Source organism: Nicotiana tabacum, chromosome 17, assembly GCF_000715075.1.
Source record: "Nicotiana tabacum cultivar K326 chromosome 17, ASM71507v2, whole genome shotgun sequence".
NCBI classification, from domain to species: Eukaryota; Viridiplantae; Streptophyta; class Magnoliopsida; order Solanales; family Solanaceae; genus Nicotiana; species Nicotiana tabacum.
In genome coordinates this window covers 3,914,722-4,019,136 of record NC_134096.1, presented here as the reverse complement: position 1 = coordinate 4,019,136, position 104,415 = coordinate 3,914,722, and the positions used below count along the sequence as shown (strand labels likewise).

The window sequence follows — 104,415 nt, the reverse complement described above, 5'->3', positions numbered from 1 at the left end:
AACATCGTGAGTGAATAGTACTTCTACCCAGAACTATGAGCTGGATCCCCCTAGGCGAAAATGTTCTACCTGGGTTAAGCTACATAAATAATCTTGAGCGAAGAGTACTTCTACCTGGAACTATGAGTTGGATCCCCATAGGCGAAAAGGTTCTACCTAGGTTAAGCTACGTAAAATATCCTGAGCGAAGAGTACTTATACTTAGAACTATGAGCTAGATCCCCATATGCGAAAAGGTTCTACCTGGGTTAAGCTACGTAAAACATCATGAGCGAAGAGCACTTCTACCCGGAACTATGAGCTGGACCCCCCCAGGCGAAAAGGTTCTACCTGGGTTAAGCTATGTAAAACAACCTGAGCGAAGAGTACTTCTACCCGAAACTATGAGCTAGATCCCCCTAGGCAAAAAGGTTCTACCTGGGTTAAGCTACGTAAAACAACCTAAGTGAAGAGTACTTCTACCCAGAAATATGAGTTGGATCCCCCTAGGTGAAAAGGTTCTACCTGGGTTAAGCTAGGTAAAACATCCTGAGCGAAGAGTACTTCTACACGGAATATGAGCTGGATCTCCCTAGGCAAAAAGGTTCTACCTGGGTTAAGCTACGAAAATAATCTGTAATAGTGATGTATGCTGAAAATAAAAGAAAATAGAGATTTTGCGAAACTTATCTTTGGTGACATTCGACCTTTAAGAATTGCCATTCTGCACTACTTTGTTCCTGCTTCAAAACAAAGAAAGTTATGAGTTTTAAAAGTGGTGGTCGTTTTGTGGCCTTGATGTCTTTGGCAGCTTGGCTTTGTGCCCATCTTCTTTTGATGATGATTTCAACCTGCCACTAGATGATTCCTGAATACCACTTGCATTTCTAATTCCTGAGAGCCTTTGACTTTTCAAACTTTTACATGACGGTTGTTCGCGTGGGACTTAACCTTTTAAATTTTATTTTGCCTTTGTGGCATTTCACTTTCGACTTCTTTCCTCCAAAACTTTCAATTTCAGCATTGGGGAACCTTTGGCTTTTCAAACTTTGCCAAAACGGTTAGCCACTTGGGACTTAACCTTTTCAACTTTATTTTGCCATTGTAGGCACTTTCAATTTGATTTCCTCCCTTTGAGAATTTTTTATTTCAAAGCATCAGCCACCATGGCTAGTTAGGGTTGACTTGATGCTCCTGCTGAGGCTGGGTGCCTCTTGAATATTAGCTTGTATCAAACAAAAGCCTTGTAAATCAGTCTTGCCATCCCTTCTTTGCCTTTATTTTGACACGAATTTATACCGAAAAGGATTCAAAGAAAAATAACAATGGAATGGAGAATGAGTTTAAACAAGAGGTGTCCCTTTAGGGGAACAGAAATTAAAGAAGGACTTATCTGGGAGTACATGCAGACTTCAATGAACATGACATGCCTTTGGGACTGGATGCCTGATCTATGTAAACTTTTCGACTCTCAGAAATTCATCACAACTTTTTCTTAAAAATCGAGAAACCTTGCCCAGGATTGTGTCAATGCCAATGGCTGCGAGGATCCTCTTTTTGGATCAGTGGCGCCCTTTGTGCGTTTTCACCAGTTGACATCTCTCTTCTCACCATCGCCTTATAGTGCTCCTTGCGAGTTTTTACTAAAAAGACTCTCATTTTAGTTTCTTTACTCACCATTGCCTTACGGTGCCCGTTAGGATTTTCACTGATAAGGCTCTCTTATTGTATTTCCCTCATTTTGGTTGCACCAGATCCAAGTAATTGTATCCTCCAATTTTGAACATTCTCGTTGATTGATCGGAATGACTTGAAAAGGATTTGGATCGAATTACAACTTTAGAACCTCTCAGGCGAGACCATCGCCGAACCATTGTAACATCTGCCACAACTTCAACTTTTGGGGGAATGTGGATTTTTTGTTTTGGTATAACTGAACCCCAAAGAGAGACTGCCTACGTATCCTTTCGGAATCAAGTCAAATGTAGTTCAATAAACATGAATTTGTTTGGATTTTTGTTTTGTTTTCTTTTTCTTCTTCTTTTTTTTTCTTTTTTTCTTCTTCTCCTTTTTTTAGCATCTTCAAGTTCCAAAGAGGGTAATCAAATAAAGGTAACCGGCTCAAAAAGTTTGGCAAAGGGTTGATGGGGTTTGGATAGCTAGAATGAAAGTCTCAATCACCCCAATCAAAGAACATTAATGTTTCATAGAGGGTCAAACATAGTACATTTTGACTGCATCCGCATTGACGGGTGTGTTAGGGACATTTCCTTCGATGCTTCCCAGGTACAACGCTCTCTTTTGCAGTACTCTCATTGCAATGTATGGAATTTTCCAATTTGGAGCCAATTTTCCTTTAGCTTCTTCATGAGATGGGAGGATACGTCTCAAAATGAGTTGTCATATTTCAAATTTCCCGGGTCGCACTTTCTTGTTGTAGACACGGGCCATTCTTTGTTGGTACAACTGCCAGTGGCAAACTACGACCAATCATTTTTCATCAATCAGTGTCAATTATTTCAAATTGGTTCTTGACCCAATCTTTATCTTGAATCTCGGCTTCAGCAATGATCCGAAGAGAGAGAATTTCAACTTCTTCCGATTTAATTGGACTTGACTTAGGCCTACTATTCTAATTCTTTGTTTATTTCCTCACAAGCCATATCTTCAACACATTTTGCTTCTTGATTCATTATTTTGAGATCTGACAGCATTTTAGGATCTGGGCATGAAGCCCGCAAGCATGCCATGTTATTAAAATCTGCATTAACAGAACTTTAAAAAAGAATAAGAATGGTGACAAGATTAAGAAAAGAGGCATTCGTAGACAATGGAATATTAATTTCATTTGATTTTTTTTTATAAAGATAGACGGGTTTACATCAGAAAGTAAGACAATAAAGTAAAACATCCGGATTACACCCTGAAATAATTCGAACGTAGAGAGGATAGCAAGACCGGCTATCCCGTCTGACAGGGAACTTTCAAGTTTGGCAACCGTTTTTTGGCTTTTCTTCTGTCTCAACAATGGCTGCAATGGCCTTTAGTGCCGGATCAAATTCCTCATTATCACATATTATTCCAATGACTGGCCCAGTGTTGTGAGCAGGCAACGAATTGTTCATCATATTAGGGGCCTCTTCTTCCCTGAGAACTATTGACTTGGCCTCAATAAGGTCCTCCACTGCTCTTTTGAGAGTCCAACAATCTTCAGTATCATGTCCTACTGCTCCAGAGTAGTATTTACATCTAGCATCAGCTCGGTGCGAGGGGGACTCAGGTTTTGGCCATTTTGGGGCCACTGCTGTAACAGACCTAGCCTGACTAGCTTTTGGAACAAGCTCGAGTATGATTCACCAATATGGGTAAACTGATTCTTTTTGGGAGGCTCTTTTGGGAGGGGAGTGTATTGGGGAACATTTGGTTAGGGATTATATGGATCTTGGTAAGAACATGTATTTTGGGGAGGTGGAGCTCGATTTTGTGTATAATGTTATGGCCGCGTGTGGGGTTGCGCGTTGATCACCGCATAGGGAGGAGGTGCCACGGTATAAGGAGCATCTTGATAGGGATAATAGTGTTGTGGGACCTTAGGAAGAATATATGATTGGTTGAATGACCTGCGGACCCCCCTCAAGCTCGAAGCCGTTATGGCTCCCTCTTCTCTCTCGTTTCTGTTCATCAAAACCCCTGAACCATTCATAACAGCATGTGATGTGACCTTATGTAATGATCCGACCAGTCATTTTTAGAGTAATAGCCCCGATCCCCTGTTTATTATTTCCCCTTGTACATTTTTATGCTTATGTGACTTGTCGGGAGGTCTTATTTTTGGTTTCGGAGTGTCTTGGGACACTTAGTCCCTAAAAACGGAAGCTTAAGTCTTAAGATTTTGATCGTAGTCGGAACTATGTGAAGACGACTCCGGAATAGAGTTTTGTCAGTTCCGTTAGCTCCGTTGGGTGATTTTGGACTTAGGGGCGTGTCCGAATTGTTTTTTGGAGGTCTATAGATGATTTAGGCTTGAAATGGCGAAAGTCAAATTTTTAAAGATTTTGACTGGTATTGGACTTTTTAATATCGGGGTCAGATTCCGATTCCGATTCCGGAAGTTGTAATAGGTCCGTAATGTCAATTATAACTTGTGTTCAAAATTGGAGGTCAACCGGAGGTGGTTTGGTAGGTTTCTGCATCGGTTGTAGAAGTTTAAAGTTTCAAGTTCATCAAGTTTGAATTGGAGGGCGATTCATGTTTTTAGCCCTGTTTGCTGTGTTTTGAGAGCTCGACTAAGTCCGTATGGTGACTTAAGACTAGTGTGTATGTTTAGTTGAGGTCCTAGGGGCCTCGGGTTGATTTGGGATGGTTAACAGATATAATTTGGTTTTGGAAGAATAGTTGAAGCTGTTGCACCTGGTGTAATCGCACATGCGCAACATAGACCGCAGGTGCGAGCCCGCAGAAGCGAGCCAATGGACGTAGGTGCAGTTTAGGAGGAAGAGGCGTGAGGTCGCAGGTGCGGAGGTATAACCGCATCTGCGCAACCGCAGATGCGGAAGATGGAGCGTAGAAGCGGAAGGGGCCAGGGCATGATGGATCGCAGAAGCGGCCCATTGCTCGCAGATGCGGACCCAGTCCCTTTAAGTCATTTCCTCACCTGCGATGGAAATTTCACAGGTGCGGTGTCGCAGGTGCGACTAGAGGTCCGCAGATAAGGAAATGCTGGACAAAACACTTAAATACAAGGGTTCGCGATTTTTGCTCATTTTTCATCATTTTGAGCTCGGATTTGGCAATTTCTTATAGAATTTTCGAGGGATTTCGTGAGGTAAGTCCCTCTTGATTATCTTTGATCAATAATCTTGCTTCCCATTTATATTTTCACCTAGTTAGTGTGTATTTAAGGTGGAAATTGGGAGTTTGAGGCTAGGGATTAGAAGAGTTTGATTTTGGGTTTTGAGTGGTCATTTGAGGTCGAATTTTGATAAATTTGGTATGGTTGAACTCGTGAGTGAATGGGCTTTTGGATTTTTTGATTTTTGCCCGATTTTGGGACGTGGGCCCGAGTCGACTTTTTAGGACGGATTTCGGATTTTTTTGTTAAAATCTTGATTTCATTAATTAGATTAATTTCTTATAGTTGTATTTATGGTATGTAATTGATTTTGGTTAGATTTGGTCCATTCGGAGTCGGATATTCATAGAAAAGGCATTGTCATCGATTGATTGAGCTTGGTTCGAGATAAGTGGTTTGCCTAACCTTGTGTGGGGGAAATTTCCTTAGGATTTGGTACTGTTGTGATATGTGAGCACCGTCTACGTGAGGTGACGAGTACGTACACGGGCTATTTGTTGTAAAACCCAATTTATTTTATTGAGTAACAGCTTGTTTTTCTTAAATTGGAAGTTATATCGTTTAAATGGGTATTAGTCTATTTTTTAGTATTAATTGAGCTATTTCAATATGTGTAGTTATCTTGTTCAGTCTAATATCCCATGTCTACGTGTTTTAACTGCTTATTTAAACTCTATGCAGCATGCCTAATTGATTTCCTGTTCTTCCCTTTATATTTATCAGTCTTAATTGTAAAATTCTTGTTGTTAATTATTGTATCTATTGAATTGAGCGGTGTGTTTACTTTTGAGACTACGAGGTGGTTCCTCGGGAGTTCTCCCTGCATATTTATTTTTGAGACTACGAGGCATTTCCTCAAGAGTTTTCCCTGTATATTTACTTTTGAGACTACGGGGCAGTTTCTCGGAAGTTCTCCCTGCACATTTACTTTTGAGACTACGAGACGGTTCCTCGGGAGTTCTCCCTGCATATTTATTTTTGAGACTACGAGGCGTTTCCTCAAGAGTTTTCCCTGTATATTTACTTTTGAGACTATGAGGTGGTTTCTCGGAAGTTCTCCCTGCACATTTACTTTTGAGACTACGAGACGGTTCCTCGGGAGTTCTCCCTGTATATTTACTTTTGGGACTACGAGACGGTATCTCGGGAGCAACCCTATTGCTATATCATTGTGCGGTATTGATATTGCTATGTGAATACTTGTTGTTGTCTTCTCTGTTTTACTTTATTTTTATTATAACAACTGTTTTATTATCATATCCCAGTAGGGCCCGGACCTGACCTTGTCATTACTCTACCGAGTATACGCTTGGCACTTACTGGGTACCATTGTGGTGTACTCATGCTACTCTTCTGAACATGTTTTGTGTGCATTTCCATGTACTTTTTATCAGCCCCGCTACTAGCTGAGAGTGCTTGCTGTTGTACGGATACTTCAAGGTATATCTATCGCGTCCGCAGACCTCGGAGCTCCCCCTCCATTTCCCTCCTATGTCATTTACCTTCCTTACTACTTTTATTAGACTCTAGCGTATAGAGATACTAGTTTTCCTCCTGTAGCTTGTGACTTATGATGTTCCAGGTTTTGGGAATACTGTGTATTATTAGAGTGTTGGTTGTTGTAAATGCCAAACGACATTGTTATCAGTTATTTAGTTTTCTGTTACAGTTAGTTGTTAAGTTTTGTTTCCATTTTTGTTATTTTCGCATCTTTGTTAGTCTTACCTAGTCATAGAGACTAGGTGTCGTCACGACATCTTTTGGAGGGAGAATTGGGTCGTGACAAGTTGGTATCAGAGCACTAGGTTCATAGGTGTCGTGAGTCACAAGCAAGTTAAGTAGAGTCTCACGGATCAGTACAAAGACGTCTGTATTTATCTTCGGGAGGCTATGGAACTGTTAGGAAAGATTACAGTTCTTTGATTTCTTGTCGTGCGAAATTATTGACTTCAAAATTCTAAACTTCTATATTCTATTATCTCACAGATGGTGAGGACACGTACATGCGGATCTGATGACCAGGCAATCGCGCCCCTACTAGAGCCGCCGGAGGTCGGGGCAGGGGTAGAGGCCGAGGACGTCCACACGGTGCAGCCAGAGCTCCAGCTGGAGGGCAGACACCTGAGGCACATGTTGCTGCACCAGATCTCCAGGAGACCCTAGTGCAGTTTCTGAGCATGTTCAGCACCTTAGCTCAGGCTGGATTGATTCCACTTGCTCCTACCATATCTCAGGCCGGGGGAGGAGCACAGACTCCCATCGTCGATACTCCAGAGCAGCGGGTTCAGGCCGACTAGGTTCCAGAGATTATACCGATGTATCCGGTAGCTCCGGTTCAGCACTAGACTAGGACAACCGCTTCTGGCGGAGCAGCTCAGACTTAAGAGGTACAAGAAGTACCTCCCACCTACCTTCAGTGGATTAACTACAGATGATGCTCAGGGTTATCTGGAATAGTGTCATCGTATTCTCCGTACTATGGGTGTAGCGGAGACGAGTGGGGTTTCTTTTACCACCTTCCAGCTTAGAGGAGCATCCTATCAGTGGTGGAATGCTTATGAGTTTAGTAGTCCGGATGAGGCAGCTTCACTTACATGGACTTAGTTCTCAGACATATTTTTGAGAGAGTGTGTCCCTCAGAGCCTCAGGGATGCATGGCGCACGAAGTTTGAGCAGTTACGTCAGGGTGCTATGATTGTATCAGAGTATGCAATTCGCTTCATTGATTTGGCCCGACATGCACCAGCCTTGGTTGCCAGAGTTCGAGAGAGGGTTCGTCGGTTTATTGAGGGACTCCACCCCAGTATCAGGATTAGTATGGTCAGGGAGATGGAGATAGATATTTCTTACCAACAGGTTATGAGTGCAGGTTGTGAGTATTGCTAGGAGGTTGGAGGGCATGCTCGCCCGGTATAGAGAGGAGATGGAGGCCAAGAGGTCTCGAGATACTAGTTCTTATTTTGGTGCTCGTGCCCCAACAGCTCGCCATGGTAGGGGTTATGGGAGTTGCCCCGTCCATTCAGCACTTCCAGCTGCCAGTGGTGTTCCAACCCTTTCTAGGACCCAGGAGCCTGATTATGCACTGCTAATGTCTAGTGTGCCTTCTTCTCGGGGTGCTTTTAGTGGCCAGTCCAGCAGACCTGGCCCGAGCCAGTCACAACAGTCACGCCTTCTGAGAGCCTGTTTTGAGTGTGGATACACTCGCCATATGGCGAGGGATTGCCCAAAACTTAGGAGGGGTGTACCTCCACTGACTTCTCAGGCACAACGTGCTCCACCGGGTCCTCATGCTATGATTCCAGCACCAGCTACCGCCCCGCCTGCTCAGCCAGCTCGAGGTGAAGGTTGGGGAGGTCGAGGTCGCCCTGGAGGGGGGAGGCCAAGCCAGATATTATGCTCTTCCGGCTCGTATAGAAGTCGTTGCTTCCGACTCTGTCATTATAGGTATTGTTCCTGTCTGTCATAGAGACGTGTCAGTCCTATTTGATCCAGGCTCTACATATTCCTATGTGTCCTCTTATGTTGCTCTGTATTTGGGCGTATCTCGGGATTCTTTGAGTTCTCCTATTATGTGTCTATTACCGTGGGAGATTCTCTTGTTGTGGGCTGCATGTCGTGTTTAATTGCTCTTAGTTGTTTTGAGACCAGAGCCGATTTGTTATTGCTCAGTATGGTAGACTTTGATGTTATTTTGGGCATGGACTAGTTGTTGCCCCATTATGCTATTCTTGATTGTCACGCTAAGATTGTGACGCTAGCTATGCCAGGATTACCGCGATTTGAGTGGAGAGGTACCTTAGAGTATACTCCCAGCAGAGCTATTTCCTTTCTTAAAGCTCAATTAATAGTTGAGAAGGGGTGTGACGCGTATCTAGCTTATGTGAGAGATGTCAGTATTGATACCCTTCAGTTGAGTCAGTTCCAGTAGTGAGGGACTTTCCAGATGTGTTTCCAGCTGATCTTCTGAGCATATCGTCTAACAGAGATATTGATTTTGGCATTGATTTGTTGCCGAGCACTCAGCCCATCTCTATTCCTTCGTATCGTATGGCTCATCCTGAGTTGAGGGAACAGTTACAAGAATTGCTTGATAAGGGATTCATTCGGCTAGTGTGTCACCTTGGGGTGCTCCTGTCTTATTTCTGAAGAAGAAAGATGGCTCTATGCGGATGTGTATTGATTTCCACCAGTTGAACAAGGTCACAGTGAAGAACATGTATCCTTTGCCTTGTATTGATGACCTATTTGATCACTTACAGGGTGCCAGAGTATTTTCCAAGACTGACTTACGTTCAGGCTATCATCAGTTGAAGCTTCGGGAACCAGATATCCTGAAGACTGCTTTCAGAACTCGGTATGGTCACTACGAGTTCCTTGTGATGTCTTTTGGGCTGACCAATGCCCAAGCAACTTTTATGCACTTGATGCTTAGTGTGTTCTGGTCCTATCTTGACTCATTCGTCATTGTGTTTATTGATGAAATTTTGGTGTACTCCCGGACTCGGGAGGATCATGAGCAGCACCTGATGACTGTGCTTCAGACCCTAATAGAAAAGAGGTTATATGCAAAATTCTCAAAGTGTGAGTTTTTGCTAGACTCAGTAGCATTCTTGGGTCATATAGTATCGAGTGATGGGATCCAGGTGGATCCGAAGAAGGTGGAAGTAGAGGGATTCTCATCTACTTGGCGGGGTATTACCATCGTTTTGTAGAGGGATTCTCATCTATTGCAGCACTTATGACCATGCTGACCTAGAAGGGTGTTCCATTCAGGTAGATAGAGGAATGTGAGGAGAGCTTTCAGAAGCTCAAGAGAGTTTTGACTACAACCCCAGTATTGATATTGCCAATAGACTCGGGGTCTTATACTGTATATTGTGATGCATCGCGGATTGGACTCGGTGAGGTGTTGATGCAGGATAGTAGGGTGATTGCCTACGCATCCAGATAGCTAAAGATGCATGAAAACAACTATCTTGTCCAGGACCTTGAGTTAGCAGCTATTGTTCATTCCTTGAAGATATGGTGGCACTATTCGTACGGTGTTCCTTGTGAGATCTACACCGATCACCAGAGTTTGCAGCATCTGTTCAAGCAGAAGAATCTTAAATTGCGTCAGAGATGGTAGTTAGAGTTGCTTAAGGATTATGATATCACCATTTTGTACCACCCTGGGAAGGCCAATGTGGTGGCCGATGCTTTGAGTCGCCGGGCAGAGAGTTTGGGGAGCTTAACATATCTACCAGCACCAGAGAAGCCATTGGTGTTGGATGTTCAGGCCTTATCCAGCCAGTTTATTAGATTGGATATTTTTGAGCCGAGTCGAGTATTGGCTTGTGTGGTCTCTCGGTCTTCTCTTTATGATCGAATCAGGGAGCGTCAGTATGATGACCCCCATTTGCTTGTCCTTAAGGACACGGTCCAGCACGATGATGCTAAGGAGGTCACTATTGGGGATGATGGTGCACTGATGATTCGGGGCAGGTTATGTGTGCCCAATGTAGATGGTTTACGAGAGTTGATTCTTCAGGAGGCTCATAGTTCGCGGTACTTCATTCATCCGAATGCCGCGAAGATGTATCAGGACTTGAGGCAGCATTATTGGTGGAGGAGGATGAAGAAAGACATAGTGGAGTATGTGGCTCGTTGTCTAAATTGCCAGCAGGTGAAGTATAAGCATTAGTGGCCAGGTGGGTTGCTTCAGAAGTTAGAGATTCCGGAGTGGAAATGGGAACTGATCACTATGGATTTCGTTGTTAGACTCCCACAGACTTAGCGGAAGTTTGATGCAGTTTGGGTGATTATGGACAGGCTGACCAAGTCAGCTCATTTCATTCCTATGATGACTACTTATTCTTCCGAGCAGTTGGCTCGAATTTATATCCACGATATTGCCATGCTTTATGGCGTACCAGTATCTATCATCTGTGACCGGGGTACGCAATTTACATCACGATTCTGGAGGGTTGTATAGCAGGAGTTGGGTATTCGGGTTGAGTTGAGCACAACATTTCACCCTCAGACGGACGGACAGTCCGAGCGCACTATTCAGATACTGGAGGATATGCTTCGCGCTTGTGTGATAGATTTTGGGGGTGCTTGGGACCAGTTCTTGCCACTTGCAGAGTTTGCCTACAATAACAGTTATCAGTCCAATATTCAGATGGCATCGTATGAGGTTTTGTATGGTAGGCAATGTCGGTCTCCAATAGGTTGGTTTGAGTCCGGTGAGGCTAGATTATTGGGTACATACTTGGTTCAGGATGCCCTAGATAAGGTGAAGGTAATTCAGGATCGACTTCTCACAACCCAGTCCAGACAGAAGAGTTATGCGGACCGGAAGGTTCGCGATGTTGCGTTCATGATTGGAGAGTGGGTATTGCTCTAGGTTTCGCCTATGAAGGGCGTTATGAGGTTTGGGAAGAAGGGCAAGATGAGCCTAAGGTCATTGGTCCCTTTGAGGTGTTGTGGCGTGTTGGGGAGGTTGCTTATGAGCTTGCCTTACCTCCCAATCTAGCAGGAGTTCATCTGGTATTCCATGTTTCTATGCTTCGGAAGTATCACGGCGATCCGTCTCATGTGTTAGATTTCAGCTCAGTCCAATTGGACAAAGTTCTATCTTATATTGAGGAGTCAGTGGCTATTTTGGACAGATAGGTTTGAAAGTTGAGGTCAAAGAACATTGTATCAGTGAAGGTTCAGTGGATGGGTCAGCCGATCGAGGAGGCGACTTGGGAGACCGAGCGGGATATACACATCTGTTATCCTCATATTTTCACCACTTCAGGTATGTCTTTATGCTCGTTTGAGGATGAACGATTGTTTCAAGAGGGGAAGGATGTAACGACATGGCCGGTCATTTTGAGAGTAATATCCCCGATCCTCTGTTTATTGTTTTCCTTGTACCTTTTTCTGCTTATGTGACTTGCCGGGAGGTCTTATTTTTGGTTTCAGAGTGTCTTGGGACACTTAGTCCCTAAAAATGGAAGCTTAAGTCTTAGGCTTGGTAGGGACAGGTATTTCTGGGAGGTGGAGCTCGATTTTGTGTATAATGTTGTGGCCGCATGTGGGGTTGCGTGTTCATCACCGCATATGGAGGAGGTGCCACGGCATAAGGAGCATCTTGATAGGGATAATAGTGTTGTGAGACCTTAGGAAGCATATATGATTGGTTGAATGACATGCGCCCCCCTCGAGCTCGAAGCCATTATAGCTCCCTCTTCTATGTCATTTCTGTTCATCAAAACTCCCGAACCATTCATAACGGCATGTGATGTGGCCTTATGCAATGACCCGGCCAATCATTTTTAGAGTAATAGCCCCGATCCTCTATTTATTAATTTCCCCATACCTTTTTCTGCTTATGTGACTTGTCGGGGTCTGGTTTTTGGTTTTGGAGTGTCTTGGGACACGTAGTCCCTAAAAACGGAAGCTTAAGTCTTAGGATTTTAATCGTAGTCGGAACTATGTGAAGAGGACTCCGAAATGGAGTTTCGTCGGTTCCGTTAGCTCCGTTGGGTGATTTTGGACTTAGGAGCGTGTACGAATTGTGTTTTGGAGGTCTGTAGATGATTTAGGCTTGAAATAACGAAAGTTAATTTTTTGGAGATTTTAACCGGTAGTGGACTTTTTGATATCTGGGCCGGATTTCGATTCCGAAAATTAGAATAGGTCTGTAATGTCAATTATGACTTGTGTTCAAAATTGGAGGTCAACCGGACATGGTTTGGTAGGTTTCGGCATCGGTTGCAGAAATTTAAAGTTTCAAGTTCATTAAGTTTGAATTGGACGGTGATTAGTGCTTTTAGCATTGTTTGATGTGATTTGAGGGCTCGACTAAGTCCGTATGGTGACTTAGGACTAGTGGGTATGTTTTGTTGAGGTCCCGGGGGCCTCGGGTTGATTTTGTATGGTTAACAGATCAAATTTGGTTTTGGAAGAATAGTTGAAGTTGCTGCAACTGGTGTAATCGCACATGTGCAACATTGACCGCAAGTGCGAGCCCGCAAAAGCGAGCCAATGGAAGTAGGTGCGGTTTAGGAGGAAGAGGCCTTAGGTCGGAGGTACGGAGGTATAACCGCATCTGCGCAGCCGCAAATGTGGAAGATGGAGCGCAGAAGCAGAAGGGGCTAGGGCGTTAGGGATCGCAGAAGCGGAGGAATTCCGCAAGAGCAGGCGTGGAGGTGTGGCCCATTACTCGCAGCTACGGACCCAGTCCTTTTAATTCAGTTCCGCACCTGCGATGAAAATTTCGTAAGTGCGACTAGAGGTCCGCAAATACGGAAATGCTAGACATAACACTTAAATGCAAGGGTTCGCGATGTTTGCTCATTTTTCATCATTTTGACCCCGGTTACGCAATTTGTTGAGAGAATTTTCGAGGGATTTCGCGAGGTATGTCTATTTTGCTTATCTTTGATCAATAATATTGCTTCCCATTTATTTTTCCACCTAGTTAGTGTGTATTTAAGGTGGAATTTGGGAGTTTGAGGCTAGGGATTTGAAGAGTTTGATTCTGGGTTTTGAGTGGTCATTTGAGATCGAATTTTAATAAATTTGGTATGGTTGGACTCGTGAGTGAATGGGTTTTCGGATTTTGTGATTTTTTTTCCGATTCCGAGATGTGGGCCTGGGTCGACTTTTTAGGACGAATTTTGAATTTTTTGTTAAAGTCTTGATTTCATTAATTAGATTAATTTCTTATAGTTGTATTTATAGTATGTAATTGATTTTGGCTAGATTTGGGCCATTCGGAGTCGGATGTTCGTGGAAAAGGCATTATCACCGATTGATTGAGCTTGGTTCGAAGTAAGTGGCTTGTCCAACCTTGTGTGGGGGAAATCCCCTTAGGATTTGGTACTGTTGTGATATGTGAGCGCCGTGTACGTAAGGTGACAAGTACGTACACGAGCTATTTGTTGTAAAACCCGATTTATTTTACTGAGTAACAACCTGTTATTCCTTAAATTGGAAGTTATACCGTTTAAATGAGTATTAGTCTATTTTTCAGTCTTAATTGAGCTATTCTTTCTATCACGATAAACTAATTAAAAGCGTGCCTAAAGCACTCTAACAATGTTCATTATTCTTTCTAAACTTTGAAATTATTGTAAGGTCGTTAATTATGTGAATACTTGTGGAAGAAGTGTATCATTTTAGATATTTGAATAAATAAACCATCATATACCAATACCCTACAGCCCAACAATTGAAGCCCAAACTTATTAGGGTCCAAATCTTCCCAATTTTAAAGCAAGTTTGAATATCATAATTCCATAAACATGATGAAGCATATAACATTTAAGGATAAATTTACATTATTATTTATAAAATTTAAAGGCAAATAAATAAAATTACATGAAATAAGATAAAAAGAACAGAGGAAAGAATAAACCTTTAATGCAAAACTTTCAATTAAATCAGTTTCCAAGAACATGTACAATAACTCACACGAACGCCGAACAAGCATAAACGAAGAAGAATATCAAAGCTAGTGAACGGAGTTCCCAATGGAATCCTCGACCTCAACTATTGACTCCACTGTTTGGCGTGTAAAAAGGGATGTTTTGAAGTATTTTTGTTGGGTTTTGGGTGATGAATTGTTGGATTATTCGAAAGAAAGACGAAGAAAGAATGACACGAGTAGAAATTCTCTTATCGTAGAAGAAGAAAAAATAATTCTATCAATTCTCTCCTCCCTCTTTTTTTCTCTCTTCCTCCTCACATTTTCTCTTCTATTTATAGAAATATTTTCGGAAATTTTTCAGATTTTTTTTTTAATTATACTATTTCCACTCCCCATTTTTCTTCTTTTTTTAAAAAAAAAATCCCCACTTTCCTTTACTTTTATGTTTTAATTCCCACTTTTTTAAAACTTTTATTATATTAATTTCCCACTTTTTTACTTTTTATTTTTTATTTTTTCACTTATTTTAATTTTCTTTTTTATTTTCTACTTTCTTTTACTTTTTTTAAAAACAAATAATTCACCTACCTTTACTTTTATTTTTTTAATTCCAACTTTCTTTTACTTTTTATTTTTAAAATTTTCACATTCTTTTACTTTTATTTTTTAAATTTTCCACTTTCTCTTACTTTTTTATTAAACAATTTTCACCTACTTTTACTTTTACTTTTTTATTTCATACTTCTACTTTACCTATTTTTTTATTCCCATCCGATTTTTTTTTTAAAAAAAATCAGTTTTTTAATTTATTTTATTTTAAAAATAAAGATAAAATAAAAATAAAAATAATCTAATAGTAATAATTGACCTTTTAAATTATTTTTAATTTTTATCCTATATAAAAAAAATTATAACAAAGCTAAAAATATATATATTAAATTTCTAAAAATATTTACATAGTAGAAGATGATAACAATTCAAATATAGTCAAAGATTATGTGCTCACAAACACAAAGTTAAATGACCACCCATAAAATTTACTCCGAAATCTGCTACCGAACTCATAATTCATCTAATTATTGGGTTCGCAATTAAGTATTTATATATTGAATCAACTTTCTAATATAAATATAGAATTTAAGCAAAAACTATTTCATTAGTTTGAATCAGTGCTATCTCTGTCGTGATTATATGCTCTATGACTAGTGGTTTAAGCTGAGCTTAATGCATTTAATGTTTGACTTATGTCACATCTATGCTAGTAAAGTGGTAGTACATGAGTTCTGATTTGAGGTGGTCGGATTTTTACCGCTTCTAAACTTTTATCCTAAACTAATGTTTATTTTGCATTATTTTTGCAGAGAAGTGGGGAAAACTACACCCTTGAAACAATATGTGTCTAACACAGCCTATGACCTTCTAAAATAGCTTCCCTATTCCAATGCATCAAGATCTTTCTCTTTAAATCATTCCGAATTAGAGGGGGTAAGATCCTAGTCAAATCGAAGTTATTCATTTTATTCGCTACTTTTACCTTAATAATTACTATTCAAGACAAAAAGAAGATTGAATCGAGCCGAACCACAAAAGAAGAAGATAAAATACTATATAAAGTAAAAAAAAAAAAGCTCTTGCATCTTCAATGGCTTTTTAGTATTTCCTGCCTAAGTTGTTAATGATCACCTGACCTCACACATGACGCGCCTAAACATTTCCCCCCAAAAAATTTTATTTTCTTCGTTTTATGTGTATGTTTTTTTCTAGAATACTAATTGCCAATTTTACGTTCCTTGGGGTTTTTAGGCTGAATATACAACCAATATCTTAAACTTTGTTTACCCGAAAAACGGATAGCAATTGAATTTATACGTAGTTCTAAGGATACGTGATATAACTTGGTACAAATTGAAAAAAATAAGTAAACGAATATCAAAATTAGTTGTAAAAGAAAAATAAATGCAAATCGAATGAATTAGTTAGCCTAACCCTTCAAGTTTTATAACATTCAAATTGAATGGAGAATGATTGATAGAGGAACAATATGACTAAATATCAAAGCCTAGAAAATGATAGTATTTGCTTTATGTTCTGTAAATCTCAATAAATTTGACCCCATTTATAAATGATAACAACCCATAATATAGTAGGGAAATCCTATTTTAGATATAATTAAAAATACATAGTGGGGATCCCATGATAGATTAATTAATTAGTCTCTCCTTGATTAGCGTTGTGATTTTCGCCAAGATTTTCCCCCTAATTGCGGCTATAACGACTTTTTTGTTTCTTGGCTCGATCTCGATCTTGGGCGATCTCGATCTTGATTGGTCTCTATTTGTTCGACCTCGATTTAAGTCGATCTTGATCTTGATCGGTCTCGAGCTCGATCTTGGTCGATCTCGATCTTGATAGGTCTCTGGGGCTCGAGCTTGATAACCTAACTTCGTATCATGGATCGTTATTACAATGATGAACCGCATAACATCATGTTCCAATCTCTATTAGTTACACGAAGGGCAAACTTAGTTTTGACCATATACAGATAGTCCCCTCGTTTCTTAGAAAGAAGATGACGAGAAACGATATGAATTTCCGAACTCCAACTTGGTGGATAGTGATGTCAACGATGAGCATGATTATGACGTATATGACAAAACGTCTTGTCGGTCCAGCTATCAAGGTATTAAATGGTTGTCAGTCGTTGGTCGGTCACTACCGGTTTTGAACCGTCATCACCAAGCTATAAATATTCAAACTTTTATCCCCATCCAAACTTTTTGCTCTAAAGCTTCTTCTCTACTCTTGCATCTTTTTCAGAAAATATTTTTGCTTCATACATTTTACATCGCATACAACCCTAATTCTTTTTCCCTTTGTTCATCAATGGCAAAAACCTCCAAAACGGTGCCGCAAAAAGAGGTCGCTTCTTCATCACGACCCGCCGTCGGCGAGGATGTGGCGGAGCCTCGCCCCGAGGAATTTATTCCTATAGGGTGCTCAAATGTCATCGATTTTAAGGTTGAAAAACCTTCTTTGGTACCGGGGCAATGTGAGTTGATCTCGAGGTAGCAGTGTACAATTACCAAGAAAATTCTCGACAAAGTAAAACAGTCCCATCGCTTGAGGAGTCGATTATTACCCATGTGGAACGGTTCTTAAGTGTTTACACTTATCCTTTCACGTTGGGTCCATTAGACCATGTCATCGTCACCTTTTGCAAGAGATACGACGTGACCCTTGGCCAGATCCACCCTTTTTTTTAGAGAATAGTGATTCTCCTCCGATTCTTGTCGAGCAAAATCGAGGGGTGTCTTTTCACCCCCAATCACCTTATGCACCATTGTAGTCCCCGAATCTATCGAGGAGGGTTAATCAAGCTTGCTCGCCGAGCCACCAAAACGTCATTCTCGAGTATAGACGAGACTCGTGATCGAGGTTGGATGGGCCGATTTGTTCAAGTAAAAACCTTGGACCTGATCCCTGGCGATGACATACCGTTTCCTAAGAAATGGAATATGAACCGTGAGTATTATTTCCCTTCGAGCGTTTAATTTGTGATTGTATTTCATTTTCTTGATCCACTTTTTCTTTCTCGTTACAGTTGTGGCTCAGATGTCGGAACCGATTCCGGAACTTAAAGGATAGGTTGAGGATCTGGTGCTGCAGAGACCGTACTCTGAGCGTGCTTGGAAATAACTATCAAAGGGTCGATGGGAGGCCCATAGTCATGGTAAGTCTCTTTCTTAGTTTGTTTATCGTTTTATCTTTTTCACTTACTTACCCCAATTTTTTCCTTTATAGGACTTGGGAAGGACGTTGTCATGAGGCCCCCATCTGGTGATGAAGAGGTCCCTGCCCCGAAGCAGGTTAAAGAGAATAAGAGAAAAGATGCTTCGAGTTCCCCGGTCTAGGAAAAAAAACAAACGGCGAAGAAATCTCGCAAGCCCAAGAGAGGCTCCGATATCATGCCTCCGGACTCGATCCGCCGATTAAGGGATGAGCCCGAAAAAAGGAGAAGAGTAATTAACCTGTGTACGGGTTAATGTTGTGATACAACAATCCTCTGAATCGGCGGAGGTAGATAAGGGAACCATGGCCATAGTTCATGAACAATGAAAGGTCGAGACTATCCCGTCTCGAGCTGAGATGGTTGAAGGAGAGACGTAGGGCAAGACTTTTTGGGCGGCAGAAGATATTTCAAGGGACGATCTTGGGATAATCGATATTACTGGATCCCATCAGTTTTCGGATGCTATGATTTGTGAGGCCAACATGTTGGAAGGTCGATCTTACGAGGGTATTCAGGAGTCGGCTGATATCTATGGCTTTTGGATGGGCTCGAGTCCGCTGCTTCGGAGGATATTACCGCGTTTGGTGGATTACCGGTACAGAAGAAAACATCATGGTCGGGTGATGTCGCATATTCATCGGGCCCAAAATTGGTGGACCGATTCCCGGCCCCGAGTGTTGATCCCGATTACAGGCGGAAAATAGTACTCTCCATCCCGGAGGATGTCCGAATTTTCTCTCCCTCCATGGGGATTGCTAGTTACCTTTGGTCCTTGGTGACCGAAGATGATCAAATCATGATAAATGCTGTAGGACCCACATGCCTTTTCAACGAGGCCCAACATGCTTTGAATCGGGTAACTTCGATGGTATCTCTGTTGTTTCTTTTACATTTAGAGTTGTAGATAATTCTAACATCTTTTTCCATGTTTGTAGGCTTTGTTGTTGTATCACAAGGCTTTCCTCCGAATCCGGGAGGAGCATGAGGTCGAAGTTCGGAACCTCGCTGAGAAGAGAAGCTTCAGGCGGATTTGGCAACGGCTCGATATGAGCACGAGGAGATGGCTGAGCATGTATTCTGAATTCTTCACGATAGTGAAGATGAATTGGAGATAACCACTAACGATCCGATTCTGCAGGTTCGGCAGAGGCTTGAACAGATCGGATGACTCAATTCACAAGTAGATGAGCTACTGGCCGAGGCGGACAAATTCAAAAAGAATATGGACATCCTCGCCTAAAAAAGAGTCCGTTCAAGCGCAATTAGAGTTGGCTGAGGCCCAGCTCCGGGCTGCCAAAGAAAATGCCTCGATGCAGATTCAGAAGATTAAAAAGCTTCAACATCAGTTGGATTTGGAAGATTCTGATAAGGCAAGCTTGGCCGATGAACTCGAAGTAGCCAGATATGCGGTGGTCGTAGCCAGATCTAAAGTGGTTGTAGTCAGATCTGAGGTGGTCGAGGCTAATAAAAGAGCTAACGCTAAAGTGGCCTAGTTCAGGATCGATGTTGAGGTCAACCAGGCCAAGGCCAAGAGCATGGTCGAACATGCTAAACGGAATGCTTGGAGGGAAGCTCTCGAGGGGGTCAGTGCTCAGGGTTTCGATGTTGCGGCCGAAATTGAAAATACCAAGGCGGAGGAAACCAGAGCCCGAAGGCTGGCCTCCCCTGACGAAGACTCCGAGGGCTCGAGCGAATCTGAAGACAGAGAAAATCCCGAGGACGCAACCTCCGATGAAGACCAAGCCACTTAGGATATTAGGTTTCTTGGTTTTCTTTTATATCTTTTCTGGGGCTGATTCGGCCTTTTTGTAAAAACTTTTGAATATATATAAGGCTTTTCTTGTCCTTTTGGTTATTGTGTTTTTTCTTTGCTTTTCTGTATTTTACGAAGGTCGAAAAAGCCTTAGCATAAAATTATGTCTGAGGTTTAGACAATTTGATTGGAATCGAACTAGTATAGCCCTTAGGTTTTTCGATCGAGTAAGTGCTTGCTAGAACTCGAAGTAAGGTACCCCTTAGGTATTTTATTTGAGCGAAGATGGTATCTCAAACTTAAAGCAAAAAATCAGCCCTTAGGTTTTTGTAAAAAGATTGTTTATGGCTTTCTCCCCTTTTCAGCTTGAAAAAGTTTTTTATCATTTGTATTTGCAAAAAAACTTGTAATGCCTTAGCATGAAATAAGGAATCGTTCGAAAGTTCGAATATTTTTGTACTAATTAGAGTTTTTGAGGCTTGATATTATCGAAGCCTTTTATGATTTTGCCGGGGGTAGCCTTTTTAACCGGTTTATGAAAGAATTCGAAGGCTTGTTTTATTACGAAATTCGGACGTCTCCGACCCGTGTTAATTCAGTTATAGCCTCTTTAGTTCGGAATTTGCCCCTTGGGCTTATTTTTTCGTTTTACTTCGAGCTTGCCCGAAGTGTCAGTCCCCGAGTGGGGTAGCCGTGGCCTATAAAAATCGAGGGTTTCCTAAAAGGTCTTATGATCTCGGAATTTTAATAATTCGATCTAATTTATTTTTCGGATGACAGTATCCTAGCATGTGGGTAATCATCCGAACTCTGGTCATGGTCGACCCCTAAGTCTGTTTACATAATAGATCGAGAGTATGCAATTGTAAAGTAGAAAAAGAATTTCTAAGGCACAAGATATCGGTAAAGAAAAAATACTTCTCTTTATAAATAATTATGCGTGCGTACATGTTCTGTGTCAAGGCTTGAGCAAACTATGCGGGCATGGTTCGTTCTACCGTTTGGCTCTTACAAATTTTTCCTATCGAGACCATGCTGCCATGAAGTAACTTCCTCGCATCAAAGTTGATATTTGAGATGCCCCCCAGTATTCGAGGTTGATTGTAAAGAAGCTCCGGATACTGTTGAATTGTTCTAAGTTAGCACGATCAATGGTTGCCTCATTAAAAACATCGTCGGAAAACCCATTTGGGACAAAACAGGTCTAAGGGAAAAAGAGTGCAACACGTGCTTTCATACCTAAAGGCTTCGTGTCGAAAAATCCATCGTTGTTTCTGGTCCAACATGTGCAAGGGTTAGTTTAAAATATAAATGAAAATGGGAGGGTCGTACCTCAGCAATAGTATCATTTTAGGTGCGGTACGTTCAAATTGCTCGATAATTATTCGTCGTTTATCGTGCCGAGCTTGTAGGATCCTTTTCCGATGATTTCGAGAACCTGATACGGTCCTTCCCAGTTCGAACCCAGTTTCCCTTCATTCGGATTTCGGGTGTTGAGGGTGACTTTTCTTAGCACCAAGTCTCCGATGTTAAAATGTCAAAGATTGGCTCTTCGATTGTAGTACCTTTCGATCCGTTGTTTTTGGGCGGCCAATCGGACGAGAGCGGCTACGCGTCTTTTGTCCAACAATTCTAGGCTCGTATTCATGGTCTCGTTATTCGACTCCTCTGTTGTATATCGAAACCTGGCGCTAGGTTATCCGACTTTGACCGGGATCACAGCTTCGGTGCCATAAACTAACGAGAACGGTGTTGCTCCGGTACTGGATTTCGATGTTGTGTGGTATGCCCATAGAACCTCGAGTAGTATTTCTCTCCATTTTTCTTTGGCGTCAGTCAATCTCTTCTTAAGATTTTGGATGATAGTTTTGTTGGTCAATTCAGCTTGTCCATTCCCGCTGGGATGATAAGGTGTTAATAAGATCCTTTTGATCTTGTGATCCTCGAGAAATTTAGTTACTTTACTGCCGATGAATTGTTTTCCATTATCACATAAAATCTCGGAGGGCATCCCAAATCGACAAATGATATGGTCCCAAATGAAGTCTATGACTTCCTTTTCTCTGACTTTCTTGAAAGCCTGTGCTTCAACCCATTTAGAGAAATAATCAGTCGTAAATAAAATAAATTGAACCTTACCCGGGGCCGACGGGAGGGCCAACGATGTCCATTCCCCATTTCATGAAGGGCCATGGGGACAGGACCGAGTGGAGTAGTTCCCCGGGTTGATGAATCATGGGCGCATGCCTTTAGCATATGTTGCATTTTCGAACGAACTCCCTTGCATCCTTGCCCATATCGGTCAAATAGTACCATGCTCTGATTACTTTGTGGACCAACGAATCGGTACCAGAATGATTTCCACAAGTGTCCTCGTGAATTTCCCATAGGATGTAGTCGGTATCTCCCGGTCCAAAACATATTGCCAATGGTCCATCGAATGTCCTTCTAAATAGCGTTTCGTCTCCGGACAAAGTGAACTGTACTGCCTTTGTACGCAGAGCTCTCGACTCTTTTGGGTCTGATGGAAGCTTCCCGTTCTTTAAGTATTCTATGTATTTGTTTCTCTAATCTCAGGTTAAACTTGTGGAGTTTATCTTGGCGTGAACTTCTTCAATTACCGATCTCATGAGTTGTACAACGGTCCCTAAGTTGAGTTCCTCGTCTTCGACTGATGAACCTAAGTTTGCACATGCGTCGGCCTCATTGTTCTGTTCACCAGGTACATATTGTAAGGTCCATTCCTTAAATCGATGTAGAGTCACCTGTAGTTTATCCAAGTACCTCTGCATTCGGTCTTCTCGAACTTCAAAAGTTCTGTTAACTTGGTTTACCACGAGGAGGGAATCACACTTAGCCTCTATGACCTCCGCTCCCAAGCTTCTAGCTAGTTCGAGACCTGCAATCATGACCTCATACTCGGCCTCGTTGTTAGTCAATTTTGTAGTTCTGATAGACTATCTAACTACATTACATGTGGGTGATTTTAGTATGATGTCGATCCCGGACCCTTTTGTGTTTGAAGCATCGTGCGTGAAGAGGGCCCAGATTCCTGAGGATGTACCCGAATTTATCAATAGTTCTCTTTCGACCTCGGGTGCTAGGGCCGGCGTGAAGTCATCTACCAAGTCTGCCGAAATTTAAGACTTAATTACTGTTCGAGGTCGATATTCGATATCATACCCGCTGATTTCTATGGTCCATTTGGCTAACCGTCCCGAAAGTTTGGGTTTATGCAAAATATTTCGAAGTGGGTAAGTTGTTACGACACATATGGGGTGAGATTGAAAGTATGGTTTTAGTTTCCTAGAGGCGCTTATCAAAGCGAGCACCAATTTTTCTAGGTGGGGATATCTAGTTTCGGCCTCGCCTATGGTCCGACTGACATAATAAATGGGAAATTGCTTACCTCGTTCTCGGACTAGGACTCCACTTATCGCTACCTCTGATACTGCCAAATACAAGTAAAGTTATTCGTCCGCCTTTGGTGTGTGAAGCAGCGACGGGCTCGATAAGTACCGTTTAAGCTATTCCAAAGCCTGTTGGCATTCCGAGGTCCATGTGAAATTATTTTTCTTTTTTAGCAACGAGAAAAATTAGCCTTTATCGGAGGACCTTGAGATGAATCACCCGGGGTGGCCATGCGCCCGGTTAACCTCTGTACGGCCTTTACGCTGTCTACCATCGTGATGCCATCGATAGCTTTGATTTTTTCGGGATTGATCTCTATTCCTCGATTTGATACCATGAATCCAAGAAATTTGCCTGACCCGACCCCGAATGCACATTTTCCCGGGTTTAGCTTCATGTTGTACTTCTTCAATATACTGAGAGTTTCCTGCAAGTGCTTTAAATGGTCCTCCGCTCGCAGGGACTTAACTAGCATGTCATTAATGTAAACTTCCATAGATTTTCCTATTTGATCTTCGAACATCCGATTTACTAGGCGTTGATAAGTGGCACCAATATTTTTTTTATCCAAATGGCATTACATTGTAGCAGTAGGTACCATACTTAGTGATGAACGAGGTCTTTTCTTGATCATCCGAGCTCATTTGTATCTGATTGTACCCGGAATAAGCATTGAGAAAACTGAGGATCTCGTGGCCGGCTGTAGCATCGATCATGCGATCGATATTAGGCAAAAAAAAGAATCCTTGGGGCATGCTTTATTTAGATCTTTGTAATCTACACACATTCTAAGCTTGTTTCCTTTTTTAGGGACTACTACTATGTTTGCTAACCACTCGGGGTATTTTACCTCACGGATTTACCCTATTTTAAGAAGCTTGGTTACGTCGTCTTTGACAAAAGCATGTTTTACCTCAGACTGGGTCTTCTTTTTTGCTCTACCGGGTGGAATTTCGGATCCAAGCTTAGTCTATGGGTGATGATTTTCGGGGGGGGATCTCTGTCATGTCAAGATGGGACCAAGCGAAACAATCCATGTTAGCTATAAGAAATTGAATAAGCTTTTTCCTGAGCTCGGGATTTAACCCCGTGCCCAGGTATACCTTTCGCTCTAGCAGATGTTCGATTAGTATGATTTGCTCCAGTTCTTCGACCGTTGATTTAGTAGTATTGGAATCATCGGGGACTATGAAGGATCGAGGGACCCCATAATCATCATCTTCGTCAATCTCTTGCTTCTCTAGTTGGGCCGAGGCCGGAATTTGTGATTGCTATTTGGTCTCTTGTTTTCCCTTCAAATTTGACCCATTTGCCAATGAGAGTGAGGATATCGGAGTCACTTCGTCAACGGCAAACATTTCCTTTGTTGTGGGTTATTCCCCGTAGATTGTTTTGATTCCCTCTAGTGTCGGGAATTTTAGAACCTGGTGTAGGGTCAAGGATACTTCTCTCATGTTATGGATCCATGGTCTCCCGAATAAGGCTTTATACCTCATGTCGCCCTCGATCACGTGGAACTTTGTTTCTTGGATGTTCCTGGCCACGTTTACGGGCAAAGTTATCTTGCCCTTAGTAGTTTCACATGCCATGTTGAATCCGTTTAGTACTAGGGTTTCGGGCACAACCTGGTCCTGTAGACCGAGTTATTCTACGACCCTCGATCGAATGATGTTGGCCGGACTACCTGGATCAATTAACACACGCTTAACTTGAGTCATATTCATGAGTACAGATATTACCAGTGCATTGTTATGGGGCTGAATGATTCCTTATGTGTCTTCGTCATTGAAGGACAAGGTTCCTTTTGGTATGTCATCCTAAGCTCGAGATCGCTTCTCCCTTACAATCTACACCATAGTGCGTTTAAGCACTGTCCCTTGGGGAACATCGATCCCTCCGCTAATCATGTGAATAATGTGTTGCGGTTCTTCTTGCTCGTTCTGTCTATTGAACTCTCTATTTTTGAAGTGATTCTTGGACCGATAACTTAAAATCTCTCAAAGGTGCCCTTCATTGAACAACCTGGCTACTTCTTCTCTCAACTGCATGTAATCTTCCATTCTGTGGCCATGAGTGCCATGATACTTGCATATTTGATTGGTATTTCTCTGGGCTGGATCGGTCTGTAGAGGCCGAGACCATTTAGTATCTTTGATACGTCTGATAGCCGATACGATCACTTGCTCATTAGCCCTCGAGACCCTTGGCCTCGATCACTTCTCCTTTCACCTAGTACATAGTTGTCCCCTGGTCCGCTGCCCCTACAATCTCTATTATACGGCTAGTATCGATCCCTGTTCAACCTCGATTCTCGGTCGATTGGTAACGGATCCAGAAGGGCCCCCCAACTGGTCGTCTTCGACTCTAATCTTCGATTTGATATCGATTATGTACATTGGCCCAGGTAATAGTCGGGTACTCAGTCAAGTTCTGCTTTAACTATTGTGAAGCCACTAAGCTTCATTCGTTTAGTCCTTGGGTGAAAGCTTGAACAACCCAATCATCTGTGACAGGTGGTAGATCCATTCGTTCCATTTGGAAACGAGATACAAACTCTCTTAGCATCTCGTTATCTTTTTGTCTTACCTTGAAAAGGTCCGACTTCCTGGTCTCGACCTTTATGACTCCGGCGTGTGCTTGCACAAAAGAATCTGCAAGCATGTCAAACGAATCGATAGAGTTAAGTGGTAAATTATGATACCATATCATTGTTCCCTTTGACAGAGTTTCCCCAAATTTCTTTAATAATATGGATTCGATCTCATCGTCCTCTAGATTGTTCCCTTTAATAGCACACGTGTAAGAGGTGACATGTTCGTTAGGGTCGGTCGTTCCATTATATTTAGGAATTTTGTGCATGCAAAACTTCTTGGGGATCGGTTTGGGAGCTGCGCTCATGGGAAAAGACTTTTGTATGAACTTTTTGGAATCTAAACCCTTCAATATTGGTGGTGCCCTCGGGATTTGATCAACCCTGGAGTTATAAGTTTCTACTTTCTTGTCGTTTGCTTCAATCCTCTTTTCTCTCGTCTCTATCCATTTTGTCAGTTCCTCGAGCATCTTTATAATTTCAGGGTTAGTCCCCGATTCTTGTTCATTTGACCTTACTACAGTTGTCCTCGTTCTGTGGGTGACTTCTTGGGGTGGACCGGGCTCAGGCCTGCTCGGTGCCTGGGTTTGGCTTTGCAACTGAGCTACCGCTACCTGTTGAGCTTGCAACATTTTGAAAATCATATGCAGGTTAATCCCGTCTTTTCCAATTTTTTGGGTATTTCGAACTGCATATCGAGTTCCACCATGAATGCTATTTTCGGGGCCGGAATGTTGGTTCGCTTCAATGGTCACATACGAATTACCGTTAATTGGATCCACGACACGAGTCCCAACGGAGTCAACGGGTGACCTTTCATCCCCGGGTGTCACGTTGTTATTCTCACCTTGATGGCCAGATTCGTTGTCGATAGATAGGGCCATTAATTGAGAGTTCATCATTTTTAGCCTGAAATCAAAGATACCTCCAAGAGCAAGTGTAAAATAGTATGTTTTATAGAAATTCGTATCAAATAACCACTATTATCCTTATCTCCACAATGGGTGTCAAACTGTTTACCCGAAAAACGGATAGTAATTGAATTTATACGTAGTTCTAAGGATACGTGATATAACTTGGTACAAATTGAGAAAAATAAGTAAATGAATATCGAAATTAGCTGTAAAAGAAAAATAAATGCAAACCGAGAATTAGTTAGCCTAAGCCTTCAAGTTTTATCACATTCAAATTGAATGGAGAATGATTGATAGAGGAACAATATGACTAAATATCAAAGGTCATAAAATGATAGTATTTGCTTTATGTTATGTAAATCTCAATGAATCTAACCCCCTCTACAAATAATAACAACCCTTAATATAGTGGAGAAATTCTATTTTGGATATAATTAAAAATACATAGTGGGGATCCCATTATAGATTACTTAATTAGTCTCTCCTTGATTTGCGCGGTGATTTTCGCCGAGATTCTCCCCTTAATTGCGGCTATAACGACTTTTTTATTTCTTGGCTCGATCTCGATCTTGATTGGTCTCTATTTGTTCGACCTCGATTTAAGCCGATCTCGATCTTGATCGGTCTCTGGGTCTCGAGCTCGATATTGGTCGATCTCGATTGGTCTCTAGGTCTCGAGTTCGACAACCTAACTTCGTATCATGGCTCGATATTACAATGATAAACCCCAAACCATCATGTTCCAATCTCGAATAGTCATACGAAGAGCAAACTCGATTTTGACCGTATACAAACTTGTCAAAAGAAATAAAATATTTAGACAATTTATCTAAGATTTAGACACTTTATCTAAGAGCTTGATCTATTGAACATCTTATCTATACAAACTGCACCTATTAGCCACACATTGTCGCCGTGGCACTGTGCATTTTACCACTAGTTATTGCTTCAAATATTTCCACCTCAAAAAATTAAGATCTTACTCGATATGAATAGTTATCTATTAGTAATTGTAATGTAGGCCACTTCGTAAATAACTCGATACTTACTCCGGTGAGAGATAATAGGTATCCAATAAAATAGTCAAGGTTCATACAATTTGGTCCAAACATCACCATCATAAAAAGTGGAAATGACACTAGATAGCCACTTTTAAGTATATTGTTTAAAATATATCCACACTTTACAATATATTTAAAGATTATCTAATTTCACTCAAAATTCAGTACACGACGTCCTAGAGTTTTAAACCTCAAAATTCAAACTTCAGGATATTGTGTCCTAAAGTTGCGAAAATTGTGTCTAGAAGTTCGAATATTATATCCTGAATTTTAAATTAGTAGTTCAAAAATTCAGGACACTTAGTCCTGAAATTTAAATTAGCAGCTCAAAAACTCAAGACACTAAGTCCTAAATTTCCAAATTCCGGTTATTTAATCCTGAAATTTGAGTGAATTGGCTAATCTTCAAAATATATTATAAATTATGAACATTTTAAATAACATGCTTAAGAGTGGCTATTGCTGCACTTCGCCCTCATAAAAAAGTCGGTACCAGCATTAAGGCCCCAACAAATCTGCATTTCATCCGTGTAAAGCTCATTAAAGAAAAAAAAAACATATGATTTTCTTAGGCGAAGTGCACCAGTAGTCACTTTCTAGCATGTTATTTATAATATATCCACAATTTATAATGTAGTTAAAGATTAGTCAATTCATCCAAATTTCGGGACTAAAGATATCTTGAATTTTTGTATCCTGAATTTGTGAGGTGCTTATTTGAAATTCAGGACTTAGTGTCTTAAATTTTTGAGCTGCTAATTTGAAATTCAAGACTAAATATCCTGAATTTTTAGGCTACTAATTTAAAATTCAAGGAATAAAATTCGAATTTCTGGACATAATTTTCGAACTTTAAGACACGATATTCTAAAGTTTGAATCTTAAGGTTTAAAACTTCAGGACGATGTGTACTGAAGTTGGAGCGAATTGGTTAATCTTTAAATATATTATAAATGGTGAATATATTTTAAATAGCATACTTAAAAATGGTTACCCGCTGTTATTCCCCCCTCCCCCTCCCTCTTTCTAGAGCTTGAAACTAGGGGTGTCAATGGTTTGGTTCCACCAGTTATTTTATAAAATTTGTATCATACCAATTTTTCGGTTATTCTATTATGTATAACCAAAATTAGATTTTTCGAAACCGTACTAATCATGTCGGTTTCACTTTGGTATCAGTATGGTTCGGTTAATTTTCGGTATTTATTTAAATGTCATGTAAATTTCACCAGTAGATAACATACGTTCTTTTATAGGGCTTAGTAAAATTTTCTAGACATTTTACTGTTTAAAGGGTGATGAATTAAAAAAACATGAAAGATGACTAGAGTATAGATCCATCAACTATTCGACAACAACGTAAAAGAAACCAAGTAAAAGTAAAGAAAATATAAATCACACGAATGGAAAGATATTAACCAAGCTGAGACTCAAGAATAAAGTCTATATTAAATATTCAAAAAGATAAATCTAAATTATATGAAATAAAACATATTCAATACATTGTAATTTGCTACTAATAATCGCTAGAATACTTTGTGTTTTGCTAATAAAGATACTTGAAATAACTTAGTTTATGTATAAATAGCATAATAGGTTTGAGGAATTAGTATTTTGAGTTTAATTACTTGTTGGCTTGTAACTGTTTTCATAATTCCAAGGCTCAATGAAAAATTTAATGCTTTATTAGTTTTAAACTTACTATATAAATATTCCACATGTAAAATTTATTCGGTACGATTCAGTATTTTTTCGGTTTATTTTTATGAAGGAAAAAATTTACCCTAATTATTGGTAAAATTATAAATTTATATAAAAACTTACGATTTCTTAAAAAAAAAAATCTAAAAATTAGTTCGATATGATACGATTCGATCAATTTAATCGGTTTAGAAATATCCATTGATATATGTACTTGAAACCACTCTCTCTCGTTAAGCTCAACTTAACCAAAACCGGCTTGCAAGCTGAAGCCCATTAAAGCTAATTCAAACGTCGTCGTTTAACTGCTCCTTCAAGCTAAAACCCTAAACCCTGTAAAACTCCAAACATTTCCACTTTCTCCATTTTCTCAGCTTTAGTTCTTCTTCTCAAATGGCGTCAGTAGCTTTCAGAAGCTCAAATTCAAAGCGTCTGTTTACACTTTCACCTCAAATATACTACTCTTGCTGTAGAGGATCAGCGCCCACTCAGTTTAATGCAAATGAGAGTCCCGCATTTTTGAACCATCACTGGTGGAGATCCATGGCCACTTTTACTCGAACGTAAGATTTAAAACTTTTTATTTATCTAAATTTTTTGTCTATTCGTGTAGTGATACGTGTTTATAAAACTTGCCTTTTTAATGGCAAAATTGTGTAGCGTTATAATGAAATGAAGTTCTAATAGAGCAAGAATATATAAAGAAGATAAATCTACTCTGCCCAATTATTTTGGTGCTGAGGCATAGTTGATTGATTGATTGGTCATTGGAGTATGATCACACATAAAGCAGTTTTGTTGAGGAAAAAAGATAAATTTTATTGTTTAGGAACTTGTGTATTAGCGTATAAGTGTGGGAAGTCCTAATTTAAGGCAAACATTTAGTATTGGAATGAATGTTCGACTTAGTCTGGTTTGGGATTGAGACGTAGTTGATTGACTGATTAGTATGATCACAAATATATCAGTTTTGGTTGTTCTCAGTTTTTACTAATGAAATATTAAATGCAAATGCATCTTCAGCATTATTTTGAACCAATAGTGGACATCAATGACTACCTTCAGTCGTAAGTTTAAAATTTTCTTTTGTTAAGGAAAAGAAAAAGAAGAGGATAATTTTTTTATTCTTTAGGAACTTGTATATTAGCGTAGGGATAAGCCTGAGAACCGCTTAGTTGTCTTGAAAGGCAAATATCTAGTATTTGAATGTATGCTCGACCCCTACTAGTCAAGGATTGAGGTGCAAATTAGTTCAAATAGAGCGAAATGTACATAGAACATATTTATAATTGACCTGCTTAGTTCAGAACTAAGTCGTTGTTAATTGATTGATTGGAGTATCGATCACACATATATCAGTCTTGTTTGTTCTCAGTTTTACTCGATGAAACGTTAAATGCAAATGCAGCTCCTGTATTTATTGAACCCATGGTGGAGATCATGAATACCTTCACTTGGAAGATTAAAATTTTCTTTTGTAGAGAATATTTTTTATTATTTAGAGACTTGTGTATTGGTGTATGGTGAGAATACTAATTTGTCTCAGAAGGAATTATCTAGTATTAGAGAAATGAGTTCCATTAGTATAGGATGTATATGGAGGATTCATATGGCCGACACTGACTAATTTTGGATTAGGCTCAGTTGATTTATTGAATAAAGTAACTGAGCACACGTATTGCAGACTTGCTTGTTTCTTTATATATGTATATGTTGGATTGAGCTCTTCTGTAGTTCCACTTTAGTTGTGCAAATTCACTTCATGCCTGGATCTTTTTCCTGAAACAGTGGCGATTTGAGTTTTTATGGTTGCATGGAGATATGAAGAGCTAGGGAAAAGGCTAAATTAATGAAGGGCTTGTCTGAAGAGCTCCAGGCTATTGTGAGATAGGGGAGGGTGGGTGTATATTATGTACTGACTTTCCCTTCTTTCTTCCTGTACGCGTCTATGGTGGACACAATTCTTCTTTAATTCCATTCAAATGAGGCAAAATTCCTTTAAGCTTGGACAATTTTATGATTTTATATTTTGTTGTGAAGAGCCAACCTCTACTAGAATGTTAGATAAAGTCATTAAATTCCTAGTGGAGTGCCTGAACACCCATTGTGCTTTTTTAGCTTCTCTTTCTGTACGCATATATGTCGGATAGAGTTCTTCCGTAATTCCATTTTTTATGCTGCATACGCATATATGTCGGATAGAGTTCTTCTGTAATTCCATTTTTTATGCTGCAATGTCCCTTTCATGCCTGGACTTATGATAATTTGGTCTTCTAATCTTAAGAGCCACCTTCACTCGAATGTAAAAATAAAATTTTACTAAATGAACAGAATACCATTATAGCTGTCTTTCTTTTTCGTCCAATAACTTTATGAGTTCTTCTTTAATTCTATTTTGACAATAGAGTTTCCTTACTCATATTAAGAGCCACCTTGACTCAAACACAGTGTTGTGAAGAGCGTGAAGCGAGGAAAAGCGACAAGCCCCTTTTCGCTTAAAGCGAGAAGCGAAGCACTCGCTTTTTTGAAGTGAAGCGGAATTTTAAAAAAAAAATTAAAATAAATACTGCATAGACAATTCATGTAACTGTAAGAAAAAATGGGCAGCATTTCAATCTTTTTATCACTGAAACAGTGCAACAAAATGAAGAAGAAGAAGAAGAGGAGAAGAATGAGAAAGAAGAACTGAAGGGAAAAAACAAATTCGCCAGCATTTCGCTGCTATTTGGACGCTGAAACAGTGAAAGAAAAAGAAAAAGAAGAAGAAGGAGGAGGAGGAGGAAGAAATCACATACCTGGGACTAAACTTGATGATCTTGAAGTTGAAAAGTGTAGAAAACTTAAACCCTAGGTCGCCTCTTTCTTTCTCTGTTGCTGCTGCTCGATGGTGTTTTAAAAAAAAGATAGCTTTTTTAATTAAATATGTTGGCAGCCCAGTTATAAAGAGAAGCGCTCGCTTCTTACGCTTCACATCGCTTCATCGCTTCTCGCTTTTTCAGGGGAAGCGAATGCTTTTTGTAAATCTGCTACGCTTCAGCTAACAGAAGCGCCAAATACCTCGCCTCGCTTCGCTTCTCGCTTTAAGCGAGAAAGCGCTCGCTTTTTACAACCCTGCTTAAACATAAGATTAAACTTCCTCTGGATTAACCAAACACCCATTTAGAATTTTTTTTTTAATTGATCAAGAGCAAGTATGCTTCTTTCTTCCTGTATGCGAGTCTTCTTCTGTAATTCCATCTTAAATGATGCAAATTCCTTTTGTGTCTAGACTTGTACTGATTTGATATATATTGTTCCGTTTTAAGCGAGAAAGCGCTCGCTTTTTACAACCCTGCTCAAACATAAGATTAAACTTCCTCTGGATTAACCAAACACCCATTTAGAATTTTTTTTTTAATTGATCAAGAGCAAGTATGCTTCTTTCTTCCTGTATGCGAGTCTTCTTCTGTAATTCCATCTTAAATGATGCAAATTCCTTTTGTGTCTAGACTTGTACTGATTTGATATATATTGTTCCGTACTGATTTGATATATATTGTTCCGGAAATTTGGAGATTTTTGAGCTTTTTTTTCCTGGTTGGATGGAAATATAAATATCAAGGAGAAATGCCAACAACAACAACAACAACCCATTATAATCCCACTAGTGGGGTCTGGGGAGGGTAGTGTGTACGCAGACCTTACCCCTACCCTAGGGTAGAGAGGCTGTTTCCGATAGACCCTCGGCTCCCTTCCTCCAAGAACTCCCCACCTTGCTCTTAGGGTGACTCGAACTCACAACCTCTTGGTTGGAAGTGGAGGGTGCTCACCACTAGCTGCGGTCAGCTATATGAATCCTTGATATCTATTCTGCTTTACTTAGGCCCATATTGCTGTTCTCATACGCTCTCTGTCGACTATGCCAAGCAGAAATTGAAAATTACACCAACCGATTTCTGTTCTCATCTAATAACATCTTCTGGTTTCCTGCAGAAAACCTCATGTTAACGTGGGAACTATCGGCCATGTTGATCATGGAAAGACTACTCTGACTGCCGCAATTACAAAGGTAAGGTTTGTTAGTCTTGGTACTTGTTATTTTTCTTCCCTCCGTCTGCTACATTTATCCTTTTCTCATTCAGTTATCTAATCAAACCGTGACACGAGAAGAACCTGTCCCTTTTCTAGGTCCTAGCAGAAGAAGGAAAGGCTAAGGCTGTTGCTTTTGATGAAATTGATAAAGCCCCTGAAGAGAAAAAGAGAGGAATTACTATCGCTACAGTATGGATGTTGTGCCATTTTTGTTGACACTCTCACTTTTAATTCTTTTTCTTTTGACACTGGAACTGATGTACCGTAGGCCCATGTGGAGTATGAGACGGCTAAAAGACATTATGCTCATGTCGATTGCCCAGGACACGCTGATTATGTTAAAGTGAGATGCACAACTCTCAGTTATCGTACTTTATGATTTTAAGTGCTTATTACGTAGTGCTTTATATTACTTATTAGTTATTAAAAAAGTGCTTATTACATAGGGAATGCTTATTACCAGCAACCCAGCAAATACTTAGTATCAACCTTATCTTTGCTTGAAAGAAAATATTTGTATGCAAAGAATTCTGTATCACGGGTGGTTTTTTTTCACGGATTGTGTTGTCGTATAACAGCAATCATTGAAAGGAAAACTGTAATTGGTTCCCCAAGATTTTAGTTGTAAGGTCTGAGCAGAAAGATAACAGTCATAAGTCCCATCTGCTACCATATTGAAAGTGGCCATTTTCTCTATCTGTTAGTGGAAAACTAGTACAGAAAGTACAATCTTTAGATCTTCATTGTCTTAAGACTATTTTTAGAAGCACTATATGTTGTTGCCATCTCCCCTACAATGTTACATATGTTGACCAATTTTTAAATGACATGCTATGATATTTGATTCTCTTGAAGATAAAATTTATAGGTTTTGAAAGTATATCAAAAGTACTACTAGTTGAAAACTTTTACAGTTCGGAACGTAAAGGGTGCTTACCTAGTCCTTAGTCAAGAGAGGGGTGGTCTAGTAGAAGACATCCTCCACTGTTATCCATAAGATTGCGAGCTCGAGTCGCCAAAAGGAAAAAGGGTAAAATTTTACCCATTGTTGGGTCCAGGGGAGGGGTGTTTTTGGAGGGCGAGATTTACCATATCCCTCGAAAGGTAGTAGTTAGTCATAAATGGAATTAATTTGGCTCTTAAGAAGCTAAAAGTAGCAATTTCTGGGACAGTGTGTGTGATAGCTAAAGCATGTCAGCTAGTAATGCATCTGTTTGAACTCCCTCTTTAGATACTATTTTTTCAGGTATTGTAGGTTATGCTTGTCAAAGTCAAAACTTGATTTCCACTACAAGATAATACTTTTTTCACTAATACAAGCTCCCGTTTTGTCTGTTTTCTGCCTTTCTCATAGTTTCTTTTTGCATAGAATATGATTACTGGAGCTGCCCAAATGGACGGTGGTATTCTAGTCGTATCTGCTCCTGATGGACCCATGCCACAGACAAAGGAGCATATTCTGCTTGCACGCCAGGTGGATATGTGTCATCTCGTGGATAGATTAGTAAATAACTGAAAGCTCCATGTGGTAATTCTAATTTTACTGTGCCTACATTTGACAGGTAGGTGTACCATCACTTGTGTGCTTTCTAAACAAGGTTGATGCTGTTGATGATCCAGAACTGCTGGAACTTGTGGAAATGGAACTCCGAGGTAACCAGGTTTTCCAACACTTGTATGAAATTTATTGCATTTTGAAATCTTGGTAACTGTCATAACATGTTTGCCAGATTTCCTTACAAGAACTTTCCCGTTTCGCAGAGCTGCTTAGTTTCTACAAATTTCCTGGGGATGAAATCCCTATCATTCGTGGTTCAGCTCTGTCTGCATTGCAGAGTACAAATGAAGAAATTGGAAAAAAGGCTATTCTAAAGTTGATGGAGGCTGTAGATGAATATATCCCCGATCCAGTGCGTCAGCTTGATAAACCATTCTTAATGCCAATAGAAGATGTATTTTCAATTCAGGTAACTAAATGTTCTTTAGCTTTGTGTTGTTCAAGAGTTTTTCAGAAACATCTTTTGAAACTCAACTTTGCTTTCAAGTTTCTAATTTTGTATGGATCTTATTTCTATGTTTTTAACATTAAACAAATCCTTTTGCTGCAAAACTAAGAAAAAAAGGGAAAAAGAGTCTCCTGGAAACCAAAAATAAACTAGTGCTTCTTCAGTGCTCGACTCTGTGGTATTGATTATTATTTTATGATTATTTCCTCTTTATGTTTCATAGGGACGTGGAACTGTTGCTACTGGCCGTGTTGAACAAGGAACCATAAAAGTTGGAGAGGATGTGGAGATTTTAGGGCTGATGCAGGTAACATGTTATCCTTTGTTTATTATTCTTTATTTGGGGAGGCAATTATTATTTCATAATTTGTAATTTCCAGGGGCAATTATCTGGATTGGATCTGCTTGTTCTCCCTGTTTGGGTTGAAACTATTGACGACAAAAAACATGACTGTCATCACCTGATTAATAACCACATAACTTCTTTATCTTATTGGCATTATGGGCTACTGGATAGAATTCTACACAACCTTATCTGATAAAAATACAAGCAATGCATTAGATGAGTTGTATTATATAATTATCTGGTTTGAGGATATGCTCTATTCATAAGCTTTGGCTGAGGTTATCTACTGTTCTGATGATTAAGATGCTTGAGCCAATCTTAGTTGGCCTTGAAGTTTTAAGAGCTCTGATTCCTTTGTTAAATACCTGGTACATGATAAAGTATGAAATTGTGCTCTTTGTAACACATGCTCCTATATCATTTTTCTTTTATAGGGAAATTTAAAATCTACAGTTACTGGTGTTGAAATGTTCAAGAAGAGCTTGGATTATGGGCAAGTAAAAATCTAACCTGATCTTTATAACTTTTCTTAGAGTTTCTTACACCATAACTGATCGTTCTTTCCTCTCTTTTTTTAATATTCTTATTAGGCTGGTGATAATGTTGGGCTTCTTCTTCGTGGCTTGAAACGAGACGACATTATGCGAGGAATGGTACGTTTGAAAGTCCATGACTTTCTTTATAGAACTTCTTATCTGTCTTCATCTATATTTTTCTTGGTATGTTCAAGAAGAGCTTTGTTATAGATTCATGTTGAATCCGTATCGTTTGAAATTTTATTAAAAGCATTTTGGAATCAGTTCCTTTTGCAATGTTGCTATTTAAGGTGTACACTCTATCATCAGCCTAAAAAGAGAATTCTTTGTTCAGTTTTCCACCTTAAGGACAGAAAATAGGCTTAGTCAAATTCAATTTAATCTTGTGGTGATTGTTTCAAGCATGATACTGTAATTTATGATGAAGTTGGAATCTGAATTCTTTAGAAAATAATGTGACTTTCTTTTACATACATATTTTGCAAACATTTATAGACCATTTGTTTTATAGGTGATTGCAAAGCCTGGAAGTGTGAAAACATACAAGAAATTTGAGGCAGAGATATATGTACTTACAAAGGATGAAGGTGGTCGACACACTGCTTTCTTCTCAAATTATATGCCTCAGTTTTACATGAGGACTGCTGACATCACCGGCAAAGTGGAATTGCCTGAAAATGTCAAGATGGTTATGCCCGGGGATAATGTTACTGCTACTTTTGAGTTGATGTCTCCAGTTCCCCTTGATGCAGGTGAATAAATTCTTCAGGCTTTTGGTTTTCTAAGCAAATATTCTTCTAGAATTTTCTGATTTCACTTGTTTTTACCCCCTTGAAGATGGACAATGATATATATGATGTCCATTATCATTAGAGAATTACAATTTGTTCTTCTTGCAGAAGATAAACTTTACAAAATCTCCTTTATTTTGTAAAGTTAATTTTAGTAGTCCAGTTGGTTGGCTACTTGAACTTTCACCTTGGTGTGGGTTCGATTCCCCACGTCGTAATCCCCTCCCCTATAAATATTTTAAAAAACATTAAATAAATAAAAACTCTAGAATAATCTCCTTTATTTTACCAAATCACCTCACTTGTAGTGGCTGATGGTGTTGCTTGTACAAGGGATTTGCCTTCGCTGTTATTTTTGTCTCATTATTGATGTGATGATCAATCCTTTTTCTCAAATAATTGGATTCATGGACTTGGTTCTCCCGTGTTGCTGCTCATAATCTTCATGGTACCTCATCATAGATTGAATCCTGTGAAGGATAACGCAATGGGGCTGACGAATTATATTATCTGAAGACTTGGGGATTGGATCAGTCATGATATTTCTTTGCTGAGGCTTGTGACCAGATCAGCCAACAAATATTCTTTTGGATAGTAGAACCAAATATTGTTCCTTTGGTCTTTGCCTTTGAAAAGAATAAAGTGAGGTGTTGAGTGTGTCTGATGTTATGGGGCAAATGTGATACTTTTTGGTAGCTTACCAAATGTTTTGACTTCTTTCTATCTGTTGTATCCTAACATACTCTTGGAAAGTTGTATGAATACTTGTTTCTCAATTTGGCCCATGTGTCCCGGTTCTCCCGGATAAGTGGATTTATAATTTAGAAATGATACTCAGTTTAAGTATTTTATCTAATATTGTAGAACAGGTCTGATTGTTTCAATGCTATCTGTGTACAATTTGCAGGACAAAGATTTGCTTTGAGGGAGGGTGGCAGAACGGTTGGCGCTGGTGTTGTTTCAAAAGTAATAAGCTGAGGATTCATGTTTTAGGGGGATTTTAGGTTCACTCTTGTTTATTCTCTAGACAGGTTGATGAAAGAAAGATTGATTGGTTCATTGTGGAAAATACAAGACTTGACAATTGCTGATGTAGTTTTCATTTGATGCAAGTAATTTTATGTCAGTGTCAAAAGAATCCAAGTCTTGACATTTGAATATACCAGCAAATGAGTCTACCTCGTTATACCTTCTAGGCATCTATTTAAGCTAGAGCCCATAAATCACTTTTTTTTTGTTTTTGTATTAATAATAATTTATGCTCTTTGCATTTGTTTAGAACTCCTTGCTAAGCTTCAAAGGTGTTTATTGCATTTGTTATTTGATTGTGCTGTATATGATCTGATGAGTAAGTTCTAAGCGTGATTTTGATACTTTTTCTTCACATCTGCTCAGGCTAGCACTCTCTTTGCCATTTCCATTTTTTTGTTGTTGATAATTTTGGCGTTGTCCCAGCTTATGCGTGTCTCGGCTAATTCACCTAGCATTTGCTACCTACCTCGACCACAATAGTACTGGCCTACTGGGTAACATTGTTTATTTAGGTTTGAATAGATATGAAGAAATTATCTATGTAGCATTTTTCACATGGTAAGTAACAACAACATACCCAGTATAATCTCACATAGTGGAATTTGGGGAGGATAGTGTGTACGCAGACCTTACGTCTACCTTTGTGGAGGTAGACAGGTTGTTTCCAATAGACCCTTGGCTCAGGCAAGAATAGGTACCACAATAATAACAAGAAACAAGACGGGACAATACCGAAAAATTATGTAAAAGCAGCATACACAACAAGATAGTGTAAAATAAAAAAAATGCAAATAAGCCTACTACCAACCAAATGTGAGAGTACGTACTAACACTATCGGTATGAATAATCTAGACTACTTAACCTACTTTACTAATCTTCGACCTCCACACCTTCTTCTCACGGGTCATGTCCTCGGCCAGTTATAGCTGCGCCATGTTATGCCTAATCACATTATCCCAACTCTTCTTCGGCCTACCTCTACCTCTCCTAAGGCCCTCCAATGTCAATCTCTCACACCTCCTTACCGGAGTGTCTGTGTTTCTCCTTCTCACATGTCCAAACCATCTAAGTCGTGCTTCCCGCATCTTGTCCTCAGTAGGGGCCACACTCACCTTGTCCCGAATAACTTCATTCTGAATCCTATCTAAATCTGGTGTGTCCGCACATCCATCTCAACATCCTCATCTCTGCTACCTTCATCTTCTGGACGTGAGAGCTCTTGACTAGCCAACACTCAGCCCCATACAACATAGCCGGTCTGACCACCGCTCTATAAAACATACCTTTAAATTTTGGTAGTACCTTCTTGTCACACAAAACACCGGACGCAAGTCTCCATTTCATCCATCCTGCCCCAATACGATGTGTAACATCTTCATCAATCTCCCCATCCCCTTCTTAATTTTTTGTGGTTCAAGATCTACCCTTATTTTTGGTAAACATGGTTTAGAATAGATTTAGAGTCCAACTTACCTTTTATCATTATTTTCCTTAATAAGTTTTAAAATCAAAATGTTTGGAATTACTTTAATATGCTTTAAAGTTACCTGATTGTGTAGAAAAGAAAAGGTACACCGTCGATGGATATTAGTTAAACTCATTTTGACCATCCTTTGACCATCGAGTCTTTGCAAGAATACTTGTTCCAAACATTAAACAGACACTATAAATGTAAACCAAGTGCAAATAAATAAACAATAACATTCTCGATCTTAATTGCTCAATTCTAAAAGATCTTAATTATAATTAAAATGAGGAAGATAAATTTTATATTATCTGAGGCGGAGCCATGATTTTAAGTGTATGAGTTCTGAATTTTAAGACACGACAACGATCTCAAGTTAATATACAATAATAACAAAACAAGGAACGGGGGTATATTTAATAATATATATTCAATAAGTAATGAACCATTTAAATACAATATATGAATATAAATATTATCATACAATTGCATTCGACGACTTATCATATTTTATAGAACGATAAATTATAGCAGCATTAGGCACTTTCAAGTTTCAATTCCTTCATTATTTATATAACAAACTAAACAATCATTTAAAATATTATCACCACTGCAAGTCATTTTTAATAAATTTCATCAAAAAAATCTTTTCATCGTTGAAATAGCGAAAGATAATATCAAACTTAAACAAATACCTAAGTCTCCATATCTTGTGCGTATTTGTTTTAATAATTCACTGCATATGATAGCAGATGCATAGAAAGGCTTTTTTGCTTTCCTTTACGTTTTTCTTATTGATATGAATAAGGTTCTTTTTTAGCTAATATATGAAGAAGGTTATAAAAAGATGCAAAGTTCGCATGTTTGATGCACACATCCTTTTCTGGCCCGAACAAATATTGCTATACGAAACGACTTCTTTTATAAGAAAAACTATTTGTAGTCTACTATTACAAATTGAATATCTCACTTTAGTTTGACCTTGCACCATAAAACGAACAAAATAAAAAATGAAGATTTAAATTGCTTAATATTTGTTCATTAAACTTGTGAAGCCATGTATAAAACACTAATATAAAAATCAAAAATAAAAAGAATAAAGAAGAAAAAAGAATATTAGAGATGAACCTTGAACCAAAACGTGACCAGACACTCTCTCATTCACTTTTCTTTTGATTTTGATAGAGAGAGTGGGCCTTCTTGGAGATTGTCTTTTTCTTCCTTGTCTTAATTGATTTGTAGTTATTTTTCTTCAAAAAAAGAGATGGAAAGCTTCGTTAAAAGGAACAAAGTTAAAAATTTAAAAGGAACAAAGTGACAACGGGTTTCGCGAGACTCTATTTCGCGTGGGTAACTTCAGAACCCAGAGCCCTTACCACTGAATCCAAAGCCTCCTTGCTTCTGGGTTCGGCATTAAAGTATTATATAGGTTTAGTGAAATTTTCAATATAATTACAGGGTCGGAGAAAAAATTATTAGGTTCGTCCGAACCCACACTCATTACTGTAGCTCTGCTCCGCTCCTGATTATCAGTATAGTATAACCTATTGTAGTAAGATATTTTGTCTTATTTTTTCATAACTACGATTCATTAGTATCGGTTTTAGGGGACTGCTAAGAGGTATGCCAACTCGTTGGATGAGTAGTTCTTCCCATTCCAATCGAGTATGTCCACCGGTCTTACAATAATCTAATAGTATATAATATTTTATGTTGTCAGTATATACATGTAGAAAGTTAATCTAGAATAGATTATCACGTTGCTTATTGTAAAAGTTGCTACCATTGAAGTAATAATCTACTTAATATATTGATATTATATTTGATTTCTTCTTTTAGGCTTCAAAAATTAATGAGTTTCCATTTTGAGACAATCTCCAAAAGAAACCAAATCTTAACCTACCTTTTTAGGCGTGAGTAATATCTTGAAAATCGCATAACCTCATTATTAAAAAACCTAGCACTCCTCTTCATCATGTATTTGCTCTTTCTTCCTTTCTTCCATTGGCATTTTCATTATATTCATAGGTTAGTTTAATTTATTTTAATAACTCAAATATCCCCATGTTTCTTTAATGGTGAATTAATTGTCGATCTAATAACAAAATCATTGTGCAAAAAGAATTTGTATATGTTAAATATAAGTATATATATGTATATATCTTTGTTCTCACTAATCTCTCTTTTTATATTTACCAGTTGTTTTAGAGACCAGTAAATAATTTCCATGGAGCCCTTCGCAGACGTGGTAAGCGAAGAAATCCCTTAGCTTTCAATTTTCTTGAATATTTGTAGTTATAGAAGATGGGCAGTTTTGGATCTATAATAAAATTGTCTCCGTTTGACCTATAGGTCACGGGTTCGCCGTCCGAGCCGTGAAATTAGCCACTGATATCGGGCAGGTTGCCTACATCACACCCCTTGGGATGCGACCCTTCCCCCGACCTTGCATGAACACGAGATACTTTGTGCAGTGCACCAGACTACCTTTTTTTTTTTCCTTCCAATTTTGTAGTTATAGTAAATTTTCTAAACTCTATTTTAGGAGAAGTATTTACCAAAATAAGCAAATTCGGAAAGTTTGGTTAAACATGCACTAGTATTATATGATGCGATTGTATAACCTCCAAGGTTCTAATGCTCTCATTGATTTTATTATTATTGTTATTATTTTTGCATTTCCGTTCAATTGTTTTTTTTTTATGTGTTATTTTCTAGAGTTGCACTTTGAAAGTGAATGTCAACTGCGATTCCTGTAAGATGAAAATGATGGAAGTGTTGCACTCTGTACGAGGTAATCAGTTACCTTTTTTATCTTGTAAATGACCGGTTTATATAAAAATCTTTTATAATGCCAGTGCATAAAGTCTAAACTTTTTGCAAATAAGTTGGAAAAAATTGAGTTGATTCTTGTCTAAAAGGAGGAGGTTTTGAATTTTCATAAAGAATATTAAGAACATAGGTGAATGCACATGACAAGTGCGGTCACATCCACTGTTTTTTACTTGACTTGAATTATATATATAAAATAGAAACTTAAAAAATTTATATTTATTTATTTATACTCAAACTAATAGCATGTTTGATCAAACTTCTTTTGAGCTAAAAACGTTTATTTTTTTTTTGTCAAAAGTATTTTTTTTCTAAAATTAAGGTGTTTGACCAAGCTTTTGAAAGGAAAAAAATACTTTTGAGGAGAAGCAGAAAAAAATAGTTTCTCCAAAAGCACTTTTGAAAAACACTTTTGAGAAAAATATACTTAGAAGCAGTTTTTTAAAGTTTGGCCAAACACCAATTGCTGCTCAAAAGTATTTTTCAAATTAATTAGTTAAAAACAAACTGCTTCTCACTAAAAATAATTTTAAGAAAATCACTTATCAAAATAAACTGATTTACGTGATATAAGTTTGTTTGATTCTTGATTTTGTATTCGCCTTTGTATAGGAGTATATGCATTGACAATAGATGCAGAACAAGGAATAGCAAATGTTTATGGGGAAGTGGATCCAAACAGATTGTTAATGGCATTGTCAAGGTCAGGACAACATGCAGAATTAATATCAGTGAAATTGAGACATCCAAATCTCACTCAAAGAAGTCACTATGGGCAAAATAATAGCTATGTCCATAACCATAATTATGGCCATGGCTATAATAATAATAACTATAGTGCAATAGATGGACCCTATGGCTACCACAATTCCAATGCATTGGCTGAGCCAAGCTCTTATTATTCTTCAAGAAGAGCCTTGGTCGATCAACCTTATTACGGTTCAAGCTACCGCAACTCTTCTCCTTATAACAGCTATGATTCGTCGTCGTCTCTATACCAACCCGTTATTATTGATCATGTCATCAGAGAAGAACATATGAACTGGTGCAGTATTTTGTGAGACAGATTTGATAGATAAATTAACTTGATGGTTCAATTATTCTTTAAGTGGTTTTTAGCACTGAACTTATCGTAATTTTAAAATTATGAGTTCAGAATTGAGTGTTTGTTGAACATTTGGTAATCATTCACATGTATATATATGTTGTGTTTTCAAATAATTCAACATAAACGCCATCCATTTTGTTGTGATGCCCTCATTTAATGTTTTGCATCATCTCTTTTTCTTTAGCTAGTTAGTTCTTCTTTTTAGTTCTTTTAGCAAGGTTGATATTTTGAGGAACTAATTAATCAGACGAGAAGAATTCCGTTTTACATGTGGCTAATAAAATAATAAATTTGCGGTTTAAGAATTTTTCAACAATTTGCTTGTGTAATTGGATATTGTCTTAATCATCGTGTAAGTAATTAACTAAACAAAGTCAAATTAACTAGCTTTTGTTTATCTAAAACTTAGTTACACTTGCTCTATCCTTTGCAAAGGGTCAACTTCAACGCAAATTTGAATATAGATTTTTGCTATAAATGCAGCTTAGATTGCTTTCAATGACGGTATAAAAAATATTTAAATACTCCCTCCGTCTCATATTATTTGTCATAATTCTCTTGTACACGCCCCTTAAGAAAAATTAATTAAGATGAAATTTTGAATACTTTACCCTTATTCATGTTTTAATATTTAACTTTCTTCATTGGTATTTGAACAAAGTTATCCATAATTGAGGTGTTTGTAGTCTTTAAGGATAATTATTACTAAGAGTTTAAAAGAAAAAAGATTATCAATTTTGTCTTGAACTTCTAAATTGACAAATAATTTGAGACAACTATTGTTAGTAATTACAACTAATAATATGAGACGAAGGGAGTACATTACTTAAAAGACACATCTATTTTAAGCATTGGCTGATAATCAGAAAATATGTTACCCTCTAAATTACATTGAATGGGCAAAAATCTTTTATAATTAATCATAAAACCTAAACCACATATTCTTTTTTCTATTAGTATTTTTTTTGGTTTCTCATGTAGACTTTCGTGCTCGTTTTAGAGTCCGGTCAATTTGGATTCGCAACGCATAAGGTCCATTAAAGGAAAAGTGCTTTCGAGTTCCGACTTCCGACTAGGGATTTTCTCATTTCCGGGATGAAATTAGGAGGTACACTGAAAAAGTAAGGATATATATCATAAGAATCTTTATTTTAATCTTTTAACATTTAATATTATCCGGACTCTCAAAAAGTAGTCAAGGTGTAATTGCATAATCTGATTTCATATGTGCTTAATTCATCAAAGTCAACAGTTATGCGTAGTGCACACGCTTAAATTGGACATATTTTAAATTAACTTTTATAGGATAATTTATGCGATGAGATAATCAAATCTACCACTACTACTTAATTATAAAAAAGATCGAAATTCCACTAAAGCATACATTTGTATCCAACTAATGTACTGGTATTTTTACGGCGAGTTAATCCGAAATAAGTTGAAATTGGCTAATTAATTTTCACTATCCATATTATTATACTAGTGTATCGTAGTTGAGATTCAAATCTATGACTTAAAGCAACTTTTGAGCCCCTTCTAATGCAAAACTAAAAGTGGTTGTTATCGGAATTTTTCGTGTTTTAGCTGGGGTATTTTTGTCCAAATAATTTTTTGTGTAAAAAAGTAGCTAACTGTTAATACCTTTTTAAATACTGGCTAAACTCTAATACCTGGGTTTAAAAGTGACTATTTTTCAATTTCTTCCTCATATATTTGACTTCAAAAAATTTTAGTATTAAATTTATTTTGCTTTTAAAATTATACTCGATGTGAGTGAATATAAATACTTAAAAGCTACATAGGCCACTGGCGTTTAAGAATTGAGAATTTTAATAGGGATATTAAAATAATTTTAATAATACTTTATTCTTCAACAAAAGTAAAAAATTCTAGATAAACAGGAAAAATCAATAAGGATATTAAAAGTGGATTACCATAGTTATTTAAGGATTGAGAATTTTGCCCATAATATGAGATATTAACTAAATAACAAAATCGAATATATTGGAATAATAGCCATTCTCATTGTAAGTTTTAGTCCAACAATTAAATCAAAAGCGACATGATACAATGGTTACTACTATCATTAATTAATATATACATAGATTATTAACCTATTTCTCAAATTATCATATCAAGTTTGCCATGAAGATTTTACGTTGTAACATGTAAGTCAACTTATTTGATAGTATAAATTTTTTTATACATTATCGGTGCACAAAATATAAACTCCTATTATAAATTAAAGTCTGAATTTTATACATTAGTGATGTAAAAATATTCACAAAATAGATCAATTAAGGTAATTATATATAATCTCTATAATAAAATATTACTTAGTAACATAATAAAAACTTTAACTAACTTACTATAATAAGTGATTTATATTGATAGTTAAATCTTTATAGTATTAAGACTTATAATTATCATTGCTATTAATTCTTTCTTTAACAATAGAGGTATTCAGATTAATAGGGGCACATCTCAGTTATTATCCAATTAGTTTGGACACAATTCTACTATTTCACTTTTTGTGATATGACTTTGTAATCACAAAAATTTATGATATGTACTAAATGACAAATTTTAATATGTTTTAAACGATAAATTTGTATTCAAATCGAGAGTCAACTTTTAAATTTTGGCCACCAAAATTTATAATTTTTAAAACAAAATTTATATATTTTAAAAAACATCATAATAATTAATAATTTAAAATATTTAAAATGTATTTGGAAAATTAACTCACTATAACTATAACTATAACTATATATATATATATATATATATATATATATATGAAACTTATGAATACAATGTTGGTTTACGAAAACCTTATAATATTAAGCATAATAACTCATAATAAAAGATATAATCGGAATTCTAGATATTAACCTTATAATCCTATTAGTTTTAGGACATAATACTATACGTTAGAAATCTTAGCAATAACCTATTTTTTGGACTACAATACCTTCTATGTTAATTTTTAATTTTTAATATTTTAAAATTAATAAAATTTTATCTATTAAATTATTATTAAAAATATGTAGGAAGGTTTAATAAAATGAATTCCATAAGAATCCTCTGTATTGATGATACATTACCACTCCATAATATCCAATACTAAGAAAAAATAAAAATTAATATTAGATGGACAACATAAAGTGTTGAGATTGAGAAAAAAATACCCCCACGATAATATATTTTTATATTATATTTGAACTATTTTCCTACTCAAATAGTATTTTTAATCAATTTTTTGTGTAATATTGAAAAATACTCAATTATTAAACAACAGCTAAGACAATATTTAAGAATATAAATGTGTGAGAAAGAAAAAAATGGTTGGTAAGAGCCAATACCACTAATGATTCTACAAATATAAAGATATAAAAGTAAAATGTCATATCAATCTTTTACTCTTTGGAAATAAAATTTATGGTGGATAAAATTATAATTAAGATTAAATATTCAAAACAAGAGATGAACTAATATTGAGATCTGAATCAACATAGAATAAATTATTTTTATGTTAAAACCAAATAATAAAATCTTTTAATTAATTATTTTGCAAAAGAATCCAATTCAATTACTTTTTAAATTCATCATACGAGTAAAATTCTTATTCAAGTTAAAAAAAATCTTAGGGTACATAAATTTATTCCATAAAAAGAGTGTTAAAACACAAAGTAAAAATGTTAGTATATTATTAAAAATCAAAATGCTATATAAGTGTATGAGAAAGCACAATCAAATCTAAATCCTAAACAAGAACAAGCTTTCAAGACTATATTATAAAGAGTCGACTCTGCTATAGCGGAATTATTCTTTGTAGATGCCTCCGGCGGAATCGAAATAATATTTTCATGTCATGCATTACTTGCAAATATCATATCAAGAGTCATAACACTGTTAGCAATAATAGCAAGTGGTGTACCAACAACTATTTTATTGTGAGGCCACTCACTTTAGATTTGAAATACCTCTTCAAACAACTTAAATAACCATCACAAATATATCAAAGTAGAGCAATGGTGTTTAATTTATAAGGAAAGAAAAATTGATAATATGAGATGAAATACTTATGGCTAAGTGTCAAACGATCGAAATAATTGCCCGGAGTTCTAGAGATATATTGGATATTAATGAATTGTTTTGTGGAAAATTAATGGTTTGGAATGTGATTTATGTCAAGTACTACCTGTAGTTCCAAAATCGACAAAAACAGAGACTGTAAAATCTAGCTTGCCAAAGTTATACTTCTGGCCTCAAATGAAAAAAATTCACTGACAAGAAATATAAAGTAAGAACATATCCAGTATTAAGTGTCTTCTTGCTTTGTGTCAGAAATGAAGAAGAGCATCCAATGAAAGATGATTTGATTCTTCCTGAACACTTGGTTATCAATCCCAATGGTAATGGTGGTGCATTTAATAATAGAAATATTTCTATCAATAAATTAAAATGCAATTTGTGCAAATCTCATGATAGAATTAAAATGATATCTTAGTTAGCATAAATGAATATGTTGATCAACTAAATAGAAGGCTGATTGCAAAAATTTATAGTAAACAAAATATTTTTCTATTTTTGACTCAGCAAAAAATGATACCAAGAAGAATACTTAAATACTTTAATACCAAATGGCCTTCTACCATACTTGTTTGTTGTAAAGTTTATTATTTCTTACGTATGTTAGTGTCACCGTTTATATAATAGACTACGTTAAAATTGATATTCCATTGTATATAGGTTGATTTTGAAGAAAAATATGCACGTCATGCTACTGAAAAACTTAGATACGCCGAATAGCTAGCACACATATGGCATATAGAAGTTTTGACAATAACGTCATATATGCAAAAATAACGTCATATATGCTTCTAAGTATATTCTTATCCCTGAATTCAACTTTCGTTTTGCAAAACTAAGGAATATCCTTTTAAATTTGTGTGAAAATAATTTTTACTACTATGTTTATGTTTGCAAATATAATAAATAAAGCACAAGGAAACATCCTAAATATTGAACTATATTACAACAATATATTTTCTTGCACGAACAATTGTATGTTTCACTTTCAAGAGAGATATCAAGATCGACAACAAGAGTTTTGGTTAAGGCAGAGCAACCAAAACATTAGGAGGAAACATACACAAAAAAGTATTGCTCACAAAGAAGTATTCGTTAAGATACCATCATATTAAATATTTTTAAATTATAATACATAATTATCCAACTAACATGACAAAATTGATCATTTGTGTAAATTTTGATGATGTCCTTTTATTTTAAATTCATGTATTATACTCATGTAATACTCCATCCGTTCTAATCTATGTGAATCTATTTGACTGGGCACGGAGTTTAAGAAAAAATGAATACCTTTGAAATTTATGGTCCTAAACAAATCATAAACTGGTCCAGAATATTTGTATGGTTATAAAAGCTTTTCATTAAGGGTATAATTGAAAGTTAAAGCTAAATTATTTCTAAATTTAGAAAGTGGTCATTCTTTTTGGAACTGACAAAAAGTAAATAGGTTTATATAAACCGAAACGGATAAAGTAATATTTTTCGACATTTAGATAATTATTACATTATTATATATATAATTTCTCTTATTAATTAAATTTTATTATTCCTTCGTATAAATAAATACTAGTATATGTACCCGCGCAATGCGCGGATTGTTTCAAAGAAAAAAATGATATAATAGAAACATGTCTTTATTGTAGACTAAATTTAGCGATCACATTCAAAAAATAAATATATGAATTTCATAGGATTGTATCTATGCGAGGGACCACCAATATTTATGCACAGAAACATGATTAGCAGAGAAGGTTGGATAACTGTAATAAGCCAAAAGCTAAAGTAGATTTCCCAAAATTCACTTCAAGTTCATATACACACCGTCCATAGTTGCAGGAAAAGTAAAATAATGATACAAAATCTCAACCAATAATCAAACATATATTTATAGTAGATATAAAATAACCGAGAGTTTTGTTATAGTCAATTTGGAAAGCACCAAATCCAAGAGAACATACGTGCTATAGAAGGCAGCAACATTCAATTTTTACTATTAATTACAACATTTCTAAACTAAATTAGCAATTTCTGTGTAAATTTGAATAGCTTAGCTGTTACAACGCACTGGAGTAATGCTACATAAGTACTTAGCTTTAAAAACGATTAGGCCACCTGAAAAAGCAGAAATTTGTCTCAAGTTATTATCAGAAAAACAAAGAACAGTTATACATATGTGTAATTCACAGTAATTAAGACATCACCTTTTGTTGTGGTATACTTTGGATCAGAAGTATATGAGAACATGATCAAGTCAGTCATGTTGGTTGATGATATAAACGACGACTCACATGGATAACTAAGATCTTGGAAATACCCAATCCTTGTTAGCATAATCTATATAACAGTTTTAAGTCTTAGATGAAATGCATACATTAAAAATATTAATTCTCATCAAGAGTTTATGTCACTTACAAACATAACAGTGATGTTGTTGCAATCGAAAACACATTCATCATAAGCTACATGTTCCTTTATAGCTGAGGCAAAGTTTGCATACTTAAGGTAACTTTTCTTACCTGTAGAAACAAATGTATGTTGCAGACTATTAGATGAAATAATAAGTAGAACATTTGGTACTCTTAGTGAAACAAAAGAATGTGAAATGATAAAAGATTTTACGAACAATATGTTGCCTTTATTGCTCCACGTGAATCCACCCTCAACCACACATACATAGTTGCATAAAAAGATGGCAACACTTATTACAGTCATTCTAACTACTACCGCTGTGAAAGTCCACCAGCACGAACAACTATCTACATCAGAAAAAAATATCTCGACTGAATTTATACAACAAAGATATTTCTTTGAGCTGCAAAAATTTAAAAACAATACATTTATCAGCCTTTCGGCTTTGATCAAGTGAGGAAGATGGGTTTTTGCTTAACTCGCAAAGCCACGCCTTTTCATCTCTGCCCCCACCCATCCAACACACCCAAAAGAAACACAAGAGTGGAAAGGATCTCTAACCTTCTCATGATCCCAGATGTTCAGTATAAAAGGATCTCGCCTAGTTTAGTTCCAACTCATTATGTTATTTCTTCAATTCTTAGGAAAAGGAGTAAGATTAAATCTATCATTTAATTACATTTCTGCAAAATTAGTGTGTTGTGTATGACTCTCAAGTACCACGAAAGTTATCTACAAACACAAAACAATGATGCAATAAAGTGAATAGGCAACTTCATGGAGAAAAAAATAGACTACATAGTTAGCTGGTCAGAAGCAAACCTTAGACATCAGAAGAATGTTCTTTGTATGTTCACCTAGCAGCTTCCGAACTTCCACGAGATCTGAACCCTTACGAACAAAAGATAACGCAATCACGTCAATATGATTCGGAACTCCCCAGTTTAAAATGTCATCCTTGTCTTTATCTGTCAATGTTGGCAGATCCACAATTACTCCCGGGAGATTGGCATTCTTTCTTTCACCAAGAACAACAGTGTTCTCGTAGCGGCATCGTACCAAACCGTTCTCTTTGTCACAAGACAAAACTGTAAAGGTGATTGTGCCATCTGCACAGAGGATCACACTTTGTGGCTTTACATCCTCTGCTAACTTTTTGTAGCTCATGCATATCATACTCTCATCACCTTTAATATTGTAATCAGTTGAGATTGTGATCTCCTGACCCTGTTTAAGTTGAACAGGCTTAGCATCTTTTAAAAACCATGTTTGAATTTCTGGACCCTACAAGATGAAAATGAAGTGTTAGAACTTTCACATAAAAAGGTGAAGGCAAGACAGGGCTAGACAATCATATATCAGTAAATATACTTCTTAATATGCGTAATTCTGGCACGTCGGCGAGTCTTGCTGCTGCACAAATCAAAGCTTTTACAGCTTCTCTACACTCCTCAGGACATGTCCTATAAACAAAAATTACCCAGAATGAACTAACAGGTGGTAAATCATCTTGTATTGAGAAGAATAAAAAAAGGTAATCAAAATGTGTTATGAAAATTCTATGTACAACCGTTGTATAAAGCAACAATCATTGTAACTAACATGAATATATCAAAATAAGCCATCATTAGAATAAAAAAGTTGACCAAACATTTAATTACCAGTATATTTTATGGGAAGCTCTAGAAGCAAGTTGCAATTTTCTACCTGTGTGAATATAAGCACAACTCATGTGCTATGTGCAAAGTTAATGATAAGACATGCAAAATATGATGGTTAATGCAATGTAACATGAAATTTAAATGATGACCTCCACACAAGTTCCTTTAAGTGAAGCATTTGACAAAATGTATCTCAATGTTCATGTACATACGGATGTTATCATCTTGCTTGATAGACTTTCCGTCCTCATAACTCACAACTTCGCCAATGACATATACAAAGCAAGGAAATATGTGCCAAATTAGTAATCATTATAGACAATATAAATGAAGATTGTAAAAGAATTAAACAGTTAAATGTATATTCCAAAGGCAACTGGTATTAATTTTTCTGAGTTTTGTTAAAAGGGAAGGTTTCAGAGAATGCAAGGAAAGTGTGGGCATGAACTCCATTAGCTACCTATGGAAGTAAGAGATCAAAAGCTAACCTCAGGCCTTCATAAAACCACTGAAATACTATCTGTAAATACTATGTAAAGTAGTACCAAGAATATACCGTTATACTGGAGATCTTCAGAGAAATGGTACAGTACTAACCTTTCTTTAGTTCCATATACCTACAAAGGCCTTCTAGAAATCAGATTATGGTTTTCGACAGAGGATTTAACAATGTCAAGAAATTCAACTTTAATCTAAAACTTAATCGTTGATCTTATGTACTGTAATTAGTATTAATTTAGTTCACACTTAGAGCTCATAAGATAGAAAACAAATAAGGCAAAGTAAAATGAAACTGAAAAAAATGAGAGAAGTTTAATTACCAAATAGCTCAGTATTGTCAAATTCTGGGGGATTTGACAGCTGCTCATAGGTTCTAAATTTGAAAATACACATGTTGAAATGTGGATCATGTATTTCGTTAACAATGGTCTTATGCGTAAACATCAACTTAATCTTGTGGTCTTTGGTTTTCAGCTTCATATTATTTGGACAAACTACGAAATTCTTCATGATGTACAAACCCATTTCCTTAATTTCTTGTTTGAACCTTTGAAAAAAAGGTATTGTTTAAAACTTTATAATTACTTTACATCGTGGGTTTGATGTGCCGAATTTGGAGGATGAAATTTTTAGGGCAAATAGATGAAAATGGCATTCCCAGTTGCCGTTTTGAAGGTTTCAAAATGTATGTATATACCTATTTAATAGGAATTGCTTTTTCTTTAAAAAATTGTAGAAACTACTTCTTTTTTTAAATATAGAATAACGTAGAAACTACTTCTTTTAAAAAAATATAGAATACCTAATTAACTGTTTTCAAATTCAAAATTTAAAAATAGAAACTAATTTAACCTAAAATAACTAATTTGTCTTGGTACATGGCATTTTATATGTGGAAACACTTTGGCAAATTTTTAGGTCTGACTTCTTTCCTTTTTAAGTACATATAGATTTAAATCATCATGTATCAACCGTTCATATATTCTTAGTTTATTAAAAAGAAAAGAAGAATTTATAATCTCGTCAACCCACCATACCACGCATATTCATTACTCCACAGTCCACACTTATTCTGTTTTTCTCCGGCGACAAAACTGCCGGCGTAACTCGCCGGAGAACTCCCATTTTTCGACTAAGCAATGAAAACGGAAACCGTACACTCTATCTTCGATAGAGTAACGGAGCTAACGAAAATAGCTCAGGAGAAAAACACCGATCCTTTGATATGGGCCATGCAACTTTCATCGAGCCTCAACGCCGCCGGTGTATCCATGCCGTCCGTCGCCGTCGGCGAAATTTTAGTGAATCATATATGTTGGTCGAATAACGTTCCTATTGCTTGGAAGTTTCTGGAGAAAGCTTTGACGGTTAGAATTGTACCTCCTTTGTTCGTTCTCGCTCTTCTCTCTACCAGGTCCATTTTTTTTGCTCCTTCATTTTATTTTATTTTTGCAAATTTTGTGTTTTTGTATTTTTACGAAATGTGTTTAAGACATAATTAAGAAAAAATGAAAGTGTTCTCTGTAATGGTCACCCATTTTAATATAGTACAGTCAAATCTCTCTACTATAGCATCTTCCAGTTTTTTTCTGGATTTTATAGAGATTGGCTGCTATACACATATAATAAAATTTGACAATTAAATCTTATTTGGTTATTATAGACAAAAATTATCCAAAAAAGTAATTTTTTCCATTTTTTCAATATTATAAAAGAAAGAAAATTATCTGAATAAAAGAAAAAACCTTTAATTACCAGGTCTCTTTTTTGCCCCTTCATTTTTTGAAAATTTAGTGTTTTTTTATTTAACGGAATATGTTGAGGACATAATTTTTTTTTAAAAGCAAAAGATTAGATGGTTGCACAATTTTGATATGGTATTAGAACAATCAAAGGTCTTTTTTTGTCCCTTCATTTTTGTTTAGTGTTTTTTATTTTAAGGAATGTGTTGAATGTTGGAAAAACAGTGGGTTTTGGGGGGGGGGGGATGCAATATTATTTATAAGTTGATACATGGATTGGCTTGAATCGAGCTAGGCACTGTGCTAAGATACTATTTCAGCAATGTGAAATGCTTCAGCAAAATTAAATAATAATAAACCAACAAGTTTTCAAAGTATAATATAAAAGAAGGAAGAATTAGGAATATATATATATATAGAAAAAATTGAACACGGAAAGAAAAGAAACAATTGTAGAAGAAAACTTTATAATGATTGCTAATGATTAGAAAAAAATTGAACATGGAACGAAAAGAAACAATTGTAGAAGAAAACTTTATAATGATTGCTAATGATTAACAATGATGATAGTCTCAAAGAACAGTTGTTGGATGTGTTTCGAATGGTGTAAGAGTGGATGGTTATAATAAGGACCGGTGGCTGTGACACTTGTCCTTATGGTTCATGTAAGAGCCACTTATCTATCTTCTTCCATGCAAAAGAACATTTGTCAAGAATGTTTGAAATATTACCACATTAAAGGCATAATTGTAAAAAATAAAAGTGTGCACTTTCTAACTATTTAAACTTTTATATTAGATGGTCACATGTTTCAATATGGTACCAGAGATGCAAGAGGTCCTAGATTCGAGTCTCACCAAAGGAAAGGAATTTTCATGTGCTTGGTCCAGGCCCGCACGTGAGAGACATGTTGAATGACATATTTAATAAAATAAAAGACAATTAAGAAAATAAGGAACGTGTTGAATGACGTAATTAAGAAAAGGAAAGACATTATCAAGAAAATTAAGAAAATAAAAGCATGATCCTTGTAACAACTTAAGCTATAAAGTGTGATCTCTCTAACAGCTTAAGCTTTTAGATGTTATAGTCACAAACTTCAACAAATAAGCAGAATGGATACATGGGATTCATATAGCTGATTGAATAAAAGACAGAGAGTCGCATTAGGCTGACGGATAATTGAAATGGACTTGAATCGAGCGGAATTGGTATAGGGGATTCAAATAAGCTGATTCCAACTAGAGTGATTTCTCTAACATCGTAAGCTTTTAGATGTTATAGTCACGAACTTCAACAAATAAGCAGAATGGATACATGGGATTCATATAGCTGATTCAATAGAAACAGAGAGTTGCATTAGGTTGATGGAAAATTGGAATGGACTTGAATAGAGAGGAATTGATATAGGGGATTCAAATAAGCTGATTCTAACTAGTTCGGGACTGAGCCATAGTTGATTGATTGGTTGAGTCTTTTTTGTTGCGTTGATTTTATAATTTCTTTTCTTTTACAGAGTAATTCCTACACGAAGGAGCTGTCCGATGGCATACAGGCTGTATATGGAACTCCTGAAAAGATATGCTTTTTCATTACCATCTCTAATTAATGGTCCAAATTATCGAAAGTACGCCTTGTTCTCCTATTTTGTGCCATTTTCTTGTATTGTCTCTTTAATTTGATTCCATAAGAATCTTTTTTCTTTCGCTAGGTGCTTTAGACTATATTATCTGTTGGTAGGATCAGTGTTTTGATGCCTGTCATTTTATGTCATTCGCGGTAGTGTAAAATCCTTCTTTGGTACTGAGACTTCATGGTTCATCTCAGTCATATCAAGTGCTGTATTATGTCCCAAAAGTTAAAAGATGTAGTTTGAATTACTTTGGATGAAATGGCTCACTTTCGCTGTGTAATCATTCCCTTGGACACTCATTGAATCTTCAAATTATAACAGCATAATCTATGACGTTTCCTAGAGTATTCACTTTTTTTTTTCTCTGAAATGTTATTGACTAATTTGGCATAACTCTTTGTTCAATAGTCTCTTTTTGTCAACAGAGGTTCTTTTGTTCATTTTCTGGTTTTCTATATATTTTATTTTTCTTTCGGAAGGAGGTCCTCTAATTTATGCCTCACTCTGTTGTGAGAATGATATCTTAAGTGAAATTTCTTTGACATAATCTTCCATTGTATGCTCTGGTGAATGTTTGTCCTCCTATATTTCCTGGGAGGTAAACAGATGTCATGTGACTGAAAACCTATCATGCTCGAACTCTCCGAAAATGTGGCCGGGTGTGTGTTGGATCCTCCAAAAGTAGTATATTTTTGGAGCCATTACTTGTGGAGGATCTGACACAGGTGCGGCAACATTTTGGAGAGTCCGCGCAACATAGCTGAAAACTAATAATATTCATGATTGATTCAAATTTTCCAAATTAACATTGACGTTGTTTTGAACTAGTATAATTTTTGTGGATGAATTTCAATAAAAGAGTTAACTTATCTGGTACTGCTATTGCAGGATTATGGAGTCGATAAATGATACTCTTCATCTTTCCCAGATATTTGAACTTCAGGGATCTGAAAGTGGAAAGCATGTGGTTGGATATGTTTTCATGGTTGTATGGCAGTTACTTGATGCCTCGCTTGACGATGAAGGATTGCTGGAGCTGACTGCTGAAAAGAAGTCTAGGTGGCCAGTTGCAACTCAAGAAATGGAAGTCAGCAATCGTGATGGCTTTGCTGGGAAAAGAGTTGAACATCGTGAAGGATTATGCAGAATGAACACTGTATTGGCTATTGAAATAATTGGTGAACTTTTTGGGGACAAATTGACATCCATGATTCTTTACTTGGCACGTAAGAACATGTAAGATCATAGAGCTTCCTTCATTAAGTGTTTGCGCTGTATCAAATAGCAACATGTTTCTTACTAATGCTTTTTTCTCAGCGTTCCATTGAGCCATGAAATGAGAAGTAGTGCTTAAAAATATGCATACTATGCTAGACTAAGAGATATTGGTGGTAGCTAAATATGCATTTGTTCTTTCTTTAGGCCCACACATTGGGATTCTTTCATGCAGCACTTACAACTTCTAGTGTCAAATTCGGCAGCTCTAAGAAATTCCAAAAATATCTCTCCAGAGGCTTTGGTGCTATTGATATCCAAAAACCTTGGAGTGCTCTCCAGGGAATGCAAAACAAGCTCACGGCAATTTTTTCATGCTGTTATGGCTTCTGGATCACTTGCATTTTCTGCTAGTCGGCGTGACGCTGCTAGTACATCAGTTCTCTGGCTACCAATTGATCTCTTTCTAGAAGATACCATGGATGGATTTCAAGTGGCAGCTACAAGTTCCGCTGACACTCTAACTGGTCGACACTGTAGTATCGTCTAAGTTATTTAGTATACCCTGTTCTGACCTGCTAAACTGGAGTTATTTTGCAGGTCTGGTGAAGGCTCTGCAGGCAACTAACTGTATAACATGGCAGGACACATTTTTTGGATTATGGGTTTCAGCCCTAAGGCTTGTTAATAGAGTAAGAGTCAACGAAGATATCCTTTCTTTCACCGGCTTTATCAAGGTTGCTAGATGATAGAAAAACTATGCTTCCTAGCAATCCACCATTTTCCGTCTTCAGCTCTAGGTCTTCTTTTTTAACATAATTTTGCTGAGAAGTGCTTCCAAGTTTCAAAATTCCAGAAACCAGCCTAATTTATTTGTTAAGGGCTAAATATGGGGTTTCTTCTCGGCCAAGAATTTACATTCCTTTGTATAGAAGGTTAAATGAAACAAATACCAGTATATGCATAAGCAGTTATACTGGTACTATGCTAGACTAATAGATATTAGTGGTAGCTAAATATGCATTTGTTCTTTCTTTAGGCCCACACATTGGGATTCTTTCATGCAGCACTTACAACTTCTAGTGTCAAACTCGTCAGCTCTAAGAAACTCTTAGAATATCTCTCTGGAGGCTTTGGTGCTATTGATATCCAAAAACCGTGAAGTTCTCCCTAGGGAATGCAAAACAAGCTCACGGCAATTTCTTCATGCTGTTATGGCTTCTGGATCACTTGTATTTTCTGCTAGTCGGCATGATGATAGAAAACCTATGCTTCCTAGCCATTTACCATTTTCCATCTTCAGCTCTAGGTCTTATTTTCTAACACAATTTTGCTGAGAAGTGCTTCCAAGTTTCAAAATTCTAGAAACCAACCTAATTTATTTGTTAAGGGCTAAATATGGGGTTTCCTTCTCAGCCAAGAATTTACATTCCTTTGTATAGAAGGTTAAATGAAACAGCTTATCAGAATTGAAACTGCAGTTTTTTAATAGCTTCAGTTTGATATTGAAAATGTACTACTAAATAACTGCTTTTGGTCAATTTAGGAAAGGGATTCAAGCGAGGGACCAGTACCTCGTCTTGATACCTGCTTATGCTTATTGTTGTCTATTACACCGCTAGCAATTACCAACATCATTGAAGAAGAGGAAAATGATAGCACCTCTAGTGATCAAAGAAAAGAGTCCACGGAAAAACGTTGTCAGGCCTTGGTTTCTAGCTTACAGCAACTGCATGATTATGAAGGCTTGTTGACCCCACCACTGCCGGCAATTCCATTGGCAAACCAAGCTGCTGTTAAAGCAATGATGTTCCTTTCAGGGCTAAGTATGGGAAGTGAGTACTTTGATGGGATGAAATTGAGTGACATGCCTGTCAATTGTGGTGAGTCCAGTAGATTTCAAGAGAGGTCTGTGTTTTGTCAGCCTTGTATCAATTGCTGCTTGGATTCTGTCTTGCATTCTTTTCAATTTGACTAAGTTTTAGAATTTGCTTCCTCTTTATTCTCACAACCCCATCCATGTATTTGTTTCTCTTTGTAAATTCTTTACTTTTTTATTTTTTTTGGGCAGATTGTTTTCAGACTGTATGGTCGAAAAATCTAATTAATCAATAGTGCATCTCTTATTTACTCTTATATGCATAAGTAGTTATACTGGTAGTGTATGCTAATCATCAACAACAACAACGACAACTACGCCTCAATCCCAAACAAAGTTGGGGTCGGTGATATGAATCCTCACTTCTTTCTTTAAGCTCGACTCATATCGTCATCATGCCAAAATAAAATAAGAGTAATAGGGAAAATAAGTTATATATATATGTATGTATATAATAATAATAATAATAATAATAATAATAATAATAATAATAATAAAATTAAAAGTTCTCTAACAAATTTAAAGCCTATTCCTAACTAGTAAGTATGCTAATCATCTGTAACTATTTGTAGCTGGGAACTTGTGGCACCTTATTGTTGAGGCTTGCATTGCTAGAAACATTTTGGATACATCTGCTTATTTATGGCCTGGATACGTAAAAGGTCAATGCAATCAAGTGCCTCGTAGCATTTCAGGCCCATTGCTTGGCTGGTCATCACTGATGAAGGGATCTCTCCTAACTCCTCCAATGGTCAGTGCATTGGTTTCAACACCCGCCTCAAGGTATGACAGATGTTGACAATTAGAAAGCTTTTCTTTATTTCTAGTCTGTTCACTTCACGCCATCATCAGCAAAGGTTATTTGGTCAAGCAGTAGTGGTGTCCCAGTGCCACTGCTTAATGTGGCTGCTTTTAAGTTCATATTAGGTGTTTTTATCCATATAGAGAATTAAACGATATAGAAATTTGTACATAGCTTGATATAACGGGCATATTCTTTTAAAGAAAGCCTCAGTAGATTTAAGCAGTAGTTTTACCCATGCCACTGGTTAATATGGTTGCTTTTAAGGTCATATTTGGAGTTCAGAGTTATAGATGTATAAGAAAAGGGCTATCACTTCAAAATAATGGGCATATCATTTTCTGCTCAAGAAACATCTGCAAATTGTAAGTATTCACATCTGGTGCTCTCTGGTAGAAAGAAAAGCTGATCTTCGGTTGAAAATCCCTTTCTTTCCTGAGGCCAGACATATCAGATGCTCTTTCTTGATATTTATCCAGTGGTATGAAAACTGAATTTAATAAGCTCATGGATTTGATGGAAGCTTAGCAGAAATAGAGAAAATATATGAGATTGCTGTTGATGGTTCCGATGAAGAAAAGATTTCTGCTGCTACTATTCTCTGTGGGGCCTCTCTTGCTCGCGGTTGGAATATACAGGTAACACATGCCATCTCTCTGGGATTAAAACCAGTATTTTGTGCTATAGTAGCAGCAAAACCTCTTTGAGAGCCTTCATTACCTTAGGTCAAATCTCCTCTCAAACATTGTGAGTATTGCACAGGGGAAAAAACAACCTTAACTGAATGAACAAAAAAGAGAAGAAAAAAACATAAATAAGTGAACAATGTTATTAGTAAACAAGGTTGAGAAGCATTACCGTTTGTGTTTAGATCAGCAACCCCCAGAAAGGGTTAAAAATAAAGAAAGGTGGTAACAAAGAAGGAGCGGAAGAACACTCACCTAGCCACCATCACTAATCCCTTATATCTATAGTATATTTGATTTTACCTTGAAGTGAAAATATATTCAGATACGAGGTACCCTGTTAAAAATCTGGTATTCTAAAGTCATTCTCAAGGTCAAAACTGGGTGTCTTGTATATTTCATTTCTATGTCTTGCACACTCATTCACACTGTATTTTCATCTACATGCTTGCAGGAACATACCGTTCTATTCATCTCTAGGTTGCTTTCACCTTGTATTCCTTCTGATTATTGTGGAACTGAAAGCCATTTGATAAGCTATGCTCCAGTTCTGAATGTCCTTCTCATTGGTATATCATCTATTGATTGTATCCAGATCTTTTCTTTGCATGGATTGGTAGGTTAAACTTCCGCTGCACTTTTCTTGTTTTGAATTATGTTTGATGTCATTTATATGTTAATGTCGGTGAAAATCACATAGACTTGAATCAGATGCTAGTATACAGCTGCAGTGTTGCACTACTTTTATAGAGACAGGTTACCTGAACAACAATTTATAAAACTAAAGTTCTGTTGAAAATAGGTTTTGAGAAAAGTATACTGAGTAGAGCTGGGCTTAAGATAAAGATGGAGAAACCAAACTTCTTGTTTCCTCTGTTACTGACGGTGTACTTAAAATTTCTCCAGGTTCCACAGCTTGCTGGTGCATTGATGCCAATTTGTGAAGCCTTCGGTTCTTGTGCTCCCAATGTATCATGGACTCTAATGTCGGAAAAGATTAATTCACATGCTATTTTCTCGAATGCGTTCACACTTCTGCTGAAGTTGTGGAGGTTTGATCAGCCACCTCTTGAGCATGTCACCAGAGATGTTCCTGTGGGATCCCATCTAACTCCTGAATACCTATTGCTGGTTCGTAACTCCCAGTTGGCATGCTCTGAAGATTTGCTTAAAGGTCAAAGCAAAAGCAAGCAATTGTCTAGAACTCCACGTCGATTACCTGAAGAACCCATATTTATGGATTCTTTTCCGAAACTAAAATGTTGGTACCGGCAAAATCAAGCATGTATTGCTTCACCTCTCTCAGGTCTCGTCCCTGGAACTCCGGTTCATCAGATTGTCGAAGCACTGCTGAACTTCATGTTCAGAAAAATAAATAGTGCTGGTCAGTCCCTTACACCAACGACTTCAGGTGGTGGTGACTCATCTGGGTCTGGCAACGAAGATATATCTCCTCATCTTAAGTTGCCCGCATGGGATATTTTGGAAGCTGTTCCATTTGTGCTTGATGCTGCTCTGACAGCCGGTGCTCACGGACAATTGTCACCACGTGAACTAGCCACAGGTTAGACTATTTGATAAAGATTAATAAAATTAGAGTGCAATTGTCATTTGAATATAATGTCTACACTTAGGCTTCGAAAGCAATCCTAAGCCAGTTGTCAGTTGAGAGAGAGCGAGAGAGATGAAACACTTAAGCCAGTTGTCAGAGGTATGAGGCATATCACACCTTCCTACACGCGGCCACTGCTTGATAGACCCTTTATATTCACTATGCACACACACACACGCAACACAGTGAAAAAAGATAGAAAGAAGAGGAAAATTCGCATGAGAAACTTGAACTTATCACGTAGATGATGCTGTCAAGTCTAAGTTAATGAGTTCTATGTCTTAGTATATTGAACGCTGCATTTTCTCCATCTCAGGTCTTAAGGATCTAGCTGACTCTCTTCCTGCGTCTTTGGCAACAATTGCAAGTTACTTTTCAGCTGAAGTGACACGGGGTCTTTGGAAGCCTGCTTTTATGAATGGAACTGATTGGCCAAGTCCGGCTGCAAATTTAGCAACAGTGGAACAACAGATTAAGAAAATCCTAGCTGCTACTGGTGTAGATGTACCAAGTCTCTCTGTAGGTGTGTACTCGTTTGATTTCATCTGACATCTGTTTCTTATAAGATGAGAGGAACTGTGGCGTTAGAAACGTACTTCCCCTCTTCTCTTTCTTCTAACCTATGGGTCAGGTTACCGTTGTGACAAGTTAATCGCCCCGTGTGAATTTCTCGATGGAATGGTGAGGAATCATAAAGTGGCAGATTGAACGCGAACCTACCCCCACCCCCTTCTTTTTCCATTCCTTTTGTCGTGACGTTAAAGTACGGTTTTGGGGGATTAGATCCCTAATCTCCTTTGTTGAAATATCGAATTATATTTTCTGACTAAATACATTCTCAAAAAATAAAAATAAATTTAATATCATTCTCAAAATTTTCTGACTAAATAACTAACTTTGCTATGTGGCAGACCTAGACTACCGTATCTATCTAAGCAGGGGCGGAGCTACCGTATGAGTTACGGGTTCGGATGAACCCAACAGCTTTTGTTTAGACCCTGTATTTGTATCAAAAACCCATTAAATATGTATAACTATTTAATTGTGAGCTATGGGTTCGATGGCTAGTTCAGAACCCATAAACTTTATATCCTGGCTCCGCCTCTGTATCTAATACATATGTGCTTAGGAGGAATTAGGTGCAGGGAATTTAACTACTCATTCATTTGTTTCCTTTGTTTAGCTAATGCTATGTGTTTGTAGGTGGAAATTCTCCAGCTATTCTTCCTTTCCCCCTGGCAGTCCTTGCGAGCCTCACCATTACATATAAGCTTGATAGAGGTACTGACCGCTTTCTGGACTTGGTGGGCACATCATTGAGTAACCTGGCTACAAGTTGTCCTTGGCCATGTATGCCTGTTATAGCTGCCCTATGGGCGCAAAAGGTTAGACGCTGGAGTGACTTTCTTGTTTTCTCTGCATCCCGGACTGTGTTCCACCACAGCAGTGATGCCGTGGTTCAACTGCTTCGGGTCTGCTTTACAGCTACACTAGGTCTAGGTACATCTTCTATAGAAAGCAATGGTGGTGTCGGTTCACTTCTTGGTCATGGGTTTGGCTCGCACTTTTCTGGTGGTATTTCTCCCGTTGCCCCTGGTATACTCTACTTGCGTGTTCATAGAGCTGTCAGAAATGTCATGTTTATGGCAGAAGAGGTCGTCACCCTTCTGATGCATTTTGTCAGAATTATTGCGGATGGTGGATTCCCAGCTGAGGAATTGGAGAAACTCAAGAAAACCAGAAATCCGATGAGTTCTCTCTCTTGTAATAACATGGAAAGTGGATTCCCTGCATTTTGTCAGGTCTCTCTTGCTGCAGCAATGACCCGTGTCAAGCTTGCAGCTTCATTGGGTGCTTCACTAGTTTGGATTACAGGTGGTTTAAGTTTGGTCCAGTCTTTGCTAAAAGAAACATTGCCATCTTGGTTTATATCAGCACATAGATCAGAGCCCAACGGTGGGGTCTCAGAAGGAATGGTCGCAAGGCTAAGGGGTTATGCCCTTGCTTACTTTGCACTTCTGTCCGGAACATTTGCTTGGGGTGTGGATTCATTGTCACCCGCATCCAAATGGCGGCCAAGTATTCTTGGAGCACATTTGGAGTTTCTTGCGAGTGCACTAGATGGGAAAATATCACTTGGTTGTAACAAGGCTACATGGAGAGCATATGTTTCAGGATTCATAGGCTTAATGGTCGGATGCACACCAAGCTGGCTTTTGGAGGTGGATGTTGAGGTTTTAAAGAGGCTAAGCAAAGGATTGAAACGACTGAACGAGGAAGTGTTAGCTTTGGCCCTTTTGGAAGCTAGTGGTGTCGGTGCCATGGGCACTGCTGCTGAAATGATTATAGAAGGGGGTTTGAACTTTTGCTAGATGAGCACTCGAGGACTTTTGTTGTAACATAGCCGCTTATATTGTCAAGAGGATCTACAACTTTCTACAAATTTTGGTCTGAGTATATGGTGAGTACAGATATAGAAGTTTTGGAATCCTGCAGGTACCCCCTTGCATTTTTGACTTGTTTTACTATCATGCACTGGAGTCAGTTAGCAAGCCTTCTTTGGGCCGGTTGAGCTTGATTATGATGCTCTCACTTTTATTTACTAATTTCTCTTTCTTTTTGAGTTCTTAAGATAGCTATAGTATATATGCAATTGCACAACCACTCCCAAGCTTGATCAAAGAAGAAGATTTGTAGTAGGTGGTCGATCAGCGTGAAAATCCTCTTGGATACAGAGAGTTCCTGTAGTTGACTTAAAGTAGTTTGGAATTGAAGGCTGGTTGATAGTGTACAGATAGAGAAATAGCTCGCGAGGTAGGGTTAAAACACACCAAAAGGGCTAGATCAATCAAACGGGGTAGTACGAGCTCTTTGCCTCACGCATCTAACCAGCTCGCAGGAGAAAGATACAATGCGAAAGAGAGACAGACATGCATTCCAAGTTAACATATAGAATGCATGCTCACACAACCTAGTTGGTGAACAAATGACTTTCTTAATAATTTGACCATTATTCTGAGTTTTAGCAAACATTTGTGATTTCCAATTTAAACAATCATTGAAAAAACCAAACTGGGAAAATGTAGATAGACATCATATAACTAGTTCCTGCTAGCGAAATCAAAATTTGCACAATTGGTGCTCTTGAACAAGAGTGAAGAACTAAACCCAAGTCTCTTTTGGGCCAAATCAAACTGTAGCAGATTATCCTCTATTTGATGCCCACCAATAACAATGGAAGTCCTGGGCTCAGGCCCACCATCCACAAAGCTCAAACACCAAACATCCACATTTTGGGCCTTAACCCGAACCATCGAATTAGACCCCAAAATCCTCCAAAACACATCTGGTTTCTGCAGAACCAAATCAATAGTGGGCACTGCCGGTCCAACGCGCGTGAATGCAATCGCCTTCGCCGGAAAACACACCTCGAATGGCTTTACCGGAGTTGTCACCGTCAAATTCATCGCCTCCGCTTCCGCCACAAACCTCTCCGTTACCGCCTTGAACATTGCCGTTTGTAACACCGTGTACGGCGTCGACGTGCTAATCTTCGTCCCGCCATATCCAGTCTCCATGTCGATTTTCAGTAGCGTCTGGTTCAACGACACGGATTTGCCGTTGATTTTGATCGAACTCACTCCGATGAAGTACTCGTCGGAAGGGCGTGTGTAAAATATCACCGTTCCAACAACCGGATTCAGAAGCAGCGGAGTGTAAATCAATGATTTTGAAACATCAATTCCTGGCAGGAAGTTGTAAGGTCCGACGGAGTTGAAAAATGCAACGCCGTTACCGGCAGCGGCGGAACTCGGCAAGCACACGGCGAACACCGCCGAAGAAGAGCCAGCTCTGCTAAGCTGAAATGGAAGTGAATAGTTGAATCTTCCCAATGCGGCTACGCCGGTGGCTCCGTTAGGGAGTCCCCGGAGTATTTTTGTATTAGAGCATGCAAAGATAAAGTCTTTGAAGACCTTGAGTCGACTCGGATTCCGGCCGTCCGCGCTAGATAAGGCGAGTCTGCATATAATTTTTACATAGATGCATGAAATAGGACAGTAATAAACATATATTTTTGAAATAAATTTCTATCATAGTTATCTATAAATAAGTATGTATTATTTTTACTAAATACTTATTAAAGTTATCATTACAGTAAATCATATAAATATAGAAATTTCTCTATCTTTTCGTGACAAAATAAATGCAGAACAGATTGAGACAAATGAGTCAGTATATTTTTTTCCTTTAAATTAGTAACAATTGAAGTTAAATTACTTACGAGTCAAGTAGTATGTTCCCTATAAAAACATTTCGTGTGACTGAGTTTTCGCAAAAATATTCACACGAATCGTTGAAACAACCCGGGGCGGGTTTCTTGAAGCAGTTGCCATAGACAAGGGTCTCGAGGGATTCGCAAAGCGAGGTGTTGATAGGAGGAAGATTTGTAGCGACGACTACAATCAACCCAACTAATTGAAGCACCAATATCAAGATGTAAATTTGTGGCTTGCAATGGAGTTTTGAGATAAACTGAGAGAGAATATAGATTTCTGGAGTTGTCTTTGGTTATGGGGGCTAAAAATACATCTACTGAAGACACTAGTAAAGAAGAATGCAAAACAGAAAGGAGAAATATGAAGAATATAGATTTCCGCATAGCTATTTGCTTTTAGAGTTCTGCCAATTTGGCTAGTTTACTGCTATAAGTGGAAGAATGCTTACTATATATAGAATGAGCAGGTACAAGTTTAAACGAACGTACAAGTTTATGCTCACTTTGTGTATTTATTAGGGTCAAGAGAAAGAAACTGGGTGTGACGCAGGCAATCTACACTGATTCAAGATAAACAGCTCGAACATGTGGCTTATAAGTCATATGAAAATAATTACCGTTGCTCCAAGGCTTCCATCAAAAAATTTATTAAATATCTATAAATATTTGACTGTAAAAATAATTATTATTGTATATTAAGTTAGAACATAAACTTTAAATTCTGGATTTACTTGAGCTTATTATAAATATCATTGCACTAACAATTTTTGGTTACAATAGATTCGGAAATGTGTGTGTATATTTTAAGAAAAATTTAAAAATACAATAAATTTAAATCGATAGTAGCTAGTGATGTATTCACATGTAGATCTAGTGGAAAAGACACTTTTCTATAATGGTCACGCCTGACACTGGTCAGTGGTCACAATGCTCCGTTCAAAAAATTCACACATATATAATATTTTCTTTATATATGAATTTGTAGATACAAAATAGACCGATAAGTGTGAAAATAATACAAAGTAAACATTAATTTTGAAAGATTTTGTTTTATAGTCCATTGCAAATGGGTAAAATTCAAAAATAGCCAGATTTACAAGTGGTAATTGAAAAATAACCACAGTTTCAAAAGTAATCGAAATTTAGCCATTTTTTATGTAAAGATAAATCTGAACGAAAATACTGTTCTGATACCCCGTGCTCAAGGAAAAACTTATTAATTTTCTTAAAGCTAACGTAGACTGTTTCGCTTGGTCCCATCTTGACATGACATGGATACCATCTGAGGTAACAACTCATAAACTTAGATTGGACCTGAAGTTCCATCTGATCAAGCAGAAGAGGAGGCCATAGTCCGAGGTCAAACGCGCATTCATAAAGGACGAGGTATCCAAACGTCTTAAAATAGGATCCATCCGGAAAGTTAAATACCTGGATTGGTTAGCTAACGTAGTGGTAGTGCCTAAAAAAGAGAATAAGCTAAGAATGTGTGTAAATTACAAAGACTTGAACAAAGCATGCCCCAGGGATTCTTTCCCTTTGCCTAACATCGATCGAATGATCGACGCGACGGCCGGACATGAGATATTCATTTTTCTCGATGCTTATTCCGAGTACAACCAAATTCGGATGGACCCGGAAGACCAAGGAAAGACTTTTTTCATCACTAAATTCGGCACCTACTGTTATAATGTAATGTCATTTGGGTTAAAAAACGTCGGTGCCACCTACCAACGCTTAGTAAACTGGATGTTTGAAGAACAAATAGGGAAATCAATGGAAGTTTATATTGACGATATGTTGGTCAAGTCCCTGCAAGCATATGACCATTTGAAACATTTGCAGGAGACCTTCGACATACTGAAGAAATACAATATGAAGCTAAACCCGGAGAAGTGCGCATTCGGGGTCGGATCGGAAAAATTCCTCGGGTTCATGGTACCCAATTGAGGCATCGAGATCAACCCCTACAAAATAAAGGCCATAGAGGACATCACTGTGGTAGACAACGTCAAGGCCGTTCAAAGACTGACTGAGCGTATAGTTTCCTTGGGCCAGTTCATCTTGAGGTCCTTGGACAAGAGCCATCGATTCTTCTCGCTATTAAAAAAGAAGAATAACTTTTCCTGGACCCCGAATGCCAGAAAGCTTTGGAGGAACTCAAACGGTACCTATCGACCCCCCTGTTGTACACTCCGAAGTCAGACAAACAATTGTATATCTACTTGGCAGTTTTTGAGGTGGCGGTAAGTGGTGTCTTAGTCCGGGATGAAGAAGGTACGTAGTTTCCTATCTATTACGTCAGTAGAACTCTAGGCGACGCCAAATCAAGGTATCCTCACCTAGAAAAGTTAGCACTTGCTTTGCTAAGCGCTTCCAGGAAGCTAAAACCGTATTTTCAATGTCACCCCATATGTGTCGTGACCTCTTACCTGCTAAGGAATATCATGCACAATCCCGAACTCTCGGGACGGTTGACCAAATGGGCCATGGAAATTAGCAGATACGATATCGAGTTTCGACCCCGGACTGCCATAAAATCTCAGATTTTGGCAGACTTCATGGCCGACTTTACGCCGACCTTAATACCCGAAGTCGAAAGGGAATTACTGTTGACCTCGGGGACAACTTCAGGAATCTGGACCCTTTTCACGGACGGTGCCTCCAACGCAAATGGGCTCGGGCTCGGTATCGTATTAAAATCACCTACGGAAAATGTAATTAGGCAATCTATTAGAACTATGAAATTGACTAATAATGAGGTCGAGTATGAGGTCATGATTGCATGTCTAGAATATACTAAAAGCCTTGGGACCGAAATAATCGAAGCTAAATGCGACTCCCTCCTCGTGGTGAATTAACAGAATGTTTGAGGTAAAAGAAGACCGGATGCAAAGGTACTTGGACAAATTGTGGGTAACCCTACACCAATTCAGGAAATGGACCCTACAACATGCACCTCGAGATCAAAACAGTGAGGCCGATGCACTAGATAACTTGGGGTCGTCGGTCGATTCCGATGAGTTCAACTCGGGAGCAGTAGTGCAACTTATGAACTCAGTGATAGAAGAAGGCCACGCCGAAGTGAACTCAATGAGTTTAACTTGGGATTGTAGAAACAAATACATCGACTACTTGAAGACGGGAAAATTGCCTTCGGATCCCAAAGAATCGAGAGCCTAGCGCACCAAAGCTGGCAGATTTAGCTTGGTCGGATGGGCATTGTTCAGGAGGACCTTCTTTGTCCCACTAGCCAGATGCTTAGGACCAGGAGAGACCGAATATGCCATCAGATAAGTTCACGAAGGCACTTGCGGGAACCATTCGGGGGTTGAATCTTTGGTTCAAAAACTAATTAGGGCCAGTTACTACTGGACCGAAATGGAGAAGGATGCGAAGGATTTCATGCGAAAATGAAAAAAAGTGCCAAAGACACGCCCTGATGATCCATCAACCGGGAGAAATGATCCACTCGGTCCTGTCCACGTGACCATTTATGAAGTGGGGAATGGACATCGTCTGTCCCCTTCCATGGGCACCCGGTAAAGCTCAATTCATACTATTCATGACCGATTATTTTTCCAAAGGGGTTGAGGCCCAAGCGTTCGAAAGGGTCCGAGAGAAAGAAGTCATTGACTTCATCTGGGACCACATAATATGTCGATTTGGGATACCGGCCGAGATTATTTGCGAAAACAGAAAACAATTCGTTGGCAGCAAGGTAAGTAAGTTTTTCGAAGATCACAAGATCAAAAAGATACTATCAACGTCTTATCATCCTAGTGGGAACGGGCAGGCAGAACCAATGAATAAGACTATACTTCAAAACCTAAAAAAGAGGTTGACCGGTTCGAAAGGAAAATAGAAGGAGATCCTGCCCGAAGTCCTGTGGGCATACTGTACGACTTCGAAATCAAGCACCGGAGCCACCCAAATTTCTTTGGTTTACGGAGCCGAAGCCTTGAGACCAGCCGAGGTAGGAGAACCGAGCCTTTGGTTCCAGTATGTGGCCGAAGAGCCGAACGACAAGGCCATGATCACGACCCTGGAACTATTAGATGAAAGGCGGGAGGCCACCCTGGTCCGATTAGCCGCCTAGAAGCAGCAAATAGAAAGGTATTACAATGGAAGAGACAACCTCCGACACTTTCAAGTCGGAGACTTGGTGTTGAGAAAAGTAACACTACACACCAGGAACATGAACGAAGGGAAACTGGGCCCAAATTGGAAAGTACCGTATCAATATGTCGGAATAACCGGTAAAGGCTCATATAAACTCGAAGCGGGAAACGGTGTACAACTACCAAACAACTGGAATGTGACACACTTAAAGAGGTACTACTGCTAAGGTACGAACTCTATTATTTTCTAATTGTGTTATAAATCGTACTAACGTATGCAGATTATCAACCAAAGACGGATGTGGCTATTAGGTCTGAAATCACGTGCTACACTCTTTTTCCCTTGAACCGGTTTTATCCCGAAGTGAGTTTTTCAGTAAGATATTTAATGAGGCAACAGTAAAACATGTTACCTTAGATTTCAAGACCGGTTTCAAATCGGAATCGATGATCGTTTGCTTCAGATTAACAGTATCCGAGCCCTCGCGAGTTCGACCTCGGATACTGGGGGCCATTACCCCCGGATCTTAAGGCTGGGTGGTTAGGATTCATTGTAAGGGTCAAACGGTCGTATGAACCGTGCCCACATAGTCCACTCTGGACACAACACAAGTTTTATGTGCCCTCGATCATGTACCTTGCATACTAAGCAATGAAATAAAATTCTATTTCCCTTACACTTTATTACTGCGCATTTTGCTTCTTCGATCCCGGATCCTAGAGCCCACGGGCTACCCCTGCTTGGGGACTGTCAAGCCCATTGGCTACCCCTACTCGGGGACTGTCACCCGATGAAAATTCAGACGACCCGGTCTATTGATTCTCGGAGGCACCAAACTCACTAGGCGGTGCCCGAATATAAAAGGCCACGACCACCCTACTCGGAGACGTCCAAAATCCGTAACCAGAAAGTAAGGCCTTTACGAAAAATCGAAACATGCTAAAAGGTTACCCTCGGCAAAAATATCGTCAAAAACCTTTGGTCTTACCAAGGGTTTGAAGCCAGAAGTAAACCAAAGTTGCATTGAAGTCGGGCTCCGTTCGAACATCCAAAAAATGAATGCTCCAGACTACATCCGATTTTATGCTTAGGCATTAAAAACAATACGCAAATAGAATTTGCAAGTAGATGCTAGAAAATTAAAGACACGGTACTGCCAGAAAGGGTAGAATTTTATATACTCCAAAATATATTTACAATGGCACGATAGAACAACCTCAAAATAAACAAAAAAATATACATAAGGAAAAACTGGAAAATACTAAGGCATATATGCCTGGTCTTCACCGGGGCATCGCCAGAACCATCAGAGCCCTCGGAACCCTCAGGATTGTAAAGCTCCTTTGCCTCGGCCTCGAGCCTTTTAACTTCTTCAATCTCGGTCGATAGGTCAAAACCTCTAGCGTGGATCTCTTTGAGGGTCTCTCTCTGGTATAGCCTCTTTATATACTCAGTCTTCATCTTTAAGCGGGTCTCGGCTAACTCCACATCGACCTTATACTGAGCCACCATTTCCTCAACATCAGTAGAGATTGCATCTAATTTAGATCTCAGTGCGGCATATTCTTGTCCGAGAGCATCTCGTTCCGTGAAGGCCAAGCTCAGCTGTTCCCGGAGATCACCATTTAGCCGAGACCACTTATCGACTTTTCCCTTCACCACCCGGAGTTGGTTCTCGACCGATGACAGCTCCGCTTTTGCAGCTTCCTTCTCTGAAGCCAGCATGTCCATCTTGCCCTTCCATACCTCGGTCGTGACCTTGACCTCATCCATCTCAGTCCGAAGCTGGTTGATCTGGTCTATATTCTCTTAGACCTGTGAAGTTGTGCTGTTAGTCACCACGACTAGCTGCTCGTTTTTGGCCTAAAAATCTTTACTTTTCCCACCAGGTTAGTGTTTTCCCGCTTCAGAGTCGAGGCCTCCTTCTGAGCTTTTTCCAGCTCGGCTTGGAGAATCGGGAGGTCTTTGAGGGACTCGTCCTACTGCTCACTAAAAGCCTTGTACATGTCCTTCTTTCGGACCTACTCTTTGAGATCGAACTCGAGCTGGCTAATCTCCAAGCGGTACCGGAGGAAGCATTCATGATAAAGCACTGAAGCCTGAAAAATAATGAAGTTAGTAGAGGACATCAAAAACCAAAATAAGATTCACAACGGGGTACAAAGGGCTGACGCCTTACCCGGCTCAGCGCCTCGTTGAAGAGGCTCGACGTGCCCACCTCATTCATCTTTGCCTGGTGCTCCTCGGTCACCAGGCATCAAAGGTAGATGGCTACGCCCACCAGAGCAGATATGACCTGGGCATCCTGCGGGATTGTAAGAACTACCGTTCTCTTGCGCTTGGGGTCCACGCTCGGAGCGGGAAATTGCTTCACTAGTTTTGGGCTCGAACTCGGCCCGCTTACTCCTGATGGCACATCCTTCTTTGGGACCTCCAAGTGACCAAGCCGGGATAAATCCTCCAGTGCGGCCATATTCATGCCATCGAAGAACGAGTTGAGGGCGTCGTCTGGGACCTGTGCCACCTCGCTTGACTTTTCTTTGCCCGCTTGGGCCGATTCGAGCATGGACTCGGTATAGGAGGGTGTCTCCACGATGTCAACGACACCGGCTGCCTAAATTGGGATATGAGCGACTTTCTGGGGCCCCGCAACCTCCGTCTCTCCTCTTGTTCTTGAGTAAGAGGGGGATTGACATCACGATCCTCTTTTTCTCGGTCGTTGCCTGCTCCCCATCGTTAAGGGTCGACCCATAAGTGATAAAAAGGTCATCGTCCTCAGGCTCGTCCCTGAGCTAGTAGAGAGCGTCGGGGTCCGGTACCCTAGACTTGGTGCTCTTTTTGGGCTTCCAGACGCGGATGGTCACTTTCTTCTTCTTTGCCTCGGCGTCCGGAGAAACTTAGGACTTTCTTTTCTTCTTCTCCTCCTCCTTCGAGGCAGCCTCGGGCTGCCCCGAAATGGAGGGTTCAGCAAGCGAGGACGGATACCCGTCCTCATCCAATAGCCTAAGTTCGGTAGTCTTAGACAAACCTGTAAGAAAAGAGAAAGGATTATCACGATGTAAGTTAAGAGCATGGTGGTAATTATTCAGGGAAAAACCTTACCATAAGGACGGGCCTCCCATTTTCCCTTTGAAAGCTTGCACCATGTACGCTCGGAGTACAACATCTGCTTGCAGATCCCCTCGATCCACTCCTTGAATTTGGGAATTGCATTAACTTGGGCAACAACTGCGTATACAACATACACAAGCAATGAGAGAAGGAATAAAAAGAAGTGAATACTTAAGGAAGAAAATACTTACGAGATGCACTCCACTTCTCGGGGAACGGAAGAAACTCGGGAGGGATCAGATATTCAATTTTCACCCGAACGAATCTCCCTTGGAGTCTCGATCTCGGTTCTCGTCGATGTTCGAGAAATGAGCCTTGCTTGCTCAGCAAACGATCTTGATCAGCCCCCTCGAAAAATTTGGGGAATGTATAGGCGGAGTAGATGGTCGAGGCTGAACCGAGGGGCTTCGGTATTGTTCACGAAATGGCGTAATAGGATCACGATCCTCCAAAAGGACGGGTGGATTTGCCCAAGGCACACCTCGTATTTTTTTTCCAGAAAACAAGAACTATGGGGTCTACCAAAGGGAGCGTGAAGGGGTAAGTGTAAACACTTAAATACCCCTTCAGGTAGTGATATCATCATCGGGCTCGGGGACGACCACATCCTTACCCTCCTAGTTACAGTCCGCTCGGATTATGGGTAGAGTTTCCTCGGTAGACCACATCCATGCCCCATCGCCTCGGTCATGTTGACTAGAGGCCTTCTCGACGAGAAAGTCATTCCCGATAGAGCAGCCCCCGGGTACGAAGCTCTTCATGGGGGGCTCTTGGGCCACCTCGGGGGCGGCCACCTCGGCACCTGTGGTCGGGTTAGAAAATGAGGGGCAGCCTGCTGAGGCACTGACTTGGAGGTTTTTTCTATTGTAATCTAGGAAATATGAAGGTTTGAAGAAGAACATGAAGGTTTGAAGAAAAATATAAAGATTTGAAGATGGTATGAAGGTATGAAGGTTTGGGTTAGAGGTTCAAAGAAAATGTATGAGGATTGAGGATGAAGATATGGAGGTTCAAAGGGCAATATATGAAGATTCGGGGAAGTTAAAAGTCGTTAGAGAGTTCGAGGGTAAAATCTAGAATCGGAAAGTGAAAGAAGTGAAAAAGGTCGAAGCTTTTATATGGGGAAAACAGTCAATGCGCGACGTTTCGTATTCGAAAGAAGCTAGCTAGTGACTAACACGTGACTGCAGTCAGAATGACGTGACTAATGTGACATTTCGATTTACTCGTCACCTCAGTTGTAACGTACGAAGGAAGGAACCGGGGTTCATCTATCATTTTCCATCGTTTCGGCAAACCTACTCTCCGGAAAACGAGGGGACTATCTGTATACGTGTAAAATCGGGGATGATGCATACCCCGATTTCCCGGTGAAGAAAACGAAAGAAGAGTATGGACGCACGAGATTGAAATCGAGGTTGGGAGCCCTTCGTATCGAGATTCATAAAAGGTGAACGATGTGCTCATCATTGGACCTGATAAAACAATGCGCCCCAGACCCAGGACGAGTTCTAAGACCTCGAAAAATACGATAAACGGTTACACACGACGGATAGAGGGTTGTGATATTCGCACCCAACCGGATATCACGACGGGATCTCGCTCGATGTCGGTTACGGATCAGTATTTAACGAGAAAGGAGGATTTTTACCCTTTTTAGACTTATACTAGGGATACAACTCTCCTACTATATAAATGGGAAGTTTTTCTTTTGTAAGACACATTGTGACACGCAAATCAAAGCAATACAAGTTTGTTTTACTGCTTTTAGCTACTGCTAAAGTTTTTATTCAATTGTTATGTTCTTTATTCACAACTGAGCTCGAACCAAGGGTCCAATCGGGAACGAGGTCATTGTTCAACCTAAGTTCAAGTTAGGCCATAACATTACAATTGGTTTGATAATTTATTTCGTCTTTAACTCGTTTATCTAATTTTCTTGATTATTCGTGTTGAATCAAACCACGTATCCTTAAAACCGCACATAAATTTAATTGTTATCCGATTTAGGGGTAAACAAACTCAATCTCACAAAATGTTTTTACAGAGAACATACTACTTGACTCGTAATTACAAATTAAAATTAGAATACATACTTCTTTTGTCTCAATCTGTTTCTGCCGCGGGTTAAAATGATCTTTGCCCAAAACTAATTGGGGCGAGTCTGTCTCATTCTCGACCTCTGGGTAATTTGCATCATATTTTAATTCTTTGATCATTCACACCTTAATCTTTTTATTTCCTTACAAAATCATAACAATCCATTCTTTTAGTAATTATTTAGTAAGAGAAAGTGAGGTAAATTATAATTTAAAGAGGAAAACAAAATAAAAGTGGTCAAAACTTGAGAATGAACACAAAAGCGGAGGAATTGATATCTAAAGTAAGAACGAACGATCTTATCATCCTGCAAATATAGACTGAAGTTATGAATAATATGTATATATACAATAGGTAGATATCAATGGGACATAAGATAAAGTAAATATCAAAGTGGAAAAGAAAGTAAAGCCTTAAAACCATCACGGTTCCAAATCCGATCTCACTTACAAGCTGACTTGTGATTTATTTGCCAACACCACTTGCACAAAATTTCGAGTTCGCCACCGCATGTATATTAGGTAAATATTTTTTTTTTTGGAAAAAATATTGCTATTAGATTTAATGTCCATTGTTCTCTTTTATTTTTCTCCTTTCTGTATGTCTTTTTTGGGTTGAGGTTAGTGTGAATAGAGAAAAAAAGAGAAGAACAATAGGCTGTCAATGTTTTTTTTTAATTAGTTTATAAGCAAAAAAACATGGAACATATTCTAACATATGTTGATGTAATTTCTTAGTCTCTGTGACCACAAGGTATCAATTCTTCCGACTTTTAGTACACAATTTGCTGGCTAATACTGCAAATCAATAAATAAACACAAGAGAGGAACCAGATAAAGGGAATTTCAAATGATTCTTCTCATATCTCCAAATCTTGATGGATAAATTTCTCCCATATTTATGCTAGTAAAATTAGTCAAAATGTGCTCGAGCTGGTTCGAACACTATAAGATTATAAAAAAAGAAATTTATAAGTGAACTGGCCATTAAAGCATTGCTAACGTTACATTAGATTAAAGGTCAAAATTTATGAATTCCCAAGTTTAAAGTTCGTCGCATTTTTTTTACACAAGTAATCATTATCGGTAGTAATAGCCGCAAGTGTACTCTCATCCGACACAGCTTTGTCGAAAAAATTAGTTAAAAATATGTAAATGTTATGAAAATAATTATATTGTGGATGTTCATTTATTACTCCGCTATAGATAATCTTTTTGAAGAAGATTATCCATTTAGTACTCTGTTGAAATTTATCTACAAGCAGCTGATGCAGACAGGTTGCAAGCAGCTCAATGAAATGATTTGCAGCAGCTTCTTATTAAACAGACAGGTTGCAAGCAGCTCATGCAGACAACTTACAAGCAGCTAAAGAAAAGCCTTGCAGCTGCTTCCTTTTTTCTATAAATAGAGGAGTTTTCGGTTCATTATATACATGAATTTGAAGTTGAATAATATATCAGTTTCTCTCTATACTTGTCTTTGGTTTATCTACTTTATAGTATTTATTTTATAACACGTTATCAGCACGAGACTCTGCCATTTTGAGCACTTACTTCGAATTTAATTTCTATTTCGTGTTCGTCTCTGATGTAAGCCGACACTCTTATGTCTGTGGTTAGATCTTGTTCATAACGAGCATCATAAGGCAAATTATATCCTTGAGGTGGTGAGTTTTTCTTCTTGGCAGTAGTGATATAGATATCACTTACATCTGGTGTGGCCAAATTTGCGTAATTTAATTTGAGCCTTTTGCTTATATTTTAATATCATTATCATCGCTTGCTTGGTTATATGCTATGTATATAGTACCTATTTTGGTATTTGTTTTCATCCTAATTATCTTAATAAAGGATTACAAAGTGGATAATATTGTTAGATCCACTTAAACTCCAGCAGAGTTTGTAAGAAATATACAACCACCAAAAGTGGTTATGTTTCGTATATCTCATTGTAACTAAATTTTGTTAACCACCAGAAGTGGTATATGCCTATGACCACCAGAAGTGATAATTTAGGCTTTCTATGGTTACAATTAAAGATAAGTTAGAGAAATATTCTCTATATTACATGCACGCCTCGATTTGCTCCTGAAGTAGTAAATATTTTAAAAGAGGTTGAAGCATCACAATTGATGTGATTAATGTGCGTTCAAATAATTATATTCGATTTCCTGAAGAATGAGAATTTTTGATAAATATTAATCCATTCCCTGAAGTGAATGTGATAATATTAATAAAGTCGTAAATATGAACGTACTCTTGATGTAAATATATTATAATTCACCTACAAAAGAGGTAATATGATTGAGAGAATATATACTCAATTTTTCGTATTTCAATTTGCTCCTGAAGAAGTAACACAATTGAAATTTTCTTCCCGAAGCAGGAAAATATTATGAAATTGTGTCTTTCTGTGCGTAAATAAAATAATGAGCTATTCAAAGTTATTTTTGAAGCACATTTTCATTCCCTGTAATGAATGAAGAAATACCACAACTCACCTCCAGAAGAGCTAGAATAACAGATGATATAAATATTATTTTTGTGACATAAAGATCATTGTCGCACGTATCTGTTGTACGTAAAATATCGTGGATAATTTTATTAAGTATCATTCTAAGGCAAAATCATTCTTGTAGAATGCTTTCTACTACAACCACATTAATATATTATGGTTAGTTATTGAGTTCCCCGAAGGAAATAACAACTCGTGTATCTTTCCTTAAAGATGCAATGACTATGTGGTTGTCATATTGACACAAAATATTCAGATGTTAATGATATTTCTCCTTGAAGGAGATATTTGTCACAAAGTTAGTGGCAGAAATATTAAAATTCTTAATTTTCGTCATTTATAAATTTAGAATTAGTTTTATATTGTTTATTTGATTATGATTTTCTCTCATGATACCAGAAGTGTATGAGCAATATTTGATAGTACAAAATGTATCAACAACTCCTGAAGAGCTAATTGTTTGTCTAGAAGACACATGACACCAGTGGTGTCTGATAAATATTAGATTGTGGATAATAAAGGAAAGCTCTCGAAGAGCTTATATACAAATATGTTATTCATATTATATGATTATGGTCAAAACATATGTTGTAGTAAACCTAAAGTTTACTAATACAAATGGCTATCATATTGAGACTACAAATGATTGAAAGATTGAAAATCTTCATGTTTCCACAATCATATGGGGTAAATATGTGTGTGACAAGTTACCCGCCTTATTCTTCAAAGTTGTACTATATCATGTATCACAGTAAACCAGAAGTTTACTAATGCAAAAGCAGTCACAGTAAATCAGAAGTTTTACTGAGGCAAAAGTAGCTACAGTAAATCAGAAATTCGCTGATACAAAAGTAGCCACAGTAAATCAGAAGTTTACTAATACAAAAGTTTATGCCATAGTAAACCAGAAGCTTACTAAGAGATAGCTTATGCCATAGTAAACCAGAAGTTTACTTAGAGATAGCACATGACATGATAAATTTGAAATTTTCATTTGCCATTTTTAAATGAGCTATTTGAGAATTCAGATAAGCATATACTGAAGAACTAGAAGATTCTCCAAGAATTCTCTTATGTTTCTTGTTCTCATAATAACTTGATTATACTAGCTAAAGTTGGGACTAAAATTCTCAAATTCTGGAATATATAAAAGGTGAATATGGGCTCATTCACCTATCATGTGAACCACTTATAGATGCATATATAAGATGGTTACATGTATGTTTATTGTCAACCTGCAGTTTGGCATTTGAAATTGTCTTTCTCAATTAAGAGCATAATTTTCAGATTATGAAATCAAGATAATTCATCTTATTGATGCTGGTTTATATCGAACCTAGTTTAGCATTGAATACCTCTTATTAATGGCTAAACTATTGCTTATGAGAACAAAGCCTCATGTGTTGGTCTAAGATTTTATAAATTGCATACAGAAGCACTTGTATGCATCAGACCAACAAAATATAATAAGTCATTCCCTCACAATTGATTTAGGATCAGAAACCAAATATTTGTACTATCTAATAACTTTTGATGTGTGGTATATGATTAATTTCTCTACCACAATGCACAAAGATATGTTTTTCAAAGAAGATTTGGGATATATGTTAGTTTTTCTAACATTTGGGGGATGGAATAAAACAGTTGAAAAATATGTTATATGAATCGAATTATCATTAATATGATCCTCGCTTAGAAGATAATTCAAGTCAAATGCCAGAAGCATTTGCTGATCCAAAATTAAATATCATATTTCAGCTGCAAATGCTCCTATTAAAATTAAGTCCCTGAAGGATAGAGTTTACTGTACGCATGAAGCGTGGTAGACCAATCGGTTCCAAAGGTAACAATCCTTGAAAAGAATAGGAGCAAATGATCATAATAAGGAGGAAATAAGCTCTGTAAGAGCCCACGACATAACATTTCATGAAACCTTGGAAGAAGTTCAGGTACCTGAAAATAAAGAAAGTTATGTCACTTGTGAACCGATATGACATGATCGTCGACGATATATTTGATACAATATAGTGCACAATATTGTAAAAGATTGTAAGGATCAGACCTGTAGTCCAGACACCTGAAGATGTCATGCCATCTAAATGCAAGGCATAACCTATATGACTCATTTGATTAAGTCTATATGAAGATCCCTGAAGGATTTAAAATGCCTGAAGCATATAGTTCAAAGCATCGTGAAATGCATTCAATCAAAGTACAAAGATCTTTGTACGATTTAAATCAATCTGGGCGCATGTGATATAATCGCCTCACTGAATTGATGAATGAAGATTATGTAAATGAAGGCATTTGTCCATGTATTTTTACAAAGAAAACAACATCATAGTTTGTTATACTTGTTGTTTATGTTAATGGCATAAATATCATAGGAACTCCAGAAGAGCTCCAAAGGGAAAAACTTTGTCTTAGTCTGCAAATTAAATATTTAGCAGACGAAATCTTTATCCATCAATCTGTCTATACAGAAAAGATCTTAAAACGCTTTTACATGGACAAAGCGTACCCATTAAGTACACCAATTGGGTGTTCGATCACTTGAAGTAAATAAGGATCCGTTCTGACCTCCAGAAGAGGATGAGGAACTCCTTGGTCCTGAAATACTCTATCTCAGTGCAATTGATGCACTTATGTATCTTGTTAATGCTACAAGGCCTGACATAACATTTTTTGTTAATTTACTAGCAAGATATAGCTCTTCTCCTACACGGAGACATTGGAATGGGATTAAGCATATATTGCGATATTTAAAGGGAACTCTTGATATGAGTTTGTTTTATGCTAACAAAGGTAGTGCAGATCTTGTTGGTTATGCAGATGCAGGTTATTTATCTTATCCCCATAAAGTTCGATCTCAAATCGGGTATGTGTTTACATGTGGAGGTATTGTCATATCATGGCGCTTCACAAAGCAATCTATTGCTGCTACTTCTTCAAATCATGCTGAGATAATAATTATTCATGAAGCAAGTAGGGAATGCATATGGTTGAGATCAATGATTCATTTTATTCGAGAAAAATATGGGTTGGAATGTGATAAAAGACCCACAATTTTATACGAAGACAATGCTGCATGCATAGCCCAATTGAAGGGAGGATTCATAAAAGGAGATAGAATGAAGCACATTTCACCAAAATTATTCTATACACACGATCTTCAGAAAAATGGTGACACTGATGTGCAACAAATCCGTTCAAGTGACAATCCGGCAGATTTATTCACTAAATCTTTATCAACTTCAGCTTTTGAGAAGAAGGTATACAAGATTGGAATGCGGAAACTTAAATATTTGAAACAAGATTTTCTTCAGGGGGAGTAAAATACGCGATATACTCTTTTTTCCTTACTAAGGTTTTTTTCCCACAGGATTTTTCTTATAAGGTTTTTAATGAGGCAGCTAGCAATGCGTATTATTAAATATGTGTACTTTTTTTCCTTCACTAGGATTTTTTCCCACATAGTTTTTTCCTAGTAAAGTTTTAATGAGGCACATTATCTTTTAATGAACATCCAATGAGGAATGTTATGAAAATAATTATATTGTGTATGTTCATTTATTACTCCGCTATAGATAATCTTCCTGAAGAAGATTATCCATTTAGTACTCTATTGAAGTTTATCTACAAGCAGCTGATGCAAGCAGGTTGCAAGCAACTCAATGAAATGATTTGCAGCAGCTTCTTATTAAACAGACAGGTTGCAAGCAGCTCATGCAGACAACTTACAAGCAGCTAAAGAAAAGCCTTGCAGCTGCTTCCTGAAAAGCCTCACAGCTGCTTCCTTTTTTCTATAAATAGAGGAGTTTTCAGTTCATTATATACATGAATTTGAAGTTGAATAATATATCAATTTCTCTCTATACTTGTCTTCAGTTTATCTACTTTATAGTATTTATTTTATAACAGTAAATAATTTAATTTTTTATGTGAAAACCAATGGGTATATTACAATAGGTCGACACTGTTTCAAAAATAATGCAAAATAAACATCAATTTGGAAATAAAAGTAAAACTCAACACCACATACATTTGTGTTTATATGCTCATTTGCCTACAACTCGGACTCGAACCTTAAGTTACGCTGTTACATTATGCACGAACAGACTTCGCACAACCAGCTTATGTAGAAAATAAATACATCTTCTCCGCCAATAGACTTGCGACCTCCATGCTATGTTCAACCTAAAACCTATTCCGACTTCTAAAAAACCAAGAGTTACATTGATCCGAAATTGTACAAATTTGCATCAACGTTCCAATGGTTTCTGATTGTTAAATGAAATCTGCTCTAAACGTATCGACTTAGGCCCCATCTGAAGGTTGCTGCAAAGCTGTAACAAAAATCAGCTCCTTTTTCACCAAACCTTCAAACTGTGGGAAAACTTGAACTATTGCAGCCACACTATAGTAACATTGCTGTTCAGCATATAAAACACTGAAAATTCCAGGAGCGTAGAACAAAATTGATTTCTCATCAAAAAGTTTTGCCTGAGTACTGGCACCTAAAGCAACATCTCTCCATCAGGGCCAGTGATCATATTCTCCAAGTCTTTTTGTGACAAAAGAGTTTTCTTGCCCAATGCACCGTTCTTATCATATGGCTGAGCCATTTTCCTCAAGAACTGTATCCACAAGAAGGAAAGTTTAAGAATCAAAAAGTGCCAGTTCTTCTAATGCAATCAAATTGATGCTTCTGTCCAAGACAATATAAGGAGACAACAGAACAGTCCATTCCCTAAACTAACGTGAGACATTCTAACACCCCGTTCCCTTAACTGACGTGAGACATTCTAACACCCCCTTCCCCTGCATGCTCAGGGACTAGATATTTGAATCATGAGCAATATAACAGGGCGCACAACATTGGGTAAACCAAGAATAGGGATGTATCTGACTCTAATACCATGTTGAGAAAATGAACTTTGCGCCTAACTCAACCTTAGAAGTTAGCTCGTGCGATGAGAACTGCCCAAGACCATAAACAACAGCACATTCCCTTAACCAGTGTGGTTACATTCTAACACTAACTCCAACAACCTAGCCCTTCCCTTGGGACCCTTACGACCGAGAATAGAAAAGAGAGGACAACGAAAGCAAATTTTCAGGAGGACATAGAGCACATTTGATAATTCACAAAAACTGCAGAAGTTGAACACTCCTAAGAGCAGAGAACAGTTCTCTTGCATCTGAATATTAACAGCGTACAGGAAAGAGGATATACCTCTTTTGCTATGTACACGGCCATGTCTGTACTCAAGTTCAAGTGAGCATCCCGTAAATGAGAAAGTATCCATCCAGGCAACTTAGACCGCTTATCATGACGGCTATATCTGATCACAAGATAAAGAGGCAAGGCATCATAAGCATCTGGTTTCAATTTTTTTTTTTTGGGTGTGTGTCTCTGTGTTTGTGTGTGTGTGTGTGGGGGGGGGGGGGGGGGACAAGTAAATATTCAAAAAACAAAAATCACCCAGGAGGGCTAGCTATTTAATTTTACGTTAGGATAATAGATAAGAGGTCCTGTAAAACATATAACCAGTTGCTTGTGCATCTTTTTGTAAATTCCACTTCCAACTTGTCTGTTCTATTAATATTATAGAAATGACCCAGACAAAGAAGTAAACCTTTTGTCAGCAAAAATCATCATGCCATAATCTGCCTTTGAACGGATAACTCGCCCCACACATTGAGCAGCTTGCCTCTGAATATATATGTATATATGGAGTTAATTATATCAAAACGAAGTCCCAAAGAAATATTATAAGGACTTGACTGAGTCTGAAAGTACCAAAGCATCAAAGGTAAGAAAATCGCCCTCTTTTATCTGGAAAGTCTCCCTAAGATACTCCAATCGTGCAAGTAATATTCTGCAAATTTAACAAGGTAAAGGTGCAATTTATAGCATTAAATAGATAAGTTCACACGTCTCAATCAGAGAAAAGATTCTCCCATTAAAGAAGATAATCTTTTCATTATTAGATCATAAGGAATATGCTCTTGCAGTTTCTCTCTGATTAAAAAGATAAACATCCATTCATTATTCGATCATAAGAGAACAGTTTCTTTTTGATGAAGCTTATGACTTGAGAACAATTAGCTTAAGTGTATTGATCTTGCTTGTCAGGTGACTCTAATAAGAGGGCAGTATTTTAACTTTTAAATTGAGATTTTGGTGGTACATAGTCTTGTTAAAAACTAAATTGTAGTCATGGAAGCCAAACCAACCAAATGGACAGCTCTAATAACAGTAAATCCTCTAATTCACATAAAATCCAAGTTAAGTACCTCAGTACATGAAAGTGAAGCATAAGACGTAGAGATATTAACCTGCTTAGTGTATATTGGAAAGGAACACCAAACATGATCACAAGCCTGCCGTAGTGTCTATCAAAGTCTATACCTTCAGCTACTTTTCCCCTGCACAGTAACACAGACATATTTTAAAGCAAAAAGAGAGAAAATGCAAACTCAAAAATAAATTAGGCCAAAACCAAACCAAACCAGAAGCATAAATTTTGAAAAGGGTTTGAACTCATTCTTGTCCAAAGATCAGTTTTCCATTTTCGAAAGTTGAGTTAATTCAGTTGCTGACCTGAATTAACCAAACTCGCCCGAAGGCCGAAACAAATGAAATACTGACCCCATAGTATTTTTTGTTTGGCAAAGAAGAAACACGCAAGGAAGAAGTACAAAATTGTTAAATGCATAAACTCGAAAAAAGATTCACCTAGCAACCGAAAAGAAAACAGCACCCCTCCCACTATCACAAGCCCTGCGATAATTATCCAAAGCCAATGTAGTCTCTACAACATCCTGGGTCTCAATAAATACGAGTTTATGTTGCATTATATCCTGCATCATATAACGACGATAAGAAAAAACAGTAGAGAGAAGGAGCCACATGTGTTTGCTAAGGCATAGTCGTAAAGCATTATCTCAATCAGTTCATATAAAATAAAAGGTATACTGACACCTTTAATATTCCTGATTCATGCCAACTATTGACAATTCCATCCATATAAGAGTAACTGACAAAGAAACAGACAACGCCATCTGGAACGACAGACACCATTTCTAGCAAAAGCTTCCCATAATTTTTCTCGACGCCAGGATCACTTCTCAGATCATACTTTGTGCTTACTGGAAGCTGATCACTGAAATTAACACAAATACAGAACAGATAACATATACCAAACCCGAAGGGGGTTGGGGTTGAGACTAGTATAATTATAGGGTCAACAACTGGTTCAAAGATTTACCTTCCCCGTGTAAGGACCATTGGGCATATGCAATCCCTTGTCAAAGACATCTTGAAGCTTCGACTAACTACCGGATTGAAATTGAGAAGACGCGGGTAGAGATCAATTGGACTAAGGGTCCCGGATGTAATAACAACAGATTGGAATCGTTCAAAAACGGGCTTTATGGCGAGAGAAGCATCGTGACAGGTAAGCTGGCATGCCAAATTATTTCTGAGGTAAGGAAATTGAACACTAATAGTAAAACAACTACTGAAAGATCACTGTCGACTGAGACATCTTTATAGTTGAATGTATTTCGATATAGTAATAGTAACAATATTCTTAGAAAAAAAAATTTCATTACAGAACACGGATTACTATTAGACCAATTGAGACAATCATTAAAAGAAAAATAAGATTAGTCAAAGCAAGACAAATGGACACCATTCTCGGATAGATAAGGGGTGGCATAATAGTAAGTGCCTGAAGAACAACTAACAAAACAAGAGCACTAGAAATATCCAATATCTCCATGATAAAATGTTCCGAAGAAACTAAGACCAATAATTTCTGATACAGATAAATCAATGGGAAAATAACATTTTTGGGCCGCCCAACAAAAAAAAAACGCAAATGTATATGTTTTCTATATTAAGTGTAAATATGCTTTGTATATTTGCGCTACCGCCTGTAATTATTTTCTGCCGCCGGGCTAAAAATGGAAAAAATCCCAAATTAAATCAAGAGATATATGTTGCAAACTTAGACTAGCTTGAGCTATTATAAGACAAATACGTCCACAGTTGCCTCATGAGCAGCAAACACGCACCTGAAGGACAGGATCAGGAATATGTGGCATTCTCTCGTCAAAAGGTTCAATTATAATTGAAAAGCCCCGAGAGTACGTCCCTACCAACGTTGCAAGGTCACAAATAGTTTGCACATGCAGAAACTCATCTGTATCAGTTATCTCCAGGGTTAACATAAGAGAGTGAAGCCTATCATAACAAAATTTTAACATCTTTTGGTCGATTCCAACTTGTGTAGTAATAGAAGCAACAAAGGCAACAGGACCCTCCTTTTCCACATTTTCAGTGTCAAGACGCCCTTTAAGATACTGGACAAATCTTCGCAAAACAGATAAGAAGTGCTCTGCTCGCCTTATATTTCCAGGCACCGCTTCCTTCATGATGTCATCAGGTAAGGCAGGATTAGCAAGCCATACATCCTGAGCTATAACAAAGAAGAAATAGATGAGCGAACACCTCGGTTAATATCACTAGTACATGATTAGAAGTACTCAGTCAACAGACAGTATATTCAAAATACCAGGCAGTCTTTGTGCTAGACCCTCAACAAGACGATTATACTCTGCTCGCAATCGACCAGCATCAGTGGCCTTCAGCCTTCCTACCATGCAAGATGTTAGACAAACATGGTATTCAGCACTTGTCTACTTTTCTTTCTTCTTCTTTACGTATTTTCCTTTTCGGGGCTTGTGGGGAGGGGGTTATAGATTATAACAGATGATAACATCATATATGCTAAGGCTGAACAATCTCTGAGGTACTCCAAATATGCTTAAAACTTAACCAAAAGAACTACAGCATAAGTAAAGAATTCAAATGGTATTAGCAAATTTATACTTCTATTTTGTGTACGTAAGAATATGCAAACTATGGTTCAGCATGAAGGGGGGCATGGACACAAAATGTCCCGGCGATTATCACTAAAATCAACATTATAGTATAGAACAAGTATTTAAATTTTGTGGGGCTAAGTGCAAAACAAACAACATCAACATGCGAAGTTAAGCATTCCCGGTGCAGGAAGATAACAAGTAGCACTCATAAGAAGCTTACCTAACGTAACAATTACCTTTCAATTTCCTGAGACATCCTACTGAGATTCCTTGTTGCCCCTTCAAGCGTCTGCTTCCTCACACTAACACTAAGTGCCTCAATGCATACATTGTCTATATTATGGGCCTCATCAAACACCACAACACACTCTCTCTCCATCTCCTTTGATATAATACCAGCAACCTTGGGATCAAGCAGGTATTGGTAGCTATAAACCACAACATTTGCCTGCTGCACCATATGCCGCGCTAAAAAGTATGGGCACCAACCTTTTTCCTTACCGTACATCCTTAACTCCTGCAACAATACAGTTTAATCATCTAACAAGAACATATGCAAACTTGAGCACCTCCATCAACAGAGAAGAATACAGAGTATAAAACTTGACTAGAGCAAAAAATTCTAGTCAAGAATCAATCTTTAGAGCATAGAATGCAATTTCCAAACAAGTATATCTCATTTCGCCACTGCAAATACAAGCACTTCTCAAGCCAAATTGAATTGGATATAACGGATGTCTTTGTATCCTCCAAAAAAATCATTGCCAAACAATGAGCTCCTGCACGAATGGAGACTAACCGTCTTACATGGATATATGCAAACTCGAGCACCTCCGTTATCAGAGAAAATATCAACAACAAAACTTGACTCAAACATAGACAGAGAAATTTCTGGTCAAGAATCAGTCCATGAAGCATGGGATGCAGTGCAAAAACTAGTCACATCTCTTCAACACTGCAAATTTAAGCGCTTCTTTATAACCCGGTTCTCTTTCTAACAATCTTACAGGAACATATGCAAACTTGGGCACCCACTTTAACACGAAAGCATAAGCAATCAAACTTGACTCAATAATGACAGTAAAAGTTCTAGTCAAGGATCAGCCCTTAGACCATAGAATGCAATGAAAAAACAAGTCTTATCTCTCTTCCGGTTGCAAATTCAGGTGTTTCTCTATGACCCCTTCTCAAACCAAAGTAGATTAGACACAATTGTCATTGCATCCTTCACAAAAAGCAATATCAACAATGACCAATTTGTTTCCCAGCTGGTGCAAGCAAAAAAGTGTCTTTTTCCTAACTCTGCCTATGTGAGCTTCACAAAAGCATAACTAGATGAAATGGGAGTGTTCCAATAGGTTGATGGAAGCTTAAAAATAGTCTAACTTTGAATCAGATTCATATAGCCAAACTCCAACTTTTTTTTAATAACCAAAGGGCCAATGGCGCAAGGCACCAAACTCGGCGGATAATGAGTCCGCTCCTCTACCATTCCCCACTTAAACACCACACTTTCGTCTGTGACATGGTTCAAACCCGTGACATGCGCCTAACCGACAAAACACGCACTAAGCTCATTTCACTATACCAAAGCCTGGGGCCAGCCAACTCCAACTAATTTGATCGAGGCATAGTCATTCATGAGTTTAAGTTGCATGCACTGATGCATTGTCAGTGTAGAAAATATTTACACGATCAGGTCATTTAAAAGGCAATTGTAGGTAACTAACTCTGTCCAACAAGCATTAATTAGTAACCTGAAATAAATGGTAAGTAACCTACTATAATAGGTTAAATTACACTAACACTATAAAAATGTATTACAATGTCAGTGCGTATAACTTAAATACCTGCAAAGTATAAACGCCAGCAGGCAAAGTGGAAGTACCAGCCTTATCAGCAGCATCATAATTCTCAAAAAATGGACAAGTTGGAACATTAGGGTTTTCAATAGCAAGTGCTCTAGCCCAACTAGCAGTCAATTTCCTACAACCAGCATCAACAGAATCTCTATTCTCAGCAGAAACAACATTCGGGTTCACACACAAATTCTTCCTTGACGAAAGCCCGATTGCCAGCATCCGGGCCCCCGGCCCGAACTGCTGCAACTGATAATTATACAATAATTTAAGCTCGGCTAATGTTTTTTCCATCTCATGTACAGTTCTTGTACAGTAAAGAAGCTTAATTGGGCTTGAGGGTTTTGAAAGTCTGTAACTTGTGATTAAGGAAAGTAAAGCTATGGTTTTTCCAGTGCCTGTTGGCATTTCAAGAAGACAATGGCCTTTTGCATCTAAGGCCCTTTTGAGTTCTAACATGTATGAGTATTGTTCTGGGTATATGTTGTCATATGGGAAGTAAACTGTTATGTCTTCTAATTGGAATTTCATGATTTGGGTTTTTGGTTTTTTTCTTGTTTTGTGATCTTAATTGAATCTTGGTAGCTTTTTTGGGTTTTTAATAAAAAAGATTGAATCTTGGTAGTTTTTTCTGGAGAATAAAGAGGAAAATTTGAGACCCTAATGGAGGAGTGAAGCGGAGAAGAAGTGAGGGGGTGGGTGTGGTGGAGAGGGAAGAGCTTGAGGACGTATTTATTTACTAGTAATAGTACCCGTCAATATTAAAAAATACTAATTAAATTAATTTTGATCAAGATTGTGTGAACAAATTACATCATATTATTTTAATAAATTTCAATTGTAATCTCTTATAAAGTTGATGAAAAAAATCTCTTATATAATTATCGAATAATATTTTTATTTTGTATAATTTTATTATATTATCCAATGTTTTATATTTTTAATATAAATTTGTATTAATATATTATTTTGTTTAATATTTTTGTCTACTACTCTATTTTTAATGTAATATAGAAGATATATATTTTGTTACTCTTCAAAAATAATTTAATTTTAAATTTTATTTTCTCAATTTTTAGTTATGTAAATTTATCAATAATATTTAGTTACTTTACGTGATTTTTTAAAAATTAATTCAAAACATATCCATATTAAACCATGTGTCAGCCTAATAATAAGCCACTTGCCATTGCTCAATAAGTTTTTTTTTTTGCGCAAATCTCCTACATTTTAATGCAATAAGAGTAAAAAATTAATTATATCTCCTAAAATTTTGGTAACTAATATATATGCAATAACTTATTTTCCCTCTCTTAGATTTTGGCTATCTTTTTAATTGATTTTTAATGCAATAAACTTAAAAATTAATTATATATCCAAGATTGTTTTCTTTTACACTAATTAAAAAAGTATTGTATTACTTATCTAATGAAATCTTAGCTTTTCAATTTGATCTTAGGTTATAAATATTGTTATAAAAATATATGTATATTTATTTTTTCTTTACACTAATTTCAAAAAATTGTATTATTTATCCTATCATTTAATTTACTTTATTAATTTTTGCTAAGTATTTTGCTCCATGCATTTTTTTATTTATTAATATTGCTAAATAATTTATTTATTTATTTTGATTTTTAAGATTAAAATATTCTGGTGATGACGCTTATCGTCCTATCCTTGAATTTTGCCAAGTATTTTATTTATTTATTTTGCTTTTTAAAATTGAGTTTTTTCTGGTGATGACACTTGTCATCTTCTCCTTGGTTGTCTCTCCTATTATATATAGATACTAGTATTAGTACATGCACGATGCTTGGACAAATATCAAATTATAATATAAATTATTTGGATTATATGCAAATTACGTTAAAATTTAAACCTTCCAGATAAAATTTACATATAATTATTAGATATCAATTAAGAAGCTGGACATGAAACTGTTTCTCATATTGTCATTTTCAGGGGAAGATAAACTATTTTCCTTTATATATATATATATATATATATTTTATTTTTTTTATTTTTTTTTGAAAAATAAGACAGAACAACGATTTTTTTTTCTATTTTTTCTTTGGTTTTAATAAAACATCACGTTATAATATGTCTTATTTGAGCATATTGTTCTAACAAAATTCTTACTACCACTTTATGTTTTACCTCAAAGTCGAATAAGTCTTATCCTTTTACATTTTCACTCAAAAAAATTTCTATTTAATCTTTGCTTTGAAACAGCCTCTCTACCCCTCCCGGGTCAAGCTAGGGGTAAGGTATGCGTACACACTTCCCTCCCAATACCCCACACGTGGGATTATAGCGGGTTGTTGTTGTTGTTGCTATTTAATATTTGCTTATAGTTGTTGCATTATTCATTACTTAATATTGTTATATTTTTTTTGTGATCTTTTATTAGCTTACCAATTGATTTAATTTCTTGCTTATTACCCTTTTAATAATCATATATAAATATAATTTTTTTATTCCTAATATTTAATGTATTTTTATACTTGTATCCTCTTACTCATAGCTTTTTCGGTATTTAAATCTATCAATAATATTTTTGAGTATTATTTTAATATATTTATCCTTAAATTAATTTAAAGTATAAATATTCCCACACTATCTATGTTTTCCTATTTATATACTTTTACCCCTATTGTGAAATTTTAATTAGTTTTTTATATTAATATTTTATTATATAATCAGAATATGTAGTATCGCATTGTGTTATTTTATAAGTTTGAATTAGTCTAAAATATTAATACATAAGTTTAAATTGTTATATTTAAATCTATTGTATTTTCTTATAATTATTTTTATATCACGTGAAATTAAATTTTCTTTCTTTTTTAGTTTCAGGATACAAATTTAATTTTTATTTTCGTTACTAAATTACCTACATGAAACATTTATTTTGTATTCTTAAAATTTTAATGTGTTATCTAATTGTTATTTTTATTTATCTAGTAAAATTTTAATTTGTGGTCCCACCCATAGTTTGAGCATTTAAACCATAAATTTTAATCTATTCTCAAGTTCAAATTATCCTTTCTTTCTATTTCTAACATTAAATATTTTTTAATTTTAAATTATTGCTATTACGTTACTTAATATATAGTATTTCATGTTTTCATGTAGCCTTCATTAACTTTTCTATTTATTTAATATGATTATACATTTATATTCTTTAATATATTATAGATCAATGTGTTTTTTTTTAAATATTGATATAAATATTTATATTATTTTAAATTAATACTCGAAATTATTAAATTATTTAAATTTATTAATAATATTTTTAAGAATTATATAGCAAGATATAAATATTTATATTAATTAAAATAAATACTCGAAATTATTAAATTTATTAAAAATATCTTTAAATATTATATAGTAAATTTTTTAATATTTTGATTTAGTTATTTATTATTAATTAATTAAAAATAAAGATATATGTAGCTTTTCTAGTTATGCCATATGGCCGAATTAGTTATTAGTTAATTAGTTAATATGTTATATGTGGCTAATTTTAAAGTTGTCACTTGGCTTCAGGAGATGTGCTTTTTCCTCTCCTTTTAATAATTATAGAATTAATTACTTAAAAAATAAGTTATATGTGGCTTTTTCTAATTATGACATTTGTCTGAATTAGTTATTCGTTATTAGTTAATAGTTAATATATTACATGTGGCTAATTTTAAGGTTGTCACTTGTGTAACGACTCGACCGGTCGTTTTGAGCTCTAGCGCGTCGTCTAGTGGTTTGAGGCCTTGAGTAGCTTCTCTTTATGTATTATGACTTGTACGTGTGGTCGAAATTGAATTTCGGGAAGTTCGGAGTTGATTTGGAAAGAAAATTCTAATTTCTGAAGCTTTAAGTTGGAAGAATTGACTAAGGTTTGACTTTTGAGTAACGACCTCAGAATCGGGATTTGAAGGTTCCAACAGGTTCGTATGATGATTTTGATTTTAGGAGCGTGTCCGGATGTCGATTTGGAGGTCCGTAGGTCATTTCGGCGTCAATTGGCAAAAGTTAAAAATTGGATGATGTTGGGAAGTTTGTCCGGGAGTGGACTTTTTGATATCGGGGTTGGATTCCGATTCCAGAAGTGGGAGTAGGTCTGTAATGTTAATTATGACTTGTGTGCAAAATTTGAGGTCAATCAAACTTGATTTGATAGAATTTGGCGTCGAATGTAGAAGTTTGAAATTCCAAAGTTTATTGAGCTTGAATTGGGATGCGATTCGTGATTTTAGCGTTGTTTGATATGATTTGAAGGCTTGACTAAGTTCGTATTGTATTTTTGGACATGTTGGTATATTTGGTTAAGGTCCCGAGGGCCTCAGGTGAATTTCGAATGGTTAACGGATTAATTTTTGGACTTATGAAATGTTGAAGCTGGACAGCAACTAGTGTGATCGCTTCTGCGATATCTTGGTCGCAGAAGTGACATCGCACAAGCGAGGTCGAGCTCGCAGAAGCGAAATGGGAAGGGGCAAGGCAGTGGTCGCAGGTGCGAAAAAATTCCCGCACTTGCGGAATCGCAGAAGCGAGAAATGAAGACGCAGAAGGGGCTGGTCCGCAGATGCGCGATTGGCCATCGCAAAAGCGCCTGCGCAGAAGCCAAAATGCTTCCGTAGATGCGACGTCTCAGCTGGGCAGAACATAAGGGGGGCGAACTTGGTCATTTCATTATTTTCATTTGGGATTTTTGGAGCTCGGTTCTTGGGCGATTTTGAGGAGTTTTCATCATGTAACACAAGGTAAGTAATTTCCCACTTGTAGTGAGCTTAATGTAAGGTTTATATGCGGATTTAAGGTGGAAAATTTAGGAAAATTGTGGGATTTTGGTAGAAACCCTAAAATTTATAAATTTTGGATTTTGACCACGATTTTGGAAATGGGATTAAGAATAAATTGCATATTTGAGTTAGTAATGGTATGGGGTAAGGTTAATCTTCGAAATTTTTTGGAATCCGGACACGTAAGCCCGAGGGTTGACTTTATCAACTTTTCGAGCGGAGTTGAAAATTATTTAAATTGATTAATTATGGGTATTAGAGTATATTTTGATTGGTTTGCACCTTGTTTGACTAGTTTTGGATCGACGAGCATCGGTTTGAGGTGTTAGAGAGGCTTTGGAGCCGGTTGTGGAATTTCGAAGCGGGGTAAGTCTCATGTCTAACTCTGTGAGGGGGAAACTACCCCTAGGTGATGTATTTGATATGTGCTACTTGTTGCGGGGGCTACGTACGCACAAAGTGACGAGAGTCCGTACGTAGCTAAATCCATGTTATTATCCGAGTATACTTAGGTTCACACCATACTATAACTGTACTATTCGAGTTGTCTCCTGCCAATTAAATTCCTTTATTTTACGTTGCGACTTGAGACTAGACTTGTGTAGAGTGATAGACTTGCTATTGTAGAGATTCGACGGGCTTCATGATTAGCCGCGAAATAATTGTACTCCTCTTATGAATTTCTCCCGCGTTATGCGTTCTCAACTAAAGGTTTCCCAAAAATTTATAACTCACACGTCTGTTTGTGAGTGGGGCCAAGGACCCGTCAAAGCTTTTTATTCTAATGGGATCGGGTTGTTCGCCTTGGCAGGATAGATACATCTATCGTTCGTGTCGTTCGACCCTCGGCAGTGCGCACATTATGATGTATCGGGTCGTACGCCTCGACAGGATTATGTACCACACTCTCATGGGAGCGGCCGTTCACCTCGGAAATAAAATAGATGTATCTATGGTTCGACAATGTTATGATGGATCGGGTCGTATGCCTCGGCATTTCTATAAAATACTCTTATGAAATTGTGCGTAAAAATTGGCAAGAAGCCAACATATCTGTGAGTTTTTTCCTGATTGAACTGTGACGACCTATCTGGTAAGGTCTATTATATATATATTCTGATTGAGGAGGTAACTACTAGTTGAGAGCTTGAGTTATTGCTGAGAGGAGAATTTTGCCACGTATTATACTTGTTATTTCACTTATTTACTCTGACTCACACCTGTTTACTTTTACTATATCTGTCTTATTGCACTACTAGTAAGTATTGATGTCGACCCCTTATTACTACTTCTCTGGGTTGGGCTAGATACTTATTGGGTACGCATTGATTTAAAAGTGTTTAACAGGTGGGTCGGGCCGGACCGGGTTGAGAAAAAAGGTGACCGGTCGATTTCCAATTTGGGCCGGTTATCGGTTTTTTCAAACTGGGCTTAATGGGTCCGTGTCCATCCGGGTAAAAATGAACCGGAATGGTTACGGGTCTAAGGGGTCGGGCTGGGTTTATTTTTTTTATTTTTTTTTGTATTTTGTATAAGACTCGGGTTAAGACATTAGGAGGCAACTCTGAGCATTTTTCGGTTGTAATGGGGTTACACCAAGGTTCTGCGCTCAGTCCGTTCTTATTCGCCCTGGTGATGGACGCGTTAACACACCATATTCAAGGAGAAGTACCATGGTGCATGTTATTCGCCGATGACATAGTTCTGATTGATGAATCGCGAGCCGGTGTTAATGAGAGGCTAGAGGTTTGGAGACAGGCTCTTGAGTCTAAGGGTTCTAAGCTGAGCAGGACGAAGACGGAATACCCAGAGTGTAAGTTTAGCGCTGATCCAGGGGAAGTGGGCGTGGATGTGAGGCTTGATTCGTAGGTCATCCTGAGTAGAGGCAGCTTCAAGTACCTTGGTTCGGTTATCCAGGGGGGAGATCGACGAGGATGTCACACACCGTATTGGGGTAGGATGGATGAAGTGTAGGTTAGCATCTGGAGTGTTATGTGACAAGAGAGTGCTACCGATACTCAAAGGTAAGTTCTATAAAGCGGTGGTTAGACTGGCCATGATGTATGGGGCTGAGTGTTGGCCGGTTACGAACTCACATATCTAGAAGATGAAAGTAGCAGAAATGAGGATGTTACGGTGGATGTGCAGGCACACTGGGATAGATAAGATTAGGAATGACGATATTTGGGAGAAGGTGCACGTGGCTCCCATTGATGACAAGATACGGGAAGCGAGGCTTAGATGGTTCGTACATATTCAGAGGAGAAGCCCAGATGCTCCGGTACGGAGATGTGAGCGCCTGGTTGTGGAGGGCACGAGAAGAGGTAGAGGGAGGCCTAAGAAGTATTGGGGAGAGGTGATCTGGCAGGATATGGCGAGGCTCCAGATTTTTGAGGACATGAAACTTGATAGGAAGATGTGGAGGTCGAGTATTAGGGTTGTAGGTTAGGAGGTAGTTGAGTCGTGCCTTACTTCGTACCATTGTGGGACTAGCCATGTAAGGTTTTTGCCTAAGATAGCTAGTGGCAATGTTATGTCTTACTATTTCACTTTTCAGTGCAGGTCCTATTTACTAGCTATCGCTTTTGCTCTGCATCTTTCGTCTGGATTTCATGGTATTTCTATTTTTTTTATGATTGATGTGGTGATACTAATATTGTCTCCCTTTGCTTTGCATCTTTCTTCTGGATTTTACGGTGTTCCCATTTTTCCTATGACTGATGTGGTGGTATTAATATTGTCTCATTTTGCCCTTTTGTCTTTTTGTTTTCTTGAGCCGAGGGTCTTTCAGAAACAGCCTCTCTACTCCTTCAGGGTAGGGGTAAGGTCTGCGTACAACACTACCCTTCCCAGACTTCATTAGTGGGATTTCACTAGGTTGTTATTGTTGTTGTTGTTTGTATTTTGTATAACTATCGTAATTTATATTAATATAAAGTAAAAATATAAAACAAAAAAACAATCTTATAAAAAGAGTGTTTGAATAAAAGGATGCAAAGGCTTTAAAATCTTTATATTTGAAATTTTGAATATTTCATTAAGAATTTAAGATAATAGAATACAATAAAGATGGAAAAAAATTGCACTTATAATTTGCAAGTGCTTTTTTTATTTCAAACTTACAAATTGAAGTTTACATTTAACAACAAGTAAATTAATGAAAAAAAGAGTAAATTCAAAGGTTTTGCATTGCCTTAGTAAGTTCTTCATAATCAATATGAACTTCTTGGCCATTTTCTGGAGTGTTAAATTCAGATGGGTTACCATGTGTTAATATATCTCCAAGTTCCTCGTCTTCTGGTCTATCAACATATTTACCTCCCTGATTTCTTCGTTCCGATCTAATTCAATCTCTGAAACATAATAAAACTTCCAAAGCATTGCTTCCCAATGAGTGACGGGTGTCTCCAAGTTGTTGTCTTGCTTGACTAAATGCACTCTCTGATGCAACAGTTGAAATTGGCACATTCAGCACGTCCCGAGCCATAGCGGAAAGAATAGAAAATTACTTTTCATTCTCATGCCACCATCCCAACGGTGAAAATTCCTTTGTGCGAGGCTCTTTTTGCTTTTACAAGTAGAATTGAAGCTCATCAATATTCCTGCTACTGGTTTGAGTGGTAGGAAATGTAGACCAAATATTAAAATCATCAAGGCCTTCATCATCATCCATAGTAGTAGAAGTGGTACAATGCATAGTGGGATTAACATTGCGTACATTAAGAGCAACATCATCAACTATATTTGCATAATAATTATATAATTATTGTAAATAATCATTTAGCTTGTTCATATAACAATATATATCTGGGGTTTCAGTTGGTCCAATCTCCATATAAGTATATAAAGCATTGATTAATTGGTGACAATCAGACATCTTAATAGAAGGATTTAAAACAGCACCAATTAAGTAAATCAGAGGAATTGGAAAGAAATATTTTTTTGAATTTTGCTTGCATTTTTTCAACAACATCCTTATATTTTTCTTTCTTCTTAAATTCAGAGAGTAGAAAAGAAATTTCAGCTATATGTACTAAAGCCATAGTAACAGTAGGGTAATATGCTCCAGAAAACTCAACAGTAGCTGTATAAAATTTATGTAAAAATTTAACAACATCATTAATGGATTCCCAAGTAGCAGTTGTTAACATGCAGTTTGGATCATTACAATGTGCATTAGCAACTTCAGTTATTGGCAATCTATATTTGTAGCAATATTTTAAAAATAAGTATGTATAATTCCATCTAGTAGAAATTTCGTCTGGTATGAATATGAGGTTAAGGTTATGCTCATTACACTTATTCTTAAATTCCCTAATTCTAGATTGTCTATTATTTTCTTGAATAATACCAACTGCTCTTCTAACATGAGTAATCTCAATTGAAAATAAATCAAGGCCACATTTAATAATTAAATTATAAACATGACATGCACACCTAACATGAAAAATTTCGTCAAGTGGTGGTTGCAAATGCAGTCTTAATATTGAAATTGCGGCATTATTGTTGTCGCGTCCCTTTTTTTCTTCTCTCTCAAAAAGCGGGCCTCGACGTGTAACAACTCTTTTAAAGGAGGTATTAAAAGAGGAGAGTCGCCACCTAACGGTTTAAGGTGCGTTAGGGCACCTATTTGCATTGACTCAGGTTTGACTAGTTTGCATCACCAGAGATCGGGTAAGGGCTTGAAATTACCTCGAAGAGAAGGTGTTAGGCACTCTTCGAGGTCCACAATTGTGGGTCCCGGCCAAACTTGAATTATATGAATTAGTCAGACAAACAAAGACAGAGAAAACAAGGAGTTTGGGAAGTTTGATTATCAAAGTCTGTGAGTAAATACAAACACTTGATTCAAAGATAAAGAGGGGGATCCTAAGTTTTTTAGCCTAAAGGATCACCCCGTCCAACATAAATAATACTTTGTAACTCCCTCAAGATGGGGTGTTACTTATTCAGCGGGCACATACTATCATCTCCTGCTACCCGATTACTATCTTTAAGTTATTACCTAAAGCGCACTAGTTGATTCTAAATCGTGCCTTATGCGTGCACTACCCGTTCCCTGTCTATGGTCCAAGGTTTTGGACCTCTATTTGGATGGTTCTAGACTTTACTTAGGTTGCTCAAAAAATGATAAATCTAAGCGACATTCAAAACATGTAGTACTTCACATAAAGACAATAAATGGCTCAAGTCGGCCTCCACATGTAAGCAACAAATGCACGCGAGCAAGTTGTATGTTAATCAGTTCAGAATTAAGAACTTAAATCCCTATAGACATGATTTCTATATGATCTTGGATTCAAACGTGCAGGCAGGCTCAGATGCAAAGTGCCACTTTAACCTTATAGATATGATTTCCAAACAACTATACAGTTCAGGGGTATCTAGTATTGCAATTACATGTTATAAGTGATTAAACCTATAAACATGATCTCTAGGTAATTTATGCGGTGGTTGGCAGTGATAACTAATGGAAATACTCAGTATTACTCAGTTTGATCCTATGGGCATGCTTTCTAATAGTGGCACGGCTAAGTAATGAAACAAGGTTTGGAAAGTTCAGCATTAACACTTTAAAGCGAGTAGTAATATCCTATAGGAAGGATTTCCAATGATTAACGATTGCAGCTGATATTTTTTATACTTAGCCCCTATAGGCATGTTTTCTAGGTGAGCAGTATGATAATAATAGAAAATCAACCAATTAAAGTCCTATAGGCAGGATTTCTAGATGAAGATCAGTAGAACATAAGCTAGTATAATCCTATAGGCATGGTATCTAATGTATATGTTGCAGTTATACAAATAAAAGAATGGTCATCAACATTTTTAGTTTCTATAGGCATGTTGTCTAGCAGTAGACATAAGAATAAATAAAATACTTATGCTTTGATAGTAGGCAAGTTGTGTGAGTATGTGATTTTCCTAAAGGCATGATTTCTACCAGTGCACATGGAAATTGAATGACATATATATAGCAGGTTGGACAACAAGTAGACCATACGAACCCTATAGGCATATTTTTTACCCTTTCATGCAAAACATTAGAGTATACCCATTTCCCCGATTTCACTAACACCCCCGATTGTTTATTACAAAACTATTACAGACCCAATGATGAATGTAATTACAACATATTACACAAGCAATAGCAGTAGGCCACAACGGGCCCAAAAGAAAATACCCAACATTGCCCGGGCCTTCAACAACTCTCACATAGCATACCCAGATTCCCAACAAGGAACTATATTCATCAGCACAACCCAGAAACCATAGGAGAACTCCAGCCAAACCAAACAGCCCTAGATTGGCCAATATTACTCGGACATTAAATCACTCAAACCAACCAGTTTACATATAATCCGTGGACAGTAGGAAGAAAGAGCTGAGTGTCATAGATAGCTCAGGTCTCAAATAGTAAAGAGAGTGGCTAGAAGACCCCAAATCCTAGTGTGTCAGAGTTCACAAGAGTCTCAAATGGACCCCGATCAGTGCTCACACTAGGATGGTCAATAGAGTAGTCTTAGTAGCCTTGGCTTTCAGCTAGCCAAGAGTGATATATTCAGAATAGTGTAGGTAACAAATGAGAGTGAGGGAATAGTGATCAAGAGGGCAGAATTTGAAGAGGTGCATTTGTATTTTTTAGAAAGCAGATATGACAAGGGTGGAATACAAGCAAAGAGAATCACAAAACTCAAAGAGTAGGTTGTTATCACAAATTCAAACACTTAACATATTGGGAAGAAAACATTTTTTGCGAAAGACAAGGGCATAAAAGTTTCTGACATTACAAGATTGACATACAAAGGTGCATAATACTAAACGAGTCTGAAGTAGAGCATTAACTTGAAGTATTAGAACCTAGGGGGCCCAAATCATGTTAAGTATCCATCACAATATCAAAAGACAGACATATTAACTTACATCATGAAGCTAAACAGTATCAAACATGGTAACACAAGTTGAGATAACTACTCTAAAGGTTCATATAATCACTAAAGGGTATGCGATTCAGCAAACAAAGACATGATGAAGTGTCAAAACTAGCAGGGGAGCGGATCATAGATAACAGTGAACATATTATAGATGCGAGTTAGTCATTACAGGAATGCAGAACAGAGTAGGAAAAACAAACTCATGTCAAACAATAAATATAGACATTCATGTATCAACACATTAAGCTTAAGAGGGTCTAAATTATTTAGGTGAAACATATTCAAATAACCTATTTCATAACAGGCAGCTTCATTTAAAATCAAATTCTAAAGAGGTTCAAGACAAGTGCAAAACTAACAAAGTTGCACACAGAAATAGCCCAGAGCACATTAGGTCACGAATTTTAGAGGTAAGAGTATGCAAATCGTGAACACAGAAGAACAAAATTGTAAAAGCCAAAAGTCTTACCAGTTATCAGTTGACAAAAAAACAACAGGAACGAACCAACTCCACAATACTTTGAATATCAATCAAAGAGCGAGAACCCATAATCTTAGTGCGTCAGAGTTCCCAAGGGCTTTGAATAAACCCCGAGCAGTGCTCGCACCAAGAAAAAATTGAAAAATCGAAATCCAGTAGCCTTGGCTTTCAGCCGGCCTAGAATCACAGTATAGAACAAGAGAATAAGAGAACAATAGAGTAATAACTCCAATTTTTAGTGAAAGTCTCGTGATTCAGGTCCGCCTCAAAGGGGGATAGGGAGGGGTTTATATTGCAGTCAAAAATCAAGCAAGCACGTAAGGAAACGAAGTAAATTAAGCAACAAATAAGGGAAGACAACATGCAAATTAATTTGAAATCGATTTAAGAGAGAAATCCGGTAAACCCTAATTTTAGGGAAAGTGTAAATCAGCAGAAATCCAAACGAAATCAGACTTACACAGTATAGAATCAGACGTGTGTAGACAAAATACGGTCCAAATTCAAGAAATAGGACTCATTCGGACAGAATCAGAGAGGTAATACTTTCCATGTTTAGGAAAGTATCAAGTAACACCATAATCTTGCAAGTAACAACGAGATAACGTGTAAAAGGCAAATAAATCACAGAGGGAATCCATGAGTTACTCAGATTTGGAGAAGATTAGGGAGGCGACAGTTAGGGTTTGTGAGGAGAAGAGAAGCTTCGAGAGGATTTGGGGGCAGCGGACAGGTAAAATGAAGTTAGGGTTTGGGGTTGAGGGGTTATAAGGAGAGGCAGGGGGTTATTATGGGCCGTTGATCATTTGAGATCAACAGCCAAGATCGAAATGGGAGTGGGGCGGGTCATTTAAAACGGGTCGCGACCGGGTTCATTAAGGGTTGGGCTGGTTTGGGCTGCTGAGAGGGGAGAGGGTGTGGGCTTAGGATATGGGCCAAGATTGGTCCGAAAATTAGCCTAAAATTGGGCTAATTTTAAAATAGGAGATTAAAAGGGAAATAATTTAATAACAAATAATTAAATAAATATATAAAAAAATTATTTATTCAAATTAATACTTTAAAATAATAGTAGGGGATTACAAAAAATGTAAAATATTATTTTGACCCTGACCAAAATGACAAATGCAAAATATAGGCTATGCTTGCAAGATTGTGCAAATAGCTTAAAATACCATTGTAATTTAAAAAACTAAAGTGAAAATATTTGAAATATGTATTATGTATGCAAATAATAATTTTAGGTACTTAATTCATCCCAAAAATAATTTTAAAGGATAATTATTAGATATTTATATAATAAAAATGTTGAAAGAAATTAATTTTTGAGTTTTAAAAATTATGAAAAATTATAGAAAATGCTTGTAAACTAAGTAATGACACAAAGTGATATTTTAAAAATATATATACTGTTTGAGAAAATATGAGGGCAAAATTGGGTATCAACAATTGTTAGAAGCATTATCAAAAGACATACACAATACTTTTTTCTTAAGATTATAAAATTCAATAACTTCATAAATAGTAATACTTATAAACATAGCAGTATGACTTTGATCTTCATCATATTTAAAAGCGATAATACGTTTTTGCATACAATAATTATTATCTATCCAATGACATGTAATTGTCAAATAATCATTTTCATTAACAGCATGGCCAATATCAAAAGTTAGAGAAACTCTATAAGGAAGGTGGTCAAACAAATAATGTATGTATGTTTTATATTGTCCATGAAGTCTAAAGATATTAGATCTACAAGTACTTCTGGGGATACCTTTAAATAAATGATTAAAATCCTTTGAATATACATAATAAGATATGATGAAGAAGCAAAAGGGAAAGGTAGACAACCCAAAGCAATCATTTTTGCTAACTCCTCACGATCCTTCATTTTATCATATTTCATAAGTCCTCCAGTACTAGGGTTTAGAGTTCCTTGATTTTCATCTAAATCAGAGCCTTATTCTATAGGATGAGTAATTCTCATTTGTCTACTAAGTGTCCCAGTCCCCCCTAATTATCCTTCAGTCTGATGTTTAAAATCATCTTTACAAAGTCTATATCTAACTATATCAGTATTCTCTATTTCGTCAAAAGAATTCCAAACCTTACTTATTTTTCTCTGATTAGTAGTCGGGGCTATAGGTGGTCTACTACTAGCACCACGACCACCACCCCTGCTACCAACTCCAACACTACTAGGTGTAAGTGGTGTCTCATCTTCAATTTTTAATTCATTATTTTCTATACCGAAATCTTCCTGTAATTGTTCATAATCTATATTATTATCAGATAATGTTTTGGAAACATGTGTAGAGTCATTTAAATTACTACCAGATGTTGAAGTAGTACCTCTTTTTCTATTTTCCCGATTAGCAACCTTATTACAAACTCTTTTTGCAACATTAAACATATTGTGAAAATTTAACTACTAGCAAAAATTAAATATGCAAATAAAATAGTAAATAAGAGAAAGAGTTGGAGGGAGTGCACCGAATTCGGCAATAAATTGAACACTTGATAATTTCGCAACTCCAATGTTACTACAAAGAAACGTCAATTGTTCAAAGTTTGAAGTTCAATTGTTCAAACTTCAAATAATAAATAATACGATAAATTAAATTCCAAAAAAAAATGAGAGCCAAATAGTTGATTGCACTTTAGGTGAAGAATGAGAGAATGATAATTGAGAATATGAGTTTGAGAAATGAGAGATGAGTGAAGAAATGAAGAAGAAGGGGGGGTGTATTTATAGTTTTTCAAAGGGCAAAATTTGTAATGACTAAAGGTGTTATTTTTTAAAAATAATTGCCCCAAAAGGGCTATTTTTGCAATCAACTCGTTGGGCAACGACCAAATTGAAGTTGACCGTTGCCAACGGTCATATCACTTTAAAAAACAAAAATCAAATTTTAGCCGTTGAACCGGTCCGGGTCGGGCTGGTTAACCGGTTCAACAGTATTTTTTGTTGACCGGGTTTGATAGGTCCGGTTAATCGGATTCTTTTTTAAACGGACCAACCCCCCAAACCCAACCCACCCGGCCCTCTAACTACCAGTTCGGGTTATAATCGGTCTGGGTCGGTCTGGAAACGGGTCAACCCGGCCTGTTAAACAGGTATACGTTGATTTTCGTACTCATGCTACACTTGCTACACTTTTTGTGGAGGTACATATATGTATGGTGGTCTCTTGGGCGCAGAGGCGCGGCTATTGTGGGAACTTTACCGTGAGCTGCATTTCATGTTACGATCCGCAGCCTAGAGAGTCTCCATCAAAGTTATTTATATTCTCATGTCTAATTTGTATTCTAGACAGATGTTGTAGTTTATTATATTTCCTAGTTGATGCTCATACTTTTGTGACATCGGGTTTTGGGGGTTCATACGGGTTATTCATTATTGTAGTTCGTGTAAATATTATTATTTACCA

General features: G+C 37.3%; 4 protein-coding genes across 4 annotated transcripts; 2 read left to right on the top strand and 2 right to left on the bottom strand.

Moving 5' to 3' along the window:
* The first annotated feature begins 29,779 nt into the window (after positions 1-29,779).
* Positions 29,780-38,475, top strand: LOC107803735 (elongation factor Tu, mitochondrial). The gene is made up of 12 exons (XM_016627501.2): positions 29,780-30,020; positions 33,430-33,505; positions 33,625-33,717; positions 33,797-33,871; positions 34,898-35,002; positions 35,091-35,181; positions 35,290-35,495; positions 35,758-35,841; positions 36,315-36,377; positions 36,471-36,533; positions 36,928-37,168; positions 38,115-38,475. The coding sequence occupies exons 1-12, from the start codon at positions 29,851-29,853 to the stop codon at positions 38,183-38,185; spliced, it is 1,338 nt and encodes a 445-aa protein (XP_016482987.2). The 5' UTR covers positions 29,780-29,850; the 3' UTR covers positions 38,186-38,475.
* Positions 38,476-53,315: 14,840 nt separating this feature from the next.
* On the top strand, positions 53,316-64,504 carry LOC107793391 (mediator of RNA polymerase II transcription subunit 33A). Its single transcript, XM_016615736.2, has 12 exons — positions 53,316-53,728; positions 55,573-55,683; positions 56,578-56,925; positions 57,112-57,431; positions 57,505-57,596; positions 58,451-58,787; positions 59,356-59,566; positions 60,109-60,223; positions 60,726-60,887; positions 61,178-61,835; positions 62,200-62,406; positions 63,087-64,504. The coding sequence occupies exons 1-12, from the start codon at positions 53,454-53,456 to the stop codon at positions 64,253-64,255; spliced, it is 4,005 nt and encodes a 1,334-aa protein (XP_016471222.2). The 5' UTR covers positions 53,316-53,453; the 3' UTR covers positions 64,256-64,504.
* A 377-nt stretch (positions 64,505-64,881) lies between these two features.
* LOC142171476 (putative aspartic proteinase GIP2) lies at positions 64,882-72,012 on the bottom strand. The gene is made up of 3 exons (XM_075233835.1): positions 71,558-72,012; positions 66,166-66,450; positions 64,882-65,903 (listed from the first exon to the last, which is right to left on the bottom strand). Exons 1-3 carry the CDS (start codon positions 72,010-72,012, stop codon positions 64,985-64,987), a joined length of 1,659 nt encoding a protein of 552 aa, XP_075089936.1. The 3' UTR covers positions 64,882-64,984.
* A 10,002-nt stretch (positions 72,013-82,014) lies between these two features.
* On the bottom strand, positions 82,015-89,470 carry LOC142161633 (general transcription and DNA repair factor IIH helicase subunit XPD-like). The gene is made up of 12 exons (XM_075233881.1): positions 88,755-89,470; positions 87,141-87,421; positions 86,592-86,668; positions 86,092-86,495; positions 85,281-85,474; positions 84,995-85,175; positions 84,749-84,873; positions 84,349-84,438; positions 83,810-83,888; positions 83,646-83,722; positions 83,243-83,351; positions 82,015-82,643 (listed from the first exon to the last, which is right to left on the bottom strand). Exons 1-12 carry the CDS (start codon positions 89,292-89,294, stop codon positions 82,524-82,526), a joined length of 2,277 nt encoding a protein of 758 aa, XP_075089982.1. The 5' UTR covers positions 89,295-89,470; the 3' UTR covers positions 82,015-82,523.
* Positions 89,471-104,415: the final 14,945 nt, after the last annotated feature.

Excerpts from the sequence above, each read along its gene's own strand:
- LOC142161633 (XM_075233881.1), bottom strand. The coding sequence starts at position 89,294 with ATGAAATTCCAATTAGAAGACATAACAGTTTACTTCCCATATGACAAC. Across the intron at positions 85,176-85,280 it reads ATGGTCCTTACACGGGGAAG|TGATCAGCTTCCAGTAAGCA; the intron begins GTAAATCTTTGA and ends TGTTAATTTCAG. Across the intron at positions 83,723-83,809 it reads TTCTTACCTTTGATGCTTTG|AGGCAAGCTGCTCAATGTGT; the intron begins GTACTTTCAGAC and ends ATATATATTCAG.
- LOC142171476 (XM_075233835.1), bottom strand. The coding sequence starts at position 72,012 with ATGGACATGCTGGCTTCAGAGAAGGAAGCTGCAAAAGCGGAGCTGTCA. Across the intron at positions 66,451-71,557 it reads GATGCCCCGGTGAAGACCAG|AAAGACAACTCCAGAAATCT; the intron begins GCATATATGCCT and ends GCCCCCATAACC. Across the intron at positions 65,904-66,165 it reads GGGAACATACTACTTGACTC|ACTCGCCTTATCTAGCGCGG; the intron begins GTAAGTAATTTA and ends AATTATATGCAG.
- LOC107793391 (XM_016615736.2), top strand. The coding sequence starts at position 53,454 with ATGAAAACGGAAACCGTACACTCTATCTTCGATAGAGTAACGGAGCTA. Across the intron at positions 53,729-55,572 it reads CTCGCTCTTCTCTCTACCAG|AGTAATTCCTACACGAAGGA; the intron begins GTCCATTTTTTT and ends TTTCTTTTACAG. Across the intron at positions 55,684-56,577 it reads AATGGTCCAAATTATCGAAA|GATTATGGAGTCGATAAATG; the intron begins GTACGCCTTGTT and ends CTGCTATTGCAG.
- LOC107803735 (XM_016627501.2), top strand. The coding sequence starts at position 29,851 with ATGGCGTCAGTAGCTTTCAGAAGCTCAAATTCAAAGCGTCTGTTTACA. Across the intron at positions 33,506-33,624 it reads TGACTGCCGCAATTACAAAG|GTCCTAGCAGAAGAAGGAAA; the intron begins GTAAGGTTTGTT and ends TCCCTTTTCTAG. Across the intron at positions 35,842-36,314 it reads AGATTTTAGGGCTGATGCAG|GGAAATTTAAAATCTACAGT; the intron begins GTAACATGTTAT and ends TTTCTTTTATAG.